Source organism: Salmo trutta, chromosome 7, assembly GCF_901001165.1.
Source record: "Salmo trutta chromosome 7, fSalTru1.1, whole genome shotgun sequence".
Lineage (NCBI taxonomy): Eukaryota > Metazoa > Chordata > Actinopteri > Salmoniformes > Salmonidae > Salmo > Salmo trutta.
In genome coordinates, this window is record NC_042963.1 from 20,180,477 (window position 1) to 20,317,782 (window position 137,306).

The 137,306-nt window shown below is 42.4% G+C and overlaps 3 protein-coding genes across 6 annotated transcripts; 2 read left to right on the forward strand and 1 right to left on the reverse strand.

Moving 5' to 3' along the window:
* The first annotated feature begins 363 nt into the window (after window positions 1-363).
* Window positions 364-43,531, forward strand: mfge8b (milk fat globule EGF and factor V/VIII domain containing b). Of its 2 annotated transcripts, none has more exons than XM_029758299.1 (10): window positions 364-574; window positions 20,634-20,756; window positions 21,430-21,561; window positions 32,319-32,432; window positions 33,583-33,764; window positions 34,452-34,607; window positions 34,975-35,119; window positions 37,812-38,014; window positions 39,862-40,017; window positions 40,385-43,531. In XM_029758299.1, the coding sequence occupies exons 1-10, from the start codon at window positions 493-495 to the stop codon at window positions 40,526-40,528; spliced, it is 1,437 nt and encodes a 478-aa protein (XP_029614159.1). In that variant the 5' UTR covers window positions 364-492; the 3' UTR covers window positions 40,529-43,531. The 2 variants fall into 2 exon arrangements, with proteins under 2 accessions (XP_029614159.1, XP_029614160.1); XM_029758300.1 differs by having other exon boundaries at window positions 368-574; window positions 37,830-38,014.
* A 14,593-nt stretch (window positions 43,532-58,124) lies between these two features.
* Window positions 58,125-73,077, forward strand: hapln3 (hyaluronan and proteoglycan link protein 3). Its single transcript, XM_029758301.1, has 5 exons — window positions 58,125-58,435; window positions 67,285-67,442; window positions 69,542-69,922; window positions 71,372-71,674; window positions 71,870-73,077. Exons 2-5 carry the CDS (start codon window positions 67,316-67,318, stop codon window positions 72,145-72,147), a joined length of 1,089 nt encoding a protein of 362 aa, XP_029614161.1. The 5' UTR covers window positions 58,125-58,435; window positions 67,285-67,315; the 3' UTR covers window positions 72,148-73,077.
* Window positions 73,078-88,582: 15,505 nt separating this feature from the next.
* On the reverse strand, window positions 88,583-111,777 carry LOC115197114 (aggrecan core protein). Of its 3 annotated transcripts, none has more exons than XM_029758304.1 (17): window positions 111,562-111,777; window positions 102,392-102,471; window positions 101,575-101,958; window positions 100,594-100,768; window positions 99,836-99,963; window positions 96,288-96,581; window positions 95,865-96,164; window positions 95,499-95,673; window positions 95,115-95,242; window positions 94,525-94,818; window positions 94,293-94,394; window positions 92,885-94,066; window positions 90,621-90,776; window positions 90,353-90,435; window positions 89,977-90,121; window positions 89,419-89,601; window positions 88,583-88,869 (listed from the first exon to the last, which is right to left on the reverse strand). In XM_029758304.1, the coding sequence occupies exons 2-17, from the start codon at window positions 102,462-102,464 to the stop codon at window positions 88,778-88,780; spliced, it is 3,894 nt and encodes a 1,297-aa protein (XP_029614164.1). In that variant the 5' UTR covers window positions 102,465-102,471; window positions 111,562-111,777; the 3' UTR covers window positions 88,583-88,777. The 3 variants fall into 3 exon arrangements, with proteins under 3 accessions (XP_029614164.1, XP_029614162.1, XP_029614163.1); XM_029758302.1 differs by having other exon boundaries at window positions 90,621-90,779; XM_029758303.1 differs by lacking the exon at window positions 111,562-111,777 and adding an exon at window positions 110,356-110,387 and having other exon boundaries at window positions 90,621-90,779.
* Between the last annotated feature and the right edge of the window lie 25,529 nt (window positions 111,778-137,306).

The window sequence follows — 137,306 nt, forward strand, 5'->3', positions numbered from 1 at the left end:
GTTTTTTTTTATCATACCTTACTTCCTAACTGAACAGTTTTTATATCATACCTTACTTCCTAACTGAACAGTTTTTTTATCATACCTTACTTCCTAACTGAACAGTTTTTTTATCATACCTTACTTCCTAACTGAACAGTTTTTTTATCATACCTTACTTCCTAACTGAACAGTTTTTTTATCATACCTTACTTCCTAACTGAACAGTTTTTTATAGGATACATAATTATGTATCAATAACGCATCACTACTCTGACAGTTACACCCCAAGCCTTTTCACGGTGCTATATTTACTTTAAACCGTTTTTCAAATCACACCCCCAGGGAGGGCTTACAATTATGAAACAGAATTTAATTGGATGAAAGCAGAGATACACACGCTCTCACTCTGACACCGCCTATCTTTCAATCTCGCCAACCAACGCAGCAACACCACACGGAGCAGCTGTGTTTTTGTCCCAAGAGTTCAAAGAGAGAGTGAAAGAAGCCACAATGAAGAACCAAATTCGTTTCGCGTTCTCCATACCACTCTTTGTAGTTTGTTTTCTGGTTGGTGCCATTTCCACAGTGAATGGTAAGTTGTTTTTGTTTTGTTTACAGTTAACCTAGTTTAAGCCTTTTATAATGCGCTGAGCACACGGTGTGTCGGTCCGAGGTGGATATTGAGCAGTGGTGTCATGCGAGTATATATATTCGCATGATGACACCACTATATATATATATATATTTATACACACACACACACATTGGAAAGCGGTGTCCTTTTCCCTACGCAATTGCTATTTTATTTTTCTACAGTGTGTGGGTATAAACTGGACATTCCAAGGCTGGCATAAGTGGCACAACCAATTCAGTTACCCAAAGTAACACCTCATTCCTGTTTTGGGAATTTGGAGAGGTCCTTGAGTGAGGCATGGGAATACATTCCTGCATGGAATTTTTATTTATATATATATATATATATATATATATATATGTGTGTGTGTGTGTGTGTGTGTGTGTGTGTGTGTGTGTGTGTGTATATATGTACATTTTTGTTGTTTTTAGTATTTAACTTAACAACATGCAATGGACAGTGTTGAACACAGTTGTTGTTATCTAGTGCTTGGTTAAGTGTGATTGACGTGGCTAATCTAATTTTATTCACTCCCTCTGTAGCAACAGTGCTTAAAAAAGCATTTCCATATCAACCAACTAGGCTAATTGTCATTCTATAGGTATAAAGATAACATAAGCATTTCTTTGGATTTCTTCGGATTAGGTATAAAAACCTCTGCATGAAATAACTAACACCTAAGGGCATTTTGTTCAAAGTGCTCCTCACAGTAGTGCCCATTATGTTTGCCCATGTCCCATCTTTATGCCGTTGGCACTCTGCTTTCTTCGCATCCAGGACATGTGTGGATGAATAGAAAGGACTTTGCATCCAGGACATGTGTGGATGAATAGAAAGGACTTTGCATCCAGGACATGTGTGGATGAATAGAAAGGACTTTGCATCCAGGACATGTGTGGATGAATAGAAAGGACTTTGCATCCAGGACATGTGTGGATGAATAGAAAGGACTTTGCATCCAGGACATGTGTGGATGAATAGAAAGGACTTTGCATCCAGGACATGCGTGGATGAATAGAAAGGACGTATGGGAAAACCATTTCCCTGGTGGCATTTGTTTCTTCTTCAAACTACACACTGTCCCCAATCCAGATCTGTATAAATCACTGAGCTATCTTTACCAGAACCCAAGTTATGTGCTTTTAAAGTGTGCTTCAGTCAAAAAGTAAGAAGTGAGAACCACATTCAAAGATTCTATTCCGTTGAATTCAAACTGCATTGAAAGGCATGAGAGAAACACCAACACTCACTGCAACTGCTGGTGTTTGTATTAAATAACCATTACTATAACTAATTATTACACTGAACAATAATATATAAATATATGTAAGTTGGATAATTTTACATTTCAGTGTGATTATGAACAGTAAACAACAAATCCTTAAAAGTAAACACTAAATAGACAACCCTGGATGGCAGGAAAGATCGCAGAAATAAGGACCAAAATAATGACAATAATTGAAGTTCAGCTTGCAGGAAAAGGTACTGGAATGAGTTGCTGACATCTCCATGGCCAGGTGGAACAATCTCATCTGCTGAGAGATAAGATGAAATTAGTTTGTCATACAGGAATAGTAAAAACAATACAAATACTCACAACAAGACAATCACACAAAACATAAATATGTAGTGAGGCAAGTAAAATAGTAGAGTACTAGTGTGCAAAAGACCCCAATGGCAGTGGGCAGGAAGGATTTAATTCATATTGATATTAATGAATTTGACCGTGTCTCTCTCTCTCTGACAAACACAAAGGGATCTCTAACGCAAACTCCTTAGATCATCATTCATAAAAGTTTACTGACAACTCCATAATTTTAGCTAATTGATTGTGATCATTAGATGTCCTGTCTTTCTCTCTGTGTTTGTGTGTCTGAGGGAGAGACTGTCAGTGACACACACACTTTAGCTGAGTGCTCCATGGTGAAAACCACCTTGGTTCCAAAACTGGCCACCAGATCCAGGAGCCTACCCAATCTTCACCATCTTACCCCGAAGGGAAGAAAACAACATGTTTCACGTGCTTTATCAGTCTTATTTATTTGGGTCCACAAGAAAGTAAATTGTCACGAAGACCCAAATGTTTTACGCGCACACACACACACACACACAAACTCTAAATCCCCTTTACTCCACACACAGAATTGCATACAAAGCTCTCCCTTGCCCTCCATTTGGGAAATCTGATCATAACTATATCCTGATTCCTGCTTACAAGCAAAAACTCAAAACAGGAAGTATCAGAGACGCACGCCCTCAATACAGAAGTTGTCCGATGAAGCAGATGCTAAGCTACAAGACTATTTTCGCTAGCACAGACTGGAATATGTTCTGGGATTCATCCGATGGCATTAAGTTTACCACATCAGTGACTGTACGTACATATCCCAACTGACTGTACATATCCCAACCAGAAACCATGGATTACAGGCAACATCCACACTGAGCTAAAATCTAGAGCTGCTGCTTTCAAGGAGTGGGATACTAATCCGGACGTTTACAAGAAATCCCACTACGACCTCCGACGAGCCATAAAACAGGCAAGCATCAATACAGGACTAAGATCGAATCCTAATATGCCAATATAATCAGTGCTGACGCTCATCAGATGTGGCAGGGCTTGCAAACCAGCACAGATTACAAAGGGAAAGCCAGCCACGAGCTGCCCAGTGACGCGATCCTACCAGACTAGCCAAATGTCTTCTGTGCTTGCTTCGACGCAAGCAACACTGAACCATGCATGAGAGCACCAGCTGTTCCGGATGGCTGTGTGATCACACTCGCCTTAGTCGATGTAAGTAAGACCTTTTTAAACAGGTTAACATTCACAAGGCTGTAGGGACAGACGGATTATCAGGACACGTATGCAGAGCATGCGCTGAACAGCTGGCAAGTGTCTTTCTGACATTTTCAACCTCTCCCTATTACCGTTTTAGTACACAAGGGGCTGCTAAAAAAGCCCATTGGCGTCTATTACCAGAATGCTAACAAAATTAGCAAAAGTACTAGCGAATTTCCATAGAGGCTGCAAGCTAAATAGGCCAATGACCACAAACTAATTGCAGAGACAGGCAATCCAGCTCATGAAGTTATGAGTGTAGGTCGTAGCTACTTGGTGAGTTTGGAAATTAACAAACGAATGTGAACTAGAGATATTGTGCAAATGAGCACATTTTTTTTATGAATGTTTGTCTGAAGGAAGAACAGCACTTGCTCTGGAGCAAGATGTGTACACGCTGTGTCTGTGTTAGGGCAATGGGCCTTCCTGCTCTGCTCGAAGGGCAGGTAGGTAGCCTAGCGGTTAAGCTAATGAAGTTGTGTACTTAACTAGCTTGCTTACCTTGCTTGCTCCTAGTTGAAGATGATCTCTTCATGATGAGGTGACTGGATTGGATTCCTCATTTTGTTGACCATCGTTGGGACCAATCGTAAAATAATAATTGATTTGCTGGTAATTCAGAGCGTACTGGCACCATTACTCATAGTAATGACAACTACTTAGTAATGACAACTAATAGCCACATTGATATTTATCTCGCTATTTATCGCTATTTATCTGAGTCAGCTGTTAAAGATTATTGATGACTGAGACAGCGGGAAGACTGCGTGCGCTAGGCTACTATAGGATGACAGGAGCCCAATCTCAATTCTCACCCCTTCTCGCCTGTTCACACCCCCTCAAAGATTTAAAAGCAATGGATTGGTGTAACTGTATTGGTAGACATTTAATCTACACCTATCCAATGATTTTACATCTTTGAGGGGAGTGAAGACAAGTGGCAGGGCGTAGCAAGAAATAGGATGCGGCTCAAAAAGGATGGAAGATGACTAAAGCTGCCTCTCACTTCCAACAAGTTTACAATAGGATATCGATTGATTACTACCTAAAATCGAAATAAATCTGAACTGCATAAATGAATGGAATACTGTTATTTTGGCCAGCTAATAACCACCAATCAAGGTAAGCAAATTGCATCGGTGATAAAAGTGTGAATATTGTTAGGAATGGACAAAACTTAGCTCCATTCCTTTTGACAAAATGAAAATCGGACCACTTGTGATCATATCTACATCGTTGATTGTAAATGACAGCTTTATAGTACTGTATTACTAGCAAGCTTGGTCATTCTTTTGTGTCTAAACCAGCCTGATTTCATTGATCCGTAGCATGTTATCTTGAGTGGGCCAAGTCGGCTGCAACACTCACAAGGGGGCGTTTGACCTAGCATTTTTCACGTTGGGCATACTAGCTCACATGTCAAAAAAACATCACAATACCAAAACGATACCATAGCAAAAAATTAAGCCAAGTCACAAAATGGAACTTGATCCAGCCAGATCTTTTGAGTTTATCGTTACATTTGACTCTTTTTTTTTTACATTTTTCAGAGAAAGCCATGTATATCACAACTCAGGATATGACCCAGATGCAGACATGGGAGTCGGATAGTACAGTTCTCCGATTTATTTATTAGAAACACGGGGCAAGTCAAGGGCAGGCATAGGTTTGTGATCAGAGTCAGGCAGGTACAGGACAGCAGGCAGGGTCAGGGCAGGCAGAATGGTCAGAACTGGGAAAAATTAGGAAACAGAACTAGAGAAACAGGAAGGCGGGAAAGAACGCTGGTAAGACCTGACAAGACGAACTGGCAATAGACAAACCGAGGACACCGGTATAAATACACAGTGGATAATGGAAAGATGGGTGTGACCTGCAGGTGGGTGGAGACAAACTCAAAGACAGGTGAAACAGATCAGGGTGTGACAATGTATGCATGAATTAATCAATGATGAGTTGATGTTAGCTTCAGCTGTAAGCTAGCAAGGAAAGGTAGCCTACAAAGCTGGAAGCAACCGGTATTTTCAGTCTTGCATTGTAGAGTGTTCTAGCCTGTAATACAAGTTGTTTTGCAAACCAGTATTTAATAGTTGCAACATTTTTACATGCCGTGTTTGTATAATTCAAGTGTGCTCAGTGCAACATGAGTGGGGAGCTAACATGATGCAGCCCAGACTCCCAGTGAGTGCAGTGGTTACTCAGGAAAGGCTAGCTCTAGCATGAGTATGTGGAGCAGGCACGTTGCTCTCGTGCTATAAAGGGACGCATCAACTGCGCCGATAATAGACAGACTTGATCCTCTCTCAATCAGTAGACGATGTGAAACACATTTGACAGAAGTAGCCTACGAAAGTAAAAAAAATAAAAATAAATTCTAGTTCTGTTTTTCATGTTCTAGTACCAAAGTTTCGGTATACCGTCCAATACTAAATCATACAAGTCTATGCAAACGGACTACTTTTAACAATTTCCACCGAAAATTTTACAAAAACACAGTTTACTTGAAGAACAGTGAAGATGCAAAGTTTTGTAACAATGACGGTTTGAAAAATCTGCATCTCAACATGATTCTGTTACGGAATTGCCCATATGCTTTTCTCAGATCTCATTTACACTCGCTTTAAATACTGCACACACATATATATATATATATATATATATATATATATACAGTGTAATTTAGCTATATTCATTTTAAGAGAAAGTCCCTGCCCTAAAATGTAGTCAAACTCATTATTTTCTTCCTAGGCTAAGGCTAGCAGCTGTAAATACACATATCTCAAAGCCAAAGCACTGATATTTGGTGTTAATGATTTTTTTTTAATTGATATTATTTATTGACTGTTAATTAGACTTTGCACAAGTTTATGAACATGTCATTTAATAAACCTGTAAACAATACATTAATTGCATCTGGGCTGAAAAATACATGTATTATACTCTAAATCTCGTTCTACTCTAAAACGAGTTCCAATACATGTCATTAACATGGCTACCATTAGGGGGTGGCAGGTAGCCTAGTGGTTAGCGCGTTGGGCCAGTAACCAAAAGGTTGCTGGATCGAATCCCTGAGCTGACAAGGTAAAAGTCTGTTGTTCTGCCCCTGAACAAGGCAGTTAACCCACTTCCCCGGTAGGCCGTCATTGTAAATAGGAATTTGTTCTAAATAAAGGTTAAATAAAAAAAATACAAATAAATAAGCGCCACTTTTATTTTGAAACAGATCAGGGGTGAAAAAACAGTGCTGCTACCTGATTGGTTGAATGCGGTGCACAACATCCAGGTGTAGATTAGCATAGTGGTGGATCTTTTTTTATGTATTATTTATAAAGATAATATGCATATTTTCCCTTTTTTTCCCATCAACGAACCATTAAATCCAGTTAAGGAGGAAACCGCCAACTTTGCAGCCTGAATGGAGGATGTTATGTTAAATTAAGGTTAAATAAATAAAATTACTATAAATGTATGAACCGGGACATGAGTGTATTGTCGCCTGGACACATTAAAGTCAGACTTATGATCAAATCAAATTTTATTTGTCACATGCACGTGTTTTAGCAGATGTTATTGTTGGTGTAGCGAAATGCTTGTGTTTCTAGCTCCAACAGTGCAGTAATATCTAGCAAGTAATATCTAACAATACACACTATCTAATGGAATTAGTATAAATATATGGACGAGCAATGTCAGTTGACAAACAACGTAAAATTAATAATACTGCCATCTTGCGGTTGGTTGGGCTATAGGACAAATATATTGAGTCACTTCTCTGGATGTGGCCGGTGAAGGCCATGCATGGCACATACAGAATTTAGCCAAGAAGTCTGGGAAATACTTGCGCCAGCCATGCATTGTCCCTATACTTTCCACACTTAACTCTCACCATGTTACTATACCACCAGCAGCCCTGCTGCACCAGTGAGAGGGACAGGGAGGCAAGGAAGAGCCACTGTTTTGGTCTGCATCCAGCCCTAGAGGTGTCATACAAAATGTTTACAAAGATAGTTCCCAGAACCTTCAGCTCTTCCCTAAGGCAGGTTTTCTGGGGTTTTGTTAGGGGTAGGTTCGATTGGGAAGGCTCAGAGTAAGATTCAATGCTGTAACTAATGCAGATTTACACTATCAGAACTGTACTTGGCTGGCCTGGTTATACTGTACATCCACAATAGTTGCTAGAAAGGATAATGTGAAAATAAAATATCAGAGTCAGCACTGTATGGTTTGGGTCGGTTGTATGGTTTCATTGGAACGTTGCAAGAATAATCCAGTTTCTGGGCGTTAGAAGAATATTGCATCAACATCATGCCAAACTTATACAGAAACTGCCATGTTCTCAGAATATAAGATATGAATGTTCTAGACACGTTTCATGGGAACTGTTTAAAGCAGGGCGTTCTGGCATAGCCCCATGGAGGTTTTTGTCTAGTTCCAGTGATGTCCCTAAATACATTTTTCAAGTTCTGTTTGACATTAAGGGAATGTTCTCCTAACTCTAACGCTTAAACATGCTAAATAGGTTCTCAGGAGGTTTTTGCTAACATGTATAGCATGTTCCCCTAACTAACGGAAAACTGGACACTCAAACATCAGGGTAACATTACAAAAAAACAACATTCTCTCTCCCTAGAATTGTTAGCTGGGTCAAGCTTTGTGCTGGGTCAAGTCGCTGGTCAGTGTTGTGGTAAGGGAAGCGCAAAGCCATGATTTGTGTCATGCTGAGGCTTACTTTTTCTCACAACAAGACCACACGGGGCAGCTGAGAGAACCAGGGCTAAATATAGCTGGATGCAGGGCCAAATGCTCGACTCGTGTGTGTGTGTGTGTGTGTGTGTGTGTGCACGTGTGTCCTATGAACCATTCAAAAAGCTGCAGCCTGCCATAGCCTTTGCCATCTGCAGTGCCAGTAGGGTCCTGCCTTTGGGGACCCGTCTCATTTTTGTTCTGATGACTTCACGTTTAATGTCAACTCTTTCCGAGGGCCTCGTATCCATTTTTAATAGCGACCGGCTAATCAATCTTTCTTTGCAAAATGGAACATTCCAATTTGGGCCTCGGTGTCGTTCGTCCCACTTTCCAATCTGTTGTGTTAAATATTTTAAATGCCATCCTATGATCTGATACATGCAGCCAAACTCAATTCAAACTTCGCAGCATCCTTTTGTGGCCAGCAAAGCGACTCACTTGACTAGAACAGTTCCGGAACAGTGATTTATACACCATCTGAAGTGTAACAAGTAGAAATGGTAGTCATTCAGACTTGGCGATAAGGCTATGCCAATAACATGAAGTTCATAGAAGCTACAGTACTCTAGACTACGTGAGTTAGCCTATGTCTGAGAATTGCTTTTTATGTGTATTTATATAAGTTGTTTATTTTTGGATGACAGATGGCTCAGAGAAGTGTCTGCAGATTACTTAAATCTCACCTGCAGCTGTAGCATTCCTAGGCTTACGGTAATACTCATGTTAGGCCTGGCAAGGCCTCTAAGAAATCTATGTCACACACACATAGGAATGAATTGGACTCTGTCACACATCAGGGTTGTATTCATTAGGATACAATGTAGCAAGAAAAATAAGTGTTTCTTTCAGGTATAGTCCCACCATTTCAGAATGTTTTCTTCTTTTTTGGTGCCTAACGAATACGACCCTGAAGTGTCCCCGGTTCCTATCTGATCAAATTGATCAGAAATACAGTGTAGACATTGTTAGTGTTTTAAATGACTATTATAGCTGGTAACGGCAGATTTTTTTTAATGGAATATCTACATAGGCGTACAGAGGCCCATTATCAGCAACCATCACTCCTGTGTTCCAATGGCACGTTGTGTTAGCCTTTTAAAATGATAAACTTGGATTAGCTAACTTGATCATAAGAAAACCCTTTTGCAATTATGTTAGCACTGCTGAAAACTGTTGTGCTGATTTTTAAAGAAGCAATCAAACTGGCTTTCTTTAGACTAGTTGAGTATCTGGAGCATCAGCGTTTGTGGGTTCGATTACAGGCTCAAAATGGCCAGAAACAAATAACTTTCTTCTGAAACTCGTCAGTCTATTCTTGTTCTGAGAAATGAAGGCTATTCCATGCGAGAAATTGCCAAGAAACTGAAGATATACCACGGAGTGTCTGGATACAGCCCTTAGCCGTGGTATATTGGCCATATACCACAAACCCATGAGGTGCCTTATTGTTGTTATAAGCTGGTTACCAATATATAGATAAATAAATATTTTCTCATACCCGTGGTATACGGTCTGATATACCACGGCTGTCAGCCAAACAGCATTCAGGGCTCGAACCAGCCAGTTTATCATTTTGTTTATACCCCTGATTTAGCTTCATGCCATGCTTGATGATAACTTGAGTGTCCTCGACTGCCTTTTTATAGGAGACTTGATTTTGCCCTTGGTTGCATAGCATGATGTGCTTACTAATGCACTAACTGCACATTTTGTTATTGAACGTACACACACAGCAATAATAAACTTTGTCTGCAGTGGATGTTCTTGCACATCAATTCAATTAGAAGACTGCCCACTTATGTCTAGGCGCATTCTGTTCTTAGCGAATTAAGCCTGGTAATTCTATTGCAACAGCGTGACAACAACCTTCTCCTGCCCTCCCCTCCCGGCCTTCTAAGTGTCCTCAAATGGACCACTCCGGGGAGTTTGTAGGGAACCTGGCTGGCGTAAACAGTCCCAGGCCTTTTTAAATGATGCCACTGTCTTCAGTTAGTCTGTTTTTGTTTTCCACCTGCCTTTCTAATGCGATCACCCCTGTTGGTGTCTGTTGGCCCAAGCAGCCTGACATGCAAACTTCACTGGCCACGTTGTGTGCACGAGCATTGAAAAAGAATGTACATATACATGATATTAAATCATTTCACCTACACCGCTTGTGCATGTGAATGAGCATCTGAGTAGCCAAACGCTAAAATATAACTTAGTTCTATTTGAAATGTGCTGCAAGTCCCCTCCTTATTGGATATCAGGAAGCTACAAACCCACGTGGATGTTTTAAAGACAAAACAAGGAGAGATTCATTTAAGATAACTAACTAGGTTTCCCTTTTTATCTGTGGATTAAGCGTCAGAGTATATAAACACACAATTTCGTCCAGGTCAAAATTCTTCAAAGAACCAGCTAAAAAGAGGATCTTATGCATGGCCGGTGAAAAATTATATTTTAACCTGCATGTCATGATTTCATCTTGCGTGGATGGTGAAAATCAAAATGCTTGCGATGGCAGATGCACACGCGTGACTGGTGTAGTTAGCATGTGAGTTTGATCCTCTCAGCAGCAGATTAATCTGGAGTGACTCTTGAACACAGACCTCAGACAGTCTATACAGCATTATATACAGGGCATTCGGAAAGTATTTAGACCCTTTGCCATTTTCCACATTGTTACGTCACAGCCGTATTCTAAAATGGATTACATTTAAAATCTACACACAATACCCCATAATGACAAAGCACATTTTATTATTATTTTTTAAACATTTTTGCAAATGTATTAAAAATTTAAAAACATACCTTTATTTACATAAGTATTCAGACACTTTATTTAACTAATTAAGTGACTTCTGAATGTAATTGGTTGCACCAGATCTTATTTAGGGGCTTCATAGCAAAGGGTGAATACATACAGTGAAGGAAAAAAGTATTTGATCCCCTGCTGATTTTGTACGTTTGCCCACTGACAAAGAAATTATCAGTCTATAATTTTAATAGTAGGTTTATTTGAACAGTGAGAGACAGAATAACAACAAAAAAATCCAGAAAAACGCATGCCAAAAATGTTATAAAATGATTTGCATTTTAATGAGGGAAATAAGTATTTGACCCCTCTGCAAAACATGACTTAGTACTTGGTGGCAAAACCTTAGTACTTGGTTGGCAATCACAGAGGTCAGACGTTTCTTGTAGTTGGCCACCAGGTTTGCACACATCTCAGGAGGGATTTTGTCCCACTCCTCGTTGCCGATATTCTCCAAGTCATTAAGGTTTCGAGGCTGACGTTTGGCAACTCGAACCTTCAGCTCCCTCCACAGATTTATTTTTATGGGATTAAGGTCTGGAGACTGGCTAGGCCACTCCAGGACCTTAATGTGCTTCTTCTTGAGCCACTCCTTTGTTGCTTTGGCCGTGTGTTTTGGGTCATTTGTCATGATGGAATACCCATCCACGACCCATTTTCAATGCCCTGGCTGAGGGAAGGAGGTTCTCACCCAAGATTTGACGGTACATGGCCCCGTCCATCGTCCCTTTGATGCGGTGAAGTTGTCCTGTCCCCTTAGCAGAAAAACACCCCCAAAGCATAATGTTTCCACCTCCATGTTTGACGGTGGGGATGGTGTTCTTGGGGTCATAGGCAGCATTCCTCCTCCTCCAAACATGGCGAGTTGAGTTGATGCCAAAGAGCTCCATTTTGGTCTCATCTGACCACAACACTTTCACCCAGTTGTCCTGTGAATCATTCAGATGTTCATTGGCAAACTTCAGACGGGCATGTATATGTGCTTTCTTGAGCAGGGGGACCTTGCGGGCGCTGCAGGATTTCAGTCCTTCACGGCGTAGTGTGTTACTAATTGTTTTCTTGGTGACTATGGTCCCAGCTGCCTTGAGATCATTGACAAGATCCTCCCGTGTAGTTCTGGGCTGATTCCTCACCGTTCTCATGATCATTGCAACTCCACGAGGTGAGATCTTGCATGGAGCCCCAGGCCGAGGGAGATTGACAGATCTTTTGTGTTTCTTCCATTTGCGAATAATCGCACCAACTGTTGTCACCTTCTCACCAAGCTGCTTGGCGATGGTCTTGTAGCCCATTCCAGCCTTCTGTAGGTCTACAATCTTGTCCCTGACATCCTTGGAGAGCTCTTTGGTCTTGGCCATGGCGGAGAGTTTGGAATCTGATTGATTGGTTCTGTGGACAGGTGTCTTTTTATACAGGTAACAAACTGAGATTAGGAGCACTCCCTTCAAGAGTGTGTTCCTAATCTCAGCTCGTTACCTGTATAAAAGACACCTGGGAGCCAGAAATCTTTCTGATTGATAGGGGGTCAAATAGTTATTTCCCTCATTAAAATGCAAATCAATTTATAACATTTTTGACATGCGTTTTTCTGGATTTTTGTTGTTGTTATTCTGTCTCTCACTGTTCAAATAAACCTACCATTAAAATTATAGACTGATCATTTCTTTGTCAGTACGTACAAAATCAGCAGGGGAGTTTAATAATAAACGGAACATGGACCAATACAAGAGAAGCGTACGGACATGAAACACATTGTCAATATTGCCTGGGGAATGAACCTAAGGGAGTGCCAGATAAAGGGGAGGTAATGAGTGAGGTAATGGAGCGCAGGTGCGTAATGCTTGATACCAGGTGCGCGTAATGATCGTTGCCAGGACCGGTGGTTAGTAAACTGGTGACGTCGAACGCCGGAGGAGTGGGAGTACTGAGTAAAGGGTCTGAATACTTATGTAAATATGATATTTCAGCTTTTTTATTTTTAATACATTTGCAAACATTTCTAGAAACCTGTTTTTGGTTTGTCATGAGGTATTGTGCGTAGATTGATGAAGAAAAACTGTCATGGTTAAAACATGGAGAGAGGTCTGTCCATAATAAAGGGATGCCTTGCTTTTTTGACACCACACTCCGAAGTCCTGCAGGCTCTAGTTTTGTCTTAACCACATGACTGGATAATAATCAAGATAAGTGCTGCAAAGTAAAAGACCTAGTTAAGCTGCAGCTGGCCCAGAACAGAGCAGCACGTCTTGCTCTTCATTGTAATCAGAGGGATAATATAAATACTATGCATGCCAGTCTCTCTTGGCTAAAAGTTGATTATTTTCATAAGAAACATTTGTGTTGACAATCCCAAATTGTTTGCATAGTCACTTACCACCACAGATTTGCCACCAGGGGTCTTTTCACAGTCCCCAAATCCATAACAAATTCAAGAAAGCGTATAGTATTATGCAGAGCCATTATTGCATGGAACTCCCTTCCATCTCCTATTGCTCAAATGAACATCAAACCTGGTTTAAAAATAACATATAAAGCAACACCTCACGGTACAGCGCCTCTCCCCTATTTGACCTCAATATTTTGTGTGTATGTACAGTATTGATATGTAGTCTATGGGTGGCATTTTTACATTTTGTTGTTCTATCCTTGAGCTGTTGTCTAATGTTCTGTATTATGTCATGTTTTGTATGGACCCTAGGAAGGAGTAGCTGCTGGTTTTGCAACAGCTAATGGGGATCCTAATAAAATACCAAATACCTAGCCTTGCTAACTCGCACCCCTCATTATGGAGTTAACGTGAGTCAGGAGTGTTTCTGCCTGCCTTATATCCCAAGCTGCTGATCCCTCAGTGAACTCAAATCCACTCTCTTTGTTTCAACCTGTGTACTTCCTGATTAGAGTCATGTGGCTGTGGCTCAGGGTATTTTTTTGTTGTTGCTTCGTACCAAATGGCACCCTATTCTCTATATAGTGCACTACTTTTGACCAGGGTCCATAGTGCTCTAGTTGAAATGAGTGCACGCTGTTGGGAGTAGGGTGCCATTTGGGACACCGCCGCCTTTGTCTGGTATTTGGACCAGCAGGGACCTGGTACATGGGAAAGGCCTGGGCTGTTACTCACCAGAGTTCATTATAACACAATGTCCTGTGCGCCAACCCTGGCAGCCACACTGAGCTGAATGACTCTCTGGTTGGTTCATAATAGTATCACATTTGGTGGCAGCGGTGGGATCCCGTTGGTGTTATGTGAACAGAGAGAGGTCAACAATTTCAAAGCCGTTATAAAAATGTGAACAAAATATCTTAAAGGTATACTGCATTTTTCTTCACTCAGATGACATAAATATGGTATCCATGAGTTAGTCTGACTCTGAAGTTGTTTTCCTACTAACCCAACCTCACAGTATCCCTTTAAAACCCCCACTGCAGACACTTTTATAAGGCCATGTTTATTCAACTGCTATTAACTTTTCCTCATTGGCCAATACATGTGCTAAATATATATTTTTTTACGCTCACAGAGATGAAATATAATCAATGAGTATGATAAAAGGGTCTTTAGCTTGAGTCTCCTCAGAGACTTCCTTCCTTCCCGAACTCAACACTTCAGCTGTTGAGAGAGAGAGAGAGGTTGATCAAACAGTTCAGCTGATCAAACATGTTAATAATCCCACTGCTGCCAAGGATTCAGCAATGCCCTTCTAAACTCCACCCTATGCTCTGTCTCCATCTTCTTTCAATACTGATAAGGGTTGGGGTCAATGCCATTTAATTTCAGTCAATTCAGGAAGTATACTGAAATTCCATGACCTACTGCCAATGAGTCAGAAAAATGAAACCGTCATTTCTCAAATGAAAGTGAAACTTTAGCTATAATGAAAAGCCACAGGTTATCACGGAAATGTGTTTACGCCAAATCCTATAGAAACTAATAAACCACTTCCCTATTATCATTTTATGTTGGTTAGGTGACTTTAGCGGAACAATGTAATGCATTTGAAATTGGTCTTAGGCTGTTTCACAATACAGAATCAGTTGTGTTTGTGAAGAGTTGCTTACTTAGAGGAGAAGATAAAAGTTAAGAAATGTAGCCGTTTTAATAATGTTGATGGGAAAGAGCCAGCAGAATTGATTTTTTTTTTTCTTAAAGTTCCAGTGCTTATTAAATAAGTCTATTGGCGCATCGGTGCGTCAATCTAAGTAATATGTATTTTTTTAAACTGATGGATTGTGATGGGGATTTAAGTTACAGAGATGTTTGTTTTGCATGGACTGTCTCAATCCACCACATGTCAATTCACCAATGTCGGCCATCCCCATCTGTGATGGAAGGTGGCCGAGCTACAGTGGTGTTTGCCTGACCATGAGACATTCGGAAAATCAGTCTTCTCACAAAAATGTCTGTAGCGTTCTAACGGTTTGGCCTACAAACTACTATGACCACTTCATGGAAAGATGACTCCCACGAACACTGTGCTTTCTCCGTATTTAAAAAAAAAAAAATGTTTTGCTCTACGACCTCTACAAGCCCCACGGGACACGTCTGAAGTCGGTAATGCTGATGTGCCAACTTCTGTCTGAACCGTTTGGGCTACAAACTAATATGACCTCTTTTTGGAATGGGGAGACTCTCACGAACTCAATGGTGTTCTTCGGTTCGGTCCGCGACCCCCACAAAACTCGTCTGAATGTAACCCATACAAATTAATCAAAGTATAGAGGTAGTTTTGTGACAACAAAAATAAGGGGTTAAATATGTGTCCTTAAAATCAAAAATATTTCCTGAGCTTTCTTATCTCCTAGATATAGGACAGACACTTAATCTTATAACTTATGATTTTATTTTATGAATGTGTAATTCAGTGCATTTCTATGGACTATAGTACTGAAGGCCAAATTCTATATTTGATCAAATAATTAAAAACAAAAATAAATATACTGAAAAGGTGTCCTAAAATGTAAAAATCAAATAGTTAAATGATCCATGATATGACCCTCTTAAAATAACAATATACAGTATCAGTTAAACATTTGGACACACCTACTCATTCAAGGGTTTTTCTTTTATTTTTGCTATTTTTCTACAATGTAGAATAATTGTCAAGACATCTAAACTATGAAATAACACATGGAATCATGTAGTAATGAAAAAAGTGTTAAAACCAAATCAAAATACACTTTAGATTCTTCAAAGTTGCCACCCTTTGCCTTGACAGCTTTGCACACTCTTGGCATTCTCTCAACCAGCTTCACCTGGAATGCTTTTCCAACAGTCTTGAAGGAGTTCCCACATGCTGAGCACTTGTTGGCTGCTTTTCCTTCGTTGTGTGGTCCAACTCATCACAAACCATTTCAATTGGGTTGAGGTCGGGTGATTTGTGGAGGCCAGGTCATCTGATGCAGCACTCCATCACTCTCCTTCTTGGTCAAATAGCCCTTACACAGCCTGGAAGTGTGTTTTGGGTCATTGTCCTGTTGAAAAACAAATGATAGTCCCACTAAGCGCAAACCAGATGGGATGGCGTATCGCTGTGGTAGCCATGCTGGTTAAGTGTGCCTTGAATTCTAAATAAATCACTGACAGTTTCACCAGCAAAGCACCATCACACCTGCTCCTCCATGCTTCATGGTGGGAACCACGCATGCAGAGATCCATTCACCTACTCTGCGTCTCACAAAGACACAGCGGTTGGAACCAAAAATCTCAAATATGGACTTTTCAGACCAATGGGCAGATCAGATATCCACCAGTCTAATGTCCATTGCTAGTGTTTCTTGACCAAAGCAAGTGTCGTCTTCTTATTGGTGTCCTTTTAGTAGTGGTTTCTTTGCAGGAATTCGACCATGAAGGCCTGATTTCACGTAGTGTCCTCTGAACAGTTGATGTTGAGATGTCTGTTGCTTGAACTCTTTGAAGCATTTATTTGGGCTGCAATTTCTGAGGCTGGTAACTCTAATGAACGTATCCTCTGCAGCAGAGGTAAGTCAGGGTCTTCCTTTCCTGTGGTGGTCCTCATGAGAGCCAGTTTCATCATAGCGCTTGATGTTTTTTGCAACGGCCCTTGAAGAAACTTTAAAAGTTCTTGAAATTTTCCAGCTTGACTGACCTTCATGTCTTAAACTTTTTCAGGATTGGTGGGTCCCCTGCGAGACGGTTGAGCTAACAGGCTAATGCAGTTAGAATGAGGTTGTAAGTAACAAAACATTTCCCAGGACATAGCCATATCTGATATTGGCAGAAAGATTAACAAGAATTTAAGCTAACTGCACTGTCCAATTTACAGTAGCTATTACAGTGAAAGAATACCGTGCTATTGTTTGAAGAGTGCACAGTTTTGAACATGAACATTTATTAATTAACAAATTAGGCACATTTGGGCAGTCTTGATACAAAATTTTGAACAGAAATGCAATGGTTCATTGGATCAGACTAAAACGTTGCACATACACTGCTGCCATCTAGTGGCCAAAATATAAAGTACACCTTGGCTGGAATAATACATTATGGCCTTTCTCTTGTGTTCCAAAGATGATGGTGCAAAAAAATACAAAAAACTGTTGTTTTTTTCTTTGTATTATCTTCTACCAGATCTAATGTGTTATTCTCCTACATTCCTTTCACATTTCCACAAACTTCAAAGTGTTTCATTTCAAATGGTACCAAGAAAATGCATATCCTTGCTTCAGGGCCTGAGCTACAGGCAGTTAGATTTGGGTATGTTATTTTTGGAGAAAATTGGAAAAAAAGGGGCCGATCCTTAAAGGCTGTTTCTCTTTTGCTTATTTGAGCTGTTCTAGCCATAAAATGGACTTGGTCTTTTACCAAATAGGGCTATCTTCTGTATACCACCCCTACCTTGTCACAACACAACTGATTGGCTCAAATGCATTAAGAAGGAAACAAATTCCACAAATTAACTTTTAACAAGGCACACCTGTTAACTGAAATGCATTCCAGGTAACTACCTCATGAAGCTGGTTGAAAGAATGCCAAGAGTTTGCAAAGCTGTCATCAAGGCAAAGGATCGCTACTTTGAAGAATCTGAAATATAAAATATATTTGGATTTGTTTAACACTTTTTTTTCTTTTTTTTTTGGTTACTACATGAGGTAAAGGGAATTTGTAGGGAGTCATTGTGGTTTGACCACCATTTCTAAGCCTTAACCATTGACAATAATTGTGTCCCTAATTTGAATTTCCTCACAAACCCTGTAAGTAGCACATGATCCACAGTTCAGCTTGTAAGACCAGGGCCGTCCTCAGTAGGCACCATATAAAATAAAAAACTCTAACGGCAAGGTACTATCAGCACAAATTTTTGTTTTCCGTCGCAAAAATAGTTTTGCTATCGTGTACCAACACGACCCAGTTAGGTCGTTGTTCAGAAGGTCATTCTTTCAACATGGACTAGGCCTACATTTTGCTTAGCTATCAAGGTTTTTCTGAAGGAGCTTTGGTAGGAAGAGGGAGTTTTTTTATTCCTTCCTGAAGATTAACGGACAGAAACATTTAGATAAGGCTGTGTGGGTGCTGCTAGCCAAGGCTTTGCCATGTTGCAACTCCCCAGAGACTGAGACTCAAAACACATCAAGGCCATGACACCACTGTAACACTGATATCCCTGGGAAATGCATGTGGATGACTTGGCTTTAGGCTACATCTCGAAAAAGGATGTTGGTGCAAATGTATCACGCACTCGCATCTGTCCAGTATCTATTTCTATTAGCAGGTTCTTGCCAAATAGAGAGACAGTACATTGTGAAAAAGAAGATGGATGGCATTTGTAATTCCCCTCCTAAAAATTAAGATCCGACTGAGGAAGACAAAGGTCTTGGACGATGGCCATCTGAATACTTTGAAATGCATCCTTTCCTCACATCTGAATTGGTTAGATTGTGGAAAAGCAATTAGGTGGCAGGTTTTTCTTTTATCTTATCGAAATCAAACACTTATGATCTGTGATTACCTCTAGAGAATGAGGAAGGATGGGTGGACTTCAAAGTATTTGAACAGGGCCAATGTCTCTTCACTTAAAGGGGAGCTACTGTACTGAAACCACATTTAGTCTGTTCCCAAAACAGGATATGAAGATGTGAGCTCCCCGGGCACGTCTTTGAGCCGTGTTCACCCTGGATTAACTTTGCACAGAGGTTCTGGTGTGTTTTGATGCCAGAGAAATATAGAAGGGGAAGACTGAGACACAGGAAGTTTGGAGTCTCTCATGAATGTGAGATTTTCACCATGGCCTTGTGGGAGGCCAGGCTCTCTAGGACCGCTGAGAAGAACTATAACCACAGCAAAATGACAGCCTCCAGGAGTTTACAGTAGCTTTCCAAACACTCTACTACTGCTACGACTTTCCAACCTCTGTTTGAGGTGGGAGTCTGGGAACTAAATATGAGGTAGCAGTCTGGAAGAGTCTGTTTAGGGCACTCACTGTATTATTGTGAGCATGAGCTTATTTTCACTTTATGTTGAACCCATAATTAGCAAATTGGATGGCCTATATACAATTCGTCTGTGTTTTACCTCAATTTCCTTGAACATTATCCAAATGGTCAGTGTCCATTTGGGAAAGTGCCAAGTCTACAGTGTCTTTAGCAACCTAGTGTTCCCCACTTACTGTCAAAGTTCCTTCTGAATTATCACTGTCTATATTGGAGACTACACTTTTTCCAGTTGTCTAATCTACAATCAGCATTGTGTTTTAAACACACATTTCCTCTCATTGCTTCCTTTTTACCCTGGTGACACTCTATTTCCTCAATGAGAAATATTGTGGAAACTCCCTGTCACCCATTTCTACTCCAATCCAATGGTTTTACACTTGTGGGGAGCAGTGTACAAGTACACACTTCAGGAGAAAGTAAAGATGATTGGGATGCAGGGTCTGATTCCCTCCTGTGGGCATCATGTCTAAAGATTGACATGCTGTGGGCTAACTGACTACAGTGGAGCCAGACATACTAGTGACTGGAAACGTCCAGTGTCTGTGTCTAGTATTGCAGCGTCAGCAGGCTATAGGCCAGCGCAGCCAAGCCACTCATGACAGTCAGTGCTGTATCATCCCTTGTCCTGTCCCTTGGCCTAATACGGGTGGAAGGTAGGCTAGCCGTTAAGAGCGTCGGACCAGTAACCGAAAGGTCGCTGGTTCAAATCCCCAAGCCGACTAGATGCAAATTCTCATGTGCCCTTGAGTAAGGCACTTAACCCTAGTTGGTCCTATGAGTCGCTCTGGATAAGTGGGAGTATACAGTGTGTTATCTCAATCTCTCTGTGTCACCACAGACAGGAAATGCCAAACTATCAGACCCTCCCTCTTTCTCTCTCTCCCCTCAGGGAAAGCCAACTGGCCGTATTGCTATGCTAAAACATTTATGAATGTGAAATCGTCACACAGTGTAACAGGCAAATGTATATATTATATTTGTTTTCCCAATACAGTAGGATCTTTTGACCTAATAAATGTTAATTTATTAACATTGTAGGAATTACAAGGCTAGAAACACTGTTCACTATGGGAAAACATTGTGTCAATGACGATCTGTATACATTGTTTATTTAACAATCGCCTTTCTCCCTTGAGAAAGATCTTTTGACTTCAATAATGCTCACTGTTCCTCTCGTCCCCCAGGTGACTACTGTGAGGTAAACGTCTGCAGTAACGGAGGGATCTGTGTGACCGGGGCCGGAGCCACCTTCATCTGTATCTGCCCCGACGGATACACCGGCGACACCTGCAACGACACAGAGGCTGGTATGGAGAAAAGAAGTGTTCATATCTGCATTACAGCTATTATAGGTCTTTTGAATTGAGTATCAAGGATAGTTATTCATTTGTAAAGTTAGATGTAAGCCAGTTATACCAACTCATATTTCCCAAGCAAAAAGTAAATTCACATTCAAGAAAACATCCCAAAAAATACATCTAATGAGATCAAACATTACTGGACAAATACTGATCCCTGAATATAATGATTAAATGTTACCTTTTCAGGTATTTCAACTGTCTGTAATTCCTACATGTTAATCATTTTTCTATGTAAATTGTAAAGTATTTTTGTCTGTAATGTATTTTTTTCGTTATGTGTCAGATCCCAGGAGGACTTGCTGTCGTTGTGACGTCAGTTAATGGGAATCCTAATAAATTCCCAAGCTGTTATGAATGCTTACAGGAAGTCTTCTATGGGGGTTTTCGGAGGCTTCATAAAGGTGTTATACACCGACAGAGGTTACATAGACCGTGTTAGAGGAAGATTCTGAGAGGCTGTCTCTACTACACTGTATTTCCAATCTGGTCCTAATGCGATCATTCCCTCTACCGCTCCCTTGCATCTCTGCCCTAGGTCATTGCTGTAAAAAGAGAATTTGATCACGGTCAGCCTACCTGGTACAATAAGGGTTAATAATAAGTTATATTTGCTTCCCAGGGCCCTGCAACCCCAACCCCTGCAAGAACGATGCCATCTGTGAGGTGACTGGCCAGTCACGTCGAGGGGACGTCTTCAGCGAGTACATTTGCAAGTGCCAAGATGGCTTTGACGGAGTCCACTGCCAGAATAGTAAGAGCCACTCCACAAGTTGCCCAGTTTACATTCACATAGAATCTATTAGACAAGCTGTTTTAGTATGGAAGCATATGGCTGCCAATATTCATTTATGAGAGCCACTCCACAACTACAAGCTGCCCAGTTTAAATTCACATAGAATCTATTAGACGAGCTGTTTAGTATGGAAGCACATAGCTGCCAATATTCATTTGAAAATGCTAATGCAATATGCTTGGCTTTATTCACTTTGCATGAAGATGCAAATGTTGTAATGTTATCTAGGCAGAACGGTGGATTGATATCCAATTTGAATCCTATCAAACTTGATTTAAAAAGTGGATTCAAACGGATATCTCAACACACTCAAACTGACCACCTTATTGTGGTGCAACCACAAGGACTGAGCCCCTGCGACGGAAACAATGAAGTACAGAGGTTAGAGGTGGTGTTGTAACAGATTAGACAGAGAAACAAGGCTGTGTTTAATTCTGATCTTTTTCCACCAATTTGGTCTTTGACCAATCAGATCAGCTCTTTTGCCACAATATCAGAATTGGGCTGCCTGTGTAAATGCAGCATGTGATACAATAAAACCAGTTATTCTGACATGGTACAGAGGCCCAGGCAGTGAGTGAGTTTTTCAACCACGCAGCTCTTGTCCTTACGGCAGCGTCTCTCCGGATATGGCGAGGTTCAACTCCCAACTGGCAGCATGTGCTTGGCCCCGAGCAGCCTAAAGCGCTGCACATAAGAGACAGATGGTGACCGCGTGCTGCTATCTAACAGAATAAGAAAAATGGAGCAACCGAAAATATGCAAAAAATCTAATTTTAGTTTGAAAGGAAGTAGCCATATACTGTACATGTACTTTCCCAAATGTAGAACAACATTTTTTTTATTTCATATAAGGGCTTTTTAAATTGGTGAATGTACTGTGTCCCTTTGTTTGGACCCAGGTGCTTTGCTCTGTGTTCAATCCTTCTGCTGGCTGGCACTGCCTGTGGGGGCAGGGACACACCACACACACACACACAATCATACCAAAGAGAGAGAGAATGATCAGCACTTTTTTCCTCCCTTTTATCCGTAGCAGCGTTCACACAGAAACCAGAAAGAGTCCGATCAGGTCAACAACTCTGACTCAGTTTTACCCTCCCACATCAAAGTGAATGTACTGTGGTGGTACTGCCTATTGGGCAATACGTGGTTCAATTGGGAGGTGAATGATTTCAGCCTCTTAGCAGGCTATTTCGACTCTAAATGTTCATGCCCCTATAAATGTGTGTATGTATGTATGTATGCATATACATACACACAGTGGGCAGAACAAGTATTTGATAACCTGCAAAATCGGCAGTGTTTCCTACTTACAAAGCATGTAGCGGTCTGTAATTTTTATCATAGGTACACTTCAACTGTGAGAGACGGAATCTAAAACAAAAATCCAGAAAATCACATTGTATGATTTTTAAGTAATTAATTTGCATTTTATTGCATGACATAAGTATTTGATACATCAGAAAAGCAGAACTTAATATTTGGTACAGAAACCTTTGTTTGCAATTATAGAGATCATACATTTCCTGTAGTTCTTGACCAGGTTTGCACACACTGCAGCAGGGATTTTGGCCCACTCCTCCATACAGACCTTCTCCAGACCCTTCAGGTTTCGGGGCTGTCGCTGGGCAATGCGGACTTTCAGCTCCCTCCAAAGATTTTCTATTGGGTTCAGGTCTGGAGACTGGCTAGGCCACTCCAAGACCTTGATGCTTCTTACGGAGACAATCCTTAGTTGCCCTGGCTGTGTGTTTTCAGGTCGTTGTCATGCTGGAAGACCCAGCCACGACCCTACTTCAATGCTCTTACTGAGGGAAGGAGGTTGTTGGCCAAGATCTCGCGATACATGGCCCCATCCATCCTCCGCTCAATACGGTGCAGTCGTACTGTCCCCTTTGCAGAAAAGCATCCCCAAAGAATGATGTTTCCACCACCATGCTTCACGTTTGGGATGGTGATCTTGGGGTTGTACTCATCCTTCTTCTTCCTCCAAACACGGCGAGTGGAGTTTAGACCAAAAAGCCATTTTTGTCTCATCAGACCACATGACCTTCTCCCATTTCTCCTCTGGAACATCCAGATGGTCATTGGCAAACTTCAGACGGGCCTGGACATGCGCTGGCTTGAGCAGGGGGACCTTGCGTGCGCTGCAGGATTTTAATCCATGACGGCGTAGTGTGTTACTAATGGTTTTCTTTGAGACTGTGGTCCCAGCTCTCTTCAGGTCATTGACCAGGTCCTGCCGTGTAGTTCTGGGCTGATCCCTCACCTTCCTCATGATCATTGATGCGCCACGAGGTGAGATCTTGCATGGAGCCCCAGACCAAGGGTGATTGACCGTTATCTTGAACTTCTTCCATTTTCTAATAATTGCGCCAACAGCTGTTGCCTTCTCACCAACTACTTGCCTATTGTCCTGTAGCCCATCCCAGTCTTGTGCAGGTCTACAATTTTATCCCTGATGTCCTTACACAGCTCTCTGGTCTTGGCCATTGTGGAGAGGTTGGAATCTGTTTGATTGAGTGTGTGGACAGGTGTCTTTTATACAGGTAACGAGTTCAAACAGGTGCAGTTAATACAGGTAATGAGTGGAGAACAGGAGGGCTTCTTAATGAAAAACTAACAGGTCTGTGAGAGCCGGAATTCTTACTGGTTGGTAGGTGATCAAATACTTATGTCATGCAATAAAATGCAAATTAATTACTTAAAAATCATACAATGTGATTTTCTGGATTTTTGTTTTAGATTCCATCTCTCACAGTTGAAGTGTACCTATGATAAAAATTACAGACCGCTACATGCTTTGTAAGTAGGAACACTGCCGATTTTGCAGGTTTATCAAATACTTGTTCTCCCCACTGTGTGTTTGTGTGTGTGTGTGTATACATACATACATACATACATACATACATACATACATACATACATACATACATACATACATACATACATACATACATACATACATACATACATACAGTTGAAGTCGGAAGTTTACAAACAGTTAGGTTGGAGTCATTAAAACTCGTTTTTCAACCACTCCACAAATGTCTGGTTAACAAACTATAGTTTTGGCAAGTCGGTTAGGACATCTACTTTGTGCATGACACGTCATTTTTCCAACAATTGTTTAGACAGAATATTTCACTTATAATTCACTGTATCACAATTCCAGTGGGTCAGAAGTTTACAAACACTAAGTTGACTGTGCCTTTAAACTAAACAGCTTGTAAAATTCCAGAAAATGATGTCATGGCTTTAAGCTTCTGATAGGCTAATTGACAACATTTGAGTCAATTGGAGGTGTACCTGTGGATGTATTGCAAGGCCTACCTTCAAACTCAGTGCCTCTTTGCCTGACATCATGGGGAAATCAAAAGAAATCAGCCAAGACCTCAGAAAAATTGGAGACCTCCACAAGTCTGGTTCATCCTTTGGAGCAATTTCCAAACCCCTGAAGGTACCACGTTCATCTGTACAAACAATAGTATGCAAGTATAAACACCATGGGACCACGCAGCCATCATACCGCTCAGGAAGGAGATGCGTTCTGTCTCCTAGAGATGAACGTACTTTGTTGCAAGAAGTGCAAATCAATCCCAGAACAACAGCAAAGGACATTGTGACAATTCTGGAGGAAACGGGTACAAAAGTATCTATATCCACAATAAAACAAGTCCTATATTGACATAACCTGAAAGGCTGCTTAGCATGGAAGAAGCCACTGCTCCAAATCCGCCATTAAAAAAGCCAGACAACAGTTTACAACTGCACATGGGGACAAAGATCATACTTTTAGAGAAATGTCCTCTGGTCTGATGAAAGAAAAATATAACTGTTTGGCCATAATGACCAGCGTTATGTTTGGAGGAAAAAGGGATGCTTGCAAGCTGAAGAACACCATACCAACCGTGAAGCATGGGGGTGGCAGCATCATGTTGTGGGGGTGCTTTGCTGCAGGAGGGACTGGTGCACTTCACAAAATAGATGGCATCATGATGAAGCTAAGTTATGTGGATATATTGAAGCAACATCTCAAGACGTCAGTCAGGAAGTTGAAGCTTGGTCGCAAATGGGTCTTCCAAATGGGCAATGACCCCAAGCATACTTCCAAAGTTGTGGCAAAATGGCTTAAGGACAACAAAGTCAAGGTATTGGAGTGGCCATCGCGAAGCCCTGACCTCAATCCTATAGAACATTTGTGGGCAGTACTGAAAAAGTGTGTGCAAGCAAGAAGGCCTACAAACCTGACTCAGTTACACCAGCTCTGTCAGGAGGAATGGGCCAAAATTCACCCAACTTATTGTGGGAAGCTTGTGGAAGGCTACCCAAAACGTTTGACCCAAGTTAATTAGTATTTGGTAGCATTGCCTTTAAATTGTTTGAGTGTATGTAAACTTCTGACCCACTGGGAATGTGATGAAAGAAATAAAAGCTGACATAAATCATTCTCTCTACTATTATTCTGACATTTCACATTCTTAAAATAAAGTAGTGATCCTAACTGACCTAAGACAGGGAATTTTTACAAGGATTAAATGTCAGGAATTGTGAAAAACTGAGTTTAAATGTATTTGGCTGAGGTGTATGTAAACTTCCGAATTCAACTGTATGTGTGTGTATATATTATGCTATAAATCATTTACCATGACTTTAAAAGTTTACAGCCATGCTTATCTATGTGCATGACAAAACAGTGCTTAGCCAAGCCCTGACTCCATAGTATATCACCCACTTCCCAGAAAAGAAAAGCTTAAGCGCTAGCTAGCTTTTACGCTAATTAAATAATGTCGTGGGGAGGACTGTAAAGATTATTCATTTGACAGCAGAAGTATATGAGGTCCCTAAGTGCTGTTCATGTACTTGGGCTATTCTTTCTCTGTCTCCCAACTTACCTATTCGTTTAGAATTCCTGATGCCTGTTTTAACATTTTTATTGCTTGGTATTTAGTGTGTGTGTGTGTGTGTGTGTGTGTGTGTATTGGGGAGAGGGTGGGTGGGTGTGTGTGTGAACGAGGCGCATCCTTGGCAGCTCCTGCAAACTGTGGTCGAAGTATGTGGTGGGAGCAGGGCGAAGTACAGTAGGCTCAGTCAAGGTGACTCTTAGAAAGCAGCCAACGAGGAGGCGTACAGTAGTAGCTGAAGCTAGGTTGGCGTCCTCACCTACATACTCGTGTGCTAAAACGCACTGGCACGCTAAAACACCCTGGCACACATATACACACTTGGCGAGCTACCATACATTCATACACACACACACTCACACACACTTAGAGAACACACACACATACTTGGCACACACACACACAAACCGGGCTCTCTCATGCTCATCCAGCCAACAGAAAGTGGTCCCGAGCGCAGCACTCCCACTCCCTGTTGCCGGGGTAAAATGTGAAGAGGCGGAAAAGTGAATTAAGTCTGCCCCGACAATGTCACAGCCTCCACTCACGTCTGACACCAGCACTTCTACCAGCTGTGTGAAATTGGCCTGAAAGCCTCAATGGGAAGACAGTGTCCAATGCTGAAAGCCATGTCCAATGCTGTTTACTCACTTTAGTGTCAGCTCCTAAATGGGCTCCGACGACTGCAACTGTGACTGAAATGGCCTCTGAGAGCTTAAATGTTAAACTGGTGATGACCTCTGTTTTATTCTGTGTTGGTTATTTTAAGGTATTTGTCAACAGATTAGTCTGTGTGTGTGTGTGTGTGTGTGTGTGTGTGTGTGTGTGTGTGTGTGTGTGTGTGTCTGTAATCAGGGTTGTGTGTAAGTCCACGTGTGTGTGTGTGTGTGGCAGGCAGGCAAATTTCTGGTTGTTTTAAGAGGTGCTTCAACCATACCCAGGATGTGGCTAGTCCAAAGTGGCCAGATTAAGCTCTGCACCCCCAGGGGAGTTTGTGTGTGTATCCATTTCTGTTTACGTGGGTGTATGCATTTTTTATGTGACTGTTTTTGTGACTCAACTGGTCACGCACTGCTCTGTTTAGTCGTTTCTGGTAGCGTTTGAGGAGGGGAGGTCATTTTTACTGAATTGGTGATAGAACACCAGACTGTAATGGGCTCAGGTCCATTGCGCTAATCAACCCAGTTTATGTTTCTGTTGCTATAATCTTGTAGCGTTCTGTCGCACAGTATTGTCTGTAGCCAGACCACCTACAATCATAGAATGACATAATAAAAGAAGCATATAACCCTCAATTATAGGATATCTGTGACTACAATACTCTACTGTCAAATCTCAGCATATTCATTAAGAACCAACACATAACACATGGTCCCACACCAAGGTCTGGCAAAGTCTGGAACCAGGGACATCCTTGGTCATTTTAGAGGATCTCTATGGACTTCTGCCAGTCCCCAAAAGGTTTTCACTGAGCAAATGACAATTTATCATATACTTCATTTAGCAGCTTTGTGGCTAAACCTGGCACTATATTGCCATTGGGGGCACCCCCAGTTGTACCGTTCAGAAATAAATGATATTATTTATTAAAAAAATTGGGTGTCAAATCGCTAATTGGAGGACCATCCCTTATGGGATCAATTTACACATGAACAAATAATACATGATACAACATTACAAGGATTCACAGTTATAATTCTTCCGGTGTTTGTCGCAGTGTCCCATGCCAGGGACTTTTCTGACCTGGATTCCTTAAAGGGGAAATCTGGGATTGGAAATTATAACAACCACCACCCTGTCATTTGTTTCGGGTAAACAGCTGAGGGGTTGGGCTGGAGAAATGTGACCACTCTCACATTTGAACTCCGCTCATGAGGCATTTATAAGTTACATTCTTCAAGAATCAATGGCTATATCATGAATTCCTTTAAAGATGGATGGAGGCACTGCCAGTTTAACCATCAGTGGGTGTAAGGTAATGGATCACAAGGCATACATACTGTATAAGGAAGCTGGTACTCACGGGCCTACAGAAGTGCACAAAACTGTACGGTACACTCAGGGGTGTCATGCATCCCCAAAATCTGAGGGGGCATAAAGTACTTGAGGATGTGGTCCGGAAGGGGGCTAGGCCCCCGTTGGAGAATTTGGCATTTTTGAAACACCTGAAACAGCTTTTTCCTGCAATCTATAGCCATAATCATTATATTTAATTATATATAAATGTTTATTTTTCTGCATATCTAAGCATACCTCTTGAGCTGTCTATATCCGCCTGACTGGTGGTTATTTTGTTAAAGAAACCAAATAATCTTCTCTACTAAAATCTGGGTAAAAGATTGAAATGAATGTGTCTCATTCAGTACATTCAGTAATTGCTTGCTTTTCTTAGTCTACCAACCTTGCCAGCAGGCATGCCAGCTAAGATGGTTAGACAAGCAAGCTACTCTAACTTGACTGATAGGCTTCTTGGTAGCTATTTATGAGATTGGGAACCTAGTGTGTTTGGGCTAGCTAAAGCCAACTTCATAAAATTGCTAGGTGGCTAGTAGTATTACAGAGAAACGACAGCAAAAAATGAAACCAAAAAATATGACTATTATTTTTAACAGGACAAATCTGAGGGAGCACGTGTCCCCTATGGGCATGACGCCTCTGTGTACACCTCATGCCGCTAGCGCTGCCGGCTAGCTCAGATGCTCAGGCTGTGTTGTGTACTCTGTCACATGCAACGCTGCCAGATGACCTTGCTCTGCATTGATCTATCTGGGTCACGTTACAAACAATGACAATTAGATCTGTATTGGTTTTTGCTTCAGTGCACAAACAAAGCCTGAGTATTGATGATCCTGTGTGCGCTCATCCACTCAATAGCCTCAATCTTTTCATATGTCTATACTGGGGCCATACATCTATCTATACAATTGGCACACTGCTAGCTGAAATCCATACTAGGACATGTGAGAGAGTTACAGTATGGTGTTTTATTGATAAAATAAGTTCTTGCCATAGATTTTTGCTGTGTATCATTTTGAAGTAGAGATAAAAATATATATATTTTTTTAAACATTTATGACTGAGTCAAAAACAACTCTCTCCCTGTGTCCTGCTGTGACCCGTTGCTCCAGTTGGTCCTTGGCCTCCAACCCCCTTCACACACCACGTCATTCTGGAGCACCAGATGTCCCAGGATGAGTAGTGTCCAAGGGCTATTGTCCTCCCTCCCTTCTCCTCAGGCCACCTTTTCTACAGATTACAGCGTCTGTATGGCTCTTGAGGTAACCAGCCAGGCTGCAGCATGGTCTACGGTAGGGGTATTCAAACTTTTTCAGTGGGAACCCAATAATAATAATAATAATAATAATAATAATAATAATAATAATAATAATAATAATAATAATAATATATTATTATTATTATTATTATTATTATTATTATTATTATTATTATTATTATTATTATTATTATTATTATTATTATTATTATCTTTATTTATTTCTGGTCACCCCATTTCTTTCCCAAGAATTTCTCGCGACCTCACCCCAAATCTTATGACCCAACCCTTAAAATTGTTACGTTTACATTTTTACATCAACAAATAACTTTCAATTCCAATAAATACATTTACTTCATAAAATTGTCATTTTCAAATTCTTTCCTAATATTGATTTGACCCCCTTTTGCCCTCAACAGCTTCAATTCATCGGGTATGCACTCTACAAGGTGTTGAAAGCATTCCACAGGGATGCTGACCCATGTTGACTTCAGTGCTTCCCACAGATGTCAAGTTGGCTGGATGCTGTTTGGGTGGTGGGCCATTCTTGATACACACAGAAAACTGTTGAGCGTGGAAAAACCCAGCAGCATTGCCGTTCTTGACACACTTAAACCGGTCCGCCTGGCACCTACTACCATACCTCGTTAAATATTTTGTCTTGCACATTCACCCTCTGAATGGCACACATACACAATCCATGTCTCAAGGCTTAAAAATCCTTCTTTAACCTGTCTCCTCCCCTTTATCGACACTGAGTTTGAAGTGGCTTTAACAAATTGCATCAATAAGGGATCATAGCTTTCACCTGGTCAGTCTGTAATGGAAAGAGCAGGTGTTCCTAATGTTTTGTACACTCAGTGTATGTTGTCCAACACAATAATCAATACTTTTTTTTTTTAACCCCACTGCAGTTCCTCGTCGCAACCCCGACTTTGAATACCACTGGTCTACGATGTGCCAAATCCTCTTGATGCAGAGGGGCCATACCTGACGCAAATAGAGAGCATCTGTCACCTAGGGTGTCACGCAAAAAGAAACGGTGTCTGTCAATTTCTGATCTACGTCTGTAGGTTTGTGTATGCGTGTGTGTTTTTTTTATATATATATATATATATATATATATATATATATATATATATATCTAGGCAAGTCAGTTAAGAACAAATTCTTATTTACAATGACGGCCTACACTGGCCAAACCCGGACGACGCTGGGCCAATTGTGCGCCTCCCTACGGGACTCCCACAGCTGGTTGTGATACAGCCTGGAATCGAACCAGGGTGTCTGTAGTGACGCCTCAAGCACTGAGATGCAGTGCCTTAGACCGCTGCACCACTCGGGAGCCCATGAGTCTCTCTGTGTGTGTCTCCATGTCCTCTTGCTAAGGTGTGCAGTCTGTCAAGAGAGAATATGGTGTTGCCCTTAAATACTGCTAAGCCATATGCTCCTCCGTAACAGTATAGGAATAGGCTTACACCACACATAAATACCTTGAGACAGTAAGAGGGCTTGAAGGAGCTTTCAGCTTTTTAGAAACAGCAGCTGTAGTCGTGCAAATCTTGGATTGAGCTTAAGTCCAAGGTGCTTTGGCTTTTGACTCATTTCTGGTGTGTGTGTGTGTCTGTGTGTGTGTGTGTGTGTGTGTGTTACGACCAGGGCATTGAGTTTGTCCTGATGCGTCCTGGCTTGGAAAAACTCTAGGCCCTAGTTATGAGACTGTGTGTGTGTGTACTAGTATTCTGTAGTATGAGTAATTGTGTGTGTGTGTTTGTGACTTTGTGAGTGTGTCTCTTGAGAAGTAACATAATCTCAGAGCAGGATGCCCTGTGGGCTTTAGGAAGAGGGTGCCGGGTTTATGTTCATCATTGGTGCCTCCCTAGTGGGCGACTGACTGCCTGCCTGGCCCTGAGCACAGAATCACACTAATCACACTTTTCACTGACAACAAGTGAGATTTGGGTCATATTCTACAAAAATATGGTAAACAGTCAATCTAGGACAGTGTTCAAAGGAAGTTTAGTCATGCCTTCAAATCTTGTGGGCGAAAGATTAAAAAGTTTGTTCTGATGCATGCTGTCCTCTGAAAGCGCTGCCAGTTGCCAAGCACCCTCTCTCTAAAAAAACACAACGCACGTCCAGCATATACCATTGAAAAGTTCGCCATCTAGGGGTAGTTCATAGAGTTTCAGATAATTGAGCAACACAACAGCTCTTCTGAGCCATTGCGTTGCTGCTGTTACTAATAGCTTTATCAGAGCTCATTTGCACACAGTCAAATGCTGAATGTAGATGAAGGGGGGGGGGGGAACTTTAGGAGGAAGTCAAAAAATGACTTCATCTGAAAACCGTATGAAACGTCAGTTTAAAGTATGTACATATTTCCGATTCAGTTTGGGGCCTGTGCTCAAAAAGCATCTGGAGTAGGAGGGCTGATTTTTAGGATCCGATCACCCCTGTCCATATCATCTTATTAATCATTGTTCTGTTGATTGTATGCCAGTGACTGATTTAATGCTCATCATTTCTCTCAACAGATGTGAATGACTGTGCCGGCCAGCCGTGCAAGAACGGTGGCTCCTGCAGGGACCTAAATGGAGACTTCAACTGCCGCTGTCCGTCCCCCTACGTGGGCAAGCACTGCCAACTGCGTGCGTACCAGTCACATGCGCACGCACGCACGCACACACACACACACACACACACACACACACACACACACACACACACACACACACACACTGGCTCTCTATTAGCCTTAGTCCCCCATGATATTGTTAAGTGTAATAAAATGCATTAGGCTGAATGTGATAAAGAAAAACATAATGTAACCAAGTTAAAGGCCCAGTGCAGTCAAAAATGTGATTTCCTGTATGTATGTATGTATGTATGTATGTATGTGTGTATATATATATATATATATATATATATATATATATATATATATATATATATATATATATATATATATATATATATATATATATATATATATATATATATATATATATACACTAGGTTAAAATAATTCTGTGAAAATGGTGTCCTTTTAGTGTAAGAGCTGTTTGAAATTTCAGCCTGTTTTGGTGGAGAGAGTTTTGGCCTGCCTGGTGACATCACCAGGCAGTAAATTAGTTAATAGACCAATAAGAAAGATCGTTCCAAACCTCTCTGCCAATAACAGCTAGTCTTCAGTTTTCCCCTCCCCCCTCAGACCACTCGCAGACAGTCCTAGCTAGGGATGCAAAGGGACAGTATATTACTGGAAACTTCTAAATTTACCAGTAAACTAACATCATTTTGGTAACTTTCAAGGATTTTATGTAATCTATCACAAGATATCTAGTGGCCCTTTTGGGTACTTCAGATTATCACAGGTGTCTAATAATCTCTGGCGCTCAGTGTGTGGCCTTTCAAATATATGAAATAATGATTTTAAAATAAAAACTACAATGACAAAGCTGTAAAACATGATCCTAAATATAAACCATCAATTTAGTGAATACCATTGGTGTTTATTATGAGGTTTTCAGCATGAAAATTAATTTTCCTTTTTATTTTAACATTTACATTATTTTAGTTTTTATGTTTTTTACTATGTCAAAATATATATTTTAATGATGTTTTGGCGTCAAACTGTTGGCAGTTGTCAAAAAAGTGAATAGGTTTGTGGGACATGTATGTGTACTAACTTCACCACAGATGTGATCTGCTGGTTTCTTCTTCATTGCATCACTCACTCAAGCCCTAGGTTCTGTGTCTGTCTCTGTCTGCCTTGTTTTTGTGACGTCTGTCTCTCAGGCTGTATCTCTCTGTTGGGCATGGAGGGCGGAGGCATTGCAGAGTCTCAGATCTCGGCCTCGTCGGTGCACTACGGCATCCTGGGCCTGCAGCGCTGGGGGCCCGAGCTGGCCCGTCTCCACAATAAAGGCCTGGTAAACGCCTGGACCTCTGCCTCCCATGATAGGAACCCCTGGATAGAGGTCAGTACAGTACGACAGGCTGGCTCCAACACCACTGTCTGGCTCGTGTTCTTTAGGCACCAAGTGGAAGAAAACTGACTGAAACCAGGACAGACTACATGGACTTGTCTAATGAGAAAGGCTCTTTTTTTTAGTATAGCAAAATAATTCTATTCCTAATGACCACGACCCTAATCGACTCTAGAAAGGATATCTCCATAGTAAAGTGGCTTCCACTCCCTCGTCTGCACTGATCTGAAAACATCATCATGGGGATAGGTGAAAGCACTATATTGTGGCTACCTACAAGGCAATACCATTCCCCTGTCTGGTTATTTCATATCAGTGCAGATGAAAGACGGGCATCAAGGAGATGCTTTAATTCTGACACCATTTAAAATGTGTTTCATTCTCGGAGACTCTGCTCATTGCATGGATGCAAGGCTGTGCTTCTACATCTGCATTGCTTGCTGTTTGGGGTTTTAGGCTGGGTTTCTGTATAGCACTTTGACATCAGCTGATGTAAGAAGGGCTTTATAAATATATTTGATTGATCGATGTTGGCGTGGACCTTGTAACCACATTTTTTTGGGTCATTCCCCTCCATGTGCAGTGAAAGGTCCATGACTACAGGACCAATCTTTTTTTTTAAATGTCCACTATTATATGGCAATAAATTCGAAACAATGTGTGTTGTCATTTGTGCAGATAAACATGCAGAGGAAGATGCGTTTCACGGGCATCGTGACACAGGGCGCCAGCCGCATGGGGTCAGCAGAGTTCATCAAGGCCTTCAAAGTGGCGTCGAGTCTGGACGGGAGGACCTACACCGTGTACCGCCTGGATGGGCAGAAGAAGGACAATGTGAGTGAACGCACGCACACACACACACACACACACACACACACACACACACACACACACACACACACACACACCCTCTCAGATGTACACACAGACATACTATTACGATGGCTGTTGTAGAATTTACACCCTCTTCACTGTGTAGTGTGCTTTTCTTTGTTCAATTTAGGGAATAGTGTGCCCTTTCCATGGAAATGAATGAAAGGCATTGATTGGTTGGGGGTGGTGAAGTTTACTGTTTGATTCACATGGGGCCTGTTTTGTAAAGCTCAGGTGAAATTCAAGTAATGCATTATGTACATCGCTCACTCAAGTCATTCTTTCGTAACATTTTTCATTATTTTCTTAATTTCTTCTATTTCTCCAGGTGTTTGTGGGGAACGTGGACAACGACAGCACCAAGACCAACCTGTTTGACCCTCCCATCATCGGCCAGTACTTCCGCATCATCCCCGTGGTCTGTCGCAAGGCCTGCACCCTGCGCATGGAACTGGTGGGCTGTGAGCTCAATGGTAAACACACACACACATACGCATGTCTACTTACACACACACACACACACACACTGATAACAACGTCAACAAACTGAATGGGGTTTGCTTTTCAGTGCGTGTCAGATGGTTACATCATACAGAATGTTTTTGGTTTAGGTCTGACTGAAACAGTGTTTCAGTAGTGTTACTTGAGGTGCCAGCCGCTTAACGATAGAAAATGTCTTTTTCAAAACCATATGGACATTTTTTGCAGTGTAAATATTGGCAATTGAGACCTATCATGTAAATGAATCAAATTTGTTGGGATTGTAACAAAAATAATAATATGCAAGTCACATTCATCATCACAGCATTGTTTCCATGCCAGCATAACTAGATGGATATTTTGGTGGTGCCTTTGTTTTCTCTGGTGTAACAACTTTCTGTACTTTCTGTTTGCTTTATAATGATGCCATGAGTTCTCGCCAACACACTGGCTTTGTTTAATTTAATTAAGGGAAACTGATGTGTGTGTGTGTGTGTGTTTAAAAGTGGTCCGCAATGTCCATCTGTGACTGTCTGTCAGAGCATGCTATGCCAGTTTGTGCTTGGTTATGGTCTTTGCATGGCACCGCACACACATGCATGTTACACAAAGCATCCTGCAATACAAACTGCATGGCACACAAGTGACACGCTTGGGCACCTGCCACGCATGCTAGTACTACTGTAGGCTCGCATGTTCACCACACAGTACTACTCAACGACGCTCAGCCCAACTACAAGCATGCTGCGGCGTCCATCGCTCTCGCTCTTTCTCCACCGTTATCGTTAGAGCCGTAGATGATCGTTCTTCGGCCAACTCCGTTTGAGTTGAGATGTATCATTTGAACGGCTGACATTTTACCACCAAAAACTCTGTTTGCATACTTGGAATACACATTTTTATGTCATCTCCACAGAGCATTTTGCGCCATCATGGAAGATAAGTTGGCTGAACTCTATTCCCAATGGCTGTATAGCTGAACCAGGGTTTTCATTGACCGGACATTTGAGAAATTTACCGGATCCATATGTATTGGGTGTATAACCTGATTTAGAGCGTCTACCCACAGTGTTCAGAATGACAGAAATCCCATTTCGATTATGGTAATTCATCTTAACGGAACATGCAAATTCTAGGATGCAACAAAGTGCTTCGTTACTAAATTCCGATGCACACTATGAAGATGAATAACTGTCCACGTTTACTTTTCGTCAGTCAAGAAGACGAGTAACGAACAGCAAAATCACAAGCCTATGTCAATTTACTATCCCTCATAGTAGAAAATGTTACCTATTTTATTGGTCAGCTTGTCAAGAAATAAATATTCTATTCAAAACAGACTTTCAGACAGTTGTGGGACTGGCTACATACATTTTATTTTTAAAGAATGAATCTGATGCAACAGATCAGAGCTTTTATCTTAATGTTGACAAACTATATTATTTATTCACATTAAGTGCAGCAGCAATGCGCACAAGGCAGTAGGCCGTCATTGTAGATTAACAAATTCTTAACTGACTTGCCTAGTTAAATAAAGGTTAAATAAAAATGTGTCAAAGTAGGCTACGTGAATGTTCGTTCCATAATACAATTAGCAGGAAAACACCATTTGCCAAAAGTGCATCACACATGCGAGCATTTCATGTGACATGAAAATATCTATTACAAATTTTGAAAGCGGGGAGATCTAAAGATGCTAATATGACTAGGATTGTGCCTTTGGCTACTGGACAATGAAAACGTTTATTTAAAACCAATAGAACATAAGAGAAATAGGCTACTGGTTTCAATGGCATATGGAAGGAAGTCTAAAATAATTGCCTCCACGGATATGGTCAGTTTTTGGCTTGCTACTTTGAAGCAAGGTAAGACATGCCTCATATGTAGTAAAACGTTCAGGTTTCGAACAATTTAAATATGTTTTCAAAATGCATACTGCCTCCAGCTCATAGCAAAGTGGTGTGTGACGCGCTGATGAAGCCTGTCTTCTGTTGCCTATTCATTTGAATGGCAAATGGGTAGTGCGCTTCAATTACCAGTTGGGAAATAAAAATAGTAGCTCTTTTTAACCGTGGCCATCAACTGTTTTTAACACAAGATTGCATTTAGAATTGTTGTACAATGACTGGGCTTATAAAAGCACATGTTTCGTCAAGCAGCAATGAAAGAGCTTTTTGAGGAGCTGTAGCAGCTCTTGTGCTGTCTGACAGATGTTCCATGCAAAGGCTCTATCTGTATGCTAAGATGCATAACGAATATACACGCGGCAATTTAATTCCACAAAATTATGCAAATTACCTATAGACCGATAAGCATGACCGGTCAAATGTATTTACATCGACTGGTATTTTCATCAATGAATAGGATAAAAATCCTTATTTCTCAAAGGAATACTTTTTCCGGAAAATTAGCTGGCGCCAATTTTATTTATTGGCTTTTCAAAAAAAAATTGCGTCCAAAAGCCGTCTATTATCGGCTAACGGAAACCCTGATCTGTACTGCATGACTACAGGATGTCACTACTCACTCCACCTCCCCACAACTCTGGTCATCAATGGCCATCATCCATGTGCTTTCACTGTGCTGCTCACTGACTGGCTGGCTTGGGCCTTGCTTCTCTGTCTGTCCCTTGTCTATCATACTTCTCTCTCTCTTTCCCTCCCGGTGCTCGTCGTCTCACTTCAGTGTATTCAAACACGGCAGGTTGCTCCGAGCCCATGGGCATGAAGTCGCGCCTGCTCTCCGACCGCCAGATCTCGGCCTCCAGTGTCCACCGCACCTGGGGAATTGAGGCGTTCACCTGGCAGTCCCACTATGCCCGGCTGGACAAGCAGGGCAAGACCAACGCCTGGACGGCGGCCACCACCAACCGCTCCGAGTGGCTGCAGGTAACTGCAGGAGGTTCAGAGGGAACTGTAGGAAGTGATGTGGTGTGGGTGTTGGACACTTGGTGGTCTATAGCTGAGGGAGATGCAGTTGAAGTCAGAAGTTTACATACACTTAGTTTGGAGTCATGAAAACTCGTCAAACACTCCACAAATTTCTTGTTTTAACAAACTATAGTTTTGGCAAGTCGGTTAGGACATCTACTTTGTGCATGACACAAGTCATTTTTCCAACAATTGTTTACAGACAGATCATTTCACTTATAAGTCATTGTATCACAATTCCAGTGGGTCAGAAGTTTACATACACTAAGTTGACTATGCCTTTAAACAGCTTGGAAAATTCCAGAAAATTATGTCATGGTTGTAGAAGCTTCTGATAGGCTAACTGACATCATTTGAGTCAATTGGAAGTGTAGCTGTGGATGTATTTCAAGGCCTACCTTCAAACTCAGTGCCTCTTTGTTTGACATCATGGGAAAATCAAAAGAAATCAGCCAAGACCTCCGAAAAATATTGTAGACCTCCACAAGTCTGGTTCATCCTTTGGAGCAATTTCCAAACGCCTGAATGTACCACGTTCATCTGTACAAACAATAGTATGCAAGTATAAACACCATGGGACCATGCAGCCGTCATACCGTTCAGGAAGGAGACGCGTTCTGTCTCCTAGAGATGAACGTACTTTGGTGCGAAAAGTGCAAATCAATCCCAGAACAACAGCAAAGGACCTTGTGAAGATGCTGGAGGAAACAGGTACAGAAGTATCTATATCCACAGTAAAACGAGTCCTATATCGACATAACCTGAAAAGCCGCTCAGCAAGGAAGAAGCCACTGTTCCAAAACCGGCATAAAAAAGCCAGACTACAGTTTGCAACTACACATCGGGACAAAGATCGTACTTTTTTGGAGAAATGTCCTCTGGTCTGATGAAAGAAAAATAGAACCTTTTGGCCATAATGACCATTGTTATGTTTGGAGGAAAAAGGGGGAGGCTTGCAAGCCGAAGAACACCATCCCAACCGTGAAGCATGGGGGTGGCAGCCTAATGTTGTGTGGGTGCTTTGCTGCAGGAGGGACTGGTGCACTTCACAAAATAGATGGCATCATGAGGGAGGAAAATTATGTTGATATATTGAAGCAACATCTCAAGACAGTCAGTCAGGAAGTTAAAGCTTGGTCGCAAATGGGTCTTCCAAATGGACAATGACACCAAGCATACATCCAAAGTTGTGGCAAAATGGCTTAAGGACAACAAAGTCAAGGTATTGGAGTGGCCATCACGAAGCCCTGACCTCAATCCCATAGAAAATTTGTGGGCAGAACTGAAAAAGTGCGTGTGAGCAAGGAGGCCTACAAACCTGACTCAGTTACACCAGCTCTGTCAGGAGGAATGGGCCAAAATTCACCCAACTTATTGTGGGAGGCTACCCAAAACGTTTGACCCAAGTTAAACAGTTTAAAGGCAATGCTACCATTTGGCTAAGGTGTATGTAAACTTCCAACGTCAACTGTAGGTTAGAGTTGGTGCTGGTGAAAGTTCTGGAAGATTCTTTCTGAAAGTTTACTTTGCCGACAAATAACTGACAATTTGTTTTGAACTCAATTTATCTGGGTAAGATGTTCCGATGACACAATATTCTTATTTTTCATGGTAGAACAGTGTGGTGGGGAGATGTAGTGGGGGATACAGACAATTAAGGGCACAGATGAGAAAGTGGCAGAGACACAGAGGGCTCAAACCCCCGTCGCCAGGAGGATTTGTAGTCTGGAGTCGGCAGCGTTGCCACTAGATCAGAGTCCGGCACTGAACCCTGCTTGTTCTGACAATTCCTTCTTCTGTAACAGGTGGACCTGGAGTCCCCCAAGAGGATCACGGGCATCATTACCCAGGGGGCCAAGGACTTTGGGGCAGTCCAGTTTGTTTCTGCCTTCAAGGTGGCCTACAGCGACGACGGCCAGTCCTGGAGCGTAGTCAAGGACGACGTCACCAGCACAGACAAGGTAGGTGGCCAAATCTGTCCCTCCAAAGTAGTGTGTTCTCAAAGGGGTGTTCCACCCAAAATACAACCTAACATGGTTTTTACATTAACCTTAAGTGGCGTTGATTCCCCTACCGTATGTATTTTGAGTGGAACATCCATTTAAAGGGAGCCAAGCATGAATGTGTGCCTGCCTACGAATAATGGATCGAATTGAATTACTTTGTTGATATTACATATAGGTGTTATTGAGTCAGCGGTTGAAACGCAAAGTCAAGATGTCATAGATTTAATGATGACCTTTATATTGTATGATAGATGATCAGTGTCTCTTGCCCTAACTAGCTCCCATCAGTTCTGTGCTTGTGATTTGGCTCCCAAACTTCCAGATCTTCCCGGGTAACAGCGACAACAATGTCCACAAAAAGAATGTGTTCGAGCCTCCCTTCTATGCCCGATTGGTCCGCATCCTGCCGTGGGCGTGGCACGAGCGCATCACCTTGCGAATGGAGCTGTTGGGCTGCGATGAGTAGCCCCGTCCCCGTCCAAATCTCCTCCTCCTTTCCCTGTCCCTCCTCTTTCTCCTCCTTTCTAAAACCTCCTGAGCCACGCCTGCACTGCCTTGCCCACACCCGTAGAGGGCAGCAAATCACCACGCCACCACCACAACCCTGCCCCGACTGGAGAAGGTACAAAATTGACCTTAACCGCTGATCTAGGGTCAGATTAGCCCACCTAATGGTTACGGGTAGGATTAGGTAGGGGTAATCTGATCCTAGGTCGGGTGTTGAAGGTCAACTTGTACGTGGAGTGCACAGACTACTGCTGTGTCAGCCGGAACTACATGGACTCTGAACCTGTCCTTACTAGATCAGGGCCTTTATTCAGAGTTTTAGAGTAGGAGTGCTGATCTAGGATCCGGTTCCCCCTCTTATTAATAATTATTATTTAAAGGCATAACTGATCCTAGATCAGCACTGCTACTGTGAGACGCTTTATGAATATGGGCACAGAAGACTGAACCTGAGACCCATCGCTAGTGATGTACAATACAGTAGTAGCTAACTTGGCTGAGATGTTTTTCCGACTGAGAATTTTCACCTGACCATCCAGAGACACTGAAGTGCGTAGTAGTATTATCGAACACCCTCGTGTAGTCTTATCGCCTAGCCATTTCCTTGATTCTGCAGTGCTCTGGAAGAGATGTTTTTTTTTTATTTATTTTTTTATTTCGTTGGGCTTCTTAACCAGGGAAAGACCCGTCGTGTGACTATAGGACTTATAAGATTTGATTTGTATTTTTTGAAAAAGAAAGGTATACCAAATGAATTTCACTTTGTTGACAAATTGATGGTGTTGGTTGACTAGTTGTGAATGCATTATGATTTATTAGCCACGTTTTTACTAAATGCAGTTTTTCAAATAAGTAGCAGACTTAACAAAAAAATAGAAAGCATGTATAAAAAACTGGAGAGGGACTCTTATTCTGTAATGTTGTGATATTCCAATCCCAAAATAGTTCAATGCAATTTTAGTTTATAATTTTTTGCTAAAGGGTATCTAAACGTGCAGTAGTACTCCTACAGTATGTGGTGTTCTATAACTCAATTTGCTCTGATTGTGATGTCTGTCCTTTCATTAATGCACTGTGAGTTGTGACGTCAACGTAATGCATTTATTACTAATTGACTAATATTATAAAGTGACATAGAAAATAGGGGGTTAGCAAGTTGATGATGCTGCCAGATGTCTTTTTCGAGATTAAGGTAGATAAGTTCTAGCCTGATCCCAGAGATGTTTGCGCTGTCTTGACAAACACGATCATAGGAGTTGGCTAGACGGCACAACAGATCTGGAACCAGGCATATTTTCATACTGTATGTGCTACTAATGTTGTTATAACCCTTATGATACACAGCTCAACTTAATATGATTTTGTTTTCCACCCTTTAAAAGGCACTTTCAGGGTCAAAGCTGTATTATTGTTTGCTGAGGTAAATATGTGGAAACTAAAAGTTTTCTCCATTGAAGAAATAAAGTACAGATGTTGACAGACATATACAGGTAACTGCCGAAATAAAGGAAACCCTTGAGTAAATGAGGGATACAAATTATATTGAGAGCAGGTGCTTCCACACAGGTGTGGTTCCTGAGTTAATTAAGCAATGAACATCCCAATATGCTTAGGATCATGTATAAAACTGCGCAATTGCTTAATAATGCCAATTATTTTGGCTATCATGGCTAGAAGAAGAGATCTCAGTGACTTTGAAAGAGGGGTCTCAAAGGAGCATAGGGTGTTTAAAGGGTGTCTGTCTCAGCCACCAGATCTCAACCCAATTTAACACTTATGGGAGATTCTGGAGTGGCAACTGAGACAGTGTTTTCCACCATCAACCAAACACCAAATGATGGAATTTCTCGTGTAGGAATGGTATCACATCCTTTCAATTCGGTCCATTATTAATTTTATTAGAGTTCCATACACTTGTAGAATCTATGCCCAGGCACATTGAAGCTGTTCTGGTGGCTCGTAGTGGCCCAACGCCCTATTAAGACACTTTATGTTGGTGTTTCCGTTATTTTGGCACTTACCTGAAGATTGAGTGTTTGAGAACAAAGAGTTTTAATACTATGAATCTGTCATGTCACTGCATAGGAGAGCAGTTATTTGGCTTCTATAAGTTATCAAGGGGCAATTTTAGTTTTTTGACAGATGATAGCAACCAAAAAAACACATTTCTGCCAGTTTTCTTTTTTTCTGAGCTGGTTATCCTACCTAGTGTAAATACTTTTTGTAAAAATGTCTTCCTTGAAGTTGTAATAAGTAAATGTTTTGCAGCAGACCAATCAAATGCCATCCATTTATCACAAGAGGACCAAAATTATGCGTAGAATTCAAAGGCTGTGGCCACACCGATAAGATGGGGAAAAGAAAAATCAAATTTAAAAACAATTTCTACGGTTGCACTGAACGTAAGACATGACATGGCAATCTGCATATTGCTCCTAGGTCATAGCTAGCATTGTCAAGCTCACCCCATGAATTATGAATTATGGGCTTGTGCAATAAGGTCGTTTTTTGATTTGAATGAATATTAATATGAACAGCTGGAAAACATCGGCGATAGATATCCTCTTTAAATGCATTTCAATAACGATGCATTTGCATGGCTATGGATGGATTGTGGTGTCAAAGACTGTAATATATTTATGCTCTTTGTAGACTGTTCCAGAATAGTTATATTATCTGACGTCTGCATGAATTGTATTGACTATACTTCTTTTTTTTTTTGATCCAACATAGACGTATTGTTTTCTCTGTACATTTTTCGGATTTGTTCTTCAGACTCTAGTTATTCCCGTTCTTTCATTTCCACAATGTCCTGGTTTTATATGATGATTCATAAAAAAAAGATACAATTGATGTGTTTTTATGCGATTATTATTAATATTGATCAGTTCTTGTTTTCTGTGTTTCTTAAAAGAATTCCCTTAACTCTCAAGTCATAAACAATAAAGGATTTAAAATCAGACAGCTTGTATATTGTGCAGTAGCTAACCTGGTTTCAATTTCAGTCTCCATTTCACCTGCATTGGGTTAAAGGTGCAATCTGAGATATTTGCAGGCATTTTTGGTCATTCATATTGGCTGAACAAATCCCAGATTGTATCTTTTACCTGACAGTAACCTGAATCCATTAGGCTTGAATTAATTTCAGACATTTTCACTTCAAAAGGAGAGGATCTAAAGGGCAGGAATCTTTGGGTCCATTTGCCTGTTTAGCATTTTTACGCCCTGAAGGCTAATCTATCCCTCCTATACCACGGTATTATCTAAATCATTACCCCCACCCCTTTGCAATTTCCTCCTCTGTACCATCCTCTTGTATGGATGGACACACATGAACTCTAATGGATCCAGATTTCTACTGCTATCCCTATGAGGCTGGTCTCATGGCAACAGGAATAGTTCCATAGCCACCTCTTATTCCATTGTTCTCAAATTCTAGCATTTTATTTGACTGTCCTGTTTCAAGTTTGTATTTACCTGGTATTTATGAGGACATTATGTGATTACAATGGATACTGTCTTGTGCTTTTTTAAAATAATTTAAACACCGTTGGTAACTCCATGTTAGTGGTCAGAGCGTTGGGCCAGTAACCAGAAGGTTGCTGGATCGAATCCCAGAGCTGACAAGGTAAAAATCTGTCATTCTGCCCCTGAGCAAGGCAGTTAACCCACTGTTCCCTGGGCGCCGAAGACGTGGATGTCGATGAAGGCAGACCACCGCACCTCTCTGATTCAGTGGGGTTGGGTTAAATGTGGAAGACACATTTCAGTTGAATACATTCAGTTGGACAACTGAGTAGGTTTCCCCCTTTTTAATATGGTATAATAGTACTTATTTTAATGAACCCCAAAGAATTGAGTAAATATGAGTTCATTAACATGTACCCGACTAATACATGTGACTAAATACCAGGATAATAAAACACTTAAAGAAAAAAAAAAATATATATATATATATATGCGTAATCACCCTTAAACTTTTTTTCTCTTCGGGTACAGCTGTGAGTCTAATGACAGAGTGACTCCACACAGAAGAGAGCCTCCATACTTTCTAAACTTCAGTTTACACCTCTCACTGATTGTGCCTATGGCTGTTCCTTTGTCATTCCATTTCCCTGTTTACAGTTCGACTACAGTGGTATCACTTGGATGGAGCCACCAGATAAAGAAGGACTGTGGGTGTGGTGTTTGTGCTGGTCTAAAAGTGTGCCAGTCAACATTGCCTGGACTATTTGGTGTAAAGGTTGTTATGTTGGTGTCATTGTACTCATAGGCTGTCTCTACCTTAAAAATCCATCCTCGCCTCCTCTCCTTCATTGCTCTGATCTTAGAGAACTGACTAGGTGAAAGCCAGCCTAATTATAAGCTTCCGTTGTATGGTTTTCCCCCTGTCAAGTCTCTAATCATTGCAGATGAAGGGGAGGAGAGGACAGATTTAAAAAAATAAAAAAATAAAAATTGAGACAGCCCTACAGAGCACCCGAGAAGCAAGTGAGATCTACACAGGGTTTTCTAAAGCTAACTAGCTTCAGATTTCAGTGTAGATTTCCTAACCGACTAGCCAAAACTATAGTTTGTTAACAAGAAATTTGTGGAGTGGTTGAAAAATGAGTTTTAATGACTCCAACCTAAGTGTATGTAAACTTCCGACTTCAACTGCAGGTATTCTTCTTGTCCACATGGGATAGGGCAGTGGGCTGTGTGATGGCGATTGCATAATCTGTGGGCCTATTGGGGCAGTAAGCAAATTGAAGTGGGTCTAGGGTGACCGGTAAGGCGGAGGTGATATGATCCTTGACTAGTCTCAGAGCAGATTTAGCAGATGTTATTGTGGGTGTAGTGGAATGCTTGTGGGTGAAGTGACATGCTTGTGTTTTAGAAGTGCCGTCTTTATTGTATTACTTACTGTTAATGCGATCTTTGGTGTGCTTTTCAATGCACACTTTGTCATACAAAAGTGTTACATTGCGTGAAGTTGAAAATGCATTCTGCCATTACTAAATGTGTAATGTGATTTTTAGCATGTAAATATTGGTGAGGCAAACTAAAAAATGTTTTTTTAAATGCATGCCAGCAAAGCCACAACATTAAACAACACATTAATTGCACTATAACGGTGACAAACGGTGCCCACAAACTGTTAGGGCCTACATAAAGCTGTCCCAACTGCAGAGTCCCAACAGCAGTCCCAACACCTCACCACTGCTACACCTGGTTATCAGCGGAGCCTTGTCTGGCAGCGAAACAACAGTTCATTCAGCCTCATTTACGGCCTTTAAAAAAATATGCATGACTTGCTTAAACAAATGTAGTTTCTACTGACAATTGAGATGTACAAACTATGGCACAAGGATAACGAGTGGATGGGGGGGGGGGGGGGTGTGATCTTCAAGTTGAAGCTCTGGAATGAGGCCAGAGTTCCCAACTTGCAATACCGATTTGCATGACCGTTCAAAACGTATTTTCCTAGTCAGAGCTTGTTGTTTTCAGAGTTCCCAGACGTCTTGAACTTACTGAAATCTGAGATTTCCCAGTTCCAGTTGTTTTGAGCGCGGCAGAGGTCATGCTGGATTGACAGCACGGCCAATGTTGAATGTTTATTCTTTTAAGCTTGGAAAAGAGATCCTTAAACCCAGACTTGGGACCACACACCCACTCCACTGAATAGCAAGCTAGTGATTGCTGTGCAATGATTGCAGTTAGCCAATGATTCCTTCAAAACCACTCAATGTTGAATTTACAATTTACAATGTTTATGTCCAATAGCTGATGAGCACCAATACATTTTATCTATAATTTCTCTTCATTATTTCTCTTCATATGACAAAGATTGAAAATGATTTTCCAGTAGATTATCGACTTGATTCATGATGATGATGATGACTGCTAGCTAAGATTTTGAAAGTAAGATGTTGACATGATCAGTCCAATCAAAGCTACTGTAGACATAACATGATTTGATGTCATTTTATCTGTGGCCAATGACCTTGAGCCCTCTTGGATGGGCACTTATAATGTAACTCTATGGCAGCACTCAAGGGGCTTGAATTTTTGAGCTCTAGCCATAGATTTTGTGTTGATGTAGTGTCCCCATGAGTGACAGAACACTGAGCCAATCACGGCGCGACTAGAGAACATTACCAACCCCTATGCTCCGTATTTTCCCCTAGCTGCCCCACCACCACAGAAAGCACTGAGCTAGGCTGAAACACCTGCATTTTGGAGCTGCCTTATTCAAAAAAGCAAGAAAGAGACCAAGTTTGTATGTGGCTTTTAGATACACTGCTCAAAAAAATAAAGGGAACACTTAAACAACACAATGTAACTCCAAGTCAATCACACTTCTGTGAAATCAAACTGTCCACTTAGGAAGCAACACTGATTGACAATACATTTCACATGCTGTTGTGCAAATGGGATAGACAACAGGTGGAAATTATAGGCAATTAGCAAGACACCCCCAATAAAGGAGTGGTTCTGCAGGTGGGGACCACAGACCACTTCTCAGTTCCTATGCTTCCTGGCTGATGTTTTGGTCACTTTTGAATGCTGGCGGTGCTTTCACTCTAGTGGTAGCATGAGACGGAGTCTACAACCCACACAAGTGGCTCAGGTAGTGCAGCTCATCCAGGATGGCACATCAATGCGAGCTGTGGCAAGAAGGTTTGCTGTGTCTGTCAGCGTAGTGTCCAGAGCATGGAGGCACTACCAGGAGACAGGCCAGTACATCAGGAGGCCGTAGGAGGGCAACAACCCAGCAGCAGGACCGCTACCTCCGCCTTTGTGCAAGGAGGAGCAGGAGAAGCACTGCCAGAGCCCTGCAAAATGACCTCCAGCAGGCCACAAATGTGCATGTGTCTGCTCAAACGGTCAGAAACAGACTCCATGAGGGTGGTAAGAGGGCCCGACATCCACAGTTGGGGGTTGTGCTTACAGCCCAACACCGTGCAGGACGTTTGGCATTTGCCAGAGAACACCAAGATTGGCAAATTCGCCACTGGCGCCCTATGCTCTTCACAGATGAAAGCAGGTTCACATTGAGCACGTGACAGACGGGACAGAGTCTGGAGACGCCGTGGAAAACGTTTTGCTGCCTGCAACATCCTCCAGCATGACCGGTTTGGCGGTGGGTCAGTCATGGTGTGGGGTGGAAATTTCTTTGGGGGGCCGCACAGCCCTCCATGTGCTCGCCAGAGGTAGCCTGACTGCCATTAGGTACCGAGATGAGATCCTCAGACCCCTTGTGAGACCATATGCTGGTGCGGTTGGCCCTGGGTTCCTCCTAATGCAAGACAATACTAGACCGCGTGTGGCTGGAGTGTGTCAGCAGTTCCTGCAAGAGGAAGGCATTGATGCTATGGACTGGCCCGTCCGTTCCCCAGACCTGAATCCAATTGAGCACATCTGGGACATCATGTCTCGCTCCATCCACCAACGCCACGTTGCACCACAGACTGTCCAGGAGTTGGCGGATGCTTTAGTCCAGGTCTGGGAGGACATCCCTCAGGAGATCATCCACCACCTCATCAGGAGCATGCCCAGGCATTGTAGGGAGGTCATACAGGCACGTGGAGGCCACACACACTACTGAGCCTCATTTTGACTTGTTTTAAGGACATTACATCAAAGTTGGATCAGCCTGTAGTGTGGTTTTCCACTTTAATTTTGAGTGTGACTCCAAATCCAGACCTCCATGGGTTGATAAATTGGATTTCCATTGATTATTTTTGTGTGATTTTGTTGTCAGCACATTCAACTATGTAAAGAAAAAAGTATTTAATAAGATTATTTCTTTCATTCAGATCTAGGATGTGTTGTTTAAGTGTTCCCTTTATTTTTTTGAGCAGTACTTTTTTTTACATTGTTTGAAAACGTATATGTGACACGTATTAATGCCAAAATGACATGCAAAACAGGCATGAAAAATATATATGTACAGTACCAGTCAAAAGTTTGGACACCTACTCATTCAAGGGTTTTTCTTTTTTTACTCATTTCTACATTGTAGAATAATAGTGAAGACATCAAAACTATGAAATGACACACATGGAATCATGTAGTAACCAAAAAAGTGTTAAACAAATCAAAATATATTTTATTTTTGATATTCTTCAAAGTAGTCACCCTTTGCCTTCACGACAGCTTTGCACACTCTTGGCATTTTCTCAACCAGCTTCATGAGGAATGCTTTTCCAACAGTCTTGAAGGAGTTACCACATATACTGAGCACTTGTTGGCTGCTTTTCCTTCACTCTGCGGTCCAACTCATCCCAAACCATCTCAATTGGGTTGAGGTCAGGTGATTGTGGAGGCCAGGTCATCTGATGCAGCACTCCATCACTCTCCTTCTTGGTCAAATAGGCCTTACACAGCCTGGAGGTGTTGTTTGTGTCGTTGTCCTGTTGAAAAACAAATAATAGTCGCACTAAGCGCAAACCAGATGGGATGGCGTATTGGTGCAGAATGCTGTGGTAACCATGCTGGTTAAGTGTGCCTTGAATTCTAAATAAATCACTGACAGTGTCACCAGCAAAGCACTCCCAAACCATCACACCTCCTCCATGCTTCACGGTGGGAACCATACATGTGGAGATTATCCGTTCACCTACTCTGTGCCTCACAAAGACGTGGCGGTTGGAACCAAAAATGATTACATTATTCCGTATGTGTTATTTCATAGTTTTGATGTCTTCTATTATTCTACAATATAGAAAATAGTAAAAATGAAGAAAAACCCTTGAATGAGTAGGTGTCTCCAAACCTTTGACAGGTACTTTTAGCTAAACAGGTGGGGCTCTGTCCCATCTGCCCTGAATGACGGGTCGCCACTGAATGTGATATATTTTATTATTAAAAAAAGAATTTAGCCAAAAAAAGTGGTGCTTATGTTTCATGAACTAATATAAAGGATCCCAAAAATGTTCCATACGCAAAAAAACAACACAAATTGGTTTACATCCCTGTTAGCGAGCATTTCTCCTTTGCTAAGATATTCCATCCAACTGACAGGTGGCATATCAAGAAGCTGATTAAACAGCATGATTATTACACAGGTGCACCTTGTGCTGGGAACAATAAAAGGTCACTATAAAATGTGCAGTTTTGTCACACAACACAATGCCACAGATTACTCAAGTTTTGAGGGAATGTGCAATTGGCATGCTGACTGCAGGAATGTCCACCAGAGTTATTGCCAGAAAATTGATTGTTAATTTCTCTACCATAAGTCTTCTAAGTCATTTTAGAGAATTTTGCAGTACGTCCAACTGGCCTCACAACCGCAGACCACGTGCATGGCATCGTGTGGGCTGGCGGTTTGCTGATGTAATGTTGTGAACAGAGTGCCCCATGGTGGTGGTGGTGTTATGGTACGGGCAGGTATAAGCTACAGACAACTAACACAATTACATTTTGTGAATGGCAATTTCAATGCACAGAGATACCGTGATGAGATCCTGAGGCCCATTGTCGTGCAATTCATCTTTCAGCCTGATAATGCACAGCCTCATGTTGCAAGGATCTATACACATTTCCTGGAAGCTGAAAATGTCAAATGTCCCAGTTATTCCATGTCCTCCATACTTATCAGACATGTCAACCATTGAGCATGTTTGAGATGCTCTGGATCGACGTGTACGACAACGTGTTCCAGTTCCCCCCAATATCCAGCATAAGGCAAATTGTGGTCACACCAGATACTGACTGGTTCTCTGATCCACCCCCTACTTTTTTTAAAGGTATCTGTGACCAACAGATGCATATCTGTATTCCCAGTCATGTGAAATCCATAGATTAGGGCCTAATTAATTTATTTCAATTGACTGATTTCCTTATATGAACTGTAATTCAGTAAACATTTTTGAAATTGTTGCATGTTGTGTTTATATTTTTGTGCAGTATATCTGCAAAATTCAGAACATCTCACATCAATACAACCCTGGATCGAGCGCTTCTTCTTACCTGCAGGCCCCAGTAGGTGACCAGGTCCTGATGAAGTATAAGCGTTCCTACACCAGGAGGTTTTACTACACTACCCGTTGCCCCAGTAGAGTGGCTGGGGAGAGTGGAACGCAGGGCCAGAGAATGGCATGAAGATTGAAGAGGCCACCCCAATTCTTTACAAAACAATTGCTATTTCTGACCAGCTACAGTGCATTCGGAAAGTATTCAGACCCCCTGACTTTTTCCACATTTTGTGACGTTACAGCCTTATTCTAAAATGGACAAAAAAAATTATAATTCTCATCAATCTACACAGAATACCCCATAATAACAAAGCAAAAAAAGGTTTTTAGAAATGTTTGCAAATGTATTAAGAATAATAAACATACCTTATTTACATAAGAATTCAGACCCTTTGCTATGAGAGTTGAAATTAAGCTCAGGTACATCCTGTTTCCATTGATCATCCTTGAGATGTTTCTTGATCGGAGTCCACCTGTGGTAAATTCAATTGATTGGACATGAATTGGAAAGACACACACCTGTCTATACAAGGTCCCACAGTTGACAGTGCATGTCATAACAACAACCAAGCCATGAGGTTGAAGGAATTGTCCATAGAGCTCCGAGTGTCACACCTGCTCCCGCTCTCCCTCTCTGGCGCTCGAGGGTGCCAGACTGCCTATCATTACGCACACCTGTCACCATCGTTACGTGCATCTGCACTTCATTGGACCCACCTGGACTCCATCACTATGTTGATTGCCCCTCCTATATCTCTCTGTTTATTTGGTTAGATCCCTGTGTCAGCATTAATGTTGTTGTGTGTTCCTGTCCAGACGCTGTCCTATCCTGTTCCATGTCTGTGGGTCATAAAATGTTCACTCACTGTACCTGCTTCTCATCCCCAGCGACGTTCCTTACAGAATGCTGACACCACTAAAAGAAGCATCAGGGAGTTTTGGTTGGTGACGTTGGATCTGGGTGCTATCGCAGTGGGAACCAGGGGTGCCTCAGCTAGCTCGTTGGGCTTCCACGCCTTTGTTGGCTCGAGAGGTCATCTCGGTGGGCTCGGCAGGCGCCCACGCCACGTCATGATTCAGCCGGCCACCAGGCTCCCACGCCTCAGCCAGTTCATCAGGCTCCCACGCCTCAGCAGGATCATCGGGCTTTCACGTGTCAGCCGGATTGTCAGGCTCCCACACCTGAGCCGGCTCGCCAGGCTCCTACACCTTTGCCAGTTCGTTGGGCTTCTATGCCCCCAAACGGCTTGTCCAGAGCCCATGCCTTGGCCTGCCCGTCAGGCTTGCCCAGGTGGGAGGCCGGGTGGCGCCCCTAGAGGGGAGGGGGGTACTGTCAAGCCTGCTCCCGCTCTCCATTTCTGACGCTCGAGGGCACCAGACTGCCTATCATTACGCACACCTGTCACCATTGTTATGCGCACCTGCACTTTTTTGGACCCACCTGGACTCCATCACTATGTTGATTGCCCCTCCTATATCTCTCTGTTTCTTTGGTTAGATCCCTGCGTTAGCATTAATATCGTTGTGTGTTCCTGTCCAGACACTGTCCTGTCCTGTTCCATGTCCGTTGGTAATTAAATGTTCACTCCCAGTACCTGCTTCTCATCCCCAGCATCATTCCTTGACCAAGAACCCGATGGTCACTCTGACAGAGCTCCAGAGTTCCTCTGTAGAGTTGGGAGAACCTTCCAGAAGGACAACCATCTCTGCAGCACTCCACAAATCAGTTAATCCCTACCATTGGGACAATGAGTCGTCATAATGCTGCATCAAATGTACATGATCTTAGGGGAATTGGCAAACACAATGTAAGTAATTTAATTTATGTACCCCTACTTGAAAAAAGCCATTGCTTAAAAAAAAATAAGCAAACACGTTTGGTGTTCGCCAAAAGGCATGTGGGAGACTCCCCAAACATATGGAAGAAGGTACTCTGGTCAGATGAGACAAAAATGTAGCTTTTTGGCCATTAAGGAAAACGCTATGTCTGGCGCAAACCCAACACCTCTCATCACCCATCCATCATTATGCTGTGGGGATGCTTTTCATCGGCAGGGACTGGGAAACTGGTCAGAATTGAAGGAATGATGGATGGCGCTAAATACAGGGAAATTCTTGAGGGAAACCTGTTTGTCTTCCAGAGATTTGAGACTGGGACGAAGGTTCACCTTCCAGCAGGACAATGACCCTAAGCGTACTGCTAAAGCAACACTCGAGTGGTTTAAGGGAAAACATTTAAATGTCTTGGAATGGCCTAGTCAAAGCCCAGACTGCAATCCAATTGAGAATCTGTGGTATGACTTAAAGATTGCTGTACACCAGCGGAACCCATCCAACTTGAAGGAGCTGGAGCAGTTTTGCCTTGAAGAATGGAGAAAAATCCCAGTGGCTACATGTGCCAAGCTTATAGAGACATACCCCAAGAGACTTGCAGCTGCAATTGCTGCAAAAGGTGGCTCTACAAAGTATTGACTTTGGGGGGGTGAATAGTTATGCACACTCAAGTTTTCCGATTTTTTTGTCTTATTTGTTGTTTGTTTCACTATAAAAAAATATTTTGCATCTTCAAAGTGGTAGGCATGTTGTCCAAATCAAATGATACAACCCCCCCAAAATCAAGTTGCATTCCAGGTTGTAAGGCAACAAAATAGGACAAATGACAAGGGGGTGAATACTTTCACAAGGCACTGTGTTCTGACTGTCTCTGAAACTCACTTAATAAGACATTGATGATACAGTGGTAGCAATACATGGTTATAACATCTACCGAAAAGACAGAAATCCCAACGGAGGCGGTGTTGCGGTCTGTATTCAGAACCACATTCCTGTACATTTTAGAGACGATCTGATGTTCAATACTATTGAAGTAAGTAATATGGCTACAGGTTCATCTGCCTCCCCTAAAGCCCATTCTTGTGGGAAACTGCTGACAGTATCTGGATAATACGTGTGAAATGCTTGATAATGTATGTGATATCAGCAGAGAAGTATATTTTCTGGGTGATTTAAATATTGACTGGCTATCATCAAGCTGCCCACTCAGGAAAAAACTTCAAATTGCAACTAGTGCCTGCAACCTGGATCAGGTTGTCAGTCAACCTACCAGGGTTGTTACAAATAGCACAGGAATTAAATCATAAACATGTGTTGATCACATCTTTACTAACGCTGCAGATATTTGCTTTAAAGCAGTATCCACATCCATAGGATGTAGTGATCACAATATAATAGCCATATCTAGGAAAACCAAAGATCCAAAGGCTGGGCCTAATATACTGTATAAGAGGTTATACAATACGTTTTGGAGTGATTCATATGTTGATGATGTTAAGAATATTTGCTGGTCTGTAGTGTGTAATGAGGAGCAACCAGATGCTGTGCTTGAGACATTTATGAAACTACTTATTCCAGTTAGTAATAAGCACTCACCCATTAAGAAAATGACTGTAAAAACTGTTAAATCCCCTTGGATTGATGAGGAATTGTAAAATTGTATGGTTGAGAGGGATGAGGCAAAATGTGTGGCAATTAAGTCTCGCAGCCCAACTAGCGTCATACCTAAGAAGACTCACGGCTGTAATCGCTGCCAAAGGTGCTTCAACAAAGTACTGAGTAAAGGGTCTAAATATGTACTGTATGTAAATGTTATATTTCAGTTTACATTTTTGGAATACATTTTCTAGAATTTCTAAAAACCTTTTTTTGCTTTGTCATTATGGAGTATTGTGTGTAGATTGATGAGGGGAAAAAAACAATCGATTTCAGAATAAGGCTGTAACTTAAAAAAAATTGAAAAAGGCCATGGGGTCTGAATTGTTTCTAAATACACTGTATGTGCCAGCAAAGCACATATTTTTGTCTCAAAAATGTTGCCTATTTCCTCTTGTTATTTCCAGTCATTCTTTTCCAGGTAGAGGTTTAAAAAACACTGCTGTGAGTAGATCTTTATGTACCATATGTGATTATCATATATGTGACATTAAACTGATTATATCCACTCAAGGATATAAACTCAGCAAAAAAAGAAACGTCCTCTCACTGTCAACTGCGTTTATTTTCAGCAAACTTAACATGAGTAAATATTTGTATGACCATAATAAGATTCAACAACTGAGGCATACACTGAACAAGTTCCACAAACATGTGACTAACAGAAATTGATTAATGTGTCCCTGAACAAAGGGGGTCAAAATCAAATGTAACAGCTAGTATCTGGTGTGGCCACCAGCTGCATTAAGTATTGCAGCGCATCTCCTCCTCATGGACTGCACCAGATTTGCAGACATTTCTGGGGGGAATGGCCCTAGCCCTCACTCTCTGATCCAACAGGTCCCAGACGTGCTCAATGGGATTGAGATCTGGGCTCCTTGCTGGCCATGACAGAACAATGACATTCCTGTCATGCTGGAGGGTCATGTCAGGATAAGCCTGCAGGAAGGGTACCACATGAGGGAGGAGGATGTCTTCCCTGTAACGCACAGCATTGAGATTGCCTGCAATGACAACAAGCTCAGTCCGATGATGCTGTGACACACCGCCCCAGACCATTACGGACCCTCCACCTCCAAATCGATAACGCACCAGAGTACAGGCCTCGAAGTAACGCTCAATCCTTCGACGATAAACACGAATCCGACCATCTCCCCTGGTGAGACAAAACTGTGACTCGTAAGTGAAGAGCACGTATCGATCCTGTGCAGGTGTTGTTCACATGTGGTCTGCCACTGCAAGGACAATCAGCTGTCTGTCCTGTCTCTCTGTAGCACTGTCTTAGGCGTCTCACACATTGCAATTTATTGCCCTGGCCACATCTGCAGTCCTCATGCCTCCTTGCAGCATGCCTAAGTCACGTTCACGCAGATGAGCAGGGACCCTGGGCATCTTTCTTTTGGTGTTTTTCAGAGTCAGTAGAAAGGCTTCTTTAGTGTCCTAAGTTTTCATAACTGTGACCTTAATTGTTAGTGTTTTAACGACCGTTCCACAGGTGCATGTTCAGTGTTTAAACTCTTTACAAACAAGATCTGTGAAGTTATTTGGATTTTTACGAATTATCTTTGAAAGACAGGATCCCGAAAAAGGGACGTTTCTTTTTTTGCTGAGTTCATGTAGAGAGTTGCGATATGTGTACTTTCATGTAATAATCATCCATAACCATGTGCATGCATGCAAATCATCCTAGGATATTTGAGAAACGCAAGGAAAGTAGGTCTCAAGTTTCCTTTTCCATCATATCACATTAAGTTTTTGAGGAAGTAATGGTGTAAAGGACTCTGAATTTCTGATGAATCAAAATGGTGCCTCTGAACCATGTTATTGCTGAAGACGATCCTCTACGAAATGACTCATTCTATTCTCCTCTATACTTAGGCAAGCTGTAAGAAATCCAGCTAATTATTTTATCTTCATGTCTTTATGCTTGAGCATTGGCTTTCTCACCGTTATGTCCCCTGTCTCTGTCCTATAATCATCTAACTTTGTAAATACATTCCAACTCAACACTCCCATACACATCCTTTGTGACGAACCCTGCGGTCTGTGAGTGTCTCCTCTGAGTGTCAACAAACGTGGCCGCAGAGCTACTTATGTGTTATTCAGTCAAACAAACCACACGTTTGGTCTCCTTTCATGTGTTTGTGTTCGTGTCTGACTCTGTGTGTTTGTGTGGTGGGAAGTGTCTCATCCAACACAAACTGGCTTCCCTGTTGACAGTAGAAATTATACCCCTGGATCCAGTCAGCCCTGCAGTTCATAGGGCCCTGGTATTCGGAGCCCCAGGCAGAGGCTTTCATCTGGGCTTTGGGAAGAGCAGCAACTGGGGCTCTTCAAACGCACCAGTAATGGCTGTGTGTCAGTGAGATTGGCAAAGTGAAATGGGTGTCCCCCAGGCCAGCACAGAGCCGGAGGGCTGTGGGTATTAGGCAGAGCGAGGAAGATGGGTGGGGGGTGGTTGTGGTGAGGGTGTAGGATGGGTTGTGCGTGTGTACATGCCTCTCTCTCTCTGTGTGTGTGTGTGTGTGTGTGTGTGTGTGCGTGTGTGCGTGTGTGCGTGTGTGCGTGTGTGTGTGTGTGCGTGTGTGCGTGTGTGCGTGTGTGCGTGTGTGCGTGTGTGCGTGTGTGCGTGTGTGCGTGTGTGCGTGTGTGCGTGTGTGCGTGTGTGCGTGCGTGCGGTGCGTGCGTGCGTGCGTGCATGTTTGTGGTGGAGTCTAGGATGAGAATGGGTTGGGGGCTCTGTCCATGGGGAGAGAGGGGGAGTTGATTGTAGTCTGACATCCTACTGGCTTTTTCCTCCTTCCCTCGGTAGCTGTGTTTAGTGTTTCTATTATGTGTGTGCATGTGACTATAACGTGTGACTAAATACATTATGTGACATTACTACTGAGGCAGTTGAAGAACAGGCACCAGTGACACTAAAATATCAGCTGGATGTAGACAGGGCTCCCCCCATAGGAAGCAGGGGGGGGAACCATAGCGTGTGTAGGGGTCTCGCTCTTGAAATTGAGGTGGGGTGACAAAGAGAGGGGTGTGTGAGTGCGTGTGCGTAGGTTTTACGTGTGTATGTGCATGTGTAGAGGTAGTGTATACCCTCTAGCTCCCTATTGGCTTAGCATGTGTAGGAAAGTAGGAAAACATCCCACATCTGCACTATGATAACTTCTATACTTCGCTCAGCTATTTACCAGTGGAAAACACATTTCAGAGGTTTCTGAGGAGAACTGGAATTGTCTCTGTTTTCCACCACTGCTGGTATTATTTCAGCCCTCCACAGAAATATGAGCCCACGTGACAATATTGACAGTGCCATTCAAGGTCCAGGCCAAACATGAGTCAAAGAATACGCTTCATCAGTCTGCCTTAACATAGCAGAAATACAGGATTGAGCTAACTAATTCATTTTCAGAGAGAATACCCATAAACCAAAGCCTCATTGAGAATCTTGAACATGTGAATACAGATCGCTCATTCATATTTGTCAGGATTTGTATAGGCCTAAAATCTATTTATTCTACTTGAGTTAATTCATTTAGGAAATTATTTGTGGCATAGGCATATTGTTTCAAACTAATAAAACAAACTTGGCTAATTTCAAGGGATTACATATTTCATATTTCATCCCGTGTGGCTCAGTTGGTAGAGCATGGTGTTTGCAACACCAGGGTTGTGGGTTCGATTCCCACGGGGACCAGTATGGAGAAAGAAATGTTTAAAAAAATTTATGCATTCACTACTGTAAGTCGCTCTGGATAAGAGCATCTGCTAAGTGTAATAGTTTTTCCATATTCTTTTTAAACATCTTGGCAACCTCAATGAGGATATGTTTCTCATGACTGAGCCACATACCTTAATGTTTACATTTACGTCATTTAGCAGATGCTCTTTCTCCTTACTGGTCCCCGTGGGAATCGAACCCACAGCCCCAGCGTTACAAACACCATGCTCTACCAACTGAGCCACACGGGACATTGGATGCGTGTCTGCTCTTTGGGGTTTTAGGCTGGATATCTGTAAAACACTTTGACAACTGCTGATGTAAAAAGGCTTTGTAAAATACATTTGATTGATTTATTAATTATTGGATTAAAAATGGCATTAAATGCACCTGTAAATTATGGTAGGGAATATTGAAAATATCAATAAGTACATTCATTGTTGTGATATATAACCCTATGTAATGCAATAGTAAACGTATTGCAGCTTTTATGCTCTTATGCCCGTTTTTGTTGTTGTTTTTGCGAACGATGAGGTCACTTTCCTCTCAATGCGTCGCAACTCGTGTTCTGCCTGAAAATGGCAATGGGATGAATTACCCCGACAGACAGCGTAACTATCTCACAAAGTAACATCAGGGGAACATTAATTGACACGACGTTGTCCATTTTCTGCCCGGAGAACAACGTAAATCTGTAAGTAGTCTTATTTTTACGACTTTAATTCGAGTTAAACTAAAATCTTTTGAGTTTTTGATTTCCCATTGGTTCTGGGAAAGAAACCATACGCTTTCTGACTGGTAAAACTGCTTTTTTTAAGTAACAGAAGGAAAAATATCGTCTGTTCTGGGAACATACATTTTTTGGGGGGTTGCAGGGTTCTGAGAAAGGTTCCTTGAAAGTTTTCCTGGGAGGATTTTATTGACTTTCTGAGAATAGAAATGATAGGATATTTGAACGTAATTACATAACGTTCTGAGAACATTCTCTAAATGTTTTGAACGAAATGTAAAGGTTATTTGGAGATGTTTTAATAACTTCCTTAAAACGGTTGCTGAATGTTTCAATTATACTTTTAAAACTCCAAGCACAGATGGGACACATGGAAACCGGAAATACATTTTCTAAGGCTTTAATAATGCAAACATTTTTTTTTTTTTTTTTTTATTGTGGCAAGGTGTCAATGAGATTCAAACCCATGATCTTCTGTTGTCTATTCATTGAACTATTCCATTTCGCCACCAGGATGGAGCTAGCGTGCCTTGTGTTTTTTACTCATACAAAGCGGTTCATTTTAGTCTATTCAAACAGACCCCATTTCAAAGGAATCAAGCATTCATTAAGATTAGGTGTGGCCAATAATTGGGCACGGCCAACACACCTGAACACACTTACCAAGATACAGGATAGAGAGAGCTTGGTTGACACTGAGAATGGAATGTAGATGTTTTTAAATAACATTCACAGAATGTTCTTTAAACATTACTCTTTTCTTGTGGTTTTATGGAAAGTTTTCTTATTGTTCTGAGAACATGACTTTAAATAGAACCATGAGGAAACCTGCAGAAAACGTTATGCTGAAGTACTGAAATTCCCATAGAGGAATGTTGTTTCTTAATGTTCTCTGAACTATTTGAGAACATTCCCAATATCAAACCAGTTGGAGAATGTTCCTAGACCATTACCAACACTTTTAGCAAACGTTTTATAATGAAATACCAAGGAAATAAAACTTTTTTTGCCATGTTCCTTAAAATGTTCTGAGAACGTTCTAAAGCCAAGCAACTATCCTGCACCATTCCCTGAAAGTTGTGGGAAGGTTCTTTGCAAAATAACCATAGGAAAAGCATGCTCTCACCAAGCTCTAAAAAACATATGGTTCTCAGAACGTTATGTGCTAGCTGGGTTGCAATCAGAATACTTTTTTGTGTTTAAATGTAAAATACTGTAAATAAGGATGAAAATATATTCAAGAATCAGTCATTTGGTTCGATTTTTTGGGCACATTTGTGTGATGCAAGAGTCTGAAGGGAGGGCTGGTTTAGGGTCATGAAATATTGTGTGGATCAGAGTGCGAATTATGGGGCCCCGGGGGAGTCTCAGAACCCCTGAATGAGACATGAGTCAATGCAGAAATGCAAAAAGAAGCTTATTCCATATTAAATGAACACCCACACCTCTGTGTCATGGTTAAAAATATATATGTCCCATGTGGCTTAACATGTCAGCCCTGGACAGTCCTGTATGTAGCTCAGCCCCCTTTCAGGTGTCCCAGCTTTTCTTTCTACAAAAAAGGACCTTTTGTCAGCAAGACAAAATCAATTAATTCAGGCTATAAGCCAAATTTCATTACACTTTTTTGGTGTCTCTTTCCATTCATCAAATGGTGTGAGTGCACAGTGCACTTTTGGATGCTGGAATTATTTTGGAGTGGATGAACATGCACAGGAAGTGATTTGTTTGACAGGAATAAGATGAAAACATCATGATTGGTTATGTTCATGCAAAATGATGTCTTTACATGTCTTTACAAAAATAGAAACCCCGGAATGTCACGCTAGGCCCTGGAACTTGGGCAGAAAAAGTTTACATCGATCCACTGAGGCAAAAACGGCAATGTCAGAGTTTCATTCAATAAGAGAAAAGATGTGAAATGGGGAGTTGAAAATAAAGAGAAGGGAGGGCCAGAACAGGAGCCTAATGCTTGGGAGGTAAAAGAGGATAATAGCAGTGCTGGCTATGTTATGTGTGATGATTGTGAGATGTTATACAGATTCTACAGTCACAATACTGACTTAAAAATGGCAAGCCAAGGCTATTGTTCAAATGGGTTAAATTGAATAGTAGCCTGAAATCTGAACACTGACTGTAAGTCTATAACCTCTCACATAGCCAGTGGCGATTTTAGCATGTAAATCTTGGTGGGCCAAACTTTAAAAAAATGCGTGCCAGCAAAGCCACTACACAACACAACACGAAACAATACACAGATTGCACTATAATAGTGACAAACAGTGCTTTCTTTTCAGAACCATGGAGTGAATCTTTACCACTGCTACACCTGGCTATCAGCGGAGCCTTGTCTGGCAGCGAAACAGTTCATTCAGCCTCATTTACTGCGTTTAAAAAAACATAGCTGATATGGCTGACTTGCTTAAACAAATGTGGTTTCTACTGACAATTAAGATGTACAAACTATGGCATAAGGGGACGACAAGTGGATAAGAGGCAATCTGTAATTTCGAATAAGACATTAATGAGCGAGCGATGACGGACGTAGTCAATATAACTATTTGTTCAGCACTTTTGAAATGTACAGCGCAGAATTCAGAACATGGGCCGTTCTTACAGCATTCTCCCTGTACACCAAGTCAGAACCGTAGGATAAATTAAGGGGGCATATACGCAGACAATGAAAGGTCTTACAATATTTGATGATTACATTTATCTAAAACAGGCTATAGGCTACATGTAAACCACCAAGTCAGAACAGAAGGCTAAATTATGAGGGGGAAAGGGACCAAATTATTAGGGTGAAGCACATGGGCTACTATCAGCTTACTACGCAACATACACAATAATACTTATTATTACTTTCTTAGCTACGGTATACATATCTCCCTTACATCATCTATGCAGCAGCATACAATACATTTTTGGACTCACCTTGTTGTGCTATGCTCACTTGGACAGGAAGGTGGGGCGGCGGTCCTTCATGGGAAAATTTTGTCATCAAACTTTGTCATCAAAGTCTGGCAGTCTCCGGATTTATGGTGCTTTCAAGACAACTGGGACCTCAACAAAAAAAACAAGGTCGAATCATGACGTCAGTGATCTTCAGGTCAGAGCTCTAGAAAGAGGCCTAAGTTCCCGACTTGTTATTCCGAGTTGGATGACCGTTCAAAACATATTTTCCCAGTCAGAGCTCGGTTTATTCCAAGTTCCCAGTTGTCTTGAACTCACTGAAGTCTGAGATTTCCCAGTTCCGAGTTTCCAGTTGTTGTGAATGTGGCAGAAGTCATGCTGGATTGACAGCATGGCCAATGTATTCAACCTTTTATGGTCCATGGTGTTGAATGTTTATCCTTTTAAGCTTGGAAAAGAGACCCTTAAACCCAGACTTGGACCACACACCCACTCCACTGAATAGCAGGCTAGTGATTGCTGTGCAATGCTTGCAGTTAGCCACCGATTCATTTCAAACCACTCATTGTTGAATTTGCGGTTTCCAACTTGTTGTGTAATGTTTATGTCCAAAGGCCGATGACCACCGATACGTTTTATCTATAATTTCCCTTCATATAACAAGGATTGAAAAGAATTTGCCAGTAGGTTGTCGACTTGATTCATAATGATGACTGCTAGCTTGCTAGCTAAGATTTTTAAATTATGATGTTGACATGATCAGTCCAATCAAAGCTACGGTAGATATAACCTGATTTGACATAATTTTATCTGTGGCCAATGACCTTGAGCCTTCTTGGATGGGCACTTCTAATGTAACTCTATGGCAGCACCCTAGGGGCTTGAATTTTTCAATCTCTACATGTCGATTTTGCAGTGGCGTGGTGTCCCCATGAGTGACAGAACACTGAGCCACTCACGGCGCAACTAGAGAACATTACCAACTCCTACGCTCCGTATTTTCCACTAGCTGACCCACCACCACAGAAAGCACTGAGCTAGGCTGAAACACCTGCATTTTGGAGATGCCTTATTCAAGAAATCAAAAAAGAGACCATGTTTGTATGCGGCTTTATTAACTCAATGAATTAAATGTTTTACATTGTTTTTAACTGACATTTTTTATTTCATTTTTTTTATTTAACCAGGTAGGCTAGTTGAGAACAAGTTCTCATTTACAACTGCGACCTGGCCAAGATAAAGCAAAGCAGTGCGACACAAACAACAACACAGAGTTACACATGGAATAAACAAACATACAGTCAATAACACAATAGAGAGGAGAAAAAGGACTTAATGCCAAAATAACATGCAAAACAGGCAAAACAATTGTGGGAAATATACAGTACCAGTCAAACGTTTGGACACACCTACTCATTCAAGGGTTTTTCTTTATTTTTACTATTTTACACATTGTAGAATAATAGTGAAGACATCAGAACTATGAAATGACACATATGGAATCTTGTAGTAACCAAAATGTGTTAAACATATCAAAATATATTTTAGATTCTTCAATGATGACATATTTGCACACTCTTGGCATTCTCTCACCTAGTTTCATGAGGTAGTCACCTGGAATGCCATTTTTTGTGTTCTCTAACCCTTTAAGCCATTATTGCCCCATGGAGATGGTTGGCAACCAGTTCGGAGTAATATTCAAATCAAATCACATTTTATTTGTCACATGCGCTGAATACAACGTGAAATACTTACTTGCAAGTCCTTAACCGACAATCAGGGGGGCAGTGCAGTTAAAACGTGATTTACATTTTGATGAGATTTCCACACTATAAGGTTAAAATAACATTGAAATGATGAGAATGATGATAATACCCTTTTTATATAAGAGCTGTTTAAAAGAAATTCCTTGAATGACAATAGATCTGTTATTTGCATTTATAAACCAGGTTGGCCAAGCCATGAATGCTGATTGGCTGGAAGCCATGGTATATCAGACCGTATATATATTGGGTATGACGATTTTTATTTATTTATGTCTATTTATGTTAGTAACCAGTTTATAATAGCAATAAGGAACCTCAGAGGTTTGTGGTATATGGCCAATATACCACAGCTAAGGGCTGTGTCCAGGCACTCTGCGTTGCGTAATGCATAACAACAGCCCTTAGCCGTGGTATATTGGTCGTATACCATACCTCCTCGGGCCTTATTGCTTAAATATCCTCTTACACTGCTGCTGGCCCCTCATTGTTTGCAGCGTGCAGAGTTAAGCTACCAAAGACCAAACATTTATCATTTTAAAGCAATGAGAAAATTGTCAATCGTTATTTGAATATGTTGGTAACCTGTTGTATAAAATAGATAATGCCCTCGAAGCCGGTGTTTGGAGGATATATTGGCTTCGAGGGTATTATCACTTAAGAAAACAACTATGCCATCATTATGATGTTGTCAAATTGACTTTAGAAAGATGACTATGTTGCTATTAGCTAGCCAAGTTTGTCAAAATAGCTGGCAATGCTAATGTTAACTAGCTAAAATTGCAGAGGCCTATAGTCTGCCCTGTAGATAATCATGGTTTACTGCAATGAATAGACAGTAGACAGGGTATAGGCCAGAATGGTCCACCCTGCAAACAGGCTGTTCTGGGACCTGTCTGCATCTTCTGGTGACCTATTGAAAACAGTAAAACAATAATATAGCAAATTAGGATGCATGATGTATTTTGATGACAAAACAGAGTAGTCTACACACCTGTGGAAGTTCGCTCCAACTGACAGGTTGAAAACCATGTGACTCTGTTTTTTTCCTACGGGGTAAGGGGGTGGGTTTTAGACTTCAATCAGCCAATCAGTGCTGTATATATAAATATACAATCAAATTTGTATCCCCAAGCCCACACTGTTGGACTGAGCAAGTAGGCTCAGGGATACCAATTATTAAAAATATATTTTGGTGTCTCCAAAAGGCGGAGTCAATCACCACCTTCCAGAGACACCTGAAACCCCACCTCTTTAAGGAATACCTGGGATAGGACAAAGTAATCCTTCTAACCCCCCCACCCCTAAAATAATTAGATGTACTATTGTAAAGTGGTTGTTCCACTGGATATCATAAGGTGAATGCACCAATTTGTAAGAGCGTCTGCTAAATGACGTAAATGTAAATGTAAATAAACACACACAATGATTAATTAGACGTACAGGGATAATTTAAAAATAAAAAGACTGCATGTGCTTAAAAAAATCTGCGATGGCATTGTAGCGAAAAACACTTCCAAGGACTTGTTCTAGCTGTGCGTAAAATGTGGTGCCTCACAAAGTCCACAAATTTGACACTTGACACAAATTTGACACGCTGCCTTCACGTGCTTGTCGGAGCTTCCTACTTCTTAGTTGGGATGTTGGAAATACAACTTTGTTTCATTCATGTGCTTTTTGGTCGGAACAATATTCAACCAATAAGATTTTAACTAGTTTGATAAGCTAATTATCGTTGCTTATAGTAAAGTTAGCTAGCTTGCTTAACATTGACAATATGGTAAAACTAGCTACATTACCCATATTGTATTTGTCAAAAACCGACTTGTTGTCATCTTTTGGTTGAAATGGTTAAAGGTTAGTGGTGAAACTCGGCAACTCGGGCAACATCATTTTCTCAGTGCCCCCTTGTAATACCGATTTGGAGAGTCATTCAAGTGAAACTTCCCGGTCCGAACTAGGAACTGACCGATAACTCTGATAGCACGTGAACACAGCATTAGCTGCTGGACTATACACTGACTGAACAATTATAGCCTGTATTTTGGTTTATTTTTATTATTTTTATTCATTGCACTTTATTTGTCCTTGGTACAACTGTGCAAAAAAAAACTGAAATGTAACAAAGTTATTTTTTAAGCAAGTGTTCTGCTATTCTACACATTTTGCCATGGCTTATGCCACGTTCTATCTGAGCAGGGCCGGCTCTAGCCTTTGGGTTTTGGTTGGGGGCCTTTCCACTTGCCGCCAGAAATAATAATAATTGGGTTGTGGGCAATGTTCCCTCTAAACTGCGCCACAGTAGCCCGAGACTGCCGCGCAGCTCCCTCTGGACTGCCGCGCAGAAATATCAGCCCCCAGAGAGAAACACAAGATTGAACTTTCTACAGCGCAGTGGTCACCAACCGGTTGATCATGTTTACAGCATGAGCAGTCGTGAGTAGATGCGCTTGTTTTGAGAACAAAGCGAGAGCTGCATGTAGCCACATGTGCACATTTTGTTCATATCCTTTGCTAGTTGGTGAGTTAATAGCCCAGTTATAGATCATTTGTGGTCAGCAATAGAAGTGATTGCTTCAAGAGGACATAACATATACATTTGTAGACATCTTTGAAAAGCGAGTCAGATAAAGAGCTTTTTTTTGTCTTAAAGGGACAGTGTTGTATTTTGAGATGAACAGGTTAATGTCAAGCCCTGCATGTTTTTAGATATTCTAACGGATCAATCTTGCTTGCAAAACATCATTAAATATTGTTAAGTTATTTAGCTATAGTGTGGATGTAGGGCTGTTTTTTGTTGCATATAATGAGCACCTAGATGCTGCATAGGCAACACAATAATATCATTTACATTTAAGTCATTTAGCAGACGCTCTTATCCAGAGCGACTTACAAATTGGTGCATTCACCTTATGATATCCAGTGGAACAACCACTTTACAATAGTGCATCTAAATCTTTTAAGGGGGGGGGGGGGGGGTATCAGACAGACACAAGTTGGCCCGGAGAATTGTTTTTACAGGCCGTCTCCGGGTTGGCTACTATGTTGCAATATGAATATTCTCGGAGCAGTCTTGTTGATACAAAATGTTTCAATATTCTCCTAGCCGCCTTGTTCCTTGATACAATGTATTCACAGAAACACCTTATTGATGCAATGTTTCAATATTCGCAGGATGTTTCCCTTCCCCAGCGAATAATGCAGATAGGCAAATACAACAATTTGCTGGTTGTACACCTTACAAGGAACACCTCCGTATGTAGAGCAACAATTTTGGTGGGAAGCGCACGAGACAACGACACTGTAATACTCCACTGTATGCGCCCGTCCAAAAGGATGACTTCATGTAGCCTATAGCAGGGGGTCTGCAACCTTTTTCATATAGATGACAATTTACAGTTGATCCAACAATTTCTAAAGATCTGCGTGCCAGTTATGATTTTCATATAAACATTGCAGGCTAACGTTTCTCAACTGTGCCCAGAAAATGTCTAATTGCCCCATAACAGAATAGACGAATTCTAGCTGGCTAATTGATTGCGTCGACTGTAGACTTAAATCATTCCTTTGGTGTGTGCCTTTTATTTCATTGCATGTGTAGGATGTATCTGACATAGTTTGCATTCACAGTCAGCTGTTTTGTGATCTGGTTACGTTCACATTGATGTTGGTATTTCACATTGATGTCGGTATTTGGAGTCGGCCTTGATAATGTGTATTATGCGCCTATTTCATGTTGCACTGTTCCACAAATAGGCGAAATTAGTCAATGTAACCTATGTCTGATGAGGTTGAGCAGTACATTATACACACACCATTCCACAAACCTTTAAACCTAATAACCTAATATTGAGATGATAAAGTCTGGGGGACATGTTTGTTTTTGCTGTTCTCCAAATAGCATTTGAACATTTTAAAAATGGTGTAGAAGTACAGTAAATGAGCTTCAACTGGTGGGTGTACTTCTACACACCCCACTTTGCCATACCCTAAAAACACAGCCCCCCCCCCCAACTTCCCGCGGCTATGGATTTGATAAGATAGGGAACAATTGAGTGGAATGAACCATGTTGGACCATCTAGTCCGAGTTGAGTCATTTCACCATTAAAACATGTACTGACATGAATCCCTTGCAGAGGAAGTCAGATCTAGTGCTCCACTGTGAGGATGTTGAGCCCACTACACCCTCTATTGGTCGTCTGGATGTACCTCCTGGTCTCCAACCACGCCTTCCCCGTATACAACAACGGCTTCTTCTACCATGACGTCATGAACGGCGATGGCAACGGAGAGAGTATGTAATACAGTATTTTCATAAATACACAGATAACCTGTTCACACTAATCCGAGCCAAGCTGTACTGGGCTGACCTGACGATGCATCCACCAAAGTTTTCTGAAACTGCTGGAAAAGAGAATGTGAAAAGAAAATACTAGTTTTAGCACAGTTTGGTTTGGATTGGCACGATAATGTTAAAAGGGTATAATGATCTTAAGTGGAGCCTATTCATATATAAGATCAAAGACCATTCCATTGAGTGTGACAAGCCTGACCATGCCTAAGGTGTAGCAGACAACACACCATCTAGAGTGTTGTTCATTTATACAATATGTGCTACACAGTATGTTTTGTCAGTACACATGCAAAACCGAGGTTAAATATTATAGATGCACCATTCCCAAGAGTTCCAAAAAGGGTCTGATTACCTGGGAAGACCCAAATACAGTGTCTTGCGAAGGTATTCACCCCCCTTGCCATTTTTCATATTTTATTGCCTTACAACCTGATTTGATTTTTTTGGGGGGGGTTGTATCATTTGATTTACAAAACATGTCTACCACTTTGAAGATGCAAAATAAATTGGGGGGTGAAACAAACAAGAAATAAGACAAAAAACGGAAAACTTCAGCGTGCATAACTATTCAAAGTCAGTATTTTGTAGAGCCACCTTTTGCAGCAATTACAGCTGTACGTCTCTTGGGGTATGTCTTTCTAAGCTTGGCACATCGAGCCACAGGGATTTTTGACCATTCTTCAAGGCAAAACTGCTCCAGCTCCTTCAAGTTGGATGGGTTCCGCTGGTGTACAGCAATCTTTAAGTCATACCACAGATTCTCAATTGGATTGAGGTCTGGGCTTTGACAAGGCCATTCCAAGACATTTAAATGTTTCCCCTTAAACCACTTGAGTGTTGCTTTAGCAGTATGCTTAGGGTCATTGCCCTGCTGGAAAGTGAACCTCCAGTCTCAAATCTCTGGAAGACTGAAACAGGTTTCCCTCAAGAATTTCCCTGTATTTAGTGCCATCCATCATTCCTTCAATTCTGACCAGTTTCCCAGTCTCTGCTGATGAAAAACGGATGGGATGGTGTTCTCCGGGTGATGAGAGGTGTTGGGTTTGCACCAGACATAGCGTTTTCCTTGATGACCAAAAAGCTACATTTTAGTCTCATCTATCCAGAGTACCTTCTCCCATATGTTTGGGGAGTCACCGCCTTTTGTCGAACACCAACGTGTTTGCTTTTTTTTTTCTTAAGCAATGGCTTTTTTTTCTGGCCACTCTTCAGTAAAGCCCAACTCTGTGGAGTGGGCTTTAAGTGGTCCTATGGACGATACTCCAATCTCCGCGGTGGAGCTTTGCAGCTCCTTCAGGGTTATCTTTGGTGGGTGGCCCTCTCTTGGCAGGTTTGTTGTGGTGCCACAGTCTTTCCATTTTTTAATAATGGATTTAATGGTGCTCAGTGGGATGTTCAAAGTTTCTGATATTTTTTTATAACCCAACCCCGATCTGTACTTCTCCACAACTTTGTCCCTGACCTGTTTGGAGAGCTCCTTGGTCTTCATGGTGCCGCTTGCTTGGTGGTCCCCCTTGCTTAGTGGTGTTGCAGACTCTGGGGCCTTTCAGAACAGGTGTATATCTACTGAGATCATGTGACAGATCATGTGACAGTTAGATTGCACACAGGTGGACTTTATTTAACTAATTATGTGCCTTCTGAAGGTAATAGGTTGCACCAGATATTATTTAGGGGCTTCATAGCAAAGGGGATGAATACATACGTGCAAACCACTTTTCAGTTTTACACTTTTTTAAACAAGTTTTTTTTTCTTTCACTTCACCAATTTGAACTATTTTGAGTATGTCCATTACATGAAATCAAAATAAAAATCTATTTAAATTACAGGTTGTAATGCAACAAAATAGGAAAAACGCCAGGGGGGTGAATACTTTTACAAGGCACTGTACACTGAAGGCAGAGCCAGGTTCTTACTTACTACAGGGGCTCTGGTCTGTTCACATGGTCAGGAAAAATTCCTGGCTCCTATCCAGTATCTACTGTACCGCATAACTCTTATCTATCCTGTGTCCTGTCCTTGTCTGTGTCTTCTCCAGTCTACATTCACAGGGTGCGTCTCCACGTGGAGTCCCCCCAGTCCTCGGTGTCGGCGGCCCGGGGCAGTAACATCACCCTGCCCTGTCACTACCGATACGAGCCTGAGATCAACGGCCCCCGCCGGACCCGGGTCAAATGGTCTTGGCTACCCGCCAACGGCGCGGGTAAGACCGCCCGCGAAACAGACGTGATGGTCGCCATGGGCAACCGTCACCGTAGCTACGGCAGCTTCCAGGGGCGTGTGCGCCTGCATCGGGCGGCACCGGGGGACATGTCTTTGGTGATCAACGAGCTGCACCAGAACGACACGGGCCGCTACCGCTGTGAGATCATCGACGGGCTAGAAGACGAGAGCGTGACGGTAGAGCTGGAGCTGCGAGGTGTGTGTTTCTGTCTGTCTGTCAGCTCAGCTCTTAACAACAGAACACAGGGGTCACTCTGTTCAATCGAGGGATGTGCCAAATGTAAAAATGTTCATAACCTTTAAACATAATTTTTTTTTTTTTTACAGTTTAAACATTTAAATTATAATATACAGTACAAGAACCTGAAATATAAAATGTATTTTTATTTGTTTAACACTTTTTTGGTTACTACATGATTCCATATGTGTTATTTCATAGGTTTGATGTCTTCACTATTATTCTACAATGTAGAAAATTGTAAAATAAAGAAAAACCCTTGAATGAGTAGGTGTGTCAGCTTTTGACTGGTACTGTATATATTTTTTTAAACATGTGAATTCACAATTCAGATAATGGTCCTGCATATGACCACTAGGGGGCAATACCAGACGGCACTTACTGCTGTCCCTCACCCACTCAGCAATGATGGTAGTTAATGACGTTTTTAGGCTCTCTGCTGTGTTATCAGTAGTCAGTACATGGGACTTCATATCCCACTTATGTTCAAAGACGTCCAACAATTTGTTGTTAATGCCATGTAGAGGGTGTTTGACATTGAGAGCTTGAGCTTTGTACTTTCAGAGCAATCATTGTACAATTTCTCCATTGGGGCCGTCAATGTTTTTCAACATGGCATCTTCTTGTGTCGTTCTATATATGCCATCAAGGCATTGAAGTGGACATCCTCTACCATTGAAAATGGCTGCATATCAACTGCAATAATTTCTGTAATCAGCTCTGTGACTTTTTCACTCCGTCCTTTATTGCACTTCTTTCGTGTGAAGAGCATTTATAATGTCTGTTGTTGGGGGCCTGCGCTGCTGCCAGCAATGATTTGGGTCTCACGGTGCCTCCCTTTCAGATAGTTAAGCACTGCACCTGTACTGCCACTGTAGCTCAATTCCACCTCGCAAAGTTTGCATTTCACCACCTTCTCATTTAACTTCTCAAAGTATCGCCATACAGGACTTCGCTGCTGTCGCTTCCCTGTCACACTCTCTGCCATTTTTCCAACTGTTAACAATGATGGAGTGCGGAGTGCTTTATATCTGTGGCAAATCGTTTGAAATATGCATGTCTCTTACTAACCTTACAGCGTTGTTGCATTAGGTATTTGTTGAATTGAAATGTTTCCCTTTATGATGATGATCGGAACATTTTACTGGTAGTTTTGTGATAACTGCACTGTGTTTAAAAAAATAAATAATAGGTTAGTTAGTTTCTCTAAATGGTAACGATCCCAATTTCGTTGAAATGTTTAAACGTTCACATCCCTAGTTCCAGCTATGGTCTGTTTTTTTAAATGACCTTCAATCTATTGTCCTTACAAGTGTCATGACTGGCATTTTTCACTGCAAGGACAGTTGCTGGATCCTATAGCACTTTAACCCCTCCAGCAAATGTCTCACTTTATCCCTGTTATAGGAGTGGTATTTCCCTACCATTCCAAGATGGGACGCTACCATTTCAACTTCCTGGGGGCCCAGCGTGCGTGTGAGGAGCAGGAGTCAACCCTGGCCACCTTTGAGCAGCTCTTCACCGCCTGGGAGGAGGGGCTAGACTGGTGCAACGCCGGCTGGTTAGCTGACGGGACAGCTCAGTACCCAATCACCACGCCGCGGGAGGCCTGTGGGGGTGTGGACTTAGCCTCCGGTCTCCGTAGTTACGGACAACGCCACCGCCACCTCCACCGCTTTGACGCATTCTGTTTCTCAGCCGCCCCCAAGGGTCAGTGTGTGTGTGTGTGTTGTTCTCCAAAAAACATCTCGCCTTGGAAACAAAACACATACAAAACACTTCCGCTAAAATAAGTGTAACAGGAGAAATGTGAATGATTGGAATTGTCAAACTTGTTTTAATCTGTCCCCTCCTTAGACATGCTCAGAACTTACTAGAATCTCCTGTCTATCTTTTCTGTCATAGGGACAGTTTACTTCCTGAAAGATCCCCATAAGCTCAACTTCACCGAAGCGGTGGCGGCATGCACCACAGACGGCGGTCTCATCGCAAAGGTGGGCCAGCTCTATGCCGCCTGGCGGTTCATGGGATTGGACCGCTGCGACGCAGGTTGGTTGGCTGATGGGAGCATCCGTTACCCCATTGCAAAGGCCCGCCCTAACTGCGGCCCTTCAGAACCAGGGGTGCGGAATTTGGGATTCCCCCCTCTGCATCAGAAATACAGTGTCTACTGCAATCGGTAAACCTCCCCTCAACTTCCACTCAACAAAAACCAGAGGACAATAATAGTAAAGAGCACAACTACAGTACAACAGAAAGCCCATACAACTTCTCCATTCATCACAAACGGTGCACTGTTACACAACCCTTGCCTGGATGCTAGTTAGCATTAGCCAGTTCTGCTGTCACAGTGTCCACTTTATAGTTCTAGTGAACTGTCGACATCTCCTCATACTGTACATAATATCAGTCATACCACCACTCCCCACTGAGACGCCAACCAGAACTGATACACAAACTGACTATTTAGTCTCGTATTGCCAGGTTTGTGTCACAGTAAAGAGTCGTTACATTTCAGACTCAGGGAAGGTGTTCAACCACTGCAAGGCCCGCCGCCCTCATAATGCTTTGCCAGTGATTTTGTTGTCCAACCAAGCTCTTTCCCTTGGTGTTTTGTTGAACTGTATGTAACTATCTCATTGTTCCTGCAGCACTTTCAGTTCAATGTATGTAATTCATAGTTTTAGGCCCATTTCTGGATTTCTGGATTATCCTGATGTGTTAAAATGTTTTTCCATGTCTTGTTTTGTATAAGGATTGAAATGGAATGATGAATTTGATGACAATGGGGGATGGTATATAGACTATGTCGTGATGGAAGGTGTTTTGACAGTATTTTATGACCACCCCTTGTAGAGAGCACGGTGTTCAAGTGTTCCATCTATATTATGCTACTTTAATCAAGTTATATGACATTAATAACTTTTCTAAGAAATTAATTATATCCTCCCTTCCTTGACGTTATCACCTGCGTCAGCAGGATTGTGGGTTCAATACCTGCGGCCACCCATAAGCAAAATGTATGCACGCATTTTGTAAGGCACTTGAGATAAAAGCGTCTACTAAATGGCATATATATTAAATTGAATAAAATCATGTTTGAGTTTACATCCCAATATTGCACTTTATATACATAACAGAAGACTGAAATATAACAAACACCAGATTTTCTGCAAGGTTTTTTAAAATAATGCTTATATCGGGTATGAAGGTAAGACCCAGATGCAGACAACGTCGAATTAACAATGGTTTAATAATCCAACAGGGACAGGCAATAGACAGGTCAAGGCAGGCAGGGGTCAGTAACCAGAGGTGGGGCAACAGTACCGGACGGCAGGCAGGGTCAGGGTAGGCAGAGGTCAATAATCCAGAGGTGGGGCAAAGGTACCGGTCGGCAGGCAGGCTCAGGGGCAGGCAGAGTGGTCAGGCAGGTGGCCTCAGAGTCAGGACATGCAACGGTCAAAACCAGGAGGGCGAGAAAAAGAGCAACTGGGAAAAGCAGGGGCTGAGAAAAAAGACTGGTTGACTTGGCAAGCAAGACGAACTGGCAACAGGCAAACCGAGAACACAGGTATAAGTACCCTGGGGATAATGGGGAAGATGGGCGACACCTGGAGGGGGGTGGAGACAATCACAAAGAGTGGTGAAACCGATCAGTGTGTGAGAGTTTATTAATTATTAAATTATGAAAAATATGAATAACATTTCACCCATGAGGCCACTAGAGGGTGATTTGGTCATGTGACTACAGGAATTAAAATATAATAGCATTTATATCATGTGTGCCTGCCAATGGTGCCTGGGTCTTGTTCAATGGAAATGGAAAAGGTGGTTTCCCTGTTTCAGTTGGTTTTCTTTCGTTTTGTGCCTAATGAACATGACCCTGCTGATTGCTAAAGAAATCCTTCTGCAGTGTAATTCATTAAATAACCACATGGGAGCGCTGCTGTTACAGGTGCATTGTTGGGCGCACGTTAGGGTACTTCAACCTGATGGGGCAAAGACGTAAAAGGGGCCACACTGACCCATACAAACAGGGCACAGTGTGTGGGTATGTGTGTGTTTGCATGCGTGTCCTTGTATGTGTGTGTGTACTTGCGCTCCACGCTCTACAGAACCTCCTCAGCACGCGCCACTCAGTCTGGGCATAGCACTTTAGAAGGAGGGGGCCAGAGTTGGAGAGGGAGTCAAAGGTAGTAGGTAGTACTACACCAGCACACTCCCTCCCTCTCTTGAGGAGCAAACAGAGGTCCCTGTAATTCTATGATTCCCGGGGCCTCCAAAAAAGCATGTCCTATTTACACCTGCTGCCTTAACACGGGTGGAGGGCAAACACACACCCAGACCTCCCCCCTCCCCACACACACGTGAATGCAAACACATACGCATGCTTGACCTCATGTACACACACACAGGGCAGGCTTGTTTGGGTCAGCCTGCCGGCAATGAAGGTATTCACTTTAGAGACCTAAGAGAGATAATTATTTGCTTCTTTTTTCACTTTGCGATTCCAGGAGGGGGTCAAAATATAGTAAAAAGGGAGTCTGTGCTCACAGCTACGGTAAGGGATGTACCACTGGTTTATATAAAGGTGTGGATTTATATGAATGGCACCCTTATTCGGAATCAGAGAATATCTTGATGGATACAGTACTTGGCAAGACTAGCTTGATAGGCTTTTTGATCTCTTTGATAGACAGGTTTACTTGCTGAATGCTCTAGTACGGGGGTTCTCAAAGTGGGGTCCGAGGGACTGCAGGGGGTCTGTGACCAGATATATACAGTTGAAGTCGGAAGTTTACATACACTTAGGTCGGTGTCATTAAAACTCGTTTTTCAATCACTCCACAAATTTCTTGTTAACAAACTATCGTTTTGGCAAGTTGGTTAGGACATCTACTTTGTGCATGACACAAGTAATTTTTCCAACAATTGTTTACAGACAGATTATTTCACTTATAATTCGCTGTATCACAATTCCAGTGGGTCAGAAGTTTACATACACTAATTGACAGTGCCTTTAAACAGCTTGGAAAATTCCAGAAAATTATGTAATGGCTTTAGAAGCTTCTGATAGGCTAATTGACAACATTTGAGTCAATTGGAGGTGTACCTGTGGATGTATTTCAAGGCCTACCTTCAAACTTAGTGCCTCCTTGCTTGACATCATGGGAAAATCAAAAGAAATCAGCCAAGACCTCCACAAGTCTGGTTTATCCTTGTGAGCAATTTCCAAACGCCTGAAGGTAACACGTTCACCTGTACAAAACAATAGTACACAAGTATAAACACCATGGGACCACGCAGCCATCATACTGCTCAGGAAGGAGACACGCTCTGTCTCCTAGAGATGAACGTACTTTGGTGCGAAAAGTGCAAATCAATCCCAGAACAACAGCAAAGGACCTTGTGAAGACGCTGGAGGAAACAGGTACAAAAGTATCTATATCCACAGTAAAACGAGTCCTATATCGACATAACCTGAAAGGCCGCTCAGCAAGGAAGAAGCCACTGCTCCAAAACCTCCATAAAAAATCCAGACTACGGTTTGCAACTTTACATGTGGACAAAGATTGTACTTTTTGGAGAAATATCCTCTGGTTTGATGAAACAAAAATAGAACTGTTTGGCCATAATGACCATCGTTATGTTTGGAGGAAAAAGCGTGATGCTTGCAAGCCGATGAACACCATCCCAACCATGAAGCACGGGAGTGGAAGCATCATGTTGTGGGGGTGCTTTTGCTGCAGGAGGGTCTGGTGCACTTCACAAAATAGATGGCATCATGAGGGAGGAAATCTATGCAGATATATTGAAGCAACATCTCAAGACATCAGTCAGGAAGTTAAAGCTTGGTCGCAAATGGGTCTTCCAAATGGACAATGACCCCAAGCATACTTCCAAAGTTGTGGCAAAATGGCTTAAGGACAACAAAGTCAAGGTATTGGAGTGGCGTCACAAAGCCCTGACCTCAGTCCTATAGAAAATTGGTGGGCAGAATGGAAAAGGAGGCCTACAAACCTGACTCAGTTACACCAGCTCTGTCAGGAGGAATAGGCCAACATTCACCCAACTTATTGTGGGAAGCTTGTGGAAGGCTTCTCAGAACATTTGACCCAAGTTAAACAATGTAAAGGCCATGCTACCAAATACTAATTGAGTATATGTAAACTTCTGACCCACTGAGGAATGTGATGAAAGGAATAATAGCTGAAATAAATCATTCTCTCAAATATTATTCTGACATTTCACATTCTTAAAATAAAGTGGTGATCCTAACTGACCTAAGACAGGGAATTGTTACTAGGATTAAATGTCAGGAATTGTGAAAAACTGAGTTTAAATGTATGTATACTTCCAACTTCAACTGTATGTAAGAAAATATATATACAGTACCAGGCAAAAGTTTGGATACACCTACTCCTTCCAGGGTTTTTCTTTATTTTTACTATTTTCTACATTGTAGAATAATAATGAAGACATGAAAACTATGAAATAACACATATGGAATCATGTAGGAACCCAAAAAGTTTTAAACAAATCAAAATATATTTTATATTTCAGATTCTTCAAAGTAGCCACCCTTTGCCTTGATGACAGCTTTGCACACTCTTGGCATTCTCTCAGCCAGATTCATTAAGGTAGTCACCTGGTTTTAAAATGGCCAGCTTCAGTCAGCTGATTCTAGCCATCCTTTGTGGTTAGATCTAGTCGGGCAGCTTAGTCTCCTATTCAGAGGACCCCCACTTTTGTTAGTGTCTTATTGGTCAAGGTCACACCAAATACCTATCACCACATCTCGTTCAGCCTATCAGCAGCCTTGATTCCCGGGACTTCAGTTTCAGTTCGTGTATGACCCCAGCACACTGTGTGGTCAGAAACATGCTTTCCCCATCCTGATGAGCACTTCCACCGTTTCCCTCCTGCTGAACCCCCACTTTTCCTTCCTGTAGACTGAATCCCTGTATATCTGATGTTTACTTGACCACATAGTTAATGTCAGGTCTCACTGGAAATTATTCTCAGTTATCTGAACCGTGAGTGGTCAGATGTGTGTGTGATGTATGAATGTGGATGTCTTGTTCCATTTAACTCCCCTTAACCTGGACATCCGCCTCATCTTTGTTCTGACCGGACATTCTGTAGTGGTTACTACCGGTCTTAAGACAGCACCTAAGATTTCTTATTACATTCATGGTTCTTCAATTCTCTACAACCCTAACCCTATTTTTCACCTGGAATGCATTTCAAATAACAGGTGTGTCTTGGTAAAAGTTCATTTGTGGAATTTCTTTCCTTCTTAATGCATTTGAGCCAATCAGTTGTGTTGTGATAAGGTAGAGGTGGTATACAGAAATGACCCATATTTGGTAAAAGACCAAGTCCATGTTATGGCAAGAACAGCTCAAATAAGCAAAGAGATACGACAGTCCATTATTACTTTAATACATGAATGTCAGTCAATCCGGAAAATTTCAAGAACTTTGAAAGTGCAGTCGCAAAAACCATCAAGTGCTATGATAAAACTAGCTCTCATGGGGACCGCCACAGGAAAGGAAGACCCAGAGTTACCTCTGCTGCAGAGGATAAGATCATTAGAGTTACCAGCCTCAGAAATTGCAGCCCAAATAAATGCTTCACAGAGTTCAAGTAACAGACACATCTTAAACTCAGCTGTTCAGAGGAGACTGCATGAGTCAGGCCTTTATGGTCGAATTGCTGCAAAGAAACCACTACAAAATGACACCAATAAGAAGAAGAGACTTGCTTGGGCCATGAAACACGAGCAATGGAAACTAAAGATTTTTGGTTCCAACCGCCGTGTCTTTGTGAGAATCAGAGAAGGTAAACGGATGATCTCTGCATGTGTGGTTCCAACTGTGAAGTATGGAGGAGGAGTTATGATGGTGTGGTGGTGCTTTGCTGGGTCTATCTTCTTTAGCACTAGAGTTCTGCATCAGGCAACAACAACAAAAAACTGTTGGTGGTCATAGAGTTAAGACAGCTGATGCATTGGTCCAGAGCCAGGCGGTATTGGTGGAGAGTCACTCGTCATTGGCGGAGAGTCAGGCGGCATTGGCGGAGAATGACGTGTTGAAGAGTGAGAGGAACCAGATGGAGTCACAATCTGGAGCTCTGGAACTCCTCCTCCTGTTTGTGAACTCTGCAAACAATGTGTCCTTGATGGGCTAGAAGCCATCCACCCTTGATGGGCTATCAGCAGGACAATAGACTCTTGCCGAGTTTAGGGACTGTAAATGTACTGTATTAATGGATGTTTGCAAGGCATGTCACTTCTCCCATATCTTTTGCATAGACCACCAAATGCACTGTTTTGTAACCACATCTGGATGGATCCATAACAAATTACTATGGGAATAAATACTGTATCACTGAATGATAGAGCATGGGGACTGGTCTTTATAAATCAATCAGATTTTTATGTGGAAATGTAAGGATTATTTTGCTCTTCACTCACAGTCACTTAGTAGCCCAGGCCTACTCCCGACCGGTCACGTTGTACAGCGCCATTTTTTCCTAACTAAAACCCTTAATTAAATTGCTTTAGCCGTGATTATAAAATTAATCAAGGCTCCCTTTGTTATTTAGTTTTATAACTAAAATGCTTGACAGTATTTAAAGACATGGATGACTTGTATGCTGTGTGATGACATGCACAAAATAATGAGTGATTGATGTACTATATATTTAATTAAGTAGGCTTTATGCCAATAAATAAGTTATGCTAAAACAGCTACAGTAGCAAATGCATTTTCGTTTTCTTGTAATAGAAACACGTTGTACAGTGCCATATTTTCCTAACTGAAACACTTAGGCCTACAGTACATCAGCTACAGTAAAAAATACATTTTCATTTTTCTTGGAATAGAAACACCATAATATTCATCAAATTAATTAAACTACATTTCTAAAAACCTATCCCATATAGTCTGTTCTAGTCAAGGCTTCCTTTGACTCTTAGGCCTACAGCTCCATGTCTTTTCAATAACTTAGCTTCTCAAAGATGTCCTCTGGTGGGCAAACTAGCTTTAACTTCCATTAATGGCAACAATGACTGACACTTAAATAACGTGCCATAAAATTTTGCGGCAGCCCGCAAGCTGTGCTGCAGTACGACAATGCGACTTTTAAAGAAAGAACCACTGTATATATAGATATATATAAACTTAGCAACAAAAAAAGTCCTCTCACTGTCAACTGCATTTATTTTCAGCAAGCTTAACATGTGCAAATATTTGTATGAACATAACAAGATTCAACAACTGAGACATAAACTGAACAAGTTCCACAGACATGTGACTAACAGAAATTGAATAATGTGTCCCTGAACAAAGGGGGGGGGGCAAAATCAAAAGTAACAGTCAGTATCTGGTGTGGCCACAAGCTGCATTAAGTACTGCAGTGCATCTCCTCCTCATATTTGACAGTTCTTGCTGTGACATGTTACCCCACTCTTCCACCAAGGCACCTGCAAGTTCCTGGACATTTCTGGGGGGAATGGCCCTAGTCCTCACCCTCCGATCCAACAGGTCCCAGACGTGCTCTTCACTGGCCATGGCAGAACACTGACATTCCTGTCTTGCAGGAAATCACGCATAGAACGAGCAATATGGCTGGTGGCATTGTCATGCTGGAGGGTCATGTCAGGATGAGCCTGCAGGAAGGGTACCACATGAGGGAGGAGGATGTCTTCCCTGTAACGCACAGCGTTGAGATTGCCTGCAATGACAACAAGCTCAGTCCGATGATGCTGTGACACACCGCCCCAGACCATGACGAACCCTCCACCTCGATCCCGCTCCAGAGTACAGGCCTCGGTGTAACGCTCATTCCTTCAACGATAAACATGAATCTGACCATCACCCCTGGTGAGACAAAAACGCGACTCATCAGAGAAGAGCACTTTTTGCCAGTCCTGTCTGGTCCAGTGAAGGTGGGTTTGTGCCCATAGCCGAAGTTGTTACCGGTGATGTCTGGTGAGGACCTACCTTACAACAGGCCTACAAGCCCTCAGTCCAGCCTCTCTCAGCCTATTGCGGACAGTCTGAGCACTGATGGAGGGATTGTGCGTTCCTGGTGTAACTTGGGCAGTTGTTGTTGCCATCCTGTACCTGTCCCGCAGGTGTGATGTTTGGATGTATCGATCCTGTGCAGGTGTTGTTACACGTGGTCTGCCACTGCAAGGACGAACAGCTGTCCATCCTGTATCCCTGTAGCGCTGTCTTAGGCGTCTCACAGTACAGACATTGCAATTTATTGCCCTGGGCACATCTGCAGACCTCATACATCCTTGCAGCATGCCTAAGGCACGTTCACGCAGATGAGCAGGGACCCTAGGCAACTTTCTTTTGGTGTTTTTCAGAGTCAGTAGAAAGGCCTCTTTAGTGTCCTAAGTTTTCATAACTGTGACCTTAATTGCCTACCGTCTGTAAGCTGTTAGTGTCTTAACAACCGTTCCACAGGTGCATGTTCATTAATTGTTTATGGTTCATTGAACAAGCATGGGAAACAGTGTTTGAACAATGAAGATCTGTGAAGTTATTTGGATTTTTACGAATTATCTTTGAAAGACAGGGTGCCGAAAAAGAGCCGTTTCTTTTTTTGCTGAGTTTATTTTTAAAATATATTTTTTCTAAATGTTTTTTTCTTCATGAATATTACTAACAACAACAGGTTAAACAAATTTTGGCTAAGGGATACGTGGAATATGTTTAGAGTGTGTAATACAATAACGTAATATTATTAATTAATCTACAATTTCTGTTCTTAACTCTGGGCAACATGGATATCACAGGGATATTGGCATCCACAGTACTCCACCAATTATACATTTTTCAACTCAAATATCTTGTATTACCCCATTTCTTTTTGACATAAATGCACTGTTTTAGTTTTATAGCTGCAAATGTTTCTCTCTGCCCGTTGACAATATCTGTAATTACTTTCTCTCTGCCCGTTGACAAAATCTGTAGATACTGTTTTCTCTCCGATGCGGGCCTTTGAAATGTTCCTTCCTAGGTTCTGAGACTTGGTTTGTCCGGCCATGCACTGCCGAAGTCATAGTTGAACTCCTTGTGTGCTATTTCTTATTCTGCTGGAGTTGTCTTCTGATTATGAATGATGAATTTGCTGTCACAAAAGGGGTACTGGCCCCCAAAAAGTTTGAGAACACCTGCTCTAGTATACTGCATGCACAGACCCTCACAGTACTTCACTTTTTATCATTTCTTAATACTGTAGCTACATATTGCAGCGAATTTGGGAGGATAGCTCTGATCTGGACTGGAAGCTGGGTCCAGCGACTGGGTCCACCAATTCAATACCTTACCTGTTATGCCAAAATCTCAGAACCCCTTGTCAAGGTTGCTAGGTGTTGGATTAAGTTTTTTGGCGGGATTTTAGGTTTTTGTAAAATATGATATATATATATATATATATATATATATATATATACTGCTCAAAAAAATAAAGGGAACACTTAAACAACACATCCTAGATCTGAATGAAATAAATACTTTTTTCTTTACATAGTTGAATGTGCTGACAACAAAAATCACAAAAAAAAATCAATGGAAATCCAATTTAGCAACCCATGGAGGTCTGGATTTGGAGTCACACTCAAAATTAAAGTGGAAAACCACACTACAGGCTGATCCAACTTTGATGTAATGTCCTTAAAACAAGTCAAAATGAGGCTCAGTAGTGTGTGTGGCCTCCACGTGCCTGTATGACCTCCCTACAACGCCTGGGCATGCTCCTGATGAGGTGGCGGATGGTCTTCTGAGGGATCTCCTCCCAGACCTGGACTAAAGCATCCGCCAACTCCTGGACAGTCTGTGGTGCAACGTGGCGTTGGTGGATGGAGCGAGACATGATGTCCCAGATGTGCTCAATTGGATTCAGGTCTGGGGAACGGACGGGCCAGTCCATAGCATCAATGCCTTCCTCTTGCAGGAACTGCTGACACACTCCAGCCACATGAGGTCTAGCATTGTCTTGCATTAGGAGGAACCCAGGGCCAACCGCACCAGCATATGGTCTCACAAGGGGTCTGAGGATCTCATCTCGGTACCTAATGGCAGTCAGGCTACCTCTGGCGAGCACATGGAGGGCTGTGCGGCCACCCCACACCATGACTGACCCACCGCCAAACCGGTCATGCTGGAGGATGTTGCAGGCAGCAGAACGTTCTCCACGGCGTCTCCAGACTCTGTCACGTCTGTCACATGTGCTCAGTGTGAACCTGCTTTCATCTGTGAAGAGAACAGGGCGCCAGTGGCGAATTTGCCAATCTTGGTGTTCTCTGGCAAATGCCAAACGTCCTGCACGGTGTTGGGTTGTAAGCACAACCCCCACCTGTGGACGTCGGGCCCTCATACCACCCTCATGGAGTCTGTTTCTGACCGTTTGAGCAGACACATGCACATTTGTGGCCTGCTGGAGGTCATTTTGCAGGGCTCTGGCAGTGCTCCTCCTGCTCCTCCTTGCACAAAGGCAGAGGTAGCGGTCCTGCTGCTGGGTTGTTGCCCTCCTACAGCCTCCTCCACGTCTCCTGATGTACTGGCCTGTCTCCTGGTAGCGCCTCCATGCTCTGGACACTACGCTGACAGACACAGCAAACCTCCTTGCCACAGCTCGCATTGATGTGCCATCCTGGATGAGCTGCACTACCTGAGCCACTTGTGTGGGTTGTAGACTCCGTCTCATGCTACCACTAGAGTGAAAGCACCGCCAGCATTCAAAAGTGACCAAAACATCAGCCAGGAAGCATAGGAACTGAGAAGTGGTCTGTGGTCACCACCTGCAGAACCACTACTTTATTGGGGGTGTCTTGCTAATTGCCTATAATTTCCACCTGTTATCTATTCCATTTGCACAACAGCATGTGAAATTTATTGTCAATCAGTGTTGCTTCCTAAGTGGACAGTTTGATTTCACAGAAGTGTGATTGACTTGGAGTTACATTGTTGTTTAAGTGTTCCCTTTATTTTTTTGAGCAGTGTATATATATAGTACCTAAATCAAAGATATCTTGAATACATTATTGAACAGAAACAGACGATTTCATATTTTATTTGATACTCACATCCAAATCCCTTATTAGAATGTCACACACTGTATAAACGTTATCACATGTATCTGTGTTCTTTGTGCTGAAACACTCATTCAACACGCACGCACACACACACACACATTCACACACACACGTGCATGGACACACACCCATACTTTCTCTCTCTTGTGTGTATGTCTGTGTGTGTGCCGGCGGGGGGGGGGGGGGGGGGGCTGTGTGTGTGTGTGTCTGTCTGTTTGTGGGGTGTGTGTGTGTGTGTGTCTGTGTGTGTGTGTGTGTATGTGTGTGTGCCTGTGTGTCTGTCTGTGTCTTTGTGTGTGTGTGTGTGCACGTGTGTGTGACCTCCCTCTGCACTGAGACACCCATAAACCATTCAACCATTCATCAAAATTGTGTTGTGTTGAGTGTGTTTGTTGAACGTGCGTGAGTCGGGTGGGAGGGAAGCTTGAGTATGAACCCTGCTCCCCAAACGTTAAACATGATTCGACCCAAAAAGGATCCTCGTCAACTTAACATATCCTCTACCTCCTCCTCCTCTATCCTTGTGCCTTCACAGTTTGTTATGCTACTGGTGTCAATTCATTTTTAAGTGCTTCAGTACCAATTCAACCCCTCATAATTCCCTTCCTGCACACAAGGGGACTTGGGGTTGTGAATAAGATGAATGGAAAACAAAGGCCCTGTTTATTCATTGATCAGAATGCTTGATATATGATATCAAAAGCGTCGTTTGAGAGAATTCACAGTGAGAAATAAACAGACAAACATACGCTCATCTGTGTATGAGCGTATGGATTGTAAGGTCACATGGATTGTTGGACGCTAGCCTGTTCCCATAGTGTATGTACAATAGCCAACTCTTCTATCATTGTCATGCCGTACATACTCCTCAGCTATAGTCTTATTCCAGATAATGCAGCTTTCTGCACTTTGTGGTACAAGTTTTTGATAGAAATGGCGGCACCATTGGGAAGACAATGCAGCTACAGTTGTATCGATGGCATTTTCACCAGATGGTTCTGAAGCATAGAGATAAAAAAAAGAGGGCACACGTCCTATCTTTACCATTGAGGACTATTCCCATTTCTGAAGTTGTCCATTTTCTCTTCTTCATGCTAAAACAGGCTTTGTGGCAAGTGCGCCCTCTATTCATCTCTGTGTTCTGAATTATTTGGTGCTGAAAATAGCCCAAAGATCCAGGATGAGAGCACAATACTATGCCAGAGTTGGATGTACTCTGTTCGACATTCCGAAACAGACAAACATGCTCGGTCTCATTTCTTCACATATCGGAGTTGTTCCCTATTTGGTCCTAAGGTCCAACACTAGAAAAAAAGCTAATTATCAAACATAAACGGAGAAGAAAAAAATGTGCTCGACTTCAGAGTATCCAGCTGCAATCTTAAACACTTTTTTACTCTGTTCTTGACTTTCAGTGTCACTCTAGTGCCTTGGGGAGGGATGCTTCGTTCCCACTCCATTCAGATGGGACTCCCCAAATAAATATTACTATCCATTTTTATTGACCCGTCCAACATCTCTTTGACTCACACCTTCCACCCTAGTCAGAGTATAATACACGAGGGACCAAATATCCTCTCTACCACTCAATCAAAAGACACCAATGGCTGAACACAGCCATAAACTAATGAACCTTTCAAATAATTCTGACACAAGATGAACCTCCCCCATATTCCCCTGTATCAGTGGTTCTCAACCTTTTTTTGTCAACTGTACCCCGAATCACTTAGACTCCGATTCCCTTTTTAATGCACTTTTCTCTCTATGCGTATTCTGACCTTGAACTGAAGCATGAGAAAATCACGCTATTCACCCTCTAATCCTTCTGGGTAGAGATCTACAGCTAAACCATATTCTGACTTTGACTTAATTCCCTCACCTTTAAGCGCGAGGAAAGCATTGAATAAGGTAGAGTGAACCTGCTAGTTCCAAGCATGTACTTCATTTTTTTTCGATAGAAATAACAGCATTCTCCATGCATGGTAATTTATAAATGGATAAGAGCTAGGTAAATGAGCAATCCATTTGGAGAAGGAGATTGTAAAAGCACACCAATTGTTTTAGGTGGTTTTTCCTTATGATCTCTGAAAATCAAAAAAAAGGTGCTATCTAGAACCTAAAAGGGTTCTTCGGCTGTCCCCATACGAGAACATTTTTGGTTCCAGGTAGAACCCTTGGACACCCAAGAGTTGATGTATGCACTTTAGAATTGTTTAATTATAGCCTATGCCCAGGCTTTTCTCCGTTTTATAAAAAAATATTTATCATGTTAAATATTAGCCACTATCGGGGTCCACCGTTAGTAATACCCACATACTATACCCACATTTATAACTGTCACTTTAGTGTTAGTTTTCTTTCACGTCTGTGTAAGCTGTTCCTGAGGGCAGTGGCGGATTTAGGTATAGGCGACATGGGCAGCCGCCCAGGGCGGCATCTTGCCAGGGGCAGCACAGGGTGCCCGCATAAAAAATCAGAATGGTGACATTTGCGCGATCGGTTTTCTATCGTTCATTTGCACGTCACGTCAATAATATCATGTCACGGTGGGTCAATTAACCTTGTCGGAGTGGGCGCCCTGATTCTAGTTTGTGAGCTAGGCAGGCTACTGCCTGGGAAGGTCTCCCACTCAGAAGTTTGAGATGGGGAGGGAGGCGGGGGTAGGTTGACCTCAGGTCTCCCCACTAGAAGCCGAGGTAGGGGGCGGGGGTAGGTTGACCTCAGGTCTCCCCACTGGAAGCCGAGGTAGGGGGAAAGGGGGTAGGTTGACCTCAGGTCTCCCCACTGGAAGCCGAGGTAGGGGGAGCGGGGGAATCTATCAAATAGCGCACCTCTAACTTTGTACAGTATTAATGCAATTAGTAAAATCAGTCACACTACAAAATGTTACCAAATAAACCACAATTCATTCATAATACTGTGAATAGTTTCACAGACATGTTGTTGCATTTTTTTCTGGTTTGTGTGAAATCGTTAAGAATAATATTAAACCAGTCAGCACACCACCAAGGTGAATTGGTTTAGTCTTGACTCTTGGTTGACAGTGTTGGGGGATGGGTAATGTATTGACGCTTGAGTGCCAAATCAACACAAATTTGTTTCTATTTGTCTTTGTTACTGCTTTTTGATATTTATGATTCTTATTTTTGTATATATTTTTATATTTATATAGTTTTAAATGTTATGATTATTTGTGTTGTTCCAAATGTCGGAATAAAAATTAGTCAGTGCAGAATGGTGCTTTTTTTGGGGGGGGGGGTTGCTCAGGGAGCCATACAATCTAGAACCTTCCACTTCCTGAATGTCGCTAGCATTAGGCTAACGTTGTGCAATCATTTCAGACATGTAGCCTATTTGAATCATTATGGAACTCAGACCACACTTAGCAGGTTAAACCTGGAGCTCGGTAAACGGTTCATAACGACTGGACCGTTGTCATACAGTTCGATGATTAGTAAGGCTTAGGGTAGATTTATAGGACTATTGTTCAACCCCTATTGTACACTTTTTACCACATTCCAATATTTCATGGATTAAACTTGAATACGACAACTTTCAGGATGAATCAAATCAATATATTTTTTGCGCGTAAGGGAACCTCGTCAGCAAACCTAATTTCGTACCTTCATAAGGTAAGTCTGAGTACCAACTACTGAGAAGTGCGTAGGAAAGGCGTGCACAAGAAAGGCATCATTTATTACGGCAAAATCAGGTCCATAATGCTCTGCACAAAGTATCCCCTCAATTATACATATTCGAGTCTTCCCAAGTACCCCCTGTGGATAGGCCAGGTACCCCCAGGGTTGCTAGTACTACAGGTTGAGAACCACTGCCCAAATATCCCCCACAAAGGCACAGTGTGACACTCAGAGATCAACATAGTCAGTCGGACTATCAAAATCATGTATAATGTGCTTTGGTGTTTATATACAGTGAGGGAAAAGAGTATTTAAACCCCTGCTGATTTTGTATGTTTGCCCACTGACAAAGAAATGATCAGACTATAATTTTAATGGTAGGTTTATTTGAACAGTGAGAGACAGAATAACAACAACAAAAAATCCAGAAAAACGCATGAAAAAAATGTTATTAATTTATTTGCATTTTATTGAGGGAAATAAGTATTTGACCCCCTCTCAATCAGAAAGATTTCTGGCTCCCAGGTGTCTTTTATACAGGTACCGAGCTGAGATTAGCAGCTCCTAATCTCAGTTTCTTACCTGTATAAAAGACACCTGTCCACAGAACCAATCGATCAGATTCCAAACTCTCCACCATGGCCAAGACCAAAGAGCTCTCCAAGGATGTCAGGGACAAGATTGTAGACCTACACAAGGCTGGAATGGACTACAAGACCATCGCCAAGCAGCTTGGTGAGAAGGTGACAACAGTTGGTGCGATTATTCGCAAATGGAAGAAACACAAAAGAACTGTCAATCTCCCTCGGCCTGGGGCTCCATGCAAGATCTCTGAAGTTTGCCAATGAACATATGAATGATTCAGAGGACAACTGGGTGAAAGTGTTGTGGTCAGATGAGACCAAAATGGAGCTCTTTGGCATCAACTCAACTCGCCGTGTTTGGAGGAGGAGGAATGCTGCCTATGACCCCAAGAACACCATCCCCACCGTCAAACATGGAGGTGGAAAAATGATGCTTTGGGGGTGTTTTTCTGCTAAGGGGACAGGACAACTTCACCGCATCAAAGGGACAATGGACGGGGCCATATACCGTCAAATCTTGGGTGAGAACCTCCTTCCCTCAGTCAGGGCATTGAAAATGGGTCGTGGATTGGTATTCCAGCATGACAATGACCCAAAACACACGGCCAAGGCAACAAAGGAGTGGCTCAAGAAGAAGCACATTAAGGTCCTGGAGTGGCCTAGCCAGTCTCCAGATCTTAATCCCATAGAAAATCTGTGGAGGGAGCTGAAGGTTCGAGTTGACAAACGTCAGCCTCGAAACCTTAATGACTTGGAGAAGATCTGCAAAGAGGAGTGGGACAAAATCCCTCCTGAGATGTGTGCAAACCTGGTGGCCAACTACAAGAAACATCTGACCTCTGCGATTGCCAACAAGGGTTTTGCCACCAAGTACTAAGTCATGTTTTGCAGAGGGGTCAAATACTTATTTCCCTCATTAAAATGTAAATCAATTTATAACATTTTTGACATGCGTTTTTCTGGATTTTTTTGTTGTTATTCTGTCTCTCTTACTGTTCAAATAAACCTACCATTAAAATTATAGATTGATCATTTCTTTGTCAGTGGGCAAACGTACAAAATCAGCAGGGGATCAAATACTTTTTACCCTCACTGTGTGTGTGTGTGTGTGTGTGTGTGTGTGTGTGTGTGTGTGTGTGTGTGTGTGTGTGTGTGTGTGTGTGTGTATGTATGTATGTATATATATATATATATATATATATATATATATACACACACATATACATACACACACACACACACGATGTAAATCAGGGGTGGAAATGAGGGAATTCAATAATTTTGACATGTAAAAATTAGCTATAGGTGAATTCAAGGATTTTTTCATTGGTGGGTTCCCAAAGTAACTTTTCCCCATTTCCACCCCTGGTGGGAACTTTATCTCTTTTGGTCAGGCAAAATGGCATTGAATATCAATGTTTCTTTACAAGAGCGGTCCATTTGGTTCTCTTTTAGTGTGTCCCTTCAGTCCTGCTTAGAGAAGCTTCCGCCATGACCGACTGTTGGTTGCTTTAGACCGTCTCCTGATGGACCTCTTATGTAGTCGGTTGCTGGGGGTGGCACCAGCTGAGGGAGAGAGAGGCACATGTTGATGACATCCTTAAAACATTGCTGAATAACCATCAAAGATAAAGAATAATGAAATTCCAAAGTGCAGGGGTATTCAAAACTGAGCCTGGAGGTCCAGAGTACTGCTGGGTTTCTCTTCTACCTGATAATTAATTGCACCCACCTCTAAATCAGTCCTTGATTAGAGGGAAAGAATGAAAATCAGCAGTGGAACTTGCTTTGAGGTCCAGATAAAAAAAATGTGCCTGCCATAGTGTCTCATATCTCGCCTACCTTACTTTAATGCTATTGCCTTGTTTCCCTAGAAATGCCTATATTTCTCAAGTGTGTGAATGTTGTGTCTCTTTTTGTATTGTTAATCTGTAAGTATGTATGATGTCATCTGCAAGGTTAATAGACGCTAATCTCCGAACCCAGGAACCCAGAAACAATCTATCTAGCTACTCGATTGACTCTGGAGGGGGGGGGGGGGGGGCTGAGGTTTTGAATCGGAGTTGATGGGAGTGGACAAGACACAATGGATTAAACAAGGAAGGTCAGACTCACGTCCTATACACTCCACTTGTGGCTCCTCCCACCGCCCGTCGGGAAGGCAGCGTGAAGCAGGTGGGTGGCGCCTTGTGAAGCCCGCGTCACACTGGTAGAGGACTATAGAGTTGACGGGGTAGCGGTCTCTTCTGCTGCCCATCGGCCTGGCGTTGTCCACCTCAGGGGGGGAGTGGCACACGACTGGGAAGAAAGGGGAAACCAGAGGAATTGGCCGAAGGAAATTATCTCATGAGATCTGTCTGTTTGTTTCCAGCGGTGTCGATAAAGTCAGGGTTTGAATGACACATTGACTCTTCGTTGTGCCCTACAAATAGCGAGCTGGACCAACAATAATGTTTTTGGGGGTACCAATTTGTTTTAAGACTCACAGTTTCATCTCACTTCAATGAACACCTGATTAAGCCTTATTTGTGCGTAGTCACCCCCGGACATCCCTGTTTTTCAAAAAGCATGGCCGAGTGCTATTTTTCTGTCTTGTTGGCTCAGTCACTAACAGCTGACCCAATTAATGTTCTGTGCCCCCTGACCCTCAACCACTTAACCCCTGCTCCCTACCAGGTTCACTCTTGCAGGTGAAGGGCAGGTGGTAGTTGCAGGGAACATCGTTCCACTGGCCGTTCTCATGCCAGATCATCACCACACAGTCCTCTCCAGAGTTAAAGTAGTTATCCGGCTGGTTGGGCCTCCAGTTCTCAAATTCCTGCATGCGAAGACGTCAACACAGGACCATTTGATTAGAAAGGAGGATAAAATGGAATGAAGAAGTCAAATGGTAACTTAATATCAATAATAATAATAATGTTATTCCTGTTGCTTACGCAACTAAAAGTAAAGTCAAATCTAATTTAAAAAAAAGCAAAGTACAGTAAAATAAAGTAGGGGACCAGAGTAGGGGACACCTGAACTGGTCGAGAGAAAAAAAAAAACTCACCAATGGACTCCCATCTGTCCAGCGGAACTCATTCTGCACATCCTTGTCATTGAGTCCAATCCACTGATAGTCCTGAGCATTAGCTATATGGAAAATAGAACATTGAGCTGTCATGTACAGTGTGTATCAGATATGTTCTATGTTTGTGCAAAAAATGTATTGCACACACGTGTGCATGCACACACACCCACACACTTCACAACTAAGACAATAAAGAGTACTTACAAACAAGCTTACGCACGCACACACACACAATATCTATACTCACAGTTGACAAACTCCTGCTCCTGTTGGGAGGTGATGCTGACCAGGTGGGAGTTGAGCTCTTGGCAGCGCTGCTCAGCGTCAGGCCAGGTGTCTCTCTCTAGAAAGTGCATGTAGCAGCTCCCCATGAACTTCACCCAGCCTTCGGCACAGCCCTGCACTGCTGCACACAAACAGATAGACACATTAACACATTTACTGTAGAATGTTGGCTATTTATTTATACAACCCTCCCCCTCCCTTGTAACCATAGGCGGCGCTACCATAAGGCTAGCTGTAACCATAGGCGGCGCTACCATAAGGCTAGCTGTAACCATAGACGGCATGTCCATAAGGCTAGCTGTAACCATAGACGGCATGTCCATAAGGCTAGCTGTAACCATAGACAGCGCTACCATAAGGCTAGCTGTAACCATAGGCGGCGCTACCATAAGGCTAGCTGTAACCATAGACGGCGCTACCATAAGACTAGCTGTAACCATAGGCGGCACTACCATAAGGCTAGCTGTAACCATAGACGGCATGTCCATAAGGCTAGCTGTAACCATAGGCGGCGCTACCATAAGGCTAGCTGTAACCATAGGCGGCGCTACCATAAGGCTAGCTGTAACCATAGGCGGCGCTACCATAAGGCTAGCTGTAACCATAGGCGGCGCTACCATAAGGCTAGCTGTAACCATAGGCGGCGCTACCATAATGCTAGCTGTAACCATAGGCGGCGCTACCATAATGCTAGCTGTAACCATAGGCGGCGCTACCATAAGGCTAGCTGTAACCATAGGCGGCGCTACCATAATGCTAGCTGTAACCATAGGCGGCGCTACCATAAGGCTAGCTGTAACCATAGACGGCGCTACCATAAGGCTAGCTGTAACCATAGGCGGCGCTACCATAAGGCTAGCTGTAACCATGATTGTTGCATTTGAAATCCATAGATTAGGGCCTAAGTACTAATTACTATTATATGAACTGTAACTCAGTAAAATCGTTAAAATGTTTGCATGTTGCTTTGACTGATTCGTTAATGTTATGCTACTCAAATATACAGAAATAACATACATTTTTCTAAACTATTCCAATCTGTTACTTGGACTTGGTTGTTACTGAAATGGTGGTTCCAGTTTAGATGTTTAGGGTAATCTTAGTTTTCCCAACCCTAGCAGTCATTCTGAATGCAGTTTGCAGGTGATTTTTTTTACTCTAAATGTCAGTTTTCATCACTCTGGCTGGATGCCAATAGGAATTATGCATCACTTTGCAAGCCAGCATAACGTGACTTGCAGGACTCATGTTGACTGTAAACTATGAGCTTCAGGCCACTGTATTAGTTAAAACTTGGCCCTCAAAATAAGGCTTTATGAAATATGTATTGTTTTGTCTTGAATAATAACATTTGAATGGCAACAAATTCACTTACTTTCTTACTTGGGGAAGACTAAGGGAATGAATGCAACAATCATGTCTCTGTCACTAGCAAACACAGTCATGGGTGGTACTGGTAATTCAAATTTAATCGAAAGGCACCCTGGGAAATGTGCAAATAAGGCTTAAAACCCTACAGCAGGGCTATCCAATTCCATTCCTGGTTTTGGATTTTTGTACCATCTAATTTATGGTTCTTCAGAGACCCTAAAATGTTTCCCCTATGGTATCGCTCTCAATAACATTACTTTTGTTTTTAAAAGTGTAGATGACCGTTGAGTTGCGAATGTCAGTGAAAGGTCCAGACAGCCATATCACAATTTTTCTAAATATAATCGCGGCAAATATAGTTTGAGACTCACGAGCCGCCTATGCCTGTAACAGTATATACATTGTGGGACATGGCAACTTTCATTTGCATGTAAACACAAAAATAACAAAAGATTGATAACAGAGACACCGGGAATGTTGCGTGAAATATCTATGATAGATATGCCTGCTTGTAATCACGTGAATACATCTTGTAACACATAGTGTTGTCACTGACAACACTGTGCTGCAGTCCTCTCCAGTGAATCCATGTGGGCATTGGCACAAAGCAATGCCATCCTGCACAGAACAGGCGCCTGTGCCACACGGATTAGGCTCACAAAGCGCAGGAGTAGCTAGAAAGAGGTAGGGTCAGAATATTATGGATTGATTAGACAATATGCTTACTAGGGGGCATTGTTCATTAGCTGTTAGCATGTGGTGGATGAAGCAAAGTAAACAATGGCTTATCGTAGATACTATAACCAATGGCCTATAGAACACTTCTATGATCAAATGATCAAATAAGCTTTTTACCGTCAACTACAGCAGGCTCCTCCACCACAACAGGGGTCACCATTGAGACAGCAGTTGCTGTTGTTGGGCTAGAGAAGAATGCAGAAGGTGCCGTGACATTGATTGTCTCCGTGGGCCCTTCCAGCCCTTCTTGCTCCAGCCCTTCTTGCTCCTGCCCTTTCTGCTCATGGCCTTCCTGCTCCTGGCCTTCCTCCACCAGGTCCAGGTCGTCCCCTCTTCCCGTGTTTCCCAGATAGGTGATATACTCTGGGTAAGTCATGGTAGACCCAGGGGGCAGCACCACAGACAGCCCTTCTGCGACCGTTGACTCCCCCAGGGAGAGCCCACTGGCTGAGGTGCTCCCTTCATGCTGGCTACTGCCGTCTCCACTGACCTCTACGTAGCCCCGACCCTGCTCCGGACGCCGCCGTGTTGTCACCTCCATCATCCCATCTTCTGTCAGCAAGATGACCTCATGGCCTGAGTGGGATCCGTCACTACTGGATGGGAATCCAGAGCCGCTGTGAAAACCGGAAGGATAACCAGAGGGGAAACCGCTTGGAAAACCAGAGGCGAAGGGCTGGTAGCCAGAGACCTCGTGCTTTCCCGAGGGCTTCTCGGTCAGGTCAATGAGACCCGAATGCTCGAAAGATATGTCGGGAAGTCCGGAGCCAGAAGTGCTGGTCACATCCCCGCTGAAGAAGCCACCCGATCCGGACACTCCACTGGAGCCACTGACATCCACACCTCCTTGTCCAAACTCCTGTCCGGTGGGCTGCTGCTTGGAGATGTCCACCATCTCTCCATCCACCATGATGATGACAGAGTCCCCGCTACCGCTCAGGTCCCCAGATACCCCACTGCCACTACCGGAGTGGGGAAGGACACCGGACGGTAGCCCACCGCTGAACTCTCCCACCCCCACCCCGGAGCCACTATTCCCAGACCCAACTCTAGAGGTGTAAGTGACAGTGGTGCTCCCCTCTACTGCTTCCTGTAGACCTCCAGAGCTAGAGCCCTGTCCTGACAAGATGTGCCCACTGCCCTCGAATGTGACTTGGAAGCCAGACCCGGAGCCCTCGCCACTGGCCCCACCAGATGTATCTCCGCTACCAGGGGTTCCACTGCCACTACCACTGGTAGAATGCTCAGCTAAGCCTGAACCGGAGACATCCACAGATGCAGGTGGTACGATGGGGCTCACTGAAAAACCACAGAGAGAGAACAAAGGAAAAAGAACATGTAGTATTAATGCACTCTGACTAGAAAACAGCTTGTGCATTTAGATTATAACAGAGGTGAACATGCTAGTATGTAATTCTCTTTCACCTTACTGTTACGTTTGGCATGGTCGGCAGGATAAATGTACAGGAAATACTAGCAGTGATACAGAAAGACCCGTTGACCACTTAATATAGAGATATGTTACCAGGAGTCAATTGGTCCATTCTGATTGTCATGTTGATAATTTCCTCCTCGACAACTACAGTAACGTTGAGTCTGGTTTCAGTGTGAATAATCGTAGGTTCAGCTACAAAATAAAGAAAACCAACACAATATCATTTTCATGCTTTTAACAGTGGCTGTATTTGGGCTTAAACAGTTTGAGATTTAACAGCCCCCCTATTGATGACTCTGAACAGATCCAAACTCATACATACCTCTGAAGCAGTATGCGTCGTATCTGGAGTGCTGGTCAGGGTGTCCCGTCTGGTTGGGGAAGGCATATATGGTGTGTACCCCAGCCTTGCCTCCTCCACAGTGGGGCCTGGGGTTGTGGATGGGGTAGCGGATGCTGCGGTCCTGCAGCCAGCCTGGACGGCACTTGTCAAAGCCCTGTCTCCAAGCGACATAGAGCTGCCCTGTGGTGGCTAGCGTGGTGTTGAGCTTCTGACAGTGGGCCACGGCCTCCTTGTAGGAGAAGCTGTCATAGTCGCTGGTGTAGAACAGCTCCCCTGAGAGATGAGGGAGAAGAGAGTGCAGGTGGTTTTACTAGGGCGACCACATGTCCCGGATTGTGTGGGACAGTCCCGCATTTTGTGCCGCATGCTGCCCCCATTTATGCAGGCTACGCTGTCCTGCGAATGTCATGCAAAATCATCAAGTTTGGGTCACTGCATTTGGGTATTTTAAATGTAGAAGAAGAAGAAATCTCTCAATATCTGAAGCTAAGCTCTGAAGAAGAAGAAGACAAAGGCAAAGAAGGAGAAAAAGAAGAAGAAGAATAGGGTCCATGCACCATGTCACTGACCCTTGAGGCGGTCCACATAGCAGTAGACATCGTATCGCTCGGTAGCGGGTCTCAGGCCATAGGACCTCACCCCTGGGAGATGCTCCAGGTTCCCTGAGCACTTATCTCTGGGAGACAGGATGGGGTACCTGACCACAGGAGAGAGCAAACTGTCACTATGCAGGTAAGGGTTAAGGTCACAGTTGACGGTTAACGAAGCAGTTCTACTAGGGTCCTCTTTAGGAAAAGAGACTAGAAAGTAAAATTTAGTTTTTCCGTTATCTCAATCAGAGAACTTCTGCAATCATGAGGAAATATGCAGGGAAGGGATTTCTGTAAAACCAGAATTGTGCAACCCTACTGAGAAGACTACTGGACTACTGAAATATACCCTATCTATCTCACCTGACGGTCTGGTCCCTGAGCCAGCCTGCATCACAGTGGTGGAGCCCTGCCTTATAGGCTGCCTGGAGCTGCTGAGAGCTGGCGATGACCGCACCCACGCTCTGACAGGCCAGCTGGGCCTCCACGAAGGACAGGGCATAGCGACTGGAGCCAGCACGGTAGTGGAACACTACACCTATATTGAGGGATGGAAGGAGGGAGGAGTAGGAAGACCGGGAGGTAGAGAGAAAGAAGGGAGATAGGGGAGGGAAGAGACAAACAGAACCAAACACAGAATTTGTGTTATTACGCTTGAAAATGAAAATGGCAACAACGGCAAAATCTAAACAATTTCCACCCTGACGTTGACCAGCACAATCTGCTAACCTGTAGGAGACATGGCAGTGTCATTGTCACGAGGGAACTCGGAGGCCACATTAGGTTTAGCTGTCACCCTGCTGATGATCTCTTCCCCCACGACCGGGGTGACCTTGGCATACATGTCATTCACACTGGGGAGGATGGGTAAGGGCAGTTCCATGCTGGTGGTGTCCAGGGGGGCTTGGGTCAGAACCTCCCCTTGTGCCTCAGCCTCAGGGGCGGTGGTATGCCCCAGGTAAACCATGGGTCCAGCTGTGATGGTGGCCACCTCTGGGAATGGGGTGGTCTTGACTTCGCCGTCGTCTTCTGTGAAATAGACCATTGGCAGCATGAAAGTTAAAGCCACACTGTGTTACTGGAAATCACTCTGGCTTTAAGACACCTAAATGAAATTCATAATTACACCTTCAACACTTTTTTTACACTTACCTTGGTAGCAGATAGCGTCGTAGCGGGAGTCTGGATAGGGGTAGCCTGTTTGGTTAGGGAACAGGTACACGGTCCTCACTCCAAGTAGTCCTCCACCGCACTGCGGCCTGGCAATGTTGATAGGGTAGCGGACGCTTCTATCTGCCAGCCAGCCCGCGTTGCACACATCCATGCCAGCCTTCCAGGCCAGGTACAGCTGCCCTGTGGTGGCCAGCTTGGCCCCTAGTTTGGCACACTGGTCCATTGCCTGGTAAAAGGCAAACTTCTCCACGGACATGGAATAGAACACTCTGCCTGGGGATGATGTAGAGGGGAAAGCAAAGAGTGAGAAACAGAGGCAGGCAGGCAAACTGACAAACAGAAAGTTATTGGTCATGATTTCCGCTTCTTACTTCTCAAGCTAATATAATAAATTAGGCTAGCTAGTTGGGTAGCTTTGCATGGCAAGTGCATCAGCAATCAACATCAAGTTGATGCCCAGCTAATGTTTCCAGGGAGAGAGAACGTTTTTGTAATGTTACCCGTAATGTTCCCCTAATGTTTGAGTGTCCAGTTTTCCGTTAGTCACGGAAACATATCTATGCTAGCAAAAACCTCCTGAGAACCTTTTTAGCATGTTTTGGCATTGGAGTTAGGAAAACATTCCCTTAATGTCAAACAGAATATACCCAGAGTGTGGTTACCATGTTCTCAGAACATACAATATTAATCTTCTAGACAAGTTTCATGGGACGTTGCAAGAACATTCAGTTTCCAGTTTTCTGAGGGTTAAGGGAATATTACATTAATTAACGTCCCTCCAAACGTACACAGAACATGGTTGCCAGGTCTCAGAATATACAATATTAATGTTCTGCCATGTTCTCAGAACATGAGATATTAACGTTATAGACACGTTTCATGGGAACGCTGCAAGAACATTCATGTGTCCAGTTTTCTGAGGGTTAGGAGAATATTCCATCAATGTCCCACCAAACATACAAAGAATATGGTTGCCATGTTCTCAGAACATAAGATATTAATGTTCTAGACACGTTCTAGACACCCCAAAAATGCCCCCCCCCCTAATGGTTTCATTAGACATCACGCCTTGTTACTGTTGCCAAGACAATCAGGGCCCTGATTGCTGAGCGACTGATCAATTCATAGCTCTTTATATGTTGACAAGTTTAGGGATACTCACACACAGTGCATTTGACATACAGTGTTTTAACTTACATATTTGACACACATGATTACAGTGTGCATGTTCATTTATACAGTAATTATTATTCAATGTGTCCTCACCTGGGATTTGAACTCACAAACTCTTGGTTCACAGTAATACTCCAATCTTCCTGCTATGCTACCATGTCCGTGTAAGGTATCAATTAATCAGACTATTCTCTCATCATTGATTTAATTTCATTATTTAAGCAATTTAAGGGCTTTCAGTATAGTTGTCTAATATTGATGTGGCATGTTAACCTGTTTTAATGATATTCCTGAATCACTACCATCAATAAAAGTTTTGCTTGAGTGTACGGAGCAATTTAACAGAGCATTTGCTTACCACCCTATTGCTTACAGCGTTACACCTATCAAGTTGTTTCAGATTAGTGCCTGGAGAGGATGGGGTAGGGTTTTTTCTGGACAGGACAGGGCCTAACTGTACTGGCCCAATAAGCACATTTCTTAGAGATTTCCGTTATTGGGACAGTGGTTAGGGTGTTTGTCATTGGTGCTGGTGGCCTAGGTTTCGAGACCCACTAGGGCAATCACCCTACTCTCACGTTATTAAGATTAAGGCAGCCCTCCGCACCTCTCTGATTCAGAGGGGTTGGGTTAAATGCGGTAGACACATTTCAGTTCAATGCATTCAGTTGTACAACTGACTAGTTATCCCCCTTTCTCTTTCCTTTCTTAGCAAAATATGTTAATGTCATTATTGGGCAAAAGTTACAACACACTAACCTGATCTAAGAAACCCTAACCCCTCCTCACTATAGGCACTTGTGTCGATGAAATAAACTTGATAGGTGTAAGCAATAGGGTGAATTAACTTTGAAGTAAATCTAAGCAACTTTTAAGAGTACACAAGAGAAACTATCTGATTGATCATAGTGATTCAGGAGTATCATTAAAACAGGTTAACAGGCCCCACCAACATTGGACAACTATACAGAAAGCCCTTAAATTGCTGAAATAAGTCAATCGAACCAAATCAACGATGAGAAAAGTCAGATTAACCGACGCCTGACACGGTCATGGTGGCATAGTGGGTAGATTGGAGTACTGTGAACCAAGACGTTGTGAGTGCAAATCCCAGGTGAGGACATGTTGAATAATAACTAATGTATAAATGAACATGCACGATGTAAATATCTACACCAAATATTCAAGTTGAAAACACTACTGTATGTTAAAAGCATGGTGTGTGATTATCCCCAAACTTGACGACATATAAAGAGCTATGAATGGATCAGGGGCTTAACTTTCAGGGCTCATCAATCAAGGCCTTAATTGGGTCGGCAACAGTAATAAGGTGTGACGGGTAATTATTTTTTTTGGGGGGGAGAATGTTTCTTTGGGACCATCAGGTGACGGCGTGACAACTGATACACAGAAATGTTCCCATGAAACTTGTCTAGAACATTAATATCTTATGTTCTGAGAACATGGCAACCATTTTCTTTGTATTGTTTGGGGGGAAATTTGTGGAATATTCTTCTAACCCTCAGAAAAGTGGACACATTAATGTTCTTGCAATGTTCCCATGAAACATGCCTAGAACATTATTATCTTAAGTTCTGAGAACATTGTAACCATGTTCTGGGTAAGTTCTATTTCACCTGAAAGGAATGGTCTCTTGGAAACATTCTTCGCACATTACGGGTACATTACTATGAAAACGTTAGTTAATAACCTAATGAGACTCTTAAGGGAACATTCCTCTAAAGTGATGGGAACGTTTGTTGCTGGCCGGGTGTAGCTCATATTATTGTAATGACCTGACTAGATCATGAAGGAACAATTGTTCAGACAGAGGATGGAGTTAACGAATGGACGGTTTATTAACACAACTTAACACAGGCTACTGTTTGGCCGTAGCCCACGCCAAATAAATGAAAGGTACCCTACAAACGAACCGTGACCTTCTCTTGTGAAGCCCAGACGTAAGAGAGAGAACAATGGCTAAAACCCGGTCTTAACTTCCAATGCTCCATCCCCCTGCCCAACCCCCCTTCACGCCACTCCGCCAACCACCAGGCTGCCCGGTATCTGAACATTCCAGGCATTCCCGTGATTGGCAGATAGCAGGTTGATTGGCATGACCCCGCGAACACTGGTAAGTACGACACAACCCACTAATAGCCTAACACATAACCCACAACTGTCTGTGCGGGTCACTACATTATGCTTTGCATAATACTTTGACTTTAAATGATCATGCCCCTATTTATAGGCTATAAATAATTTAACTTAGATGTGTATCTACGTGCAACACAAAACAGCTTGCATAATGACCATGATAACCATGACAAACTACAATATTTGTTGTTGAGTACCTGACATCTTCTGTGCGAAGCAGTACACGTCATAGGTCTCGTTGACCTCTCTCACGCCGTAGGTTCGCACGCCCGGGAACTCATCCTTGTCTCCAAAGCAACCCTCACGAGGCTCATGGATGGGGTACCTTGAGTATATCACGTGACATGGCAAAGAAAAAAAAGGTGTATACACATGACACATCAATTAGTCTGAAATTATATATCTTTTAAAAATCCCAAACGGTTATAACGTTGCTTCATTCCAAACCATGGTTTAGAACCCCCATACTCAACTGGCGGACTGTGGTCCGGAGCCAGACTTAAAACGGGGTCAACACGGGGATTGTAGAATTGCAGTAAATGAGCTTCAAAACAGAAAAAAATGCCCCATGCAAAATGTGTAGAATTGCAGGAAATTAGCTTTAAAACTGCAAAATGTTCTCTCCGCCAACAAAAGGGGTGTGAACAGTTTGGGGTCGCATGGGTTGCGAGGTGGGGGTTTGTTACTACGGCAAAAAATGGCAATATCCATCCGGACTTTTGCCACTTAGGAAATTTGTGTGACCGGATCTTCTCAAATAGTACTTGAGTACCCCTCGTCTAGAACAATATTTCACATCCCCACAAAACCCTTCAGGTTAGTTCATTTCTACAGTATATCCACATGAAAACATCAAAGATGGCTTCCCTAAAACAAGTGACTGACAATAGTGCACATGGCTTACCTAAAACAGTGATGACAGCTAACGGTTCACAGTTTAGTACATCAGAATTACCTGACTGTTTGGTCAGATAGCCAACCGGCGTCACATTGGTGGAAGCCATCATCAAAGGCAGCCTGTAGCTGGGCTGGGGTGGCGATGGTGGCACTGTTCTGGATACAGGCAGCCTTGGCCCTCTCAAAGTTCAGAGTGTAGCGAGTAGAGATGGCTCGGTAGTGGAACACAATACCTGGGAAGGAGAGAACAAATTGCCCTCACTGTATTATTATTGATTATTATACAATTTCAGAGGGTAGGCTAGTGTATATATGAGGAAGAGTATTGTTTAGGTGCTATTGAAGGGATATTTCACTCCAAAAATATAATATAATTTTCAAACTAAAAAGTTATTGGGAGAGGGCGCGTGCTTACTAATTTTGCTTTCCTATTGAACATACTACTTTCCGTATGAAATATTATAATTTATTTACATTCTGAGGATTAAATAGAAACGTCGTTTGACTTGTTTGGAAGAAGTTTAGCGGTAGTTTTTTGGACTCCTTTGTCTGCATGTTTTACAAGTGGATTTTCGAAATCGATGGCGCCAACTAAATTGACTTTTTGGGATATAAAGAAGGATTTTATCTAACAAAATGACCATTCATGTTGTAGCTGGGACCCTTGGGATTGCAAACAGAGGAAGATCTTCAAAAGTAAGTGATTTATTTATTTGTGATTTTATGAAGACTGTGCTGGTTGAAAAATATGTTGATGTGGGGTGCCGTCCTCAGACAATCGCATGGTATGCTTTCGCCGTAAAGCCTATTGTAAATCAGACAACGCAGTTAGATTAACAAGAATTTAAGCTTTTAAATATTTAAGATACTTGTATGTTCATGAATGTTTAATATTACGATTATTTATTTGAATTGCCCGCCCTCCAATTTCACCGGATGTTGTCGGCTGGTGTCCCGCTAGTGGGACGCCTATCCGTAATAGCTTGAGATCATACCAACAAAATGCATTCAGAGCCTGCAGTTACACTCCAAGTCATACCTTGAACCTGGATGTCCACCGAGTCATAGTTTTCCTCGATGCCATGCATGACCTCACAGCGATAGGTGCCCGAGTCCTTGGAGCGCAGCTCCGTGATCTCCATGGTGATGTCGGTGGGCACCAGCGGGTAGTTGGCCATGGTGACCCGGTCTAGGTACTCCGTCTCCACGTGAACTTTGCCCTCCGACGCCACCAGGATGAGGGTGGCCTTGCCCTTGGTAATGTAGGTCCACTTGATGCGGTGGGACAGGGGGTCGACAGTGGGCGTGCCCGGGTGGTCGATTGGGTTGTCGTGGAAGTAGCAGGGCACCACCGCCTTGGTGCCCATCAGAGGGCGCAGTGGCACATCCATGGGGATGCTGACACTCAAGGTACTGTCGAGATCTGGGGAGGATAGTATGAGATTTGTTTTTATGTTATATTAGTAGATCATGTAGGGAAGATGTTGCCCTACAGTAAAGTGGATTAAATTCATGTCACCTGCCTGCATTATTTCAAACCCTATCCTAAGAGACTATAAAACACTTTTACTTTTGCATTTGGTTTCAGTGGTGGAATACACACACAGTATATAACAGAGGCCCTGTTTGAATAGCTAGAACTGCGTTCTTCCCTATTTGAACGCAATGCATCCTTCCCTATGTCCTTCCTTAATGTTGATTGGATTTGATTGGATGAAAGCAGTGGAGTGGAAAGCTTGCATACACCTATTCATGATCGATCAGTGATTACTTCAAGGAAAGGAGGAAGGAACATTGCTTTTTTCATAGTATTTGAATAGGGCCGGTGAACAATAGTGATGCAATATAACACATACCGCTAGGGTCTTCAGATGATATTGTTGAGGTGACGAAGGGCAGAGACACACACAGTAGGAGCAAGGTGATCATGGTTTACCTGTAATGGAAGAAAAAACTGTCAGTGAAAAAAATGGTTGTCTTGTCAGATTTGGTGAGGTACTGTTATTTAGCCTGGTCAACCAGACTGAGCTCTCGTTTTGGTTGACCAGGCTGACTGTAAATGACACAACGGCCACACATTTTTTTTATGGGTTTCAACGGTGTGTAAAAAGCCTCAGACCACAAACGGTTGCTGTTCTCTGTTTAGCCAGGTGGTAGAAGCACGTGGCTGTATTCGTTTATACCTACTAGATGATTGTGATTGAGACCGAACTTTACTTTATGGTGACCTCGCAGTGATTTCCCTCACACGTGATTCTATTTTACATTTAAGCTTCAACAGAATATACATTCCCACATTTATTTTGTGTCCTGTGCTGGGTTGACTTTCGCCAGGCAACATCTATTTAAACGATTCCAACTTGTCTGGTGTGAAAGGTTTTACCAGATAGTTTACTTACATGTATTCTTCAGTACAACACAGCTACTTTTCTCCTTAGTGCCACCATATTCACACAGGCTAACTGCTACTATGTATCAGTATGGGCTGGTTGTACTGTGCATTACCAGTGGAAACATAATGTCAAAAATCACTTTCCCATTCTCAAATACCACTCACATGTTCATCAATGAATAAAACCCGTCTGTCCCTGGCACAGGAAATGTTCTCAGTGCAAAAATAGAATTTCAAATGTATACAGCATGGGAAGTCTTTATACAGTAGCTTATAGGAAAAGGGAAAACGTGATTAATTTAACCCAACGCGTCCAATTTGTGTTTTCTTTACAGGAAAAAATGAAATACTCCGTCAGGGTAGTTTTCCAGCGGTTCTCAGATACTGGCCCTTTCAGTGTATAGTAGTCTCTCTGCCTCCAGTCACTTCCTCTCTGGCTAGTGAAGAGTTTGTGTGTGTGTGTGTGTGTGTGTGTGTGTGTGTGCGTCTGTGTGTGAATAAAAGCTGCCTTGATGGTGGATAAAAGCATGGTTACATGGGTATTCCACATGGACAGGGATGTTACTGGTCACTTCAGCTGGGATACTTGGTGGCCTAATGGGTCACTGGGTGTGATCCTGCTCTTCTATGTCCAGGGGGGGTAAATAAGGTAGAGGACAACCTTCCCCAAAATGTGAGGGATGAGAGTGGACACTATATACGTATTAACTCCTGAGCTCCTGAGTCTGTTATGCCATTTAGCTCCGAAAAAGGATTGTACCCATACTTTCTCATCTCCTTCAGCACACGACACAAAACAATTATCTTGATCTGTTTGGGTGACAGAAAGGGGTAGTCAAAGGCTGTAGATATCAGATAGGCATTTAGAGGTTATGGAACAACTGTGTGTTATAGCTTACAGTAGGCAGAGATGGCGTCAAGACCAGAAATCTCAAGGCCCAGACCCATACCTGCATTAGAGTACGGTAAAAACCTAAAAAGTGTTACCAATGGTTGCGAAGTGTTACCAATAGTTGCCAAGTGTTACCGGTGGTTTCCTACTCTTGAATAGCTCTTTAAGAGAGTGAGCCACTGTAACCCAGGTTTATTTCTTCTCTGCTTTCCACCACAGCCTTACTGTACCTTCATTGTGTTACATTTTGAGGTGCCCATGCAGTCCAGCAACCCTTTGATAGATTACAAACTAGACTCCTTCCAACATCCAGACACAGATAGACTCTACGCTACAAGTAGATTACATAATATATGTCCTTCTTTATCTCAGTCCTGGGTTGGGTTCATTAGGCACCAAACAAAAGAACACGGACTCAAATATGGAGGGACTACCGGGACTTGTCCATTCATCAATGATTTTAATATTTCTTTGCAATGTTTTTAAAATGTTTACCTGCCCTAATGAACACTACCCTGAGGTAAATGAAAGACTACAGAGGGAGGCTAGAGGAATTCAGAAGCCAGTAAAGTCAGTCTCCCAAGTTCAAAGTTTAAAAGTCATTCCACCCAAGTGTATCACAAGTAGGAATGACTCTGCTCACACGCAGTCATGTACACACAAACATAAATCCACACTGGGGTCACACTCCTAGACAAGTTCACTCACTCACTCTCTCACACACACACACACAGACACACACAAAGAGAGGCTTGGGTCACACACCTAGACAAATTCACACGTGTGTGAGACAGGGGCGGTTCTGGGGGGTGGGGACCCCCACAAGGGGGTCCAACAATTTTGGACCCCCTTGTGGCCCCCCTAAATGTGGAGTATGAAATAATTTTTACATAACTAATTTTTGCTATCGTTCTTTTTTTTTTACATCCGTTATTAGACAGTGACAACGATGATGATTATGAACATGGTCTTTTGCCTGCTAATGCCTGCAATGCAGTGAAGAAAACGATATGACAACAATAACGTCTAATGTAATGTCTAGTGTAATGCACCTCTAACAGTACAACTGGCCCCAGCCTGGCCCCCCCTGTTGAAATGGTCTAGAACCGCCACTGGTGTGAGAGCAGACCTGCATTCTCTAAGTTTCACAATCTCAGGAAATACAGCTCCAACATTCTCTAAATTCCACACTCTCAGGAAATACAGCTCCAACATTCTCTAAATTCCACACTCTCAGGAAATATAGCTCCAACATTTGCTGTCAAAGATCTAATTGGGTGGATCAGCTCAGTTATATTTGGGAGGAAACACTAAATTGCACATGCGCATGAAACTGCATATCACCTTAGAACTGTAGAACCTCCAGCTAAATCATAAAATTAGCTATATTCTTCATAACTCCTCTTAGGGCTGGATTCAATTTGTATTGTATGGCAGGTAAATCCATTTTAATTCAATCACTTTTTGATAGCATCCCTTTTCATTTAAACAAAACATTCCATACAGTACATGTTTGCCCATTGAAGAAGTACTCAGAAAGGGACTTTTTGGAACTGAATGCCAAACATTTAGGAGATAGAGGTGCTCAAAGTTGACCAATTTTGCACACCACACCATACCATGAGTCATCCGTGTCTTCATTACTGGAAAAGATACACGGTTGGGTTTGATATCGTTAAAAAACATACAGAGTTGTCAAACTATTTCATAATTTCTTTAAAAAAAAAATATTTAATGTAATTGATCTAAAAACCTGTAAACTTAGATTTTCTCATATTCGCATACTGTATGTTGTAGCTTAGACCCTACTTTACATCATCTGAGGTTGTGTTGTTCCCGCCATCAGTTGAGATGCAACATTCTCTTGAATGCAGGGTTGGTGTCCTTTCAATGATAGAAATATAATTAATAGAATGGACCTTTCCCTTCAGACCATTGCAATTTAGCTGGTACTCCATTAACATTCAAATTTAACTTACAATTGAACTTGTAATTACTACCACGAAGATGGCGGCCGGTCCACACACCGTCGAATGTCAACTCAAATTGTCGTGTTTATTCTATGATCTGTGTTTCTATGATTTGAAAAGCTTACCGGTGGAAGATTGACAGTACAATTTAAAACAACTGATATTACCATTCAAGTTAACATTCTCTGATGTGTGGACCTCCAACCATCTTTGTAGTACCATTCGAAAGTTGACGTTTTAATTGTATTCCCACTTTAGTACATTTACCAGCCAAAACATGACACCACCACTCTGTAACTGATGCTGGGAAAAACACAAAAACCTCAGATGATGTAAAATAGGGTCCGAGCTACAAAATATGTGAATACACGTGTTTTAGATAATTGACATTAAAGAAAAAAAAGGACATTTCAACAACAACAAAAAAATCAAGAAATTCTAAAACAGTTTGGCAACCCTGTTGGTAAGCTTATAAATTAGATCAATCTCAACCATTTGTCTTTTTCAGTGATGAAGACATCGATGTTTCATCGCATGGTTGCGGTATGCAAATAGTTCAACTTTGAGCACCTTCATCTCTTGAATGTTTTGGCATTCAGATCTAAAAAGTCACTCTCTGAGCACTTCTACAATGGAAAAATATGCATGAAAGGTTTCGTTCAAGTCAAAAGGGGTGCTGTCAAAAAAATTTTGAATTCAAATGAATTTACCCTCGTGGAAGATCCACGTTATAGCTCGATGGACAGTTAAAGGCAATGTTCCCACGTTTCCGGAGACTGCATTCGTCGGCTCAATCGGAAATGACCTTTACATTTTAACGTGGATCGTCCGTGATATTACTTTGAATCCAGCCCTTAGTTAGGACAGCGACTTTCTCTGGAACTCTCAAAATCTTCAATCTATCTAGGACCTTCTTTGAAAATCTAGAAGGAGAAGGGCTTTGTCTGCCTGATAAAGACTGACTTTATGAAGTGTTCGAATAATCCAATGATTTGATCCCAGCATTCCAACTGAGCTAGATGTAGTTCTAAACTTTGCTTTGAATGCATGTACCACACAACTAGTAGCTAAGGCAACGTTGACCATAACGCTAAGTTCACAAAAGGGAGGCCTTTCAAGAATGGATTTGATGAAAATCCCACCCTGAAGAAGTAGCTGCTCCCTAACACAGTTGCCATATAAAAACATTCAGCATGGCCAACCAAAACCTTATCCCTGGGTTTACTGTAGCGTACTACAATATATCTCTACAGGTAGCCAATATATCCACATGGCATCAATTAAAACCTTGCCATCCTCCAACCTTCACGATCTACACTCCCATTGTGAGCCAGCCAAGTCTGGAGCGGCAGCCGTAAAGGTCTTCTACCTCTTCTACAGTATGTCCATTCAGCCAGTGTGGTATGTTCCGTTCCCCATTGAGGTGGAGGCCAATAAGGCCCTGGTCTGTTCCTGCCGTGGTGGAGCCCTGTGAGTTTGGATGAATGCAGGGCCCTGGGAGGGTGTTGGAAGCCAAGATAAACACAGGGCTGTGGGGGCTGTATTCCTGAGGAGGCCCTTAAACCCGCCTGGGTCTCTGGAGACCACAGGCACCATAACAGAGTGGACATTGACAACAGAGGCCCTCAGAGGGGTAAGGGAGCAGGGGGCTGGGGAACATGCCCATTGCCCATCATAGACCTGTATATAAAATATTGCTGAAACAATTGATTTTCAGGACAAACTCTTAAAATGAATTATCAAGGAAAACAAAACATGTGAATATTCTAAGTTATTATATTTCATCACTTTTTCAAAATTCTAAATGGGGAAAATACATTTCCCAGAATGCATTAGTTTAACCCTGAAGTTTACCATTAGGCCTTCAAAAAGAAGCCAAACAAATGAATATACAGATCTGTGAATATATTTGGCTATTCTAAGCACTAAGGTTAAAAGAGTATATGAACATTGTTTCCAGAGAAAAGGGATATATTCTTTGGTATCTGGAAGAGTGACCTGTCAGAATCAATAAAACTCATGTTCTATGACTGAATTAAATTCCACTTCCTGCTGCTCAAACTCAAATTCAATTAGAATTTCAACTCGTGAGTTGGACACACACACCCAATGCAGATACTGTACGTAAGTGGATGTGTACAGTGCATATCTATGTGCCCATACACACAGATGGGCACATAGATATATACGTGCATTTGCAAATACACACATGCACTCGTGCATGAGCAAACACACACATGCACATCATACACACGGCCACAGTAAACATTATATAGTAGCATATATTTTCTGACTTCATGGTTAGGAACAATAGATCATTCATGCCGTGTCTAATAAAAGCATTACTTTTACGAATGTGTATTTATGGCGGGGATAAAGAGACTGTCCATAGTTGTCCTGATCATTTCCCTTTCTGTAGAAATTATCATAACCAAACTACTGTATGTATTGATTAAAACTGATCAAACTATGGCACAGTGCATTCCTACTGTTATCAAATCAAATGTTTTTTGTCACCAGAGCAGAATACAACAGGTTTAGACCTTACAGTGAAATGCTTACTTACAAGTCCTTAACCAGCAATGCAGTTAAGAAAAATAAGTGTTAAGTCAAAAATCTAAAATAAAAGTAACAAATACTTAAAGAGCAGCAGTAAAATAACTGTAGCGAGGCTAGGTACAGGGGGTACCGGTACAGAGTCAATGTGTGGGAGCACCGGTTAGTCGAGGTAATTGAGGTAATATGTACATGTAGGTAGAGTTAAAGTGACTTATGCATAGATAATAAACAGAGAGTAGCAGCAGCATAAAAGAAGGGGGGGGGGGCAATGCAAATAGTCTAAGGTAGCCATTTGATTAGCTGTTCAGGAGTCTTATGGCTTGGGGGTAGAAGCTGTTAAGAAGCCTTTTGGACCTAGACTTGGTGCTCCAGTACCGCTTGCCATGCAGTAGCAAAAAGAACAGTCTATGACTAGGGTGGCTGAAGTCTTTTTTTTTTACAGCCTTCCTCTGACACCTCTGACACCGCCTGGTATAGAGGTCCTGGATGGCAGGAAGTTTGGCCCCAGTGATGTACTGGACCGTACGCACTACCCTCTGTAGTGCCTTGCGGTCGGAGGCCAGGCAGTTGCCATACCAGGCAGTGATGCAACCAGTCAGGATGCTCTCAATGGTGCAGCTGAAGAACTTTTTGTGGATCTGAGGACCCATGCCAAATCTTTTCAGTCTCCTGAGGGGGAATAGGCTCTGTTGTGCCTTCTTAATGACTGTCTTGGTATGTTTGGACCATGATAGTTCGTTAGTGATGTGGACACCAAGGAACTTGAAGCTCTTAACCTGCTCCCCTACAGACCCGTCGATGTGAATGGGGGCATGCTTGGTCCTCCTTTTCCTGTAGTCCACAATCATCTCCTTTGTATTGATCACATTGAGGGAGAGATTGTTATCCTAGCACCACAAGGCCTGGTCTCTGACCTCCTCCCTATAGGCTGTCTCATCGATGATCATGCCTACCACTGCTGTGTTATCGGCAAACTTAATGATGGTGTTGGAGTCGTGCCTGGCCATGCAGTCATGAGTGAACAGGGAGTACAGGAGGGAACTGAGCACGCAGCCCTGAGGGGCCACCGTGTTGAGCATCAGCGTGGCGGATGTGTTGTTACCTACCCTTACCACCTGGGGGCAACCTGTCAGGAAGTCCAGGATCCAATTGCAGAGGGAGGTGTTTAGTCCCAGGTTCCTTAGCTTAGTGATGAGCTTTGAGGGCACTATGGTGTTGAACTGTAGTCAAGCTCAAGCTGTAGTCAATGAATAGAATTCTCACATAGGTGTTCCTTTTGTCCAGGTGGGAAAGGGCAGTGTGGAGTGTAATAGAGATTGCATCATCTGTGGATCTGTTGGGGTGGTATGCAAATTGGAGTGGGTCTAGGGTTTCTGGGATGATGGTGTTGATGTGAGCCATGACCAGCCTTTCAAAGCACTTCATGGATACAGACGTGAGTGCTACTATGGCACAGAGCATTCCAAAACTGTTCTAACTACGGCACAGTGCATTCCAAAACTGTTCAAACTACGGCACAGTGCATTCTAAATCTGTTCAAACTACGGCACAGTGCATTCTAAAACTGTTCAAACTACGGCACAGTGCATTCTAAATCTGTTCAAACTACGGCACAGTGCATTCTAAAACTGTTCAAACTACGGCACAGTGCATTCTAAATCTGTTCAAACTACGGCACAGCGCATTCTAAATCTGTTCAAACTACGGCACAGTGCATTCTAAATCTGTTCAAACTACGGCACAGTACATTCTAAATCTGTTCAAACTACGGCACAGTGCATTCTAAAACTGTTCAAACTACGGCACAGTGCATTCTAAAACTGTTCAAACTACGGCACAGTGCATTCTAAATCTGTTCAAACTACGGCACAGTGCATTCTAAGACTTCCAACAGCCGAATACTGTAACAGCCTTAGCTGATACATGCAATACATGTATCAGCAACTAACAATTCAGTTCAACCTATACATTTTCAATAAAAGCAAAAAATATTCAAATCATACAGACATCTTTGGGACACATCCTCTCAAAGAAAGATCCAAATCCTTCTTTGAGAAGGAAAATCAAAATTTGGCTGCTTTCTGCCTCTGTCAGAAATGACATAGGACTGTGGTGGATAGGAAAGGGAGTTCAGCCGTACAGTTACCCTCTAACCCAGGAGTGGGCAATTCCAGTCGTCGTGGGCCTGATTGGTGTCACAGTTTTGACCCAGCTCCAGCTAACACACCTGACTCCAATAATCACCTAATCATGATCTTCAGTTTAGAACGCAGTTTGATTAATCAGCTGTGTTTGCTAGGGATGGAGGAAAAGTGTGACACCAATCAGGCCCCCGAGGACTGGAATAGCCCACCCCTGCTCTAACCCCGACTGGTATAGTAGCCAGGAAACACACTGGCCAGTGGCATCATGCTCATGCTCACTGCCCCTGAACAAGGCAGTTAACCCACTGTTTCTAGGCCGTCATTGAAAATAAGAATTTGTTCTTAACTGACTTGCCTAGTTATATGAAGGTAAAATAAATCAAATAAAAATTGTCATGCCATGCCCACAACATGTGCCCCCTCAGTTTTATCCATGTATACACTGAAAAAAATACAGAAGATATTGTTTCGTTTGCACAAAATTAATCCAAAGAAGTCAAATTTCACCAGCGGCTCTGACACTGACTATGTGAGTGACAGCAGGGACAATCAAGTCAGCACAACAAAGAGCATTAAGCAAAAGGAAAAAACAACATAGAATGCAAAAGTTTGAGTGACAAGAATCTCAGAATTTCACTGCAGTTCCATGCTATGAAATAGATTGAGCTGCAGGAAAACTTCTGAATTCTGAAAAGCCGTGTACACGTTTTTATTACACAGCTTATCAGCTTAAAAAACGATTTGCATGTTTTTTTTTACTGTGTAAAAGCTTTAAAACCTTAAAACAAAATGCCTTTATCTGTATTTTCTAAGTGTTACTGAGGCCAAGGTACATTGTATTCGGTCCAGCACTCTCATCCCCTCTTACTATCAGCACTGGAAGCTGCCCAGTACCGATGATACTGAAAACAAAACTTTACCTTTCCACTGTCCTCCAAGCCAAGGATAAACGTCAAGTTATCAAGAGGCCAAATTGTGCCTCTTGAAAAGGATATGTTTTAATGCAGTATTCTTGTCCCTGAATGGATTGGTACTGTATAATTCACTCCTGTAGTAAGTAGTAACGTACCGTTGATGCGTCGTGACTCTAACCTGTGAGCCAAATCCTTATGTGTTCTGACTGTGTGCTGCTCCCAGATGTGCTGGGAGTAGAAAGAAGCTTTATTCAAACGGGGTACCAAGTTTAGCTGTTAGAGAGAGAGGGGGGGAGAGAGAGAGAGAGGGAGAGACAAAGAGAGAGCTGTAGTAGAGAGGTAGTGTTGAATCATCTTGCCAAAAGTGTGAGGTCATGCAAACAGTCTGAGGATTTGAATATCAAAGCAGTACCACGGAACCACACTACTCTACAGTACTAGTGAATGTTTGCTATTTGATAGGTTGTGTTCACAATAAAGGTGAAATTGGCATGAGGCTGATAAAACTAAATCCATCATATTTTTCTACTTCCTGTTCAGAGGATTAGAAGTATTGCTAAAATATATTTTTTTGGGGGGGGGAAGCATAACTCAGAATGAACATGGATATATTGTTTTGGCGTGTTGGACTGCGCTTGTAATAATATTAAAATGATATGATAGAATTTTTTATTATACAGTGTCAGTAACCCTGGGATACATTTCCAGTTAACTCTTTACAATAAGAGTGCATCCCTTTGGAGAGTATAAAAATTCAAACATTCACATTCAGGTTAATGGACTCACTCACTCACTGGATTCACTACATGAGAGAAAAGACCAAAGGCTAAGTAGATGCAAAATGATCCACAATCTTTCGTAATAGGAGCTGACTGTTTGTCCTGAGGCCAAACAACAATCTAAGCTAGTTTTGACGCAGCATTTTGGAAGTGTTTAGGGTGAGTGAGGGTTTGACGTCTTCTCAACACTGTCTGTTAAACAGGCACAGGCACAGGCAGGCAGGCACGCGCGTGCGCGCACACACACACACACACACACACACACACACACACAGAGGCTTGGGAAATTGGATGTTGGATATGTGCCTTTCTCTGACATAGGCCATACATGTCGAATGGAGCCATGGCTAACTCTAACTTAAGGCTCTACCTGGGCCTGCTTACTATTTAGCCATCCATGTTCATTGATGTGATTCAGGCACTACAATAATGTTTAGCTTTAGGCATGTTTATCTTTGTCGTGTGCAATTGAGTACATGATTTACTGTATTTAGCTTAACTCATGATGCAGTAGTGCGCGATAAAGTATAGGCCTAATTGCCTTGTGTGTAACTTTGCATGGTCAATTCTATTTCCATTTCTCTTTCCTCCAAAAAAACCACACATGAATGGATAAGTACCCAAATTGAACCGGAGTGTGTTTGTGTGGTGACAATAAACATCCTTTGCCCTGTCGTCCGTTGGCTCTGTTCTTGCTGGACATCCCTGTGGTCCTTCACACATCCCTGAATCAGTACATAGTGTTTAGTAGAGGTCATCCAGGCACTTTTTTTCATGAATGTTCTACAGCCTAGTATTGTTTATACCCCTCAAACTCAGCTATGGACCTTGAAGCCAGTGCCACTACTTTTCTTTCATCGTTCTCTTCTAATCAGGGACTGATTTAGACCTAGGACACCAGGTGTGTGCAATTAATAATCAGGCAGAACAGAACCATCAGGCTCCGGACCTCGTAGGGTAAGAGCTGAGTACCCCTGGTCTATACCATAAGACTGATTTACTGTGAGAGAAAATATGTGCCGAAGATTCAAGGTGAGGAAGGCTTACATTTTGTCGAGATATTTCCATCATCCAGTACAAAGCCACTCACTGAAAACCAAATGGTACAGTAAATACAAAAAGGGCACCCAAAACATCAGGTGGAATGGTGGCAGCCCTTTCCTGACAAAGACTGGATGATGTATCAGCAAGGTCTACTACTATTCGATGTATCAGCATGCCATTGGAGGAGAAGGTTAGTGTTTTTCATCATGAATCTTGCTCTGGAGGAATCTCTGTGGGGCGGTCACTAGCTGGCACAGCCACAAAGCCATAAAATCGTATTTTTACCCTTACCATACTGCTAACCCTAATGCCTAACCTTAAATCATGAGTTTTTACAATATAGCTCATTTTAACTATGCAGCCTGCCCTTCTAGCGGAAATTGTTCCGTTCTGCCTCAGAATAAGACCCAATAAACCTGCTTGGAGCATGGAATTCCCCACCTTTTGCCCTCAGTTATTTGACAAACCAATTAGGTTGGTTTCTTTCCAGTATTAAAGAGTGAGTTATGGCTGTCAGTCCCTACACTGCATTCAGACGGCTGAGTATGTGCAAAGTAACAACTTACTGAGCTGTGATTCATTGCCAAGAACAGGAAACTGAAATAGTTTTTGTCTGGATCATATGGGTTATGATCCAGAGGAAAGGTATGCACGTCTAACTGTAAATGGCCAGAAAGAATGTGGCACAATATTATTCTAAATGAATTACCCAATAAATACCTCAGTTTGGACATACTGAATGCCTGTTTCCAGTCAAAGAATACAACATTACTGGGTGCATGCCTGACATTCTCCATAATATTGGGCCTCCATTTTGTTCTCCATTAATACCACGCAAACCGTAGACATGTTAAGCTCTGCTAATATTATTACACACACAATCATGTCAGACCTATACACTAACCAGTGACTATGTTTTTTGGAGTAAGATAATTGTCCAGAGAGTGTGTTTCAGTTAAGTATACTTCTCTGGGACACAGGGCTGATGGCAATAATATAGTGCAGTGGCATAGTTGTACTAGGTTGTTAAAAGTGCTGAGTGCACAGATTGTCTTTGGAGGGGTCATTCCATTTTAGGGCCCCTAGGGAGTCCTCAGAACCAGACAGTAGTGTTTAGAACTGTTTTTATGGATGTGACCATGAATGGATTGTATATGAGGAAACTGAAGGAATGCCTCACAAAAACAACTATTAGACATGGTAAATGACTCAAATACCCTTTTGATAACAATGTGTTGTCTGTCTGCTGTTTCCCATGTCAGAATATACTGGGACCATACCTGCAAACATAAGCAAGCTTTTAAAGTTAAACAGGTTCTCACACACAAAATGCGTATCAGCCAATTAAAATTGTTGATTTACTTGCATGTGACAGAAAGCTAAATTGTAGCTGGTCCCATCCGATAACATGGCACTCGTTAGCCCTTCGCTAACCTCGCCAGGTGGCAGTGAATACACCCTGGCACATCTTCTGTAGCCAATTAAAATTGTAGACTTAGTTGGACATGTTCCAACACTTATTCATGGGTGCTTTCTTAACAGTCCAACAGCACGTTCTGATCATCAAAGCAACTAGCCTATCACTTGTATTTGACTGACTGGTCAAATTGCTCTCTGTAAAGTGCCTAATCCATGTAATTGTTGCAGATTGTGGCAAGGGTTCGTATCTCGTGATGCCCCATGTAGTATTGGCTTAGTGTGCTGGAAAAGGACGTAGCCAACAGCTTGAAAATAAATGAATTTCATCCTTGCACACCAACATTATGCTATTGCCTAAAAATCATATTGCATAGGCTATTGCATGGATGTGTACAGCTAAATTTAGACTTACTTTTTATATGCATTTCTATAATCATCTGCTTAGTCACATTATTTCACTTAAGGGCTCCCGAGTGGCGCAGCGGTCTAAGGCACCGCATCTCAGTGTTCGAGGCGTCACTACAGACTATGGTTCAATTCCAGGCTGTACCACAACAGGCAGGGATTGGGAGTCCCATAGGGCAGTGCACTTTTGGCCCAGCATCGTTAGGGTTTGGCCAGGGTAGGCCGTCACTGTAAATAAGAATTTGTTCTTAGCTGACTTGCCTAGTTAAATAAAGGTTAAAGGATGATCCAAAGTGTACAGTAGAAATAGTTTGCGCTCTCGTTATCATCCTACAGATGGCAGTATTGCAGCTTGCATCGACAGTCAACGTAAAAAGACACTGTCATTAGTGTATTTATTTATTTGACATTTTTCAGGATGAAATCCCTTGATGCACCATTTTGTTTTCTAGTGTCCAAATAAAACATGTACACAATACTTTTAAGTAGAATAATATGGCAAATACTGTCTAATTGTTGTACAACTACTAATAGGCCTACAACTAATGCAAACTACTGCTACAACTACTAATACAACTAATACAAATAAGTACCTGTAATATGTACATGCATGCAGTATTTACAAATATCTTCACATTGTGATGTAGTTAACACAAACAGTTTGTTCTTAACATTGGCAGATTTTAATGCCCTGATTTCTATAGGTAAATTTCTATAGGTAAATTATTCCAGTCAGTTGGGCTGTTGTATCTGAAAGATCTTACTCCAATCTAATTTGATGTACCCTTGGAATTTGTAATTGCTGCTGTTGACGAAAGGAGTAGTGTGAGTCTTGTAAAGTTCGATGTTCCTTAATAAATACATTACCAGTCAAAAATTTGGACAAACCTACTTTCTTTATTTTTACCTTTTTCTACATTGTAGAATAGTAGTGAACATATGGAATCATGTAGTAACCAAAAAGGTGTTAAACAAATCAAAATATATTTTATATTTGAGATTCTTCAAAGTAGTCACCCTTTGCATTGATGACAGCTTGCACACTGTGGTAGCAGGATTACAAGATTGTTATATTTATGCACTAAATGGTTGTTCTATGAAATAGAGTAAGGTTCTTAGGACTCTGTCTCCCTTTCTGAGTTAACTGAGAGGAGTCTTGAAGCTTGGGCTGGCAACTGTTAAAGAGATGGTTTCCACTCTAGCTTCCTGCAGTTAGTCTGGGCAGAGGGTCAAGGAAATGGGTTTTGTTAGATAGCTTGGGCTGACAATGACTTGGTTATAATTACCTAAAGCTGACATTCTATAGACAAGATGTGGTGTGTGTGTGACCCAAGTTAGAGATAGTCTGGAAGAATTTATAACAATGCCTCATTGTCTCATCATCCTGGCATCTGGGAAACTAAGCCGGGTTGGAAGTAAACAACATCCTGTGTAGATAACCAAGGTGGCTTATGGGAGTTGGAACCAGTCTGAATTAGCATTTTTTAGTCCTATATAAGGTCTGTTTTATCATTATCAGCTAGGCTCTCGGCCCAACAGTCAACTGTCGGGTCGCCGGTTTCATTATTGCAATAGTTAAACAATATTGAATAAAAAAAAAAATGTATTTCACCTTTATTTAACCAGGTAGGCTAGTTGAGAACAAGTTCTCATTTACAACTGCGACCTGGCCAAGATAAAGCAAAGCAATGCGTCACAAACAACAACAGAGTTACACATGGAATAAACAAGCGTACAGTCAATAACACAATAGAAAAAAAGAAAGTCTATGTACAGTGTGTGCAAATGGCGTGAGGAGGTAAGGCGAAGTAATTACAATTTAGCAAATTAACACGAGTGATAGATGAGCAGATGATGATGATGATGGGCAAGTAGAAATACTGGTGTGCAAAAGAGCAGAAAAGTAAATAAAACAATATGGGGATGAGGTAGGTAGATTGGATGGGCTATTTACAGATGGGCTATGTACAGCTGCAGCGATTGGTTAGCTGCTCTGATAGCTGATGTTTAAAGTTAGTGAGGGAAATATAAGTCTCCAGCTTCTGCGAATAAAGATGATTGTTTGAAGAAATGACAGTCTCTCTCCCTTGAATAGAATATTCCACCACAACACTCTTGGCATTCTCTCAACCAGCTTCATGAGGAATGCTTTTCCAACAGTCTTGAAGGAGATCTCACATATGCTGAGCAGTTGTTGCTGATTTTCCTTCACTCTGTGGTCCAACTCATCCCAAAACATCTCAATTGGGTTGAGGTCGGGTGATTGTGTAGGCCAGGTCATCTGATGCAGGACTCCATCACTCTGCTTCTTGGTCAAATAGCTCTTACACAGCCTTGGTGTTTTGGGTCATTGTCCTGTTGAAAAACAAATGATAGTCCCACTAAGTGCAAACCAGATGGCATGGCACATCATTGCAGAATGCTGTGGTAGCCATGCTGGTTAAGTGTGCCTTGAATTCTAAATAAATCACAGACAGTGTCACCAGCAAAGCACCATCACACATGCAGAGATCATACGTTCACCTACTCTGCGTCTCATAAAGGCAAGGGGTTAGAACCAAAATTCTCACATTTGGATTCATCAGACCAAAGGACAGATTTCCACCGGTCTAATGTCCATTGCGCATCTTCTTATTGGTGTCATTTAGTAGTTGTTTCTTTGCAGCAATTTGACCATGAAGAGCTGATTCATGCAGTCTCCTCTGAACAGTTGATGTTGAGATGTGTCTGTTACTTGAACTCTGTGAAACATTTATTTGGGCTGCAATTTCTGAGGCTGGAAACTCTAATGAACGTATCCTCTGCAGCAGAGGTAACTCTGGGTCTCCCTTTCCTGTGGCGGTCCCCATTAAAGCCAGTTTCATCATAGCGCTTGATGGTTTTTGCGACTGCACTTGAAGAAACTTTCAAAGTTCTTGAAGTTTTCCATATTGACTGATCTTTATGTTGTAAAGTAATGATGGACTGGCTTTCCCTTTGTTAATTTGAGCTGTTCTTGTCATAATATGGACTTTGTCTTTTACCAAATATGGTTATCTTCTGTATACCACCCTTACCTTGTCACAACACAACTGATTGGCTCACAACTGATTCCACAAATTAACTTTTAACAAGGCACACCTGTTAATTGAAATGCATTCCAGGTGACTACCTCGTGAAGCTGGTTGAGAGAATGCCAAGAGTGCAAAGCTGTCATCAAGGCAAAGGGTGGCTAATTTGAAGAATCTCAAATATAAACCGTTTTTTGGTTACTACATGATTCCATATGTGTTGTTTCATAGTTTTGATGTCTTCACTATTATTCTACAATATAGGAAACATTAAGAAAAACACTTGCATGAGGTGTGTAAGTCGCTCTGGATAAGAGCGTCTGCTAAATGACTTAAATGTAATGTAAATGTGTGTCCAAACGTTTGACTGGTACTGTATATAGGGAAATGTAAGTTGATACTGTAAATGTAAAAAGAAAGTGGTATCAAGGCAGTTGTCTTCTGTTTGGGAGTGACAGACAATTTTGTGATTCATACATTGTGAATTGATGTAACCCGGATAAAGCACTAAATAAACTTCAGTTACTGATAAACACAGCTGCTAGAATCTTGACTAGAACCAAAAAATGTGATTGTATTACTCCAGTGCTAGCCTCTCTACACTGGCTTCCTGTTAAGGCTAGGGCTGATTTGAAGGTTTTACTGCTAACCTACAAAGCATTACATGGGCTTGCTCCTACCTATCTTTACGATTTGGTCCTGCCGTACATACCTACACGTAAGCTACGGTCACAAGACGCAGGCCTCCTTATTGTCCCTAGAATTTCTAAGTAAACAGCTGGAGGCAGGGCTTTCTCCTATAGAGCTCCATTTTTTTTTTAATGGAATGGTCTGCCTATCCATGTGAGAGACGTAGACTCGGTCTCGACCTTTAAGTCTTTATTGAAGACTCATCTCTTCAGTAGGTCCTATGATTGAGTGTAGTCTGGCCCAGGGGTGTGAAGGTGAACGGAAAGGCACTAGAGCAACAAACCACCCTTGCTGTCTCTGCCTGGCTGGTTCCCGTCTCTACACTGGGATTCTCTGCCTCTAACCCTATTACTGGTGTTGAGTCACTGGCTTACTGGTGCTCTTCCATGCCGTCCCTAAGAGGGGTGCTTCACTTGAGTGGGTTGAGTCAACGACGTGATCTTCCTGTCTGGGTTGGCGCCCCCCTCGGGTTTGTGCCGTGGGGGAGATCTTCATGGGCTATACTCGGCCTTGTCTCAGGGTAGTAAGTCGGTGGTTGAAGTTCCCTCTAGTGGTGTGGGGGCTGTGCTTTTGCAAAGTGGGTGGGGTTATATCCTGCCTGGTTGGCCCTGTCCGGGGGTATCGTCGGATGGGGCTCCTATCTCAGCCTCCAGTAATTATGCTGCAATAGTTTGTGTCGGGGGGCTAGTCTGTAGATCAGTCTGTTATATCTGGAGTATTTCTCCTGTCTTATCCGGTGTCCTGTGTGAATTTAAGTATGCTCCCTCTAACTCTTTCTCTCTCTCTTTCTCTATTTTCACTCTTCTCTCGGAGGACCTGAGCCCTAGGACCATGCCTCAGGACTACCTGGCCTGATAACTCCTTGCTGTCCCCAGTCCACCTGGTCGTGCTGCTGCTCCAGTTTCAACTGTTCTGCCTGCGGCTATGGAACGCTGATCTGTTCACCGGACGTGCTACCTTGTCCCAGACCTGCTGTTTTCAACTCTCGCTCTCTTTACCGCACCTGCTGTCTCTAACTCTGAGTGATCGGCTATGAAAAGCCAACTGGCATTTACTCCTGAGGTGCTGACCTGTTGCACCCTGTACAACCACTGTGATTATTATTATTTGACCGTGCTGGTCATCTATGAACGTTTGGACATCTTGGCCATGTACTGTTATAATCCCCACCAGAAGAGGACACCTCAGAGCCTGGTTCCTCTAGGTTTCTTCCTGGGTTCCTGCCTTTCTGGGGAGTGTTTCCTAGCCACCGTGCTTCTACATCTGCATTGCTTGCTGTTTGAGATTTTAGGCTGGGTTTCTGTATAGCACTTTGTGACATCGGCTGATGTAAAAATGGCTTTGGAAATACATTTGATTGATTGACGTGTCTTATAATGGCATCCAAGAGTCAATCTGCAAAGATTGTTATAAATTAAATCTAATTTGTAAAGGTCTTGGTTGTGTTTTGATAGATGTCACCATAGTCTAGGATACAGGAAGCAGCAGTTGTGTTTCTAAAGTACAGTATTTCTAATGGATACAGTAAAACAATTATTAGATCTGTATAATAACCCAAGCTTAAATCTAATTGTTTTTCTAATATAATCAATATGCTTTACAAAAGATCATTCAGAATCTATCCTCAAATGCAGATATTTCAAACAATCAACACTTTCAAGCATTGTTCCATAAAGGCTGATTTATGGCAAACAAAAATACCTGCATGATTTTAAAACCTCTGAGGCTGCATTTACACCTGAAATAGGGATTCTCAAATAAGACGCCCTGAGCCAAATATAGTGTCACAGGGCTATGTTCATACATTTACAGTCCTTTCATATGACATTAGTTACTCTTTTTGACTACTTCAGAATGCTCAAATTACAAAATCATGTTATTATATTAGCTTAGTAGGCCTTCCTCAACAGTTTGTAATTCAACAAACCCACAAGGAAGACAGAGAGGAGCAATATACACAGAACAAAAACAATAAAAAATATTTTACTGGGTTACAGTTCATATAGGGAAATCAGTCAATTGAAATAAATTCATTCGGCCCTACTGTGTGGATATCACATGACTGGGAATACATATATGCATTTGTTGGTCACAGATACCTTAAAAAAAGTGTCTGGTGTGACTACAATTTGCCTCATGCGGTGCGACACGTCTTCTTTGCATAGAGGTGATCCTGTTGATTGTGGCCTGTGGGAATGTTGTCCCACTCCTCTTCAACGGCTGTGCGAAGTTACTGGATATTGGAGGGAACTGGAACACGTTATTGTACACGTACTGTAGATCTAGAGCATCCCAAATTTGCTCCATGGGTGACATGTCTGGTGAGTACGCAGGCCATGGACGAACAGGGAAATGTTCAGCTTCCAGGAATTGTGTACAGATTCTTGCGACATGAGGTTGTGCATTATCATGCTGAAACATGAGGTGATAGCGGCAGATGGCTATCACCCAGCTAGAGCAGAATACGGGGAATGGTTTCCATGCGTTTGATGCCGTTCCATTTACTCCATTCCAGCCATTATTATGAGCCATCCTACCCTCAGCAGCCTCCACTGGTGCAAACCCACAGTTTCATCAGCTGTCCGGGTGGCTGGTCTCAGATAATCCCGTAGGTGAAGAAGCCGGATGTGGAGGTCCTGGGCTGGCGTGGTTACACGTGGTCTGTGGTTGTGAGGCCAGTTGGACGTAGTGACAAATTCTCTAAAATGATGCTGAAGGCGGTTTATGGTACAGAAATTAACATTAAATTATCTGGCAACAGCTCTGGTGGACAGCTCCAATTGCAATGCCCTCAAAACATCTGTGGCATTGTGTTGTGTGATAAAACTGCACATTTTAGCCTGGCCTTGAATTGTCCCCAGCACAAGGTACACCTCTGTAATGATCATGCTGTTTTATCAGCTTCTTTATATGCCACACCTGTCAGGTGAATGGATTATCTTGGCAACGGAGAAATGTTCACTAACAGGGACGTAAACAAATTTGTGGACAACCATTTTAGAAAAATAAGCTTTTTGTGCATATAGAACATTTCTGGGATCTTTTATTTCAACTCATGAAACATGAGACCAACAATTGACATGTTGTGTTTATATTTTTGTTCAGTGTAGTTCTGTTTTTTGGTAAATATATTAATAAAGAGATAGGGAAACTTCTTAAAGACATTACAATAATTCCAAGGGACATTAACAGTAACACACAAATACAAGCACACAAACTCCAGACTTCATTTTAAGAAGGTGGATAAATAAATTCTCATTGATGGATTCCTGGCATTCATTCTCCACAACCAACAGATGCTGGTGTCACTTGGGATTGGGCCACAGGGATTCTTCAGTCATCTCTATGGGGTTTAGCTGTATACTGCACTGTAGTAGTCCCTGGCGTTAATGCCACAGGGCCCGGCCATAAGAGCTTCTTTCACTCAGCCTCCCATCTCCTCTCCTCCGCTCAGGTCTCTGACACAGCCACTCACTGTCTGTCAGGAGAAAAGTCTGCTTTTTTACATCCCTCCATAGAAATGAATGGCTGTATTATGGGAGGCAGGGCCTAGTCATTACATATATAGCCTGTACATGTATATGCAATGTATAACCCAATTGATGGCCCCATTTGCTATGCCAACTTATTGGGATGTCTGTGCCAACTGGATGTACTGGAAATCATATAATGAACATTGCATTCTGAGAATAGACTGGTGAATGATATAGGTAGAGTAACAGGTAGACAGTTAAAGGCAAAAATTGTTAGGCGACAAATATGAGATCAAAAGTGATGTTTTATTCATACTCTGAGACAAGAGTAAAAGTTGGAACTGTTATAGCTAGTTTAGCTACTGTACAAGAACGCACGTTTGTACCGTATCACATTGTAATGACGTGCCACTCATCCTGACAACCCATTCACGTGTAAAGCAAAACAGTACTGTACGACGTACAGTACATAGCAGGGGCATCATAGCAAACAGTTCAATCGTTTCTTTCCAAAAGGCTATGACAGATTAGAGTTTAACTTGAATACCACTTAGTCATCATAAGTTCCATGCTGAAATTTGGATCCTTTCTGTTCAATTAGATCATTCCTGGACAATATTTCTGTCCATTTAGGGGACCTCATTTGGCTCAAGAGCACCCCCAGAGGCAAATGTTCCTTACAGTAACTAACTCAGTTGAGCGTTGTACATTACTGTACATCTCTGACAGACTAATCTTGTAGTAATTTTCTAAGAATAATCAACATACTATAGTTTCAGCCCAAAATTCGACAATGGTGTAATTCATTAGAGTTCTAATTTTAGACTAGTGAGATTCATGAATCATACTAACAGCCTGGAAACGTTCCTGTCCTTTTTGGGCGTCTTGACGAGGTTGGGGAAAGTATGAGTTGGAGAAAGACTTGGTTAACTCCTTGCCCTTTCCATAGACCATTAGGAAAACTAAACACACACACTAGGTACATACACTCACCCCAGTAAGTCTCCAACTGGACAGATTTTTGTTTTTTACCATTGGCTATGTGGCTAATTTAGTCAGGAAAAACAATGACACATACAAACGTTTTTCCTTCAGAAGATGGATCGAAGCTTATGCCCCCCTCTGATGGTCCTACATTTTTTAAACGGCTCACTCAGCACCGGGGCTAAATTATATGGCATTGCGTTCTTTACACAAACCTCTTCACCCCATATTTCCTCTAGCTCTCTCTCCTTGTAAACCAAGAGCAATAAACTATGAACAAAGCCCTGGTTTCTTCCCAGGAAAACCAAGATGGCCGCCACTGACTCAGGAGCACTGTCACCAGACCTGGCCGGTCGACCCATTGGGCTCTGGGGAGAATAAAGGGCGCATAAGAGTGTTTTGCTGCCTTTGCTGCCATCGCTTTTGGGCATATTACATAATCATATCCAACTGTACACTGTAGAATCAGAGTGGTGGTTGAGAGGTGGTAAGGGGTGGGGTTGGGGAAAATTGGAGAGGGGTGAATATTGGTTTTTATGGAACACTATTTCCTTATGCCACAGTACAGACTGGCCTCCCCACCCTGTTTTTTTTTACAAATAACCAGGCCCACACAACTCACATGACCTGTCTGGCATGCCAGGGCTGTCTATACATAGGCCTGAGTGTCAGTGTGCAAATGGATCATCCTAATGTATATCTACTGTTTGTGCATGGAAATTCATCTGGGTCTGTTAGTAATTTTATGCCTCAGTTGGCCATGTTTGGTTTTTGCAGGTTGAATTACCTTGAATTAGCTAAACTTGTAAAATGTATTTATGTTACTAATTATGTACAGACTCGCCACTCCCATGCTTTATCTGGAGACACAGTTTCTTCAACATCACATCAAATCAAACTTTGTCACATGCGCTGAATACAACAAGTGTAGACTTTACCGTGAAATGCTTACTTACAAGCCCTTAACCAACAGTACAGTTCAAGAAGAGTTAAGAAAATATTTACCAAGTAGGCTAAAATAAAAAGTTATAATAAAAAGTAACACAATAAGAATAACAATAACGAGGCTATATACAGGGGGCACCGGTACAGAGTCAGTGTGCGAGGGTACAGGTTGTTGAGGTCATTTGTACATGTAGGTGGGGGTGAAGTGACTATGCATAGATAATGAACAGTGAGTAGCAGCAGTGTACAAAAAGGGAGGGGGGGGGGGGTGTCAATGTAAATTGCTGGTGGCAATTTTATTAATTGTTCAGCAGTCTTATAGCTTGGGGGTAGAAGCTGTTGAAGAGCCTTTTGGTCCTAGACTTGACGGTCCGGTACCGCTTGCCGTGCGATAGCAGAGAAAACAGTCTATAACTTGGGTGACTGGAGTCTCTGACAATTTTATGGGCTTTCCTCTGACACCACTTATTGTATAGGTCCTGGATGGCAGGAAGCTTGGCCCCAGTGATGTACTGGGCCATTCGCACTACCCTCTGTAGTGCCTTACGGTCAGATGCCGAGCAGTTGCCATAACAGGCGGTGATGCAACTGGTCAGGATGCACTCGATGGTGCAGCTGTCGAACATTTTGAGGATCTGGGGACCCATGCCAAATCTTTTCAGTCTCCTAAGGGGGAAAAGGTTTTGTCGTGCTCTCTTCACGACTGTCTTGGTATGTTTGGACCATGATAGTTCGTTGGTGATGTGGACATCGAGGAACTTAACTCTCGACCCACTCCACTACAGCCTGTCGATGTTAATGGGGGCCTGTTCGGCCCGCCTTTTCCTGTAGTCCACGATCAGCTCCTTTGTCTTGCTCACATTGAGGGAGAGGCCAGTTTTCTGACCTCCTCCCTATAGGCTGTCTCATCGGTGTTTGGCCACGCAGTCGTGGGTGAACAGGGAATACAGGAGGGGACTAAGTACACACCCCTGAGGGGCCCCAGTGTTAAGGATCAGTGTGGCACATGTGTTGTTGCCTTTTCTTACCACCTGGGAGCGGCCCGTCAGGAAGTCGAGGATCCAATTGCAGAGGGAGGTGTTTAGTCCCAGAGTCCTTAGCTTAGTGATGAGCTTCATGGGCACTATGGTGTTGAACGCTGAGCTGTAGTCAATGAACAGCATTCTCACATAGGTGTACCTTTTGCCTATGTGAGAAAGGGCAGTGTGGAGTGTGATTGAGATTGCGTCTTCTGTGTTTCTGTTGGGGCTCTATGCGAATTAGAGTGGGTCTAGTGTGTCCGGGAGGATGCTGTTGATGTGAGCCTTGACCAGCCTTTCAAAGCATTTCATGGATACCGACGTGAGTGCCACGGGGCGGTAATCATTTAGGCAGGTTACCTTCGCTTCCTTGGGCACAGGGACTGAAACATGTAGGTATTACAGACTCGGTCAGGGAGAGGTTGAAAATGTCAGTGAAGACACTTGACAGTTGGCCCGCGCATGCTTTAAGTACACGTCCTGGTAATCCGTCTGGCCCAGCGGCTTTGTGAATGTTGACCTGTTTAAAGGTTTTGTTCACATCAGCTACCGAGAGCGTTATCACACAGTCATCCAGAACAGCTGGTGCTCTTGTACATGCTTTAGTGTTGCTTGCCTCGAAGCGAGCATAAAAGGCATTTAGCTCGTCTGGTAGGCTCGCATTACTGGGCAGCTCGCGTCTGGGTTTCCCTTTGTAATCCGTAATAGTTTTCAAGCCCTGCCACATCCGACGAGTGTCAGAGTATTGACGCTTTGCTTGTTTGATGGTTCATCTGAGGGCATAGCAGCATTTCTTATAAGCGTCCGGATTAGTCTCCCACTCCTTGAAAGCGGCAGCTCTAGCCTTTAGCTCGATGCGGATGTTGTCTGTAATCCATGACTTCTGGTTGGGATATGTACGTGCAGTCACTGTGAGGACGACGTCATTGATGCACTTACTGATGAAGCCGATGACTGAGGTGGTGCACTCCTCAATGCCATTGGATGAATCCCGGAACATATGCCAGTCTGTGCTAGCAAAACAGTCCTATAGCATAGCATTCGCGTCACCTGACCACTTCCGTATTGAGCAGGTCACTGGTACTTCCTGATTTAGTTTTTGCTTGTAAGCAAGAATCAGGAGGATAGAATTTTGATCAGATTTGCCAAATGGAGGGAGGGGGAGAGATTTGTATGCATCCCTGTGTGTGGAGTAAAGGTGGTCTAGGATTGTTTTTCTCTGGTTGCACATGTGACATGCTGGTAAAAATTTGGTAAAACAGATTTAAGTATGCCTGCATTAAAGTCCCCGGCCACTAGGAGCACCGCTTCTGGTTGAGCATTTTCTTCTTTGCTTATGGCCTTATAGAGTTGATTGAGAGCAGTCTTAGTGCCAGCTTCGTTCTGTGGTGATAAATAGACGGCTACGAATAATATAGATGAGAACTCTTGGTAGATAGTGTGGTCTACAGCTTATCATAAGGTACTCTACCTCAGGTGAGCAATACCTCAAGACTTCTTTAATATTAGACATCGCACACCAGCTGTTATTGACAAATAAACACACACCCCCACCCCTCATCTTACCAGAGGTAGCGTCTCTGTTCTGCCGGTGCATGGAAAATCCTGGCAGCTCTATATTGTCCGTATCGTCATTCAGCCATGTCTCGGTGAAACATGAGATGTTACAGTTTTTGATGTCCCGTTGGTAGAATAATCTTAATCGTAGGTCATCAATTTTATTTTCCAATGATTGCACGTTAGCAAGAAGAACGGATGGCAATGGGAGTTTACTCACTCGCCTATGGATTCTCAGAAGGCTGCCCGATCTGCGGCCCCTTTTTCGGCGTCTTTTCTTCACGCAAAAGGCTTAGATCTGGGCCTGTTCCAGTGATGCACTCAGTCAGGGACAGACTTTGCGATTTGGAGGCCCCAGGCAGAAGCCAGTCTTAAAAACATGACCGGTTGTGTTCATGATGCATGAAAAGGTAATACAATTTTACAGCTAAATTACATGTCTTTACTATAAAACCCATTATCTGATTGCCAAACAAATCGTTTAAAAAATTAGGTTACCTTTGCACATTCATCCAAAATAATTCCAGCATCAGATGATCCCATCTGAACAATGTACTGTGCACATGCCAACTTTCCTTAAATTCGCAAGTGGCTGAAACTATCTCACCGGAGAAAGCCTCAGAGCAAGCGAAACAGTGTCCCTCTGTCTTACTATATGTAGCCCATGTATCTGATTTTGTCTGGCCAAAAAGAGTATGACATGCCTTTTTACTAAAGAAATGTTTTAACTGAGGTAATTTTTCATTTAAAATTAAATCTTCATTATTTATTTTAATTTTATCTTGCCTCACTATGAGAGCACCTCATTGCTGTTGCTTAATTTCAATGAAAAATGCACAGGAACTTTGTCAGGGTCCATCATAAACCAGTCTGTGGGGGATTAATGACACTTGTTTCTACTATTATGAGAAAAACGTGTATTATATTGACATTAAATATACACTGAGTGTACAAAACATTAAGAACACCTGCTCTTCCTATAATAGACTGATCAGGTGAATCCAGGTGAAAGCTATGATCCCTTACTGATCTCACTTGTTAAATCCACTTCAATCAGTGAAGATGAATGGGAGGTTTTAGGTTAAAGAAGGATTTGCCTGGAGACAATTGAGACATGGATTGTGTGAATGGGCATGACAAAAGATTGAAGTGCCTTTGAATGGGGTATGGTTGTACTGTAGGTGGTTTGTAATGTATCAAGTAATGCAACGCTGCTGGGTTTTTCACAGTCCACAGTTTCCCATGTGTGTCAAGAACGGTCATCCAGCCAACTTGACACAACTGTGGGAAGCATTGGCTTCAGCATGGGCCAGCATCCCTGTGGAACGCTTTCGACACCTTGTAGAGTCCATGCCTTGACAAATTGAGGCTGTTTTGAAGGCAAAAGGGCGTGGTGCAACTCAATAATAGGAAGGTGTTCTTAATGTTTTGTACACTCAGTGTATGTATATGTGTGGAAACAATTTAGTGGGCCATGGGGGGGCCTCAAGTGGTGAAATTATGACTTTAAAAAAAAGATTACTAGTATATATATATATATATATATATGTTTTATTATGCCCAGCTCACAAGGCCCCCTTGATGATGTGAGGCTTGAGACAATTGCCCCTTCTACCTAATGGTAAGTCCGCCACTGCACTCAGGTAAATGTTTAGGTGTAGTGTCATTCACCAGCCAAATGTCTGATGATGAGGCTACTTCTGGTAGATTTCTTTGGCCAATATTAAGATGGCGCATACACATCCCAATTCATCAAAGATCTCAAGGACAATATTGGTGACTAGACAAACTCTGATCCCACCTCCCCTCATTGCTCTACCTGTCTCTTGATGTTGAGCAGTTACAGTAACACTATTCACATCACTTCCAAAAGGACCTCTGTCACTATCACCTTTCAAACAGCACTTTGCACATTTCGCAATGCTGCTCAGTGAATCAAATCGCATGCACATCAATGTGATTTATACGGTTGGCTTAGGTGTAACATACCGTAATTTCCGGACTATTAAGCGCACCTGAATATAAGCCGCACCCACTGAATTAAAAAAAACAACATTATTTTGAACATAAATAAGCCGCACATGTCTATAAGCCGCAGGTGCCTACCGGTACATTGAAACAAATGAACTTTACACAGGCTTTAACGAAACACGGCTTGAAAGCTGCATCATATGCATTTCTCCGTATCTTTGCCATGATGAGGGTGACAAAATGACTACCGTAATCAGAATGATGAAGTTTGAGAGCGCTCGATTTAATCTAAACAGTAAACAAAAAAGTTGTTTGACCTTAACCCGTTCGGCAATTTCATTGGTCTAATGAAAGCTTCATGCCGCCAAAAAACTGAGCACGTCACAGAATGTGTTTTATGGAGAAAAAAAAAATTGAAAGCAGGAAAAATCCATATATTAGCCGCGTCATTGTTTAAGCCGCGAGGTTCAAAGCCTGGGAAAAAAAGTTGCGGCTTATAGTCCGGAATTTACGGTAATCTGAATCAAGACATAATGGCCCCAATTTATGTAATTCTGTGAAATGAAGACATACTTCACATAAATATTGTACACTATATAAAGAAAAGGTGTTCAATCTTGTTTTTCAATCCTAGCCTGTTGAAGCACCCGTCCCGCATGCGGGATCAACATCCAGCATAAAATCATTTCGCCATATTCATAACCGAATAGAAAAATGTCTTTATTTTTATTTTTTTCAAATATAGGACTATTTTATATCGTTTTATAGATACACCTGTCCTGAATCGAACCACGTTGTCCGATTTCAAAAAGGCTTTACAGCAAAAGCAAAACATTAGATAATGTTAGAGGAGTATATCGTCAAAGTATTCACATAGCCATTTTCCGACCAACCACATGCATCACAAATAACCAAGAAACAGCTAAATGCAGCACTAACCTTTGACAATCTTCATCAGATGACACTCCTAGGACATCATGTTACACAATACATGCATTCTTTTGTTCGATAAAGTTCATATTTATATATAAAAACAGCATTTTACATTGGCTCGTGACGTTGACTAACTATTTTCCCTCAAATGCATCCGGTGATCAGCGCTACAATTTACTAAATTACTATTCGAAAACATTTTAAAAATGTAATATTGTCATTCAAAGAATTATAGATGAACATCTCGTGAAAGCACCTGCATTGCCAGATTTAAAAATAACTTTACTTGGAAATCACACTTTGCAATAAACGACGTGATATGCTCAGAAAAATAGGCTAGCAATACAGGTCTGCGCCATCTTGGAACAATCGAATATCAAATATACTCTTGTATACTATTGTAATTATTCCCTTACCTTTGATTATCTTCACCAGAAGGCACTTCCAGGTATCCCAGGTCCCCAACAAATGTAGTTTTCTTCGAAAAAGTTCATAATTTATGTCCCAATAGCTTCTTCTTGTTAGCGTGTTCCGAAGGCACCTCAAAATGTTCAATCGTGCGCGGGACTTCTCCTCAGGAAAGCCCCCCCCAAAAAATATTTAAGTTCGTTCAAACATGTCAAACGTTGTATAACATAAATCTTTAGGGCCTTTTTCAACCAGAGCTTCAATAATATTCCATGGGGATGGTTGCATTGTCTTTCAAAATGTTTCGAAAGGGGAGGGTAGCCAGGGGAGCCCGCGTCATAATGGTGATGGCCCTCCCCATGTGACCAAGATCAACAGCCTGTCATTGTCAGTTTTCACAGTAGAAGACTCAAACCACTTTGTAAAGACTGGGGGCATCTAGTGGAAGCAATAGGAAGTGCTCAATGAACCATAGCTCACGGTGTGATTTATAGGCAAAGTGCTGAAGTCCGCAATTCAGAATTCCACATCCTGTTACGATCTGTCTCGGGGTTTTGACTGCCATATGAGTTCTGTTATACTCAGACACCATTCAAACAGTTTTAGAAACTTTAGGGTGTTTTCTATCCACATCTATTAATTATATGCATATCCTAGCTTCTGAGTTTGAGTAGGAGGCCGTTAAAAATGGGCCCGTATTCTTTTTTTTTAAACGCTGTAGCGCCCCCTATCCTGGGCGTGCGTCAAGAGGCTAGTCCTGGAAACCCACCGGCTTATGTTCCAGTCTAGCACTGACACACGATTCAAATAGTCAAGGGTTTGATTTAGTTGATTAATGTAATCAGGTGTGTTAGCGCTCATAGGACCAACAATATCACAAATTAAATCTAAGAATAAAAACTGGAATTGTACATAATAATTTGCACAATTGTAAACAAAAGTTTTAATTTCAGAAACACAAACTGAATTTCAATCAATGTCATGCACACACTCCAGACGGTAGATGGCAGTGACGAACCCCTTTGATTTTAAAGAACAAATCCTACTTTAAAAAAAATATTAAACATACCCAGACCCACCTGCTCACACCCCCATCTCCAGCGCCCGTATCACTCTCCGCCACATGGCTTCAAACTGCACCATTTTGTTTCTCTCCATTGCCCATGCACTTTCAACATTTAGATAATAAACATTAGACCTTTTTTATTGTGTTAACGATGGAAGATTGGTTTACTTCCAGTTTTTAAGTATGAGAGCTGGTGTAACTGAGTCAGGTTTGTAACCCTCCTTGCTCGCACACACTTTACCAGTTCTGCCCACCAATTTTTTATAAGTGGCCTTTCAGGTTATGTCGATATAGGACTCGTTTTACTGTGGATATAGATACTTTTGTACCTGTTTCCTCCAGCATCTTCACAAGGTCCTTTGCTGTTGTTCTGGGATTGATTTGCACTCTTCGCACCAAAGTACGTTCATCTCTAGGAGACAGAACGCGTCTCCTTCCTGAGCGGTATGACGGCTGCGTGGGCCCATGGTGTTTACACTTGCGTACTATTGTTTGTACATATGAACGTGGTACCTTCAGGCATTTGGAAATTGTTTCCAAGGATGAACCAGACTTGTGGAGGTCTTCATTTTTTTTCTGAGGTCTTGGCTTTCTTTTGATTTTCCCATGATGTCAAGCAAAGAGGCACTGAGTTTGAAGGTAGGCCTTGAAATACCTCAACAGGTACACCTCCAATTGAACACTGGCCAGCTGGCGACCGAAGTCACTTTTTTCTTAGAAAATAGACACGTAAAAAAATTCTGGGGATGAGCATACGCATCTGCAATGTGTACCCATTGTTCCTCTTTAGTGCATTTAACTATATGTCACAGGTAAAAGACCTGGGTGGCAAGTTGATACAATTCCAAGTCTGGAAGGATAAAAAGCACCCTCAGACTTGCTATTCTATGAGTTTTATTTGCCCATATAAAGTCTCCTCTGAACTAGTATACTTTTTTTTGAATATCTTTGGTGGGGTAATCAGTATTACTGAGAATAAATATAGAAACTTTAGTAGCCATGCCATTCTGAAGTGTTTATTTTACCTCTAAGAATTTTTTATTTCACCTTTATTTAACCAGGTAGGCTAGTTGAGAACAAGTTCTCATTTACAACTGCGACCTGGCCAAGATAAAGCAAAAAACAACCACACAGAGTTACACGTGGGATAAACAAAAGTACAGTCAATAACACAATAGAAAAATCTATATACAGTGTGTGCAAATGGAGTAAGGAGGTAAGGCAATAAATAGGCCATAGTAGCGAAGTAATTACAATTTAGCAAATTAACACTGGAGTGATAGATATGCAGATGATGATGTGCAAGTAGAAATACTGGTGTGCAAAAGAGCAAAAAAAGTAAATAAAAACAATATGGGGATGAGGCAGGTAGTTGGACGGGCTATTTACAGATGGGCTGTGTACAGCTGCAGCGATCAGTAAGCTGCTCAGATAGCTGATGTTTAAAGTTAGTGAGGGAGATATAAGTCTCCAACTTCAGCGATTTTTGCAATTCGTTCTAGTCATTGGCAGCAGAGAACTGGAAGGAAACGCGGCCAAAAGAGATATACCTGCTGGAGCGTGTGCTACGGGTGGGTGTTGCTATGGTGACCAGTGACCTGCGATAAGGCGGAGCTTCACCTAGTAAAGACTTATAGATGACCTGGAGCCAGTGGGTTTGGCGACGAATATGTTGCGAGGGCCAGCCGACGAGAGCATACAGGTTGCAGTGGTGGGTGGTATATGGGGCTTTGGTGACAAAACACATGGCACTGTGATAGACTGCATCCAGTTTGCTGAGTAGAGTGTTGGAGGCTATTTTGTAAATGACATCACCGAAGTCAAGGATCGGTAGGATAGTCAGTTTTACGAGGGTATGTTTGGCAGGAGGCTTTGTTTGCGAAATAGGAAGCCAATTATAGATTTAATTTTGGATTGGAGATGCTTAATATGAGTCTGGAAGGAGAGTTTACAGTCTAGCCAGACACCTAGGTATTTGTAGTTGTCCACATATTCTAAATCAGAAACGTCCAGAGTAGTGATGCTAGTCGGGCGGGCGGATGCGGGCAGCGATCGGTTGAAGAGCATGCATTTAGTTTTACCAGCAGTTAATTGCAGTTAGAGGCCACGGAAGGAGAGTTGTATGGCATTGAAGCTCGTTTGGAGGTTTGTTAACACCGTGTCCAAAGAAGGGCCAGATGTATACAGAATGGTGTCGTCTGCGTAGAGGTGGATCAAGGAATCACCCGCAGCAAGAGCGACCTCGTTGATATATACAGAGAAAAGAGTCAGCCCGAGAATTGAACCCTGTGGTACCCCCATAGAGACTGCCAGAGGTCTGGACAACAGGCCCTCCGATTTGACACACTGAACTCTATCTGAGAAGTAGTTGGTGAACCAGGCAAGGCAGTCATTTGAGAAACCAAGGCTGTTGAGTCTGCCGATAAGAATACGGTGATTGACAGCGTCAAAAGCCTTGGCCAGGTCGATGAAGACGGCTGCACAGTACTGTCTTTTATCGATGGCGGTTATGATATCGTTTAGTTCCTTTGAGCATGGCTGAGGTGCACTCCTGACCAGCAGGGAAACCGGATTGCACAGCAGAGAAGGTACGGTGGGATTAGAAATGGTCAGTGATCTGTTTGTTAACTTGGCTTTCGAAGACTTTAGAAAGGCAGGGCAGGATGGATATAGGTCTGTAACAGTTTGGGTCTAGAGTGTCACCCCCTTTGAAGAGGGGGATGTCCGCGGCAGCTTTCCAATTGTTAGGAATCTCAGATGATACGAAAGAGAGGTTGAACAGACTAGTAATAAGGGTTGCAACAATGGAGGCGGATAATTTTAGAAAGAGAGGTTCCAGATTGTCTACCCCAGCTGATTTGTACGGGTCCAGGTTTTGCAGCTCTTTCAGAACATCAGCTATCTGGATTTGGGTGAAGGAGAAGCTGGGGAGACTTGGACAAGTAGCTGCAGGGGGTGCGGAGCTTTTGGCCGGGGTTGGGGTAGCCAGGTGGAAAGCATGGCCAGCCGTAGAGAAATGCTTATTGAAATTCTCGATTATCGTGGATTTATCGGTGGTGACAGTGTTTCCTAGTGCAGTGGGCAGCTGGGAGGAGGTGCTCTTGTTCTCTATGGACTTTACAGTGTCCCAAAGCTTTTGGGAGTTAGAGCTACAGGATGCAAATTTCTATTTGAAAAAGCTAGCCTTTGCTTTCCTATCTGACTGTGTTCCTGACTTCCCTGAAAAGTTGCATATCGCAGAGACTATTCGATGCTAGTGCAGTACGCCACAGGATGTTTTTGTGATGGTCGAGGGCAGTCAGGTCTGGAGTGAACCAAGGGCTATATCTGTTCTTAGTTCTACATTTCTTGAAAGAGGCATGCTCTTTTAAGATGATGAGGAAATTACTATTAAAGAACAACCAGGCATCCTCTACTGACGGGATGAGGTCAATATCCTTCCAGGATACCCGGGCCAGGTCGATTAGAAAAGCCTGCTTGCTGAAGTGTTTTAGGGAGGGTTTGACAGTGATGAGGGGTGGTCGTTTGACCGCGGACCCATAACGGATGCAGGCAGTGATCGCTGAGATCCTGATTGAAAACAGCAGAGGTGTAGTTGGAGGGCAAGTTGGTCAGGATAATATCTATTAGGGTTCTCATGTTTACGGTTTAGGGTTGTACCTGGTGGGTTCCTTGATCATTTGTGTGAGATTGATGGCATCTAGCTTAGATTGTAGGACGGACAGGGTGTTAAGCTTATCCCAGTTTAGTTCACCTAACAGAACAAACTCTGAAGATAGATGGGGGCAATCAATTCACATATGGTGTCCAGAGCAGAGCTGGGAGCTGAGGCGTCAACAGTGAGAGACTTATTTCTGGAGAGATTTATTTTTAAAATTAGAAGCTTGAACTGTTTTGGCATAGACCTGGAAAGTATGACAGAACTTTGCAGGCTATCTCTGCAGTAGATTGCAATTCCTCCCCCTTTGGCAGTTCTATCTTGACAGAAAATGTTGTAGTTGGGGATGGAAATTTCAGAATTTTTGGTGGCCTTCCTAAGCCAGTATTCAGACATGGCAAGGACATCAGGGTTGGCGGAGTGTGCTAAAGCAGTGAGTAAAACAAACTTAGGGAATAGGCTTCTGATGTTAACATGCATGAAACCAAGGCTTTTACGATTACAGAAGTCAACAAATGAGAAAGCCTGGGGACACACAGGGCCTGCGTTAACCTCAACATCACCCGAGGAACAGAGTAGGATGAGGGTACGGCTAAAGATTATCAGAACTGGTCGTCTAGTGCGTTGGGAACACAGAATAAAAGGAGCAGATTTCTGGGCGTGGTATGATAGATTTAGGGCATAATGTACAGACAGGGGTATGGTACGGTGCGGATACAGTGGAGATAAACCTAGGCATTGAGTGACGATAAGAGAGGTTGCATCTCTGGAGGCACTATTTATACTAGGTGAGGTTACCGCATGTGTGGGAGGTGGGACAAAAGAGCTATCTGAGGCATGTTGAGTGGGACTAGGGGCTCCGCAGTAAAATAAAACAATGATAACTAACCTAAACAACAGTATACAAGGCATATTGACATTAGAGAGAGACATAAAGCGAGGCATAAAGCAATCACAGGTGTTAATTGGGAGAGCTAGCTAAGACAACAACGCGTAAGACAACAACAGCTAATCAGCGAAGACAACAACAACAGGTAAAATGGCGATGAATGGGCAGAGAGAGTCAATTAACTACACACAGGGCCTGAGTCCGAAGCTGGGGCCGACAGATAAACAAAATGGAGTACCGTGATTAATGAACAGTCCAGCAGGCATCACCTATGTAGCCAAGTGATCATAGGGTCCAGTGAACAGCAATAGCACAGGGAAGTCGTTACTACGCTAGGCGAGCAGAAGACACTGCGTTCAGAAAGTTAGCAGGCCGGGGCTAGCAGAAGCATCTTCACCAATTGGTCCAGGCCAATTGGAAAAATAATTATTGTAGCTGGAGTAATTTAGTTTGCTAGCCGGGAGATGCACCTGGCTCGAGGCTAACTGATGCTAGCTTCGGGACAAGGGTGTTAGCCACTATAGCCACTCGGTAGCAGCTAGCTAGCTGCGATGATCCGGTGCAAAGGTCAAGAGCTTACGGTAGGAATCCTGTGATGTAGTGGCTTCTAGTCGTGTTAGTGTAGAGTCCGGGAGGCATCAGCTGTGTAGCCGAGTGATCATAGGGTCCACTGAGCAGGCTGGGAGATGGGCCTGGCTCAAGGCTAGCTTCGGGCTGGGCCACTCGGTAGCAGCTAGCTAGCTGCGATGATCCGGTGTAATGGTCCAGAGCTTATGGCAGGAATCCAGTGATGTAGTGGAGAAAAGCAGTCCGATATACTCATGGTTGATATCGCGCTGTGCAGACTGGCAGGTATTATCCAGGCTAAAAGCGGCTGGTGTCTGAACTAAAGGTAAAAGCTGCTAGCAGTGGCAAACAATGACTAAGTAGCTAGTAGGTAATTAGCTAGTTAGCTTCTGATGGCTAGCTCCTGATAGAGGTTCTAGCTATAAGGTATAAAAATAGCAGATCCGTATCACATTGGGTGAGGCGGGTTGCCGGAAGGTATATTTAATTTAAAAATGGAAAAAGAAATTGAAATATATACAAAAAAGAAGAAAAAAACATAACATTTACACGGGACAACAACAAACACGTCCGCACTGCTACGCCATCTTGGATTGAAGAATGGGAAGATTGTTCCATTTAATTAGACCTGCTTTCATTAGACCTGCTTTCATATTGTTGAGTGGTGGGATAAAGTTATCTTTATACGGTATATTTGTTGTTTGTTGTCACTTATTAAGCATCCAACTTGAAAGGAAAGAGGAAGCCCATCCACAACATTGCCGGCCACGCAGACCTGGTGAAGAGAGTGGTGAGACAGAGAAGACATCGTCTGTTCTTCTAAGCTTTGATGCAGGGTCTTTACCCGACAGAGTTAAGTTAGGATGTGAGAGTTTTTGTTTCCCGAAGCCATTCCAGTGTTTTAGGTGACAAGCTTACAGTATGGTCATGTTGCAGTAGTGTGTAGGAGGGCGATTCCTAGATGTGAGGAGTGTGCAGGAGGGCATGAGACAACGGATTGTGTACTACCGGTGGAAGAGGTTGTGTGTGTTAACTGTATGGGA

Coding starts and splice junctions, on each gene's coding strand:
- mfge8b (XM_029758299.1), top strand. CDS start 493: ATGAAGAACCAAATTCGTTTCGCGTTCTCCATACCACTCTTTGTAGTT. Junction 35,120..37,811: donor GGTGGGCTGTGAGCTCAATG/GTAAACACACAC, acceptor GTCTCACTTCAG/TGTATTCAAACACGGCAGGT. Junction 40,018..40,384: donor ACGTCACCAGCACAGACAAG/GTAGGTGGCCAA, acceptor CCAAACTTCCAG/ATCTTCCCGGGTAACAGCGA.
- LOC115197114 (XM_029758302.1), bottom strand. CDS start 102,464: ATGATCACCTTGCTCCTACTGTGTGTGTCTCTGCCCTTCGTCACCTCA. Junction 94,067..94,292: donor AATGGACCAATTGACTCCTG/GTAACATATCTC, acceptor GTGGTTTTTCAG/TGAGCCCCATCGTACCACCT. Junction 88,870..89,418: donor ACAAGTGGAGTGTATAGGAC/GTGAGTCTGACC, acceptor TCTCTCCCTCAG/CTGGTGCCACCCCCAGCAAC.
- hapln3 (XM_029758301.1), top strand. CDS start 67,316: ATGTTGAGCCCACTACACCCTCTATTGGTCGTCTGGATGTACCTCCTG. Junction 67,443..69,541: donor CGGCGATGGCAACGGAGAGA/GTATGTAATACA, acceptor TGTCTTCTCCAG/TCTACATTCACAGGGTGCGT. Junction 71,675..71,869: donor TTTCTCAGCCGCCCCCAAGG/GTCAGTGTGTGT, acceptor TTTCTGTCATAG/GGACAGTTTACTTCCTGAAA.